General features: G+C 32.1%; 5 protein-coding genes across 12 annotated transcripts; 3 read left to right on the top strand and 2 right to left on the bottom strand.

Annotated features, from left to right (window-relative positions):
* Window positions 1-4,921: 4,921 nt before the first annotated feature.
* Window positions 4,922-9,096, top strand: LOC148612741 (uncharacterized). The gene is made up of 2 exons (XM_088594433.1): window positions 4,922-5,026; window positions 7,223-9,096. The coding sequence occupies exon 2, from the start codon at window positions 7,233-7,235 to the stop codon at window positions 8,145-8,147; it is 915 nt and encodes a 304-aa protein (XP_088450559.1). The 5' UTR covers window positions 4,922-5,026; window positions 7,223-7,232; the 3' UTR covers window positions 8,148-9,096.
* Window positions 9,097-35,966: 26,870 nt separating this feature from the next.
* On the top strand, window positions 35,967-40,605 carry LOC148612740 (uncharacterized). Of its 3 annotated transcripts, none has more exons than XM_088594425.1 (2): window positions 35,967-36,154; window positions 38,746-40,605. In XM_088594425.1, exon 2 carries the CDS (start codon window positions 38,760-38,762, stop codon window positions 40,428-40,430), a length of 1,671 nt encoding a protein of 556 aa, XP_088450551.1. In that variant the 5' UTR covers window positions 35,967-36,154; window positions 38,746-38,759; the 3' UTR covers window positions 40,431-40,605. The 3 variants fall into 3 exon arrangements, with proteins under 3 accessions (XP_088450551.1, XP_088450549.1, XP_088450550.1); XM_088594423.1 differs by lacking the exon at window positions 35,967-36,154 and adding an exon at window positions 37,341-37,377; XM_088594424.1 differs by lacking the exon at window positions 35,967-36,154 and adding an exon at window positions 37,429-37,574.
* Window positions 40,606-42,100: 1,495 nt separating this feature from the next.
* LOC148612739 (uncharacterized) lies at window positions 42,101-56,925 on the bottom strand. Of its 2 annotated transcripts, none has more exons than XM_088594421.1 (14): window positions 56,770-56,925; window positions 54,703-54,954; window positions 52,955-53,056; window positions 52,502-52,639; window positions 51,470-51,565; window positions 50,327-50,470; window positions 49,551-49,646; window positions 48,863-49,011; window positions 47,382-47,480; window positions 46,450-46,580; window positions 45,662-45,792; window positions 45,152-45,199; window positions 44,494-44,690; window positions 42,101-44,125 (listed from the first exon to the last, which is right to left on the bottom strand). In XM_088594421.1, the coding sequence occupies exons 1-14, from the start codon at window positions 56,812-56,814 to the stop codon at window positions 43,888-43,890; spliced, it is 1,866 nt and encodes a 621-aa protein (XP_088450547.1). In that variant the 5' UTR covers window positions 56,815-56,925; the 3' UTR covers window positions 42,101-43,887. The 2 variants fall into 2 exon arrangements, with proteins under 2 accessions (XP_088450547.1, XP_088450548.1); XM_088594422.1 differs by lacking the exon at window positions 56,770-56,925 and adding an exon at window positions 55,126-56,163.
* A 4,216-nt stretch (window positions 56,926-61,141) lies between these two features.
* LOC148612738 (small RNA 2'-O-methyltransferase-like) lies at window positions 61,142-79,522 on the bottom strand. 3 transcript variants are annotated; one of them, XM_088594431.1, is made up of 8 exons: window positions 79,358-79,522; window positions 78,700-78,796; window positions 74,471-74,651; window positions 73,643-73,890; window positions 72,968-73,150; window positions 72,205-72,373; window positions 70,082-70,284; window positions 61,142-68,405 (listed from the first exon to the last, which is right to left on the bottom strand). In XM_088594431.1, exons 3-8 carry the CDS (start codon window positions 74,630-74,632, stop codon window positions 68,192-68,194), a joined length of 1,179 nt encoding a protein of 392 aa, XP_088450557.1. In that variant the 5' UTR covers window positions 74,633-74,651; window positions 78,700-78,796; window positions 79,358-79,522; the 3' UTR covers window positions 61,142-68,191. The 3 variants fall into 3 exon arrangements, with proteins under 3 accessions (XP_088450557.1, XP_088450556.1, XP_088450558.1); XM_088594430.1 differs by lacking the exon at window positions 78,700-78,796 and having other exon boundaries at window positions 74,471-74,648; window positions 79,358-79,521; XM_088594432.1 differs by lacking the exons at window positions 78,700-78,796; window positions 79,358-79,522 and adding an exon at window positions 75,864-75,883 and having other exon boundaries at window positions 74,471-74,648.
* On the top strand, window positions 79,408-96,539 carry LOC148612737 (phosphatidylinositol 4-phosphate 5-kinase-like protein 1). Of its 3 annotated transcripts, none has more exons than XM_088594427.1 (10): window positions 79,408-79,455; window positions 84,164-84,388; window positions 85,438-85,503; window positions 86,170-86,327; window positions 86,915-86,983; window positions 88,033-88,123; window positions 88,882-88,977; window positions 90,187-90,259; window positions 90,895-91,051; window positions 91,866-96,539. In XM_088594427.1, the coding sequence occupies exons 2-10, from the start codon at window positions 84,206-84,208 to the stop codon at window positions 92,284-92,286; spliced, it is 1,314 nt and encodes a 437-aa protein (XP_088450553.1). In that variant the 5' UTR covers window positions 79,408-79,455; window positions 84,164-84,205; the 3' UTR covers window positions 92,287-96,539. The 3 variants fall into 3 exon arrangements, with proteins under 3 accessions (XP_088450553.1, XP_088450555.1, XP_088450552.1); XM_088594429.1 differs by having other exon boundaries at window positions 79,436-79,563; window positions 88,924-88,977; XM_088594426.1 differs by having other exon boundaries at window positions 79,436-79,563.
* Window positions 96,540-112,990: the final 16,451 nt, after the last annotated feature.

The following is a 112,990-nucleotide window of genomic DNA, read 5'->3' as shown; positions in this document are numbered from 1 at the left end:
CGGCGTAGGCCTTTCCTCTAAAATTGGGAACACATTTTTTTGCATGAAATCATTATTTTTCCCAAATTTTACCACCCAAAATTTTCTTTTAAATCTATTTATACTCTCCTAATCTGAAATCCTGGATCTACCCCTGCATATGCTAATCAAATTAAAAATGCAACATTGTTTTAACCACTTGTTTTAAAATATGTAACATTTTGTACTGCATGTTACTAAAGGGTTTCGGTGAGAGTTAACGCAAACAATTTAGCGCATCTAATTTTGAGATGTTTATTGCTCTATGGAGTATATGGAACAGTAGTTACAGAGTATTGCCAAAAGAACAGTTTGCCCTAACAACTGATTTGAGTTAGTTTAATTTAAGAAAGGTTTAGATTTATAAGTGTGACATAAAGGCTGTGCTAAGTTTGTTTTCAAAGAAGCTCGAATGCATTGAGTTTAGTTTTGCAACATTTACATTTTAATAGACAATATTGCAAATTGGGTTATCCGGAATTATTCCGTTATTATAGGTTACAGACCACCAATTCAACCAATGAGCATTTGGAACGTACGCAAAAATAGTCCTACGCAGAAATTACCCCTGTTCCTCATAGTGCTGTGAAAAAAGTTCTCATCTTATTTAAAAAATTTAAACAGTTTCTGAAAGGAAAAACATTTCTGTACATTTTATAGGTGCATTTTGCTTCTTGTGATGTGAAGCCTAATCTCCATAATGATTTTTAAATATACCCCATCTTGTGAAAACACTGGGATTTCCCATGCTATTTATAGACCCTTCACTTCCGGTGACCAGTACTGCACTGCAAGTCTGCTAACCCCACATGCCATTCTGAGGATTGTGAGCTGACATATGTAGAATCATGCTGATATATAGTCCTCTGCAGGTTAAAGTTAAGATAAAGTCCAGAGAAGCCATTGAATATTGTGAAATTAGCATAGAAGCCTATGGGAAGTGGAATTAGTGGTTTTTAGCCTATACAGCCCTACTGGAAAAAAGCTGGTTAAAAAATAAACATACTCTTGTAACAAAACTTTTGTCTAAAACGTTGATGGTCCAAAAGGATCAATCAACAACGATTTCCCGCGTGAATTTCTCCCTTGCTGTTCATTTAGTGACCTGCCATTTTACGCCATTTTTTTTAAACCGGATGTGGGAAAAAGTATAAATTAATTAATCATTTCCAAATTTGGACAATCCGATAAGTAATTCATATTTCTAAACTACAATAAAATGCTTCACTGAGTACAGTGATACGACAACGGAGGTCGAATCCTCGACGGTTTGGGAAATTTTTGTAACACCATTCATGCTTAATACAGCTCTGAATTTAGATTGTGATTAAATGTTTAACACAGGATATTACGTTCTTGGTCAGAATGAATGTACAAAGGAAATGATTTATGAAAATTTAAAAAAGGCTATTTTTGCCCCTGTTGTGCTCCTACTTTTTATATGCTTAAGACCCTTACCCTTTAATTCTTACCAAAAAAATTGTGTATAGAACCTCGTACATTGTAGAATACTTTGATAATGGTCCATGCACTTTTACATAAAGATATTGCCCAGAAACCGGCAAATGCTTGATTTTAGACCCTTTTGTCCCCCAATTCCTTCATGTTTAAGGTCATGACTCCTAAAATCAATCTTAATCCGACCTTTGTGATGAAGTTAAATTTAAAAGGTACTTAAGTAAAAATAAAATGATTGCTTCTATTTAAACCCTTACTAAACGATTGAAGCTGAATTAAAAATCAAAACATACTTGCTTTTGAGAATCTTGTGAAACTTAAAATCAAGACCAAAATCGCACGAAGGACATAGACGAAACAGAAGACAACAACGACACGGACGACGACAGCGCAATTTTTTTCGGTCGCATTAAATATTTCATAGAGAATTATTACAATAACTCGGACACGTACGCAAGGAAAGACATTTTGATTTTGGAACCGTAAAAAATGTGACCCTTGTCCATGATAATACCTACAGAATATTGTGAAAACAATGTTTTTTTTAATCAAAGAAGATCGATAGCTCTAATATAATTCTTTTTTCGTCATTAATTTTGAAGTTCGCCGACAGGACATTCACCTGGGTTAAAAATACTTTCACCTTGGATAAAAATAGCAACAACAGATACACAGGTAAGCACATGTCTTGTGTTCATTTCATTTCATCTATTTCTTGATTAGTTTTCAAATAATGACAATCACTGACCATATTTGTGCCATATTTGATCTATACGTAAATTACACAAGGATCCTTGCGTTATATTCGAACTTTTTTCTTTTAAGGCTTGAGTCCGTCAAAGAAACGGGTCTTCCTTGCCGCTGATTAACCATTTTCGCTTTGCATTCAGATTTAAAAAAAAAATCGACCCTTACAGCACATGCTCGGATTAAGGTCACCAGAAGTTACATGCACACGAATTTTATCTAAGTCAACTTTTTGTTTTGCAGCACAATGTATGTATCGACATCTATTTCATGCATTTAATGCATTTTATTTGTGGATTGTTAAGTATTGGGTTAATTATGGGTCAGTAAATAGTAAATGGTAATTAGCTAGATCAGGATTAAGATTAATGTTAACAGTTGTATGCACAGACTTTCTCACGACCATCTGTTGATTGATCCCAGCATTACAGGATAAAGATCTATAGTTTTATTTTGATAACATTTTATGACACTATCCCCCGTTGAACATTACACTGATTTAATTAATTGCTTTTGACAAGTAAATATTTTGGTTCGATTGAACTTAAGTAAGTTAGCCATTGGTCAGAGTTGAATTTTTAATGTTTCATTTATAACTTGTGGGAGGAGTTTTTGGGGTGTTATATTCTCTGCACGTTATGTATCTTTAGTTAGCTTACCATCATGCTCCGCTCTTGTAACATCGACCGTTACTTATGTTATTTGTAAAATAATGAACCATCTATATAACATTATAATAAACGATATATTTAGATCAGTGGATTAAGTACTTGAAATTGTGGAATGCACAGCTCTTATTAATTATTTGGTTGACTTTTCCGGACTTATACTTCAATAGTTGAACAAAGTGTCCCCAGTTGTTTACATGGTGGAGAATTCCTAGTTTATTTGGATAATTTAAAATCATGAATCCGTGGGATCCGTTTGAATTACCAGAAAAATTTCTGACGTCAACACCACAGAGACCACAAGGACAAAATAACGCTTCAAACCCTTTTAATTCAGACTTAACACAAAACTATAGGAACTGTAATAATTCCATGTCTTTTGGACTAAGTGCGGTTCCAAAGATTTCGTTGTCAAAATTCAGTGGATATTCCTATGAAGATGGAAATAAATTTTAAAATGAATTCGAATAATTTTATACATTTCATTCTATTCAAGATGATGCACGTAAGGTTGCTGTTTTTCATTTACATTTGTCAGGACCAGCACGTTTTTGGTTTAATTCTCTTGAAACAGACTATAAAAGGACATGGTCATCTGTTAATCAATTTTTTGTGTTCCAATATGCAAACCTAGATGTTTTTGACCCGTGAATGATTATAGAGGCAGAATGTTTCGAATCTTTAACTCTTCTACCTAATCGGCAGATCGAAGATTTCCACAGTAAAATTCTGGAAAAGGGCTCGAAACTCAGTAAAACACCAAGAGAATGATTTCCCGATTTGTTAATGGATTACCAGAAAAGTTAGCGTTTTTCGTGCATGCTAGATCTATCACAACTTTGAAAGAATGTTGACATCAGCAAAGCTTGGAGAGGCATATGGGTATAGACAGCAGAATGCATCAGTAGCAGCAGCTTCTAACAAAACAGAAATTATGGCTGATAAAGTAAAAGAACTCTCAGATCGCAATTTGAGATTGGAAGTTCCAAGGAAAGATTGTGTTCGTCGTCCTAACATCACCGAATCGAGAGCAATAACATGCTATAAATGTATCGGACTAAATTATATAGAAAGAATTTGTAATTGGTTTGTTTTGTTTGTTTGTTGGGGTTTAACGTCCGAGCAACAATATTTCAGCTATATTCAGACGATGAACATGAAATTGATGATAAAATGAACATGAAATGTTGATCAAATGAAAAAGGGATGGGACACAAGGACAATAGGGTCGACAAATTTTGATTGCCACTGGAAATAGGGAGAGGTGGGTAGGGTCGGGCAATTTAGCCTCCTGTGGTGGAGCCCTATGGTTCCTACTCCGGGAGAATACCACAGTAGGGTTCTTTAACGTGCGGGGAACGTGGCATCTTTCCCAACACAGTGCACCACTATGGTTTGCGGTCAGGTTTTTCGTATTATAGCCTGGCAACCCCAGCATGTGACACGCCAGGGGTACCCCATTCCACCACCTGGGGCACACATCCCAGTTGCTCTGTGGGCAGAGCGCCCTAGCCCCCGGCTAGGGTTCTGAGCACTATTAAGTCGCCTTTTACGACAAGCTTAGCGCTGCTGCAGGCCTATTCTTTTAACTCCCGGACCTGCACGGGGCATTTGTAATTGGAACGGTCGTGGTTCCAATTCTCCGGAAACACAGTGTCAATTGTGTGAACAATTTGGACACAACTTTCCTAACTGTAACCGTTTGGATTATCGAAACAGAGAAATTACAGACAGAACTAGGGAAACGCGCAGTCGGGCCCAAGAAGTCACCAGCGTCCGTAACTTGTGGTCCAGACAATCCTAGTGCGGACGATGATATGCAGTGCCAAGCTCCGCTTTTATATTTACCAGTAGATTTGTATAATGTTAAGATTTCTGCATTACTAGATTCTGGTAGTATTTTATACAGGGAAAGTACAATTTAGTTGAAATAATTCAAAGTTAAGGCATATTTCTACAGAAACAAAAAAATTACGAAAATAACAGCTGAACACCTTTAATTATTGATAATAAGACAGTTGTGGCGTTCCATATTTTTAACATGTAATATGTTTAGTTTTGTCCGCTGATTTTACTTCCGCTTCTCAGCTGGAGTGTCTGACATTGTTGCCCACTTAATTTTGAAGCCATTATTGGTGAGTTTCTTAGTCTTCTTGCTAATCTGTAAAAAAAAATGCCATCACTTGGTCCGGGGCACTTAATTGCTGTCCGTCATCGTTGTCTGTTGACACTCATCTTTGAAACTACTGGACAGTGAAAATCACAATAGAACTCAGGGGTAAATTATTTGTTTCAAAGGTATATACAAAAACCACGAGAGTGAGAGAGAGGAAATAAAGATGACTGTCCTGGCTAGTCTGAATTTCTCTGACCCTGCAACCCTCCTCTATGGCAAGCCAAAGTTGGCAAAAATTTATGTTTTCTAATAAATATAAATATAAATATTAAATATTAATATGATTTTTTAATATTAGAAATCGATTTTCTAATATTAGAAAATGGATTTGTTGTATTCAATTACGATTTTTTTAATATTAGAAAATCATTTTGTAACATTAAAAAATGTGACTGATTTTGCAATATTGCAAAGTGGTTTTTTTAATTATTATAAAAATATTTTGTAATATTACAAATTCTTTTTTTTTTAAATTACAAATTCAATTTGTAATATTACTAAATGTATGATATTTTGTAATATTACTAAATCAGGAATTTGTAATGTGAGAAAATGAATTTTTGATATTAGAAAATGAATTTTGAGTATTACTAAATGAATTTCCAATATTAAATAATGATTTTTTAAATTGATTTTCTAACATAAAAAAATATGTTTTCTAATATTACAAAATAAGTGTTTTTTAATATAAAAATGATTTTCTAATATTACAAATAAATTTTCTAATATTACAAATATTTTTTTTTATATTACAAATTCATTTTCTAACATTACAAATTGGATTTCTAATATCACAAAACCCTTTTTTAATATTAAAAATTCAATTGAATTTCTAATATCACAAAACCCTTTTTTAATATTAAAAATTCAATTGAATTTCTAATATTAAAAAATGATTTTTTAATATTAGAAATTCATTTTCTTATATTAGAATATGGATTTGTTGTATTCAATTACGATTTTTTCAATATTAGAAAATCAATTTGTAATACAAAAAAATGACTGATTTTGCAATGTTGCCAAGTGATTTTTTTAATAATACAAAGTCATTTTCTGATATTACAAATTCAATTCGTAATATTATATATGTGTGATATTTTGTAATACTACTGTATCAGGAATTTGTAATATTAGAAAATGAATATTCAATATTACAAAGTATTGATTTTACGTCCACTTTGGCTTGCCATACTGCACTTTTTTTTATTTGAATATTGACATCAATATCCAAATAAAAAAGAGGAGGATTGCAGGGTCAGGCGAAATTCGGACTTTTTCCTGGCTTGAAAAACTCGACAAAAGTCACATTTGGATCGAGATTGTGAGAACTACTAATTACAGTTATTTTTCTGGAAAGACGAAATACAAGTACATGTATATTTGTGTGTGTTTTTTTTTTTGTAGTAGTAAGCCAGTATCTTGAAAATTATATTTAGATAAATAAAAAAAAAATTATCAATTGATGAAATGGTCCTTATGAAGAGGCTTGCAAAAATCATCATGGGTTGAAGATGACCTCTTGAACGTGCCCATTATCTAATACATACACGTTTCTGCATCTACGCTGTGTTTAAAAATCATCATGGAATCCGAATTGCTATGGTTCTAATAGTATTGTTTTATATTTTATGATGCCTCGATTTTTTTTCTGTCTCTGCTGTATTGGACATTTCTTTGGAAACTGAACATTATATTTTAGTGAAATCAAAGAACACAACTTTCAAAACACTATTCTATGTCAGTTCACAAGGGTGTAGTGAAGACAAATGAAAGACATAATTATGTTAAGAACATTTAATACTTGAAACTCAATTGAGAAATTAAAGCAACTAAGACAACATACAGAAAACTAAATGTAGTTAAGTAAACAGAATTCCCCTTAGCCGCGAACATTTCGACTGGCAGACCCTTTAATTGCAAAAGAACAGAAACATCAAGACTGGTTAATCAATTTAGATTTCTTGAATCTTTGAATCTTCCATATAACGAGTTCTTACATGTACCAACGTCGACTTAGAAATCGTTACAGTGTAGATTGTACATGAACAAATGACCGTTAATTATGAACATTGTAAAGGAGCGATATTGGTCATACTTTTTGATTAAGTTCATGCTCTAATTTGCATTTGTTTTGAATCTCTTTTTTTTTTTTCAGGAAAGCGCTTATGGCAGCCTCAAATGATTTCAGCATCTGTGAAGTGCAGTCGATCATAACGCCAGCAGTTAAATGGTGTTCAGAATGTGACGAAGCATTTTGTTCCGGGTGTCTCAAGTTCCATGCCAGTGCTAAGTCTACACGGAGCCATAACGTAATTGATGTTGACGACTTCAGAAATTTACCACAAAGGGTACTTGAAATAAAGCACCATTGTCAAGAACACGATGCCACCTTCCAAAATTTTTGCATCGACCATGACAGCCCTTGTTGCCGTAAATGTATTAATACTACACACAAAAACTGCAAAGAATTACCAGCTCTTGATGACGTAATTGGATGTGCAAGGTCGTCAACTGCATTACAGAGCTTGGAAGAACAGCTAAGCCTTAGAAATAAAATATTGAATAATCTGTTAATAGAAAAAAGTAAGAATACTGACGAAGTAAGAAAAGAGGCAGACGCTATTTGTAATGACGTCAGGCGGCGCAAGTGTGCTATTATTGCAAAACTAGACGCCATTGAAATGGAGACCATTCGAAGACTAGATAGCGTTAAGATCGACTTAATTGACGGCATTGAAGGTAAAAAGAGAGACATTGAAGAAAAGAAGAGAATCAACTCTGATCTAATTATGAGTGTTGGGAAACTCAAGAAACATGGATCAAATCTTCAGATTTTCTTGGGAATCAGAGAGTTTGAGAAATTGGCAACAAAGGAGGACCTTTTTACTGACAACGAAAAGCAAAACAAATTCTTATTCAAAATTGCACATATCGTATATCAAGAAAAAACCAAAGCGGTTGATATTAATGAATTTGGGGATTTCTCCGTACACTTTACCGAAAGCACAGTAGACATTATGGGATATGGGTTTAGAGGTGCGCAGAATGGTGAAATTCACACTTCCTTTGACCAGTTATAGGTAAAACCGGTTAAGAGAGTGTCAAAATATAACAGTTTGTCTACAAACTGTTTTGGCTGCACGGTACTAACTAATGAAAAAGTTCTCGTAGCTGATCGTGTTAAAAAAAAGTTGGTTTTCCTGAACAAAGAAGGTCGAATTGAGGACGAGATGGTATTACAATCAATGCCATATGATGTAACGAATCTAGTAAAACATAACCTTGTAGCAGTCACTGCAAATGATGACAATGAACTTCTTATAATTGATTCAAAGTGAAAGTGCATAACTAAAAAAATTAAACCTAATTCCAGTTGTTACGGATTAGCAAGTTTTAATGGAAAAATAATCGTCTGTACTGGAAGTGGGTTAGTTTTGCTAGATTCTGAACTTTCAAAACCCGTGCAAAACTTGAACATTGGAATGAAATCAAATGATGAGTATGTAGATTTCAATTCGAAATATTTGTTTTATGGCACGGAGGATACTGTGACTTGCTCTGACATTGAAGGGAATATAAAATGGAGATTTAAAGATAGAACGATTTTAAAGGGTGCACGAGGGGTCAAGGTTCATAAGTCAGGTATAGTGTTTATTGCGTGTCCCGACTCGAATACGGTGGTAGCAATTTCTTCATGTGGCACTCAACACAAGTCTTTTTCGATTGACTTGGTAAAACAACCTAGAACTTTGTGTTTTGACAAGGATGATGAAAGCAAGCTTCTTGTTTGTGGATGGAAAGGCGACTTTGCGATTTACAATTTGTCATTTTAGTGTAGTTTTTATTCCGAGTGTGTCTTCAAAGATATCATTATAGGTTACAGTTTTATTCATATTTATGTAGTTCTTGTAAAATATTTGGCTTCATATGAAAGTATGAACAAATCGACCAAGAGTGGCGCACAATTGAGTGGAGCAGTTTTAAATTAGGTGTGAAAAATAAAATTTTAATGCACTGGAAGTACAACAACCTTATTTATACATCGTCTGAAAGAAAATTATTTCTACGTAAAAATAAAACTAGCCGAAAAAGTCGATGGGGTTCAGTTTTATAAAAATTGGAATCAAATGGGGAAAACTAATTTCATGAAAAAAAATTGCAATATAATTTCCAAGACAATGCAAATGCATGACAATGTCTTTCTTTAATGATCGTTAACAAGTAATACTGTTGTTTGAATGCAAATTTTAATATTTTATATATGACGTAATTGAACGTAAAAGTCTTATGTTTTTCGACAAGATTCAAAATAACTCAATTTTAACTATAAACTTTCGTTTTTCTGCAATATTATGTCTTTTTACATGTTTTGTATAACTGAACTTGGACATACTCTACATAAAGGTACTATACTTACATGTAATTGACGTGAGAAAAAAAAAGAGTATATAAGTGCACATTATTTGAATAGGTATTGCCATATTCACATGTATAATTAAATAACACTATAACAGTGAAGTTGAAAATGATAGCACTTTCCGTATATCCATTACATTCCTCATTTTGTGCATTATAAACCTAGAACATCGTTGCTTCTAGGAGATAATTCGACGGTCTTAGTGGATATAAACCACTAAAATCCCCAAAACTCTTTCGTAGCACAATGTTAGCCAATCATTTGAACGGTATGAGTGACGCTGACAATCAGCTGACTGTTCTCATACTTGGTTTAATTTTCGTTTTCGTGCCAACATATATACTCAATACTGATAGATCCGGTTTGCGTTCATATTTGTTACACATGAAGGACTGGGGGTGTTTCTTAACGTCCTTGGCTATTATTTGGGGTCTCTCATGGACGGTGTAAAGCATCAGAGCGTTTACACAGTCCCGGGCATAGTCAAACCCGTGAATGTGGGTCATTGTGTATTCGGGGAAATTAGTTGTCATGTGACCACGTTCATTCGTTAAATTCATTAAAATGAATCATTATCACGTCATTTAATGTCGACAAGTGACCTAGTGATTCAATTTGTAAATGCACGCTATATAAAGGCTAAAAACCACTAATTCCACTTCCCATAGGCTTCTATGCTAATTTCACAATATTCAATGGCTTCTCTGGACTTTACCTTAACTTTAACCTGCAGAGGACTATATATCAGCATGATTCTACACATGTCAGCTCACAATCCTCAGAATGGCATGTGGGGTTAGCAGACTTGCAGTGCAGTACTGGTCACCGGAAGTGAAGTGTCTATAAATAGCATGGGAAATCCCAGTGTTTTCACAAGATAGGAGTATATTTAGAAATCATTATGGAGATTAGGCTTCACATCACAAGAAGCAAAATGCACCTATAAAATGTACAGAAATGTCTTTCCTTTCAGAAACTGTTTAAATTTTTTAAATGAGATGAGAACTTTTTTCACAGCACTATGAGGAACAGGGGTAATTTCTGCGTAGGACTATTTTTGCCAACGTTCCAAATGCTCATTGGTTGAATTGGTGGTCTGTAACCTATATACAGCGTTGCATAGCCTACAGCAGCATTTGCTGAACCTTTGACCCATCAAAATACTTTTGGGGATAAAATCAACACTTTCCAGTGCATTTAAGACAGATATTAATTGATGAGAAATTTCTAAGGCCGAAAAAAATGTTGTGTTTCCGAACACTATTCTAAAAGTGTGTTGGGTCGGTAGGTAGGGATTTTTTTCGTTTGATATTCTTGAAATGAAATAAGTCCTAAAGATAAAATGATAACCAAATATGCAAAAACTAAAAATGTAATTGACATAGTCCACAGCCTAATCCCTTTTGGGGTTCGGCGCATGAGTCTTTTGTTTTGTTTTGACGGAGGTGGTATTCCAAAAAGGGATTATCCACGACCAAGAGCACACTCATTGCATGTGTGTTTTCAATTTTCTTCTTTTTTTCTGAAAGACAATCGGCAGAAAATTTACGTTATTTTCTCTTCAAAAATTCAAATAAAAACTTATGAGTAGGGGTCTGAAGGAGGGTCAGTAGGGTGATCGGAAACATTTTTAGGCTTAAACGGATGGTCAGTTTATTACCCCAGTAGTGCTAGAGATTGTCTGGCAAGCTTTTTTCTGACTTAAAGATTCTAAAGAAAAGTTAATGACAGTGTTGTGAAGTGTTGAATGTACATACACATTATGTTGGTTCTGAAACCAAATGATACTGGCAGTGCCTCTTGATATATTTTATACAGGTGCAAAAACAAGTGAACAGTTTTTGTCCAAGGAAACATTTTTCTGGGAATAAAATGTATATGCCTTTTTAGAATTAGATAAAATTGTTTGATACAAGATTTAGTTGAAATATTGATTTTGAAGTGTTAATTGTGAGTCAGTACCGATGGATTTTGCCTTAAAGTCGAATGTTTTCGTTGAGTTCATGACTGTAAGTGTGAAATTTGTCCATTATGCAGTTTTATTCTCCTTTGCTAGAGAACTGTTTAACTATGAATTATAGATGTAATTCTTAGCAAACCATTCACTACCATTTTGGTGCTGACAGCGACGTCATTGTCGACGGCTCCCGTGACGTCGTCGTCCATATTCACTTTATTTTCATACGATGACTTTATGGTTATGGTTATGTTATGAAATTTTGATACGATTTTACTAATAACTAATTAATGATTGCTCCTATTCCATTTTTTATTTTATGGCCCCTACAGTTCAAAATTAGTGCCGTCTATGTAACTGACAGATACCACACTGTCGGTTTCTGTTAATCTAAAAAAAAAAATAAAAAAAATAAAAAAAACTGAGAGCCCAGAATTTTACCAAGCTAACCTACATAAAGTGAAATTCCAAATTCTTATTAACAGGACAAGCAAGTTCATCACATCCATGCAAGTACACCTTCAAACAAAAATTTGTATATGACATGTCTTATGGTTGTGGCAAGTCATTGTGGAATTTGCTCCCCATTTATTGATAGCAGTAGATATTTAGTACCTATAACAATTAAACAATGTACACCTACATCTACATTACTACATTATTTGAAAGAAATCTATATCACAAGAGTCAAGATTATGACTGAGATATGCTAGTTCTGTAGGAATGGATTACTGCATAATGAATCTGTTTATTTTTATATCTTTTAACCTGACGACCCACAATAAGATGGGATCACCTATCCGCCAACTAGGGATCCACCGGATTACCATGTGGCTGAGCATTGCGTGGCTGCACATATTCCAGATATTATATTTACAAATTAAAAATATCAAACTAAAACAAGCAAAATATTAAGCTTAAGATAGAAGTTACGTAAATGAACGCCCCTAACGGATTACAGGGAAAACGTTGCCGTTACCGTTACTATGGGAGTTATTTCCCTTTGAAAACTGACTTAAAAATGTTCGACGGCAATCAAAATTCCTGTGGATATTTCGTTCGTAAATTATGTTTTACTAAATTACATAACCTTCGCAAGAAAGGGGGACCAGATGATATTCACGAGAAAGAAAGAATTGGGAATGGAGACAGGATAGAAGTAAGTAGTAGAATTGGGACATCTGGCAGTTATGCTGAAAGGTTGTAAAATTGAATATAATTTTCCTCTAGCTGTATTTGCATAATTGCAAATTAGAGCGAAGATATGGTCTTGCGAGCATTTTTTATGTACAATGTGAAAATTGCCCTCGTATAAACCTCATTACGACCAGCAAAAGACACAGAGAAGAAAATGTCAGTTCTATAGGGAATGCAGATCTGGGTTGTAAACACAACATTGAGTCTGGGTATGAAATTAGACTGTAAACCAATGTTCTCTGTATACATTAAAAAGAAAATGAAATACATTTAGTATTGGTGTACGCCTTAACGACAAAAACTCATGTGTAAAGAAAGTGAAATTCCCGAAAACTCTCGTTTATTTAGTTTCTGATAGATTTCATATACGCACCTGCACTCTCGCTTAAAACATTAGAATACATATTCGAGTAGTTTTAGAAATAAATAAGTTCGCTTTGAACATATATGAGATACAAATTTAATTCCAGTCTACCCCTTCTTTTCCCTCTCCTACATATGTTTTTAGCTTAAGATATCTTTTGTTAGTAACTTTTAGTATGAGTTATATTGGAGCAGACTTCCCATTTTTGGAACCCTGAAAGAAAAAGATATTTATAGTTTTGTGCAAGCATTTTTCGACTAAAATAGGACGTTCAAAGAAATTGAGATATGTTTTACTGAAATCGTGAAAATATAATATATATAGTCACATACAACAGTAATAAAACTCAAAACTTAAAGTATTTACATATCATATATTGATCGTGGAATTAACCATACAAAAATTTAAGCTTGGCCTGAAAGGGGGCTACACATTCCCATAGACAGATTTGAAAACAATACTTTACTATACTTTATAAGACTATTGCCTTCCTAGCATTGATTAAGAAAAGCTGAGAAGCTAATTTTTTGTTGGTAATGCCTTATAAGCTTAAACCTGTATCGTGCAAAGTAAAAAAAAAGTTGTTTTTTTATAACTACTTATTGTGATGTTTTGTGCCGACTTCAGAGCTTAGTTCAAATATTTGTCCAATTGTTTACTACAAAGTACAACACAATTAATGAACTAATGAACTTGACCTGGAAAAACTATAAAACCTAAAACTGCCATATAAATATGTAAAATGAGTAATTAATTTATACAAAACATTAAATAACTCATTGTTTTGATTTTTCAGTAAACGATTAAAGGATAACTCTGTCAATATCAATATTGTCCTCAATTGTATTGAAATTTTACTGAATTTTAAAGAAAGACATGATCTTTCTTTTAATATTAAAAAATGGGATGATTGAAAAATAAACACCAGATCGATATTTTTTTTGAAGTTTGCGTCAAACAAGTAGGACGAATAATCAACTTTATTTAATCATCGATATCTTTTACGATTTGCCCACCTCCAATTTTAGAACACAAGAAATCGTAGATCTTCTTTACTTTGTTTTTATGTCAGGTACTATCTTATTACTTTACTTTATGAATATGTGAGTATTGCCATTGATATAAACGTATATTCTTGCGCGGATGGTACTTTTCCCTATTTTGATCTTAATGGATTCCAATGACGATAGTGTTTTACACGGGTATGAGGTATTTATGTTCGCAAAACTGGCATCGAGCTTGTTGCCAATATTAAGGAAAATAAAAGCAATACATTTCTACTTATGTGTGTATGGGACGATGACTGCATTTTATATGGCGTCTTCTGATTTTTTAAATAGTCAATTTTTGGGTCCTGAAAACTCTTACATGTTGTACATATCAAGTAAAGTTTAAAAAAAATGTTCTTAACCCAATAACATGGTTTATAAGGAAATCAGGAACTGATACAATTTTAATAAAGAGACAAATTTCACAGGCACGATACTTTTCAAAGATTAAAACTTTAAACAACTTATTTACCAATGTATATTTTTGAATATGTATTTTATGTGATGCGGGCACAATTGAAGATGAAACTCATTTTCTGACAGACTGTATTTTTTTTCATAGAATTTAGAAATGAACTTTTCTCAAGTATTGAAGGAAAGAAATCATTTACAAATCTACCAAAATGTGAACAATTAATTCAATTAATGAAATACTTTCCGAGACAAACTGCAAGATTTTTTTAAATCTTATCTAAAGCGTAGACAGTTTATTTATTCCAAATAATCTATGTTCGTTCTTTTTATTTTGCTTAATTACTTCTCAATAATAATTAACTAGTTTTCTAAGTTCGAAGTGACTTATAGGTCCAACGGGCCGGGTGATTATTTATTTATTGTAATTACTATTGATGTTTGTAGTCATTCACATGTCACTATAATAAACAACCTATCTATAAAGAATGTATATACATTGTTATACATTCAGTAAGTTCAACAATTATTAATGATAGTTCGAAATTGAAAAGTGCAAAATCGGTGCAACATTTCTTTACAGTACTGAAAAAAAAATATTTCATTTAATTCTCAATTTTTAGGCAGTCGATACATAGATGTCTATACTTAAGTCAAACTGCACGAGCATCCTTGAGGCATCCTCCCAAGTCAGGGTTTACCTTCTCTCCCTCAAACCCCTGACATCACGCATTCATATTTATGATGTTGGTAACTCACTAGATGGCGCTTGACGATAGCCTCTAAATATGAAAGTGATGTCAGAGGTTTGAAGGTGTGAAGATGGACTGAAATCCCTGACCTGGAAGTAGAACCAATAATTACAGAAATTCTGGGATCTGTTGAGTATATTAGTAATATACTAAGTCCAAAGTCGAAAAAAATATTCTTTAGAATAATCCATAAGTAAACAAGTTTTAAGCATATCCTGTTATTGTGTTGGCATCTGTCCCATGATATGCATTTCTAATCAGTCAAAATAATATTATTCCGTAAAGACATTGTAAAACACATGTTTTCCTTTTTCCAGGTAGGCTTAAAATGTATATAATTATAGCGTTTCTGTTAAAATTAAAAACGAAAGCATTTTGAAGGTGTCATTTTAATACCACAAATTCAACTGTTCGATCATTTGACTGGTACACTACTAAGGTTACAGTTTTATATATACATATGTTTTGATATTAGATATCAGATGCACAAAAATGATATTTGTCTAAACCAAGAAAACAGACAAACCTCCACAAATAAGACACATTTAAGTGATCATGATGCCCCAATAATATTTTTAAAATGTCCAAGATATGTACAAAAATCATTCAAAAGAGAAATTTGGCAATATGATAATTTTTCGTCACAACTTGATAATGTTGATTGGGACGAACTTTTGTCTAACACCGAGGATTTATTGGTTTATTGGTATTGCAAGGGAGAGTATCCCAACAAAATTAGTTCAGATACGCAATAATGATAAACAGTGGTTTGATAGTCAGCTTAGAAAGAAAATTCGAAAAAGGGACCGATTTCGTAAAAAGGCCCTAAAAACTAATAGAGAAACTGACATTAATAAATACAAAAAGCAAAGAAACAAAGTAAATAGTCTTAAAAAATACTTAAAAGAAAAATTCGAGAAAAGTTTGGATAACATTATACTCAATAACGCTGCTAACTCCAAAACTTATTGGAAAATAATGAAGATGCTTATGAAATCTCATAAGGGCTCTGGTGAAATACCCCCACTTAAAAATATTATTAATGACGAAAATATTGGTGATACCGCATACGGAGACGACGATAAATGTAATTTGCTTAATAAATACTTCAGTCTAATTTCCTCTCTGGAGGACGAGAATGTTACTCTTCCTGATTTTGAAGAACAGACAAATATTTTCTTAACAGAACTTGAAACAAATGAATCTGAAATCGTATACATGATAAAAATATTAGATCCCCATAAAGCATCTGGCCCTGACATGATAAGTCATAGAATGTTGAAAATATGCCCCGAAAAAGTAGCAATTCCTTTAAGAATTATATTTAAGAAATCCCTAGAACAATGTAAGTTTCCCACCAGCTGGAAAATTGCAAATGTAATTGCGATCTTTAAAAAAGGAGAGAATTCTCTTCCATCTAATTATAGGCCAATATCCCTGATAAGTTGTGTTGGAAAAGTGATGTAACGCATTGCTTATAAACATGTGTTTAACCATTTACAAAGAAATAAGCTCATTTATGAATATCAGTCTGGTTTTCTTCCACAATGTTCAACAGTTCATCAACTAATAGAAATTTATAATTGTATTTTAAATTCTTTAGAAAATAAGGAGGTAAGTTGTTTTGTGCTTTGCGATTTTTCAAAAGCTTTTGATAAAGTATGATAAAGAGGAGTAAATCAAATCCAACAAACAGAGTTCCTAAATATTTCGAGTTTGGAAATCGTAAATTAAACATTATTTTAACACAAAATAATACAATGTTCGGCCTCCTTTTTAAATTATGATCTCTCGAGAGTAAACATTATAACTGATCCGTCCTGCCGATGTGGTGCTAGAATTGAAGATTCAAATCATTTTTTCTTTGAATGTCCTCACTATTCTGATATTAGAAACAGACTCCTTATTAATCTAAATTGGTTACCGGAAAATTGTCGAGTAAATTTAAGTACCTTAACGTGTGGTCACCTGGCTCTTACCGATGAGCAAAATACAATAATTTTTAGTCATGTATATAATTATATAAAAGGATCCAGGAGCTTCAATATTGTATAATCAGTTTCATTGATACTGTAAGTATATTTAAAACAACCACATACATCATCACATCATCACAATATTTGCTAGTTATTTCATGTCAATATTATGTTTATATATTTATTGTATTGTTTTGCATGCTTTCAATATGTATTGTTACACACTGTATATGGGAGAAGACTTAATAAGTTTGTCTAACTTGTGTCTAATGCCTTTTGCATAATTACGCAAATAAAATATGTTTAAACTTTAAACTTATAAGACACATTTAATTTAACTGAAACGATGCATTTAATTAGCAACGAAAGTATATATGAGCAAACTGGACTCCACTAGAAATGAGAATATGTACCAGGTGCACTGTTAGAGCAGGCGTCCAACAATCCAAGTCGCTGATATTATGTCAAATACGGATTTGCACATAAGGGACAATTAATAAAATGGGATCTCATGGTGGATAAATTTGTATATAGTGTATTTCTATCAAGAGTACAGGTATTTGTAATAATGTAAAGCAAAGAAAGAAATCGTTTGGGCATTTTCATTCTCTTTCCTGTTTGTCGGGGGAAAATGCAGCATAAAATCCAAGATTGCGCCGAAGGTTTTAGTTCCGGATGTCTTCTCTTCTCGTTTTTTCTTGGAGTTAATTTTACACGAAATCACGCCTCTGGCTTCACCAACATTGATTCAAAAGCGACCCAAACATTAATTCAAATAACATGATATCTTACGCCAATTTTTTTTCAGTGACCAAAAACTGTCCATATCGCACATTGAATTTATGAAATTTCAATCTTCTTTAAGCGGCACATCAAATCATTAACTTTTCTCTATAACTTAAAGGTACAGTAAACTTTTAAAATGACCTTTCCACAAAAAACGGATAAGTTTATCGACGAAGTTGAGTTACATCAGTCGACACAACTTTGCAATTAAATATATTATAATGGTCACGGAAAAGAATCTCAGCGAGTACCACAAAAAAAATGAAGTGATTGACGGTACTGAAGATGAAAAAAAATCATTAATCAGAAGGGGAAGCTTAACAAATACAGATATAATCTTTTATTTTTTATCAGTTCAAACACTCACTCTTCACCTATTATCTCTGGGTATCCCTGACATTGATTTTGTCAATAATTTTCACCTTACTTGTCCACATGTACCTTCGTTATAGCTACTACCTCTGAAGTCGAATTATCTGCATAATCTGAATCAGAATTTCTTAAATTCATAATGTTTTAGTCTTGTATATAAACCTAGATCCTATTTTTCACTTTTCATGTTTATATTGCAGTTGATCTGTAATTAGAGAGATGATATCTGATATAGGACAGACATGATTTTATGAGGTCTACAAACAAAGCGGAAATTAGCAAAATCGGAAGTAAATATACATTAAAAAAAGAATCGTAATGGTAAAATCCTGATTTGAAATAGCGGTATTTCGCTAAAAAGCGGAAAAAAATCATGTCTGTATGGGATAACACCAAGTAAATTACATATACTAGATAATTGTATCGTTTACTCCTGCATTTTATGCACAAGTAATGCAAATCAGAAGCAAATTCAAGTCTGAAAACGCGACCATATTTAGTGAGGTTTCCAATACTTATATATTAGAATTTAACTAATGCATTCATGGGACGATTTCAAAATTTGCATGTAAATTTGCATTGTAAAGCACATTTTGCAGTCGTGTTACCAAATATCAAATTCAAATTGAATACAGGGACGATTTTTGATAAGGATAAGGCATTCAAACTAGAAATAGTATTTTAAGGCAGATCACACCTAAAACATTTATTAGATAGATACCCTTATTTTTCTTAAAGATTACCTTGAAAAAAGTTTTTAACATACTTTAAAATTCTAATATAAAAGTTACAAAATATAAAATTTCGAGATGAATGAGCCTAAATAAAGGCGTTTTTTTTAAACATTTTATATAGATCATGTAGGTAATTTTCTCAGATTTGCTCACTATTAAAAAAAGGTAGAGAAAATTGCTTAAAAATTTGTATTAAGAACAATTATATAACATTATTTCAGACATTTCAACATTTGACATTTATCTATAGGGAATAATAATAATAATATAATAATGATAATGATATTTTTTTTCTTGCACGTTCAAGAATGTATACCTTGTGTATAATTACTTAAAAACTATATAATTCTAATCATGAGATTCTTCAGGCTTATAGTCGTTTTTGATTGGTCGAGAACGTCTTTGCCAGAAAGTCCATACTAGCATGAACTTCGCCAGATCGTTCATACATGCATGAACGCCAGTCAACCTGAAACCAATATGGCGGACGTGTAGTTCGAAAGAGTGTGACAACGAACTAAACGGCATAATATAGCCGTAAGAATAGTTTATTACTTCATTGATTTTACCGGTCAAGTTTGTTTACAGAGAGTAATTTTCAGCTCAGGAAATGAAATTTATAAATGCTTAAAAATCTAACTACGAGTAAATTCTCCCCAAAATTAAATTGTCCCGGCCAGGACTTGGTTGCATCCTACTCTAATTTCATCATCATTTTGTGAGTATTCAACCTGATTGAAGACATGACTATTGTTGGCTTTGAATATATATATGACATAAAGTTATACATAATATGTATAAGTCGACCCAGCAATATTGAGAAAAGCATTAGTTAATTTTTGTTGTTTGTGTAACTACATTTGTAGAGAATTTATGTATGTAGATACTTTATTGGTCAAGCACAGCAATAAGAAAAGACATTAGTTAGACTAATCAGTATTTTACATCGTTAATTGTTTTGTGTATTTGTTAAGCTTAAAGAGACTGTGAAAAAGTCTCTTTCAAGGGCAGTTATCTGATCTATTTTTGTCCAAGGTATATTCACCTAAACATGCAATACATAAATTTAAAGATTAATTAACTTATCAAAACGACTACTTCACTAAATAATTTATTTTAAGCGAAATCTGAACTGAATTGTGATGTATAAGTATGATCAATTTTGATGATACAGTACCTGCATGGGATAAAAACGTCCCATTTTGTGGGTCATGGGGGCAATATGCGATGGGGAATGTGGACTTTGAATGGGACAATTGAGATTGGGGCAAGGGAATAATTTTGATTGTTCAGTCGAAAAAATGATTCTGCATTTACCACAAGCAACAGACCAACAGCCTTACTCAAAGACTAATAATTTTAGTCAAGAATGCCTAACACTCTGCCCTATCACATTTAGTTATCAGTCTTCGAGAAAGGTAAGAATTTGCTAAGACATTATGTGACTTTTTAAGTTATTATTACTCATTATAATTATTGATTGAAGTGATATGTGCTTTTGGGGTAAAACAACTATAAGGTAAGCACATGAACATATATAGAAATATCTATCAATACACAAAAAACAAATGCCAACGTGGAAAACAAATTATAACCACATACTTGCACATGATCAAAAAGGTGTTACATGTACATATGGGATACTTGTATACATAAAGAAAACATCTCGTGCATTGAGATGACATTTGGACATGAGGAAAATGTGAGTTGTACACGTTCATATACAAATAAAAGAGTATTACTAATAGAACAAAAATGACAAAATAAAAGGGGACAATAACCATTATAAATCAATTATAACAAACGACAGGAACACGGGGTTTGACCAATACATAGTTATTCTACATAATCTTAAGTATTTATACGGAGATGGGGACTAAGACGATGACTAAGATTATGATAATGTTTATGTAGAGATTCGAGGTCAAGAAGGTTAGATCTCTAAAAGTCTCTCTTATTATTATTTGTACCTTGCTATTGTATTGGTGATTGCTGAATATTAAAAATACATGTACCAAAAAAAAACGTTTTCGATCATAGGTTTTTAAGAATATCAGTGATCAGCAGTCTTAGTATAGTTGCTTGTTCCAGGTAGAACGAAAATTGACATTTTGCTCATAGAAAGCACATTATTTCCATTTTAAGATAAATCAGATGGTAAAAAATGCTACATTACTTGAAAATGGGATATATTTAACCTTTTTCCCTTGATTACTCTTTAACCAAAACTTTATGACTTTTTCATGGCCATACACTATACATCACCTATAATGCATGATGTCTCCACAGATGGTCTTCCTCATGTCATACAAAAACCTCTTTCACTTCATCACATTCGAACGAAACTTTATTCTACACCTCTCACTCTACTACAATCCCTTTACAAAACAAGTCTTGATACTCCTGTTTCTGAATCTACCTAATCATTATACAGACTTGTTGCCATCATTTATGATATTGGTATCCACAGACTCTTTAAACCAGTTTGTATAAAGGGTCATGATGAAGAAAAACCGATCATTTCTTCCACTACATTTTGTCAACCAAGGTATAGATGCTATTAATTTGGCTAACATCCCCCACCACAAAAACGTAACCAACAAAATTCTTCAATATTTCAAGGACAAATCAATACCGACTATTTCAAATTCCTATACTTCATCTACTGCATCCCAAATTTTCAGTTATAAAAGGCTACTGCAGAACCTCGAGATTGAGTACTTCAAGGCTAAACCAATTGACTGTTCTTGCAAAACTCTCCATTCAAATATGGTGCTTCCGGTCACGTCAGTTTGGGAGATTTAAGAATAATCGAAAACAAATCTCCCCGTAAGGTCGTTTCTAAAGGTCCAAAGTATCGTGAACTACGTTTCATAGATTGGAATAATAACTTTAAAGTTCTTATGCATGCCATTGAGAACTACGCAACAAAAAAGACATTGAATCTCTGTCAGAGTGGGTACAGGCTTTGAGACCTTTAATTTTGAAAGGTATGACAGTTTTAAGTAGGTCAATGAGTGTCAATGCTACATCAGTTTTCGAAGACCCCGATGTAGCTAAAACAAAGCCCCAAACAACATTGTTTTTGGCTGCAAAACGTTTTACATCAAATTTTATTATCAGAGGTAGACGTAGAAAATAATAGCAGTGGTAAGACTTATACTGCAACTACACTTTCCAAAGAAGAGATAGTGAAAAAACATAAATCTGTGCTATCCTCTTTTGGTCTCTTTATAGAAGACTGTGATTGTAATCTACCGTACTGAATTCTTAAGCTCCACAAGAATCCACACAAACAACGCTAGATAGCTGGATCTGCAAAATGTACCACAAAACCTCTTACAAAACCTTTTCAACAAACGGTCGGTTTTCCTATGGGAACAATTTGTGCTCCTCTACTTGCTGACATATTCCTTCACTCTTATGACGCTGCCTTTATAGCTGATTTGATCCGAAAGAAATAACTTGTTTAGCTAGATCCTTTAATCTCGATTTCCGCAAAATAGATGCATGATGTATTATCGTTAAACAATCCTAGATTCGGGGATTTGGTGCATCGTCTATACCCCGAAGAACTTGGGAAAAAGGATACTACAAACACTATGACGTCCACCTCATGTCTTGACGTACACTCAGAGATCGATGGTAAAGGAAACCTATTGTCCAAATTATACGACAAACGCGATGACTTTTCATTCCGTATTGTCAACTTTTATTTCATCTGTGGCAACATCCCATATGCACCTGCGTATAGAGTTTTCATATCACAACTCATACGTTATGCCAGAGCTTGCCGAAACTACGCAGGCTTTTTGTATCGCGCTAAACTTCTTCCAATTAGGCTTCTGGAAAAGAGTTATGTTGTTACAATATTGAAGTCATCACTACAGAAGTATTATGGTCGTCATCATGAACTCGTCGATCATAACGGTGTATCCATGTGCGCCATGAAACCTGATTCGTTCAACGTGTCTTAGTTTCCCATTCCTCTTTCGTCTATCACCGACTTGACTTTTTATGTGCAACTCGGCTGGTGTTTCTAGAAAAGCAAAGGAAATAATTATGAATAATGCGAGAGAAGCATTTACTTTTGTTGCTTTGTATGTCTTTGTCTCTAGATTACATTCTTTTGACTTCCGCTAGAATCTTGGTTCCCTTGATTACTCTTTTATACCGTCTAGCTTATAAAAAAAGTGTTCACAATGATCATTACGAAACATAAATCGATATTATTCAGATAAAAAATATTCTTTTCATTTCAAAAGCAATTAAAAGATAAAACAATTATTCGAATTCTTTATTACTAGAAAAAGGTGCATTTTACCAAAACATTTTAAAACGTTTAAATGGAACTCGCATAAAATATTATTTACTTACAGACAGTTTGCCTAATGATTAACTAAAATTATGGAACAAGGAAGTTTTATCTTGACATCACTTTAGAGCACTGGTTCCAGAGTTCAATCAGGATCTGAAAACTTGTAAGTTTCAGATTTTTCATGTTGCATTTGTACGCCTAGGTCGCAGTTATTTTCTGTTTACAATGAAGTTCACTCGTCATGTCCTGAAGATAATTGTTATGCCATTTTAACATAACGTCCTTCTGTAGAAATATAAAGTTTAAAACTGTTGACTTAGCTAGAGACATAAATGAGTTACCATATAATTTGTATATAACCTTGGTTCCCTTGATTACTCTTTGACAAAAAATGACATTATTTGGTTGTCATTTAAAGTATGGTTACGGCGTATACATATCCACTTCTCGTTAATGCCTTTTTTATTTTAATTTTTTGGGGGGATAGGTAGAACAAATATATCCAAATATTGATAAAGGTGGTGGTTCAAATGCAGTATTAAAATAGTTAATTTTATAGACCAAACATCAACAATCGTCTATCAACTATTAGTAATTGAAGGTTCTAGGCAAGAAAAATATGAAACATAAAGTAGAAGAATGTTCATTATTCCGATCAAAGGGCCCATGAAGGGCATAGTCACAAAACCAAACAAGGCTAATAAAGATACATATGGAAAAAACATAATTTTACAAAGAGTAATCAAGGGAACCAAGGTTATAGCGGTAATCAAAAGAATGTAATCCAGGGCCAAAGACCAGACATGGAAAACAGACATACACAACAAAGAGCATAGAGTAACTAAAATCATACATACAAAGTAACAAAAGCACATGAGCAACTCCGACTCCATTGAAAATTGGGAGCATGGACCAGGTGCACCGGGAGGGTAAGCGTTCTCTGCTTTTCTAACTAAAAGTAGCTTAAATGAAATACTATAATATATAAAAACTGTATGATTGTGGTTCTTACTTTAATTATTAGACCACATGTAGTAATTACTGTAACGGTATAATAATACAGAACAGTGTCTGGCGCACAATCCAGTTTGATCGAGAAAAAAAGAAAAGTAAAGAAGAAAAAAGAAAATAAAAAATCTTAGAGTTGAAATTGTATTATAGAGGCTTAAAAATAACCAAAGTATGAAAGTAAAAATGCTGTGAAAGGTGACTCAACTGCAATTAGTACCAAAGAACGATGTACTCATACATGTCATTGGTACTGTGGTGTAGACTTTAAATTTTCACATAACTTAATATAGATTCTGTTTGTACCTATTGTACAATAATTATCAATACGAAGAATGAGGTGATATATAAGTTAAATGTGCACAATATGCACATTTGATTCTTTCATAAGATAATGTAAAAAGAATCCTGACTCTTAAAGACAAATCACACTATTGTTTATGCGCATTGTATGGCACAAACTATTATATCGTCGTCAATTTGTGACGTCGTTTTTTGCGCGAAATTCGCGATTTATCTCCCATTGACCGTACAAGCAACATGACGTCGAGATTCCAGGGCCACTTTAGAAAATCTTCCGTAAATGCCAGGCGTCCGTCCGTATGTCAGTCTGTCATACAAAAACTCACGACTACAATTTCACAACGGATTCCGAGGAAACTTATACCAAATGTTACTAATAGTTACACGTTGAAAAAAATGATAATCAGCATTGTCCGATAGTTTTAGAGGAAGGTTAATCACGGAAACCAAGATTGTAGCGGTAATCAAGAGAATGTAATCCAGGGACAAAGACCAGATATGGAAAACAAACATACACAAGAAAGAACATAGAGTAACTAAAATAATACATACAAAGTAACAAAAGCAAAATGAGCAACTCGGACTCCACTAATGTTATGCCAATTTGATTATCAAACATTTTATAGCGAGGATCAGATGGGAGATATGGAACACTGTTCTTTTTTTGGAGAATATGAGCTAGTTTTTTCGTAATCCCGACATGATGTTTAAATGAGGAATATTAAAGATAATCCCGTATTATTGCAAATAAAATATAATTTGCTAGTACATTTATTGAGGTAAAAAGTTTCATGCCGAGTATCTAATCCAGGCGCGGATTCAGAGGGGCGGATACGGCGAATACTCCTCCCTTGAAATTTGAGGATATTTTTTTGTATGAACTCATGATTGATTGTCGTCCATTTGCAAAGAAATCTATGCAGTATCAGAATAGGAACACTGGAAAAATAATATAGCCTTACAATCAGGATGTATGTTTACCAACAAGGATGGCCTGACAATTATTTTCTTTGATTCTAGAATGAAATTGTCTGTCCTGCCCCCTTTTTTGTAGAATTTTTTTTCTTCTGCATAGAGCGCCGAAATATGTTTTAATGTAAACGAAAAATATTACAACAATAATAGATCATGCCTTTTTTCCTGAAAATTTCAATCCTGAATGTTTATTTCAAATTTGACACAAAGTACGCACTAAGAAGACACAAACTTGTACAAGAATATATGGGAGGTGCACTCGCATCCATGTAAAAATACTTCATCGGCGGCTGTTGTGCGATATTTACTTCCTATTGTTTAGTAAAAAATATTACTACTAAATGTTGAAACGCTCCACGTACATTTGTAAATGTCGAACTTTAGATCCCGAAGAGTCATTCGCTATTGAAGTATTATAAATAAACATTGTGGCACGTGTAACTTAAATATGAATACGCATCATGCCATGTTCACGCGAATAGACCCGGCCATGCAACCAGAATAGTTTTATGTATATTCACCTTTTGCCCAATATTCCGTTCTCTCCAGTCGTAATTCTTTTTTTTCGCCGCTTATTTTTTCACAGTCAAGTTTTGTACTGCCGTTTTAATATTCTATTTCTTCTAAAGACGTTCCGTCGCTGACTATGACGTTACGTCATCCATTATAACATTTGGAGTAGGAAACGTCCAATAACCAAGCAAAAGTCTGCAGAAATGGTACACAAATGTGATTCACTTTCTTATTTGATCGGTGACCCCCACTTTTTAAAGAGTTTATAACATCAGCTAATGGATACCTTTTCTTACCGCAAATTTGAAAAAATCTTAACGTGGGAAGTATTTCTTAGTTTTTTCTTTTGGCGGATAAAACTCATTGTATTTTTTATGATTTTTTAATGAAATACAGACAATTTTCAATCTACTGGTGTATGGCATATGTCATTCGTAAAAATATTGGCAAGATCAGAAACGACTGAATTGAATTCGGAATATGACAAAAACTCCCGATTTTACGAGTTTTTGAACTGCAATATCTTTGTTAAAAGTACGATGACCTATATTTTTTAGAAGCTTATTTTAATGCCTTTATACTTGAGACCATTCCATCAAAATTTCACGAAATTCCTAACGTCTGAATTGGTTAGTGTGATTTGTCGTTAAGTTCAGGTTCAATAACATTTCTGTATAATATAATAATTTGTATTTTTTCAGGAAAGGAATAAATTGCGACGACTAAAGATGTTTTATGCAACATTTGTGAAAGAGTAATCAAGGGAACCACGGTTATAGCGGTAACCAAAAGAATGTAATCCAGGGACAAAGACCAGACATGGAAAACAGACATACACAACAAAGTAACTAAAATTATACATACAAAGTAACAAAACTAAATGAGCAACTCGGACTCCACTAAAAACTCGGAGCAAGGACCAGGTGCATCGGTAGGGTAAGCTCATTCCACAAATGCAAAAGCAGTGAAATGGTGTGCAGAATGTGACGAAGCCTTTTGTTCCGGATGTCTCAAGTTCCATATCACGGCTTAGGCTACTCGAAATCATGATGTCATTGATGTTGAGGACCTAAAAAAATTACCACAAAGCGTTCTCGAAATAAAGCAGTATTGTCAAGAGCACGACGCCGCCTTCCAAAACTTTTGTGTTAATCACAACTGTCCTTGTTGTAGGAAATGCATTAATATTACCCACAGAAATTGCAAAGATTCACCCGCTCTTGATGATGTAATCCGCAATGCTAGAAAATCAACGGCTCACCAAAACTTAGAAGAACTTTTAAAATTTCGAAACAAAATCTTGAATGATCTCTTAGCTGAAAAGAGCAAAAATATTGACGAAGTTGAGGAATCAACCAATGTTGTTTTGAGTAAAATCAAACAGCAGAAGTCGGCAATTATATCAAAACTAGACGACATTGAAAATGAAACCATACAACGATTAGAAAGCGTTAAAAGTGAAACAATTAACGGTATCGAAGCTCAAAAGAGAAAAATTGAAGAAAAGAAGACTGAAATCAGAATCTAGAAAAGCTGACAAATCATGGATTTAAACTTCAGATTTTCTTGCGAATCCGAGAGTTTGAGAAATCAGCAATCAAGTATAAGCTATTCACCGAAATCGAGAAGCAACACAAATTCTTTTTCAGCACTGCAAAGATTACATACAAAGAAATCAGAGATGAAGTTAACTTGAAATATTTTGGAGATATCGGTACACAGTTTACTAAAAGTCCAGTAGATACGATCGAATATGGACACAAAGGTGCTCAGATGCCAGACATGTCGGAGACTATTGAACAATTACACATAAAACTGGTCACAACACATTACAACATTATTTCTAGAAGCTGTTTTGGTTGCACAATATTATCCAATCAAAGGTTTTTAATAGCAGATCATTCTAACAATAAGTTAATATATGATAATCAAAACAGTGTTGTAGAGGACGAGATGGCATTACAAACAACACCATACGATATAACGAGTCTTAAGGGACACAACTTTGTGGCGGTCACAAGAGGGGACGAAGAACTTCTAATTGATTTAGAACGAAAGTGCATAACTAAGAAAACTCAACTCAATTTCTATGGTTGCGGTTAACAAATTCTGACGGAAAAATAATTATCAGTACTACTGGAAAGGGTTTAGTTCTGCTAGATTCTGATCTTACAAAACCCGTGAAGAAGTTGAATATTGGGAGTAAATCATACGTTGAGTACGTAGACTTAAATGGGAAATACGTGTTTTACGGCACGGAAGATACTGTGACCTGCTCTGACATTAAAGGAAATATAAAATGGAGATTACAAGACAAAACGATTTTAAAGGGTGCGCGAGGAATCAAGGTTCATAAGTCAGGCATAGTGTTTATTGCGTGTTTTGACTCGAATACGGTGGTAGCGATCTTTTCTAATGGCACACGACACAAGTCATTTTCAATTGACTTGGTGAAAAAACCAAGAACATTGTGTTTTGACGAAAACATACTTCTTGTTTGTAGATGGAAAGGTGACTCAGCATTTTACAAGTTGTACTTTTAGTCCGGTTTTAATGGGATTGTATTCCCAAGTATATCATAATAGGTCGAAATTTTATTAACATATGTATATGTTTTCAGTCCTTTGGTTTCCTTGAAGTAGACCACAAAGGGTAACAATATCACGATTGAGCTTAATTAACATTACATTGCAATGCACTTGGTATTGCTTCTAAAACCAATTTTGTTTTATACGTTGGTATATAAAAAGAAGATGATATCATTCAATATCTACAGCTTCTAATCACAAACAAATTGAGTTATTACTCGCAATTCAAATTTAATTCACTCGAAACAGACAAAAGGAAGCTGTAAAGTAAACTCTATCATAAACTTTGATTTCAACATTGTAAACTATGCTTCCGTAAGTAATAGCATAGCTGCTCATTGCACGTGCATTTATGATTGATACACATTTCTCAAAATTAGTACTATCAAACTGATTTTCTAGACAAAGCGCAGCGAATTTGAAGATAATAGTCCCTTTTCAATAACTGTTACGACCTCAATCTGTCATAAAAGTTTAAGAAAAATATCAATTTTTATTTTGAGGTTCATATCCACAACTTAAATAACTATATTATGCAGAAGTTGAATACATTTGGGGAGAAACTTTTCCAATCTGACGTTTCAGTAAAGCGACTAATTGACATGAATTTTTTTTTCTTTTGAGTATTGAAATGAATTAACCGCACAAGTCGAAATCCAAATTTGACATGATTAACCCCGCCATATATTTTATGTACCTGTTCCAAGCCAAGAACCTGTAGTCTAGTGGTTGTCGTTATGTTGTTGTTATTCCTTTATTTGTTTCCAATAGATTAGGTCGATTTTCGTCTTTTATGATTTGGTTTGGGGCCTTTTACAACTTGCTTTACGGTATGGGTTTTGTTCTTCATTGAATACCGTGTGGTAACCTGAGGAAGTGTAATTTTTTGCTTGGCTTTTGGTGGATGACTGTCTCATTGGCAATTAAACCACATCTCCTATTTTTGTATTTTACTGTAAATAAACGTTTTTTTTTACAAAAATAGTGAGTATCTTCGACCTACACAGTACGATGTACCAGGTTTTTAGCAGTAGAATATGCAGATCGGCATTTGTAATATATAATTGGAGTTTTCTGTACATTGTATGTGCTAGTTTTAACTGAAAATTGCCATAAGGTACATGTGGGTGTGATTTTCTTTTATATGGTTTGTTTGTGCACTAGTCGAACGATCTGATCTAGTTTCCTGTCATGTAAATATCAACTAAAAATAACTTGACTAGATAACATAGTACAGAGGTTAAACACCCTGTTATTTGTTACTTTCATGAATTGGATTCTATAACTATAAATCTGTTTAAATGAAAACTTTTTAAAAGCACATTTGAAATTAAACAATAGTGCATATCACTTAAGATGAACGATGTGGCAGTGTAAGTTTAATGTGACGGGCTTTACTAACATGCTAAACACACGACTGATTAACTATACCACTTAACAAGTTGGCCAAATGATAAATATGAATGACCGTTCATGTTACTGGAGGGGAACCATACGCGCATATATTTTGAATATATACGAGTATGTTATCAAGTCATGTCAAATCAAGTAAATTATAATTAAAGTTGGTAAATTACAAACATGATAACATATGCACGACACAGTTTATGAAACCGATAGAAATATAGATCACACACACACACACACACACACACACACACACACACACACACACACACACACACACACACACACACACAGGTTTTAAAGTGTACAAGAAAGTACTATCAACGCAACAATGTTAAAACTTGAACTACTAGTCACTAGAAATACTGCCTAACCATGTGTTGAAAAGGCAAAGCAAACACCACTGTAACGTCAAATCATCAAAACTATTAAGCATTTTCAAATTCTGATTTTAAATCGTTGAAGAAGATTTCAGGGTGACATAGATTATATTTGTTATGGAAATGGATGCCTAAGACCGAACTTTAACTTTATGAACATTTATTTTTAAGTGCTTAATTGTGTATTTGCTTTTTTCGTCACCACGATCCTGACGCATATACTGATTGACATAGAAGATACAAAAAGTCATATATACAATAGTGCTTTACAATAAAATCAGCATCTAGCTACAAGAAAGAGGAATTTCTTTATGAAGTTGACAGTGAAATTTATAATTTTGTATTAATTCATCTATTTTACCATCAAACTGAACCTAAAGTTTAATATCCTATTTTAATAAATTTTCAGTGTCATTATCACTGGTAATAAGGCGATTGTCATGAATTTTGCAAAAATGAGGTAAACAATTCTTTACGTATGAAATAATTCGCATATGTAGACCCATATAACTATATCGTATTCCTCGGGATTATATATATCTAAAACCATGAAGAATCAGCAGGTCACTGCTGGTGCAGATTTCACCATTAAAGAGGCGATATACTTTAAAATTTGTTTTTAGATATTTTGCAAAATCGTAAATTTTAATCACTCTTCACTTTTTTTATACTGGACAAGAACAATTTCAAATATTGAAATATGATGTTACTGCTTGACATAACGTCCAACATTTAAAGATCCATACTATGAGTGAGATATACCTCAAAGCGTACGTTGTACAATAGATTTGTATGTTTTCAGAAAAATAAATGGCAGCTCCAAAACCTGTAATAACTGCTCTCCATTAGAAAAATATATCGAATGATCTTTGTATTGAAAAAAGTAAGAATACCGATGAAGTAAAGGAAGAGGCAAATGCCATTTCTAGTGATATCAGGTGGCGCAGGTCTGCAATTAATGCGAAGCTAGACGCCATTGAAAAGGAGACCATCCAAAGATTAGATAGCATTAAAGTAGAACTTATTGACGGAATCGAAGATCAAAAGAGAGATATTGAACAAAAGAAGAGAGTTAATTCTGACCTCATCGAAAGCGTTGAGAAGCTTAAGAAACACGTATCTAATCTTCAAGTTTTCTTGGAATCAGAGAGTTTGAGAAATCTGTAATGGAAATCGAGCTCTTTACCGAAAATGAGAAGAAAAACAAATTCTTATTCAAGAATGCACATATTGAATACGAAGAACAAAACCCAGTGACATAAATGGGTTTGGAGATAGTTATGTACAGTTCACTGAAAGTTCAGTAGACATGAGAGGATTTGGGTTAAGAGCTCAGAAGCTTGTTAAAGTTCTTGCTTCCTTTGATCAATTTTACAGGTAAAACCGATAAAGAAAGTGTCAAACTACAAAAAATTGTCTAGTTACTGTTATGGCTGCACGATCCTACCTAATGAAAAAATTACTGTATCTGATAATCAGAATAAGAAGTTAATTGTCGTAAACAAAGAAGGTAAAGTTGAAGACGAGATGGTATTACAAACATATTCAATTGATATAACGAATCTAGTAAAACATAACCTTGTGGCAGTGCACGTGGTGATGACGATGAGCTTCTTATAACTGATTTAGAACAAAAGTACATAAAAAAGAAAAATATAGTTATATAATTCCATGTGTTACGGTTTAGCAAATGTTGATGGAAAAATAATCGTCAGTACCTTAAGAGGGTTAGTTCTGTTAGATTCTGAACTTAAAAAAATCAATGCATAACTTAAACATAGGAACCAAATCACGCAATGAATGCTGTAATCTGCTCTGACATTAAAAGAAATATAAAATGGAGATTACAAGGCAAAACGATTTTAAAGGGTGCGCGAGGAATCAAGGTTCATAAATCAGGCATAGTGTTTATTGCGTGTACTGATCGAATACGGTGGTAGAGATAAGAGCACAGTCATTATCACATTTTAGTGCAGTGATTAATAATATTATAATTGTTGTAGAAATTCAAAATTATAGGCCAATATCATTGTTATCATCTGTTGACAAGTTATTTTACATAGTCGTTTTTAAGCATGTATTTGATTATTTACTTACAAACAACTTGTATAAGTTTAAATCTGGCTTTATACCATGGCACACAACACAAGTCATTTCCGACTGCCTTGGTGAATCAACTTTGTGTTTATACAAAGATGATGCAAACAAGCTTCTTGTTTGTGGATGGGAAGGCGACTTAGCGTTTTACAAATTATCCTTTTAGTCCGGTTCTAATTCGAGTGTGTTGTCAAGTATATCTTTATAAGTTAAAATTTTATTTACATGTGTATATATCTTCAGACCTTTGGTTTCCAAGAAGTAAGACACAACGAATAAAATTGTCATGATTGATCTTAATTAACATCACATTGTATTTGATTCTTTATTGATTCTAAAACCTAATTTTGTTTTTTATTGGTTAATAAAAAGAAGATGATATCATTCAATATATGCAGCTTCTTATCATAAACGAATTGAGTTAAATTTCGAAATCATTACTTCAATTAATTTAAAACTGTCAATAGAAAGCTTTAAAGTAAATTCTATGACACACGTGGCGACTTAGATTTTCCCATTATAAACTATCCTTCCGTATGTAATAACATAGCTGCTCCAAGTTTGTGTTGTTTTTTTTTGCCTCATAAACCTTCCTAAAATTTATAATTTTAAACCTATTTTCTAGACGGAACTCATCGCCTTACATAAAAAAAGTTTGATCACAAGATAAAAGGCCTTTTTTTCAATATTTGTAATGACCTCCATCTGGCATGAAAGTTTTTTAAAAATGCCATTTTTTATTTTGAGATGGATATGAATTACTTAGATTATTAACTTGTGCAGAGGTTCATGATATTTGCGGATAAATTTTACTTCTTTGACGTTTCAGGAAATCGACTGATTAAAATAAATTAGGCGCACAAGTCGGAATCCATATTAAGATTATTGTATAACCATCTCCTCAATACACCCCTTAAATACATTAATATCGCCTGACCGACCAAACGTTTTGACGCTGATAAAATTTAGATTGATTCTTTTTTTATACTTTATTATCCCTTTTCTTCTATATCCACTTATAAAACATGAATCTTTTTGAACCAGCCTCTTTTACGAGTGATTTGCGAGTGCTTTACATGACGGTCATCGAAGTTCAATTAGGTATCGAAAAGCAATTTAAAAATATCCGAAAAAGGAAAACCAAGAAACAGGTAGAAAAAAATTAAAAGAAAGAAAAGGAGAGGAATCTCATGTACATATAGTGAATGCACCATAAACTGCCATTCAACATGTTAAATTATGTATTAAGAAGTATGTAGCGTTTTATAGTAGAAAAATTCATGTTATAATGAGCAACTAAATAAATATCTATATCTAGAGACTTTTGTGTTATATTAATCAAGTATGTTAGAAACTGTTAGAACGATGCAAACATACACGCACTACCAATAAACATTATAACCAATTTAGATTTTATATCCAATTGAGAAAAGAAAAGAATACCATGCCGTCCGATTATTTCCCATTGTGGAAATTGCGTAGACTTTTTTACTAATTTTTGCTACCTATAGTTAAACACCAAGGAACTTATTTACGAGACACTCGGAGTTTTCTAAATGACAACAAATTTCCAGGTACTTATAACATGACAAGCATGTATACAAGCATGTTCAGTAATGAACTAATTAAGGCGGTTGAAAACGTTTACTTTCAAACGAAAAAAGAAGACTATGCTATACTTTTGAGCAATGTGAACTTACTTCTAATATTATAATTTGTTCTATTAGAATTAGTTCTTAATACGATGTGCAATGAGGACAGTCCCTAGCCCTGACCTATGCGACATACAAGTGTAAGAACTTATTAACTTTATGGTTGAAAAGTTCCCAAACAAGCACAACATAACTATTTCAGACCAGGTGCACCGGTATGGTAAGCGTAAACTCGTGGATCGTTACGATATATCCATCTGAGCCATGAAAACTGATTTGTTCAAAGTGTCCTAGTTTTCTTATCCTCTTTCGTCTACCCCGGACTTGACTTTTTATGAGCAACTCGGCGGGCGTTTTTTAGAAAAGAAGAGCACGCTTACCCTGTCGTTGCGCCTGGTCCATGTTCCATGTTTTTATTTGAGTCCGAGTAGCTCATCTACTTTTGTTACTTTGTATGTATTATTTTGGTTGCTTTATGTTCTTTGTTGTGTTTGTCTGTTTGTCTGGTAATTGTCCCTGGAAAACATTCTTTTGATTTCCGCTAGAATCTAGATTCCCTGGATTACTCTTTCATTTTCTTTTCACTGATAGGGATCACTTTAAGCTTACATTTTTCAAGTATACTGTATCTTGATGTTTAATTATCATGGTGATGTATCTGCTGTTAAGCATTTATCAAATTTAGATAATTTGTTCATGATGGTGAAGACTTATAATATTCCTTTTGTCATTATATATAATACTGTTATAAATATAATACTGTTATAATATGTATAATATGTATAACATGTTATAATTATGTTTTTTTAATATTAGATAATAAGAGTATGTCATATTTGAATATATGTGTAAGAGCTAGAGCAGATTTCAAAAAGCTTGATTACAAATACCTCTTTTGTCCTAAAATTTTTAAATTGTTTTTGTCATTTGTTGAAACTTTGATATCCTTTTTTTAGAAAAAAAGAAAGACCCAATGGCCGTTCTTCATATTATTTTTTTTTGCAATATTTGTGATGTTCAGTTGACCGAATCACCAGGAGTGAGCTGGCGTGCAGAATGTAATGAAGCATTTGGGATGTCTAAAACTACATGCGTCTTCTAAGTTGACTCGGAGTCATGGTATTATTACTGTTAATGACTATTTCAATACACCAATATGTTCTCAATACAACGAAACGATGTTTTGCGAATTAAATACGTAGATAGACATTATTGAACGAAACGCCATGCAAGCATTAGAAATATGGATCATATATTCTAGTATTCTTAGCGATAAAAGAACTTTGAAAGAAGAGTTATTCACCGAAAGAGAACATAACAAAAACTTATACAAAATCTTTCGTATCACTTGCAAATGATTTAATTTCAGATTGGATAAAAAATGTCCATTATCTCATAGACCAAATTAATAATATGACTGTGACGTCATCAAGCTTTGTAATGATATACTCCTTGAATTTTGATACTAAAATTAAATTATAAGAAATGGCTGTTATATTTTTTCGTTCTATTTAAAATACTGTCAATGGCCGTGGTGCACACTTGAAAATAACCTGCGTAGTTAGTTACTGTGTACCACGTGATTAAAGTAATTTCTTTAAAGACCGAAAAAAAAAAATTCTTTAAAAAGCTACTTACAAACTTGGTATCAACATGTTTGGATAGTTCATCGACAGTACAATAGCCAATTATAAACAGTAGGCTGCATAGTCTGTTGATGTTTATGACATCTTCAAAGACATAAACCTGTACCCGCTGAAGACCTGAAACATAGAACCGTCAAAGGAATAAGAAATAGTTCAGGATTGTTTTGGGTCCATAATATTATATGGTAAAATATTTCTAAGTAATAGTAACGGTTCCAGGCCTATTAATCCCACAAACGATGGTTCAGTTAAAAAGTCATTTTTTAGGGTAAGCCTTACGATCTTGCAGTATTGATCGACACAAACCTTGTGTCCGTTTCGTTTGAAAATTGTAAATTTTGACTTTAGAGAATTGAATCTATGAAAAACTCGGGAAACATAAAAATAATCGCTAGAAAATGACTTAAAACCTTATACGCTTTGAGCTTTTTGACCAACTACCGTCCTATTTCACATTTATTATTTTTTTTACAGGTTTTGTTTGTTTTTAACGTGTAATTTTGACACTGGTGTTGTTCTCATTGCAATAAATTTAGGCCAGAATGCCCTCATTTTCCTCATAATTTTATATTTTAGTATGTTTTGAACATTTGTACTGCAGTGTTGATATTGATAAGAAAAGAATGATTAAATTTGATAATTTGTAAACGTGTTTTACAGACATAAACAGTATGATTCAACAATTCAAATTAAAAAATCTCCATAAAACCAAGCTAGTGCAACCTTGACTACAAAAAAAAAAAAAAAAAAAAACCAAACAAAAAACAAACACACATCAACAAGTGCTTAAAATTATGTATTAAAGATGCGTATTAAGTATAAGTGTTTGTAAGAATCAGGCGAAATGGGAAAAATCAGAAACATGCATGTCAAAACCCCACCAATCTGACAATGAAATGTCACCCAAGGATACTTTCTGTATTTGAAAAGATCATTATTTGGTCTCTGTATCACTGGCTTTGCTAAAAAAATTTCAATAGAATGTTAGAATAATGAGGTTTTTGGAAGAGTTTCATTGCGTTGTAATGAAATTGTAACTACATGGTCCAGCATAATAATGAAAATCTTGTCGATCTGTTTTCCTTCATTCTGATGGTGAAAAAAGTCAAATGAAACTATCAATATAGTGGATTATTTCATACTGTTTCACCCACTGCTTGATTCTTACAGATACTGACACTTAATAAGTATCTGCCATGTTATTTATCTTTACTTCCGTTTAGAATTATGAATCTTCCTTCTAGATGTGGTTAGTATTTCTATTTGCCAATAGATTTTAAAATAAAAGATGATTCATTTTAACGACGTGCTTACATTCGTAAAGGAGTGTAACAATAACAATATAAATGATATAGTGCTAGATATGGTTTACTTCCGTTTAGAATTATGAATCTTCCTTCTAGATGTGGTTAGTATTTCTATTTGCCAATAGATTTTAAAATAAAAGATGATTCATTTTAACGACGTGCTTACATTCGTAAAGGAGTGTAACAATAACAATATAAATGATATAGTGCTAGATATGGTTGGATAAATGTTTGTCTAACCTAATCAGATGCAAGACTCACTAATGCGATTGTAAATTAAATTGTAATTGATGCAAAGGTATGTCAAATTGGAATAATAATAATAATAATAATAATAATAATAATAATAATAATAATAATATGTATATACCTTAATTCTTCTTTTATCATTATTTGATCATCATGCTACTCTCAGAAAGGAACCCATACCTCTTTTGGGTCCATGCATTCCATTATATTGATAATTCAATAACACACGTTGACTTTATTACTGTTATTGTCGGGGCTTCTTATGGTTTACTTAATGCTGAGTTTACACATGATGAAGACTATACCTGGTGCTTTGTTCGTTTCACCAAATGCGTTTCTTTTTCTACTACAATAGACCCCCATGCACGTGCCCAGCTATTTTGAACACTTCTATACCTTATATAAACTATCAGGAGATGCATCCATATTTCAGACATATACGTTTTACACTAGTTTTGCCACTTGAAAATACAATTTATTTTATTAATATATTGTGTAATGCTTTTTTGTATAATATCGCATGAGTATATTATTATATACATATTGCCAGCAGTAGATGGTGATATGCTGAAGTAACATACGATGTAGATATGTTACCCGAGACATAGTCGAGGGTGATATATATTTTTTGAGAGTGTTACTCCGTCTATCACCATCTGCTACCGGCAATATGTGCTATATTATACTGAATATCTTTTTCAATACACCAAACTTTTATTCATATGTCCACAACCTTTAAGAAAAAAATGTAATTTTTGCAATACCTTATTGTGAATGTATTTACAGGAATAAAAGTTTACAGGTACCCTTACATTTAAATAAATCAACAATAGCAAAATAACAAAAATGAACACTTCAACTATTCATTTTTTTCTAATTAAAGTAATCGTAAATGAAAATGAAAAAGATGCACTTATGGACAAGATAAGATATTTTAGGTGTCAAGAGGGACATAAATCGTGATAAGGGAGATATATTGGGGTCATATATCATAACTACTAATCATTTTTAGGGGTGGAGCTAGCAAGGAAAAGACTAAAGTAATACATAATGCATATCCAATAGAAATTTGTGATTTTTGTATGAAGTATAATATATTACGGTATTATGTATACTTATGAAATATAACTAAATTACCAATCCTTCTTTTGTCCTGAAGTGGAGTGTAGTGGTTAAACTATTTGTTGTCCCTTCTTATCACTTTGATGACATATTTTCAGAAAAAAAAGAGCCAATGGCCGTATCAAAAAGTATTTTTTGCAGTCTTTGTGATATTCAGTCAACGAAAACACCAGCTGTGAACTGGTGTGCAGTTTGTAATGAAGCATTTTGTACCATATGTTTAAAGGTTCACACCAGTTCTAAGTCGACTCGGAGCCATGACGTAATTTCTGTAATTGACTATTCCAATTTACCAAAAAGCGTACTCAATATACGAAAAAGATGTGAAGAGCACGATGCCGCTTTAGAACATTTTTGCGTAGTCCATGACTGTCCTTGCTGCCAAAAGTGTCTAAATACCACACACAAAACTTGCAAAAATATACCTGCAATTGATGACGTAATTAGCAATGCTAAGTCTTCAACGGCTCTTCAATCACTGGAAGAAGAGCTACTGAATGGAAATAAAATCTTGAATGATGTTGCACTAGAAAAAAATCGAAATGTTGAAGAGGTGCAAAACCAGGCGGATACAATTATAAATGACATTAAGCGTCGGAGGTCCGAATTGAATACTAAACTAGACATTATTGAGCGGAACGCTATACAAGCATTAGAAAGTGCAAAAACTGGAATAATTAATAACATTGAAAATCAAAAGCGAAACATCGAAGAAAAAAGTGGAAGACTTGGCAACCTTCTTGAAAATATTGATAAATTAAAAAAATATGGATCAAATCTGCAAGTATTCTTAGGGGTAAGAGAATTCGGTAAAGCAACAATGAAAGAAGAGCTGTTCATCGATAGAGAACATAACGAAAACTTATACAAAATCGCTCATATTGCCTACAAAGAAACAACTGACGGGCTTGGGATCAACAAGTTTGGGGATATCACTATCAAGTATACCGACAGTACAGTAAACGGATATCAACAAAACACTGCACAATTTCATGACAACTTTAAAGACATAGACCTGCAACCACTTAAGACCATCAAAATACAACCGTCAAAGACATTGAAAACGAAACCAGTTCAGAATTGTTTTGGGTGCACAATATTACCAAATGGTAAATTGATTTTAGCTGATAGTGACGGTTTTATGCTCATTATTCTCAACAATGGTGGTTCAGTTGAAAAGTCAATTAGTCTTGACGAAAAGCCATACGATGTTGAAGTATTGACTGATAAGAACCTTGTAGCCGTTTCATTGTGTAATGAACCAAACGTTATAATTGTTAACGTTAAGAAAGGTACCACTATAAAAACAATACATATGGATGACCCATGCTGTGGTATAGGGTGCGTCGATAAAAAATTATTCGTTAGTACGATCAAAGGAATAAAACGAGTCGACCTAGGAGGGAACAGAGGAATCCGTAACTTAAAAATAGGATCAAAGGTTTTAAATGAATATGTGGACATTCATAAAAATATATATTCTAGCGCGGATCATACCGTTACCTGTTTTGGTCTTGATGGGAATTTGTTATGGACATTAAAGGACGACAGAGTTTTACAGGGAGCACGAGGTATTAAGGTACACGAGACAGGTATTGTGTTTGTTGCCTGTCCACTATCGAGGAAGATTGTGGCCATTTCGTCGAGTGGTACAAGACAAAAATCTTTTTATATTGATCTTGTTGGAAAGCCGCGAACATTATGTTTCGATAAAGATGACGGAAATAAACTGCTTATCTGTGGATGGGACGGTGACTTAGCAATTTATAGAGTATCTTTTTAAACAAATATTAAATAAAAATATGTGACGACCACAGATGCAGTGTCTTAAAGCACCATAATGTTAATCTGTGAATGTAGTAATATAAACTAATATTAATCTTTGCGAATGCTGTCAAAATGAACATATTCGCATGTATTCATTCTGCTGTTTGGAATACAAGTAGTGTTTTTTTCAATTTCAAATTTCTTTTTAAGGTGACATCATAATACTAAGTTAAAATGAACGGTTTTGCACTTGTGTGAATAGTAATTGACACGTGTCGCGAAGCTATTGAAAGATGTTTACTGGATTGTACTCACTTTAAATTTGACGGGTGCACTGGCAGAGCAAGACATGTTTATCTTTCCAGAGCACCTAATGTCGCTCCTAAGTTTTGGTGAGAGTTCATATTGCAAGTGCTTTAGTTTTTTGTGTGACTTCTTCTTTCTTTTTTTTCGCTTTTTAGTTCGCTACATTGTGTATGTAGATTGTTTCATGTTGAGGCCATTATTTTGGATTTTGGATTTTGGTTTATTTGAATAATTTTACTGATGACGCTTCATTGTTTTTGCCGATATCTAGCATAGAAAATACCTGGTTTTGAGTATGCTTTAAGTAAAAGTTGATATTATATTGAAATAGGGTAGTTTAACTCAGTTAACATAGTTGTATGATTGATACTCTTGCTTTTGGAAAATGTAATATCTACAGAACTCCGAAGGATTAATACTAATATTGGTAAGAGTAATCAAGGGAACCAAGGTTATAGCGGTAATCAAAAGAATGTAATCCAGGAACAAGGACCAGATATGGAAAACGGACATACACAACAAAGAACATAAAGAAACTTAAATCATATATACAAAGTAACAAACGCAAATGAGCAACTCGGACTCCACTAAAAACTGGGAGCATGGACCAAGTGCACCGGTAGGATAAGCGTCCTCTGCTTTTCTAGAAACACCCGCCGAGTTGCTCATTAAAAGTCAAGTCCAGGGTAGACAAACGAGGAAAGGAAAACTATGGCCCGTTGAATAAATCAGTTTTCATGGTGCAGATGGACACACGATCCACGAGTACATGATGACGACCATAAAACTTCTGTAGTGATGACTTCAATCTTGTAGCAACATAACCCTGTTCCAGAAGGCTATTTGTTAGAGTTCTAGCACGATAGTTAAAACAAATTGTAACTTAAAACAAACAATGAAATTGGCGAAATAATCGAAATAAAAAAAAACGAGTTAACAATTTTTTTTTTCAAATTTCAACAACTGTCAGCCTTAATAAACTGAAAATATTGAATTCGAACTTGAAATATTTCGAAATTTTAAAAGTTGAAATATGACTCCATGCAAAATCACAATTCTAAATTAATCACACTAGTAAAAGTTGACAAAAACTTATCCATGAATAGAGACTTTAAAGAAGGTGTTAAATCTTGATAAAGGTTAATTTATGTCTTTATACATTTATTGAAAGTTTGATTGAATCTGATTCAGCTCAGTTTGAAAATATCGTTTTGCTTTATAAATAAGTACCACCTACACAGCCAATTGTACTGCCAACAGACAACAGATAAAGATGGCATAATTATGATTTGCATAAGGTACGAGTCATACATTGAAATAAACACGTGACCTTCGGGTAGATGGTATGATTGTTGTATAAAAGAGTGAACACCTCAGAAATCAACACCCGATATTGTTTATTTACAATATTCTAAATGTTTTGTTCGTTGATGCTAAGCACCAAGTGTAAGTGTAAGTTTTAAGAATCAGGCAAATAACAAAAATCTGAAACGTGCATGTCAAAAACCCAAATATCTGACAATATAATTTTACTCAAGGATGCTTTATCTATTTGAAAGAATCATTATTTGATCTCTGCATCACTGGAGTTGCTTAGATATTTAGCAACAGAATGTTAGAAAAATGAAGATTTTGACAGTGTTATCTGCCCTTAAATGTTCATGATCAGTGCATTTCATTAAAAGAACAGATCTATTTACCAAAATGATATAGAAAATCTTGCCCTTTTTTTCCATTATTTTCGATCTTGATTTCAATGGTGCAAATTGTCACATTAAACTTTCAAAATGTTTCACCCACTGCCTGATTCTTACAGAGAATGACACTTAAAAGACACAAAATTATACAAAGTCTAGGACTTCTAAGATAAACAATTTTACAGTAAAACAGGTCAAAACCGATATTAGAAACATGTCGATATTTTGATTCCATTGGTATAACATGGAATACATTTTAAAGTTATTTCAACCTAATAACATTCTGAACATTAATACTTTGACAAAGTTAAGTTTTTACAGGTTTAACTGTATTAATAAAAAATAAATCATATTTAACAAGTTCAAAAACAATTTGTATCCACAAAACAAATACAATAATAATTACTATATCCCGGTACTAAGAATCGATACATAATAATTATTAGTAATACGAAGTTTATTCTGATTTCGTTACAGCCGATTCACTGATAGTTTTGGGAAGGGTTTTTTTTCCTGAGTAATATAACTGCAAATAACTTCATATGTAGTCTTGTAATTTTCTTTAAATCATAACACACTTTTTTGTTGACTGTAAACAACACGACAACACGCTATGTCAACATAATTGTAAAAAAAATAGAAAACGTTTGGAAAAAAGTATCTGACCATTTTTGTATTTGATATGAAAATATCACATTTTTCATTCAAGATTAGTGGGCTAACTTAAATACAATGTATCATATTATATATGCAAGTAGTCATCTACGATGATTTTTTAATAGCTGATATGCTCAATAAATGTGTTAAACACAGTGTTAAAATGTAGAAGGATAATTAACTGGAAAGAGTGAAAAACCAAAATATGATCAAGAGTGCCGAAGAACGTCTAGATTGGGTTCTTGGCACGAGTAAATATATTTTGGGTATTCATGATAAACAAGTGATTATCCTATTTATTATATAGATTTCCTCCATAATTCATTATTATTTTCAACATAAATTAAAAATTTTGTGAAAGGCGGATTGATATTCGTGTTGTGACGTTTTGGCGGGAGAAAGTCTCAAATATTTATAATATATAGATTCTCTCTCTTATTTTTTGCTATTTTCAACGTACAATTCAAATTCTGTAAGCGGCGGATCGATATATATATATATATATATTTTTTGTGTTGTTTTGTGGCGTTTTGGCGGGAGAAAGTGTCAAAGTGAAATTTCCGAATTTATTTCACTGTGTGAATTATCGAGAATTTTTACACTGAGAATATTCGGTAAATCACTGCTGTCTATATACTAATGTAATTGTTTTGTAAACTTACACTTGTTTCACTGTTGAATTATATAGTATTCAAAACAGAAAAATTCGATGTGGTCGTTTTAGTTTAGCACTACTGAATAACCTTGATAAAGATGGAGTCATAGCAACTTTGATTTTCGATCTGTTATGAAAATTCCCTTTAATAAAGAACTTCAGGAAATTTGGTTATATTTGTAATTTGTTTCTATCACAGCTTCGACTGATATAGAACAGGTTCTCTGATTTGTCAGCCCAGATACAACATCCGGTAATCGTTGAGACATGTCGTTTGATGATTGATTCATGGATTGATTTGAGATAGTTTTTATATCAGTGGGTTCATGTCCTTCAATCCTCACAGTAGATAGTCGACTCCGTCTATAACAGATCCCCAAATTCACAACTAGAAATCTGCATGTAAAAGAGAACAAAACACAAGATTTTTACGACAAAATCATTTGTAATGATATTTTTGAAGCAGTTTCAAAATGTATTCAGAAATACTTTTTGTACTGGCGATTGGTGTATAATGCATTGGACAATCAATTTTAAGGCAATTTCTGCGTAAAATCCTGCATGGATAACAGATGGATCGTACAGTCTACCTTTTTATCATAAGTGAAAACAAACATTTCTGCATTGGTCATCCTCTTGTCTTTGATATTGTATATTCTATGAATATTTTCCAAAAAAAATGGTAACTCTAATTCATCATGCGTCTCAAAGTAACGTATTAAAATGCAAAGTGCAAAGTGCAATGTGTTTTATTCGTTATTTACCTCACACAACCGATTTCAACTAAGATGCAAACTCCAATCGTTAATACGTCAATGTATGTTTCCTTTGTGACTGAATGGATAAGTGTGTATGTTCCGAATGGGGTTCCGACCATAACAACTAGAGACAAAAATGTCTGCAGCCAATGTCTCGGTTTAATATATCTTGGAGTAAATGTCCAGCTTTCCTTTAACTTGTACTAAAACATGTCAAATGAAATGATAAGATGGCAACTACGATAAAGATTGTTCAGTAAGGCATTTCTTGCTCATGGTATTAACGTTTCTGAAAAGACTGATACATCATATAGATATTACAATTTTCTGAATAAAAAATACCAGTATTTGTTCTATAGAACAATCAAGTTTATCTATAGAGAAACCACCAATTAGAATGCTGGTATATAGTAATATGGATAGCTATATTTTCATCTTAGTTTTATATGATGTCAAAAGGCACTAAAATTAAAAACTTTGTTTATATAGCTAACATCTTGTCTGTTATAGCGTAACATGACATTCTCTTATCAGATAATTGTTTTTCATATTTTTGTGTTTTTAATATTTGAATAAAGTATGTTGTTTTCTCGTGACAAAGCGTGGCTATAGTTTTGAATTTGGAGTGAATATTGCTATTGTTATCCATTTTTGATTCGCCTACCTTATTTTTACACACTTTACATTTGAACCCATCTTCTTCTGTAGGACACTGAGAATAGAAGACACAAAATGACATAATAAATAATGCCAAACTCATACATCTAAAACTAGTAAAAACTTGACTATAGTACATAAATTGAGAACTCGCAGTAAGAACATAAAACATTTGGATATATATAGTTTCGTAAAGATTAGAAAAAAAGCGACGACGAATTCAAATAAAAAAAACACAAAACAATTCCAGATACTTCAATGACCCAAAAGGCTATTAGAATTTCCTACAGAGGATTTTGAATGAGCGTGTTGTGTTTTGTTTAAGCATCTTGCTTTTTTCAGTCAATTTATTTAAAAAAAGATATAAATGCTAGCACGAAGTGCCTTCAAATTGTCTATAACATGCGAATTGTGATTTGTGACCTGGATGACCCTGCCTTTGTCAAAATCTGCAAGGAAAACAACTTTTGTATGAAAATATCACAATAACGTTTGTTTTTAATATAGTTTCTTTTACCTCCATCAGCCATTTTCTAAGACATTCATGGTGGACTGCCGAAACATCTCCTTTACACTGGCATGGATGAATCAATGGGCCAGCGTCGGTTCTGTCAGGGTCGTAACAAATCCAACAATCCTGCTTTACACCTGTGTGTAGTGAAATAATGATAACGTTTTGTGATATCTGTAGTCAAATCAAGGAAAACTTAATGACTTAAGCTGACAAAGCGTGGACCCAACATCGAAAATTCAATTGTTTGGTTAAATGCACCATAGTAATGTTTTTTTAAGTAGTTCGTAAGCTCCTTTGTATTATGACAAAAAATTTCAGACTGTCATTGGTTCAAAATATTTATTTCAACCCGACTAATTCAGTGAGAATTTTCAACCTTGAGTTTTATAGTTGGATATGATGGAATGTGCAAGTTAATTAAGTCAATACACCTTGACAATTCACCTGGTCCATGCTCCCAGTTTTTAGTGGAGTCCGAGTTGCTCATTTGCTTTTGTTACTTTGTATGTATGAATTTAGTTTTTTTATATTCTTTGTTGTGAATGTCTGTTTTCCATGTCTGGTCTTTGCCCCTGGATTACATTCTTTTGATTGCCGCTATAACCTTGGTTCCCTTGATTACTCTTAAATTCTCCCTGAGAATCCAAAATTTCATATACTTTAAAAATTAAAATCATTTTGTGCATGACTATGTTGAAAAAAATAAGTTAATCTTATCTTCGTCTTTTCTTTGAACATTTAAAACTATCTAACAATAGCTCCGTAAACTTCATATCATTTCTATATCTTACCGTCTGTAGGATTATTTATTGTTCCATAATTTGGTAAACAGCTATCTATATGCTCTTCCTCTTGTCGTTTCCTATCAATCTTAAGGTTTGTAAACAGTTTCTTTGGATTTAGGACCCACAGGCTTTCCGGACTAAATAAACATAAAGAACAAAGTTCAATTCTAATGTACTGTGTAAAATGCACTCTGAATTCTTTTTACTAGACAGTCCATGTAAAACCCAGGAAAATCCTGTGATATGGGCGGCACAATGTCAACTTTATATCACTAGTTGTTTTTGTTCCAATGTATTTTTACACTCATTATGAAACCAGTTGTTTTTTGTTATATAAGGGAGGAACTTAAAACCCACCCAATAAATAACGACCAGTAAGTTAAGAAGCGATTCCTTTAATAGCAAGGTTTCTAGTACTGCATGTGGAACTCTTAATAAGGATGTACACTACAAACAGACATTCAGTTTTATTAATAAACACGAGTTTGTAATGTCTTATGGATGAAGTGTTTTTGAAAACAAAATTGGACATGTACGACCTACTGACTGGATCTCTTATGGTCTCCCTCTTAAATCATTTTCGTCAATTAGAACAATGAATTAGTATACCACGAGCTTTGAACGGAGTAAACAAAAGACCGAACTTTTTCTTGACAAAGAAAACAGGTAAATTATAGAAAATAATGTTTTAAAAAAAACAAATTCACCAGGAATGCGCCATAAACAAATCTGGACAGTTTATAAGGAGAGATTTAAATAATAATTTTAAGATAAATCAATTTAGATAATCATAACTATTTAACGATCATATGCATATTATCATACGAATATCATAAGATTACCATATGATTATGATGTGCATCGAGCATCTTAAGTACCTGACTAATATGATACATTATATGATAATCTTGCATATGAACTAAGAAAATAAAACATACCTTTTACAGTTCCACAAAACACATGGAAACCATAGAACAACCCCAAACTCGACAATCCGGAATCCAATGTCGTAAAAGTTCTGATCTATCACAGGTAAACTGTATGTAATGACAAAATATATTTAAATAGTTCTATTACATAATGTTAGTAGTCAACTTATGCGTAGTTTTCAAAAAAAGGTATTTTTAAATAACTCAACCTTCAGATATTGAAAAAGGTCTAGCTTTTTTGTTGCAAAATACTTCCTTTTAAGAAATATTCCTCATGGAATAGATCAAAAACTGTGAAAAATCATGTTTAATGGTGTCATTTGTTTTTCAATTATCAAGCATGATAATGATATCCATGCAAACTTAAACACGTTTTGTAATCTTTTATGTATTTAACATGTCTTTGCCAAAAGATATCGTAAATATTCATATGTTTTTACTTATCTAAACTCCAACCATTACTATCGACGACAACCTTAGACAATTGTATAAATGGTATAAACTTCCAATTTATACCAACTACCAACCCCCATTCTCCTTTGTCCCCATCCCAATTACGAATTTCCTATTCCCAATAGAAAAATTCCTGTCCCCCATTGAATTCCTATCGATTTTTTTCTATATAAAATATTTACATTTTCAAATTGAATTTTACATTTTCAAATTCTTCAACATTTTAATTGTTTTTTAATTGAATTTGATACATTTTACATATCAATAAATACTTCCCCATCCTCCTCATTCAAAATCCCCAACCACCCCATAGACCATAGAACGGGAAGTTTTACCCATACAAGTGTTGTTGCAACCTTTTGTACAAATTACAATAACAAATGGAAACAATTTCTTATAAGAATATACCGAAAAAGTAATAAGCACAACAATATATCAAGTAAAAGATAATGAAATTAGTGCACTTCAGGTAGGCTTCTCAAATGAAATCATTGATGGATAATTGAAAACAATTGTGTCAAAAGAAAAGACGGAATTGAAAAAGGCTCATCTCCTTAAATGGGAATAAGTCAATAAACATCTTAAGACAAATGTAAAAAAATCTACATTTAAATTACGGCTTAAAACATATCAATCAATTACAAACCAAAACTCTATATGAACCAGACATTTCATTCAAGTTCTGAAAGAGTAATTAAGTGGACCAAGGTTCGAGTGAAAATCAAAAGAATATATTTAAGGGACATAAACTAGACAGGAAAAATAGACACATAAACTAGACAGGAAAAATAGACACATACAACAGAAATAACCAAATTTACACACACAAAGAAACATACGTAAATGTACGTGCGACCCGGACTCTACCAAAACAGGGAGCATGGGCCAGGTGTACCGGTGAAGTAAGCGTCCTCATATACAATGTCTCTTTTTATATCTTTTAAAAATTAAAGAACCAATTTTATTGAGTATCGTAATAGACAACTATAATTTTTTTGTACAGATCCTACCAACCACTTAAAATTACTTTACTCTACCTATTTTTCCACTGATCTTTAAGCACATCAGAGAAAAGAAAAAGTGCTGTTGTCAGTTGTAGACAAGCTTGGGCAATTAACCCTAGTCTGGACATGTGTAACTGCCATCTGTCCACATTACTCTGTGTGTTGTTAAAAGCCCCATGCACCTGCATGCAAGAAAGTATAGTATTATGATAAAAGCAAGTGGTATAAATACAAAATAAATATGTTGCATCCAGTCTGAAATGGTATTTATATAATCGAGTTTTTTTATATTTTTTAGATTGTTGATCCTTATATATCCTTCCATTGCTTGTTTCGTGAGGATATATATAGAATCAATCAGCTTTATATATAAATCGCTACATACATTGGAAGCAAAATTTCAACTTTCAGAGTTGGTTGAATAAAAGGAGAGTACCGTTCATACATCCTTCCATATTTTTGTTGGCAACGGATAGAGGGGTTGACAGGTGGTACTTCCCTAAACCACCGCCTTTCACCCACCTGACCGACCCCTTTCATTTGATCCCTGGTTATTGTTCCCTACATAATCCCCGCTTCACGTATTTTTTCATTCCCCGTTCTTTGCCCCTTCAACCACCGTTCTCTGTCCCATCCACTACGTTCGCCACCCTTTCCACCACCGATTCCCGCCCCCAAACATCTGTATCCCCGTCCCCCTGCGTGCATTGTTGTAACTAACCTTGAAGTATACCTCAACACCATAACCAAGAAAAAAAGCAACTGCGATGATCAACAGTAAAGCTACGCATCCATTACATATTCTGTAGATATATTCCTATAAATATAATGTCATAGGTGCAATGCTTATTATACAAGTAATTAGGAACACCAACTGCGAATTGCAAATTGTGGGATATTGCAAATTGATTGATAATTATCGTTAATTGATGTAACCTTCGAACTTTACCAAAACTGTTCACTTGGTTTTGTAAAACAGAGATTGTCTTGGTATATTTCGTTGAAGAAACAATTGAAATCGACGGTTACGTCAAACGGGGTCATTGAAATAATTTCAAACCGTAAATATTTTAAAATACAATACAATTATCTCCCTTGTCATGCAACCTATTATTTTTCAGAGTTTCTTTGTTTGTGAATGTCTATCGATGGTCAGTTATGAAATTGACATCTTAGAATTCTTGCGTCTTCAAATCCAGATAAAAAATGTTGACGACGACATTTCTGAACACTAGTGACATATAGTTGAAAAAATGCTTTGTATTAAAAAAAACGAAGATAAATTATTAAAGACAGATAATTCATGTAATAATTTATGTGATGGAATTTATACTTACACTCTAAACTTATTCTATTCATTCAACTCATATTACTTTGTTAACGTACCCTTAAAAACAAAATTTTAAACAACATTTTAAGAATTCCGAAGTTATTTTTCCCACAAATACACTACAATGTTAGAATATCTAGAAAATAAAGAACAATGTGCATACTCACTGATACCACAGGATCACTTATATCAGTAGCAACAAGTTGAGTAACTAAAAGTCCGAATAATACGACGTTCAGTAAAGAAAATCCTATTATAGATTTGCTCAGGAACCTTGGCTTTTCACAATCAATATCACCTAGATGAAATGCCTACAAAAAGGACTATTTATTGAATTGATCATTAAGAAGTTTAAACGCAAGGTTAAGTGCGGGTAATATAGAAACATAGACACTTTTAAATAACTTACGTAAGTAGAGAATAAGTTATTTAACAAGTTATGCGAAACACAACGCATATTCTACAGTTCATATCAAAATCTAGTTTACCTAGGTATTCTTCTCATGCGAAGAGTAGTCAAGAGAACCATGATTCTAGCGGAAATCAAAAGACTGTAATCGAGGGACAAAGACAAGGCATGAAAAAAAGACAAACACAACTAAGAACAAAAAGTAACTAAAATAATCCATACAAAATTAAAAAAAGTAAATGAACATCTCGGCCTCTATTAAAAACTAAGCTCTGGCATAATGTATGAGTTGTGATATGAAAACTAGGATTGTTTAACGATAATACGTCATCTTTATAGCGGAAACTGAGATTAAATGGTCTAGCTAAAAGACGTTCTTTATTTCGGATCAGATCACCTATAAAGTCAGCCTCATAAGAGTGAATGAATAGGTCAGCAAGTAAAGGAGCACAATTTGTTATTTAGCAAATGTCTAGGTAAAACTCGAGTACTTATTAGAACTCAAATTAATGTATAACAAATACAGATGTCTTTCATGTCCTAGAATAATCCTGAATAATAATGAATATCTAGTCAGGTCTGGAATCATTCATGATATTCAAGTTACATATCTAGTAAAAGGAACGCAGCATGAAGCGCATTATTCCAATGTTAAACGCTTTATAGTCAGTGTAGTAGTATAGTAAAACCTCTCTATACCGAACCCTGAATAAAACTGCAAGCTGTCAAAACCAGATACTGTTTGAGATTCTTTCAAAACGGTTCAAATGTTTTGTTTTTGATTTTGTTTTTTTAAACTTGATAAACCGAATACCTATGTGAACCGGATAAATTCTACAGCACAGAAGAGTTCGGTATAGACAGGTTTCATTGAATAATACAAACAACTTCATCAACTTACTTCAGCCCAGAAACACACAACTAATGAAGATCCTGACAGAAGTATAGGATAGTAGGCACTCCATAGATGTATAGCTGCTGCGTCTGATAGATGCCACTAAAATATAAAAAAAAATGGAATGAGAAAAATAGTTAAAATTCTAGTATGGTGATATAGAAAACTGTCTTTTAATAACCTAATTTCTACTAAGTACCAGTCCATATAAAATTTAAACATTGCCTATAGTAAGGTGATTAATGGTATGGAAAACCCCACGGAACAGACGATGCCTTTTGGTCTGTCTATGCTATATGTTTATGTGACAATAGTCATTTTTGTAATTAAATCTGTACTTTTGAAAAAAAACACACTTCATCCTCCCACTATAATTAACCAACTCAAACCAAATCAAGAACGATAACTCTTGCAAAATGTTTATTTCATACACAATCTATATAATTTTTATCTCAAAACTGCAAGTACCAAATTACAAACTAAGACCAGTTTTGTAGTCTGAAATGAGTTATGGAAGTGAATTTGGTGTTTTTTTTTACATGCATTACTCACCTACTGTCTTATTTTATTAACAATGCTACTTCATTCAACAGTGATATACTTTGGTGAAATGAATAACTTGATGTTATAACTTATGTATTAATCGCATGGAACTTTAAGAGACTGTCCATGTAGAAACCAGGCATTTCCTATTATATGGATGGCACATGGTAAATTTTATCCCTCCGAAAATGAGTTTACAGTTCCCTAAAAAAGAAACCAAATTCTGCCCAAGAGATATCTCCCCTTTTCAATGGAAGTCAATGCTTTCTATATAATTTATTTCTCTTTAATCGTTGCAGTTTGATTTTTAGAAAGGATGCATTTGCGATATGAAATACATGAAATATTTTTTAAAACAAAGTTTGTCATGTGCCACCCACTGCCTGATTTTTGCGTGAACACCCTCTTCATTTTAACAAGATATTTTAGTTTAACTATATTACAAAGTTCTATGTCGTGACTGTGAAAACATTATACATATATCAGTAATCTTACTCTAGTAAAGAAGTATATTCCTCTTACTCCTGTGGCCAGTATAGTCAATATGTACAATAGTTTAGGACCTGTAATACTGAATGCTTCTCTCCATGATTTCTTCTTCTGATTTTGGTATTCATTGCTTATGCACAAGAACTGTGAATGTACATTTAGATGGTCAATATAAGATTTTTTTTAAATGACTTTAATTATAAGTATTAAACAAAAGTTTACAAAATGTTGGAAATTATAATATGCCGTTTTGGTGAAACATTTACCCGTTTTTAAAGGCTTTGGTATGTCCACTTTTTGAATTAATGAATCAGTGGTTAAATAATAGGTGGATTTTGCCGATTTATTTTGCTTGCCTGTCTTCTGTGTTCAAGTAAAATAAAAACACTTTTCATCTTCTCTTTTAAAGCATTATGTGTTGTTGAAACGTGACCAGATAAGTTAAATAATTGTACTCACCAGCTGTATTATTGCCACCACACAAAGAGAAACAAATATAGTACCAAATGCCATGAAATATCCAATATTGGCATCCTGACAAGTACCACCAGTAAATTGAATCTAAATAATACAAATTCAAAGAAATTATACATTGTATTGGTAACCGATTGATGTGTTCATATGCTCCTTAACAGCAAATTTTATATTAAAATGTGTGTAAAGTATTTACATAAACTTGAAAAATATATAGAATGCATCTTACGAAGGAGGTCGTACCTTCAATATATTTTGCAGATTTGTGAAAACTTCGTGTTTTCTCTCCATTAATATAATTAGTAGTATGGTATTTTAAGGGGGAGACCTAGGGTAAGTGACATAACTCTTGAAATGAGTGATGAGTTTGTATCATATTCAATTTTACCAAAGCCTTTGAAAAGTTACTTTGATGTTTAAATGCGATTGATGTAAAATGGTGAATACAAACGTTCCAATGATTTGTAAGAGTTGTGTCCCTTACCCTAGGTCTACCTCCTTAAGTTTACAGTTCCTTAAGAGGCGATTGTGAATTTCTTACTATAACGATCAATTTGAGAAAGAGGCGTTTCATCATAATAAATATGTTTATTTTTATAAATATATCCCAGTAGAAAAGATCATTTAGCAAAGAGATTCCACATTATTATTTCGTTTCATATTTTTGGTGGTTTTGTAACATACTTCATATTTCATACACAGCATATTGATAATATTGATTTAAATATCAGTATCTAAAAGTAAGATATCTAGTCATAGTTTACTTATTATGTAATAATTAACCTGTCTCATCACATGATGTCTACAAACTATAAAGCCCTGGGTAGGCCATGACCTTTCCCACGATGTAGATATGTATATAAGGTCGTAGTGTAAGACAGGAAGCAATTTGCTTTATAAGAAATTAAATCCAAAAGCAAAAGAGCAGGGTATGACTCGTGCTTTTACTAAAATGGACTAAACCAGGTTTCTTTTTTGCCTCAAACACATGTATATTTAATATTCAATGAATGCAAATCAAATCATAATTGATATGCAAAATCGCGCTCGCCGGAATGAACATTTTGATTATATAACCCAATGAATGAATCCCGCACGGGGTTTGTCCATTGTCATTAGAGAGGGGGCAATTCATTTACTGCATTATTCGAGCTAGAGTCTTACCGAATTTCACTCACTGAGATTGTGACGGGGAACACTGGCGGAGCAGGGCATCCCTACCCTTCTGGAGCATCTAATGCCACTACCGGCTTTTTTTGTAGAAGTTTATATTGCTAGAGCTTTAGTTTTTGTGTGATGTCTTGTTTTGCCTACTTCAGTGTTTACCTGTTGTTGTATTTTAGTTTGTTCGATACTTCGTGCATGTAAATCGTTTCTGTTTCCTGTTTTCACGTTTATGTCAAGTTCTCTGAATTACCTTCCTTTTGACACTTTGGTATTTTTGTTGATATTTATGTAAACCGATGAGATAAAATGTAGTGTTTTATCAAATCACATTGATGATGAGACCGAACATTCATGTATTAATGTAGTCATTTAGTCAAGTAGTCATTACATACGCGTAAAGACAGTATGAAACCATGTGTGATCTCCAGCGACATAATAATATCGAAATAATGAATGTGGCATAAGATAAATCATATTAATCATAAGTTAAAAAGAAATGAACAGACAAATGCCAAACCAACCCAACTTATAAACTATGCTTTAAAAAGTTTTTTTCAAAAACATACCAGACAAATACATTGTCCATCCTGACAAAATCCATTGCCAGAACAGTTTGTGTGATGACACAAATCGTCAGTCTCTCGCAATCCAAAGGCATATTTAGCATAGGCAGTGACGGCCATCTTGAATGTCAATTGAGATGTTGCATTCATAGTCAGATAATTGTCTAAAAGTCTTAGTCGAATTCCAAAACAAAATGTAGTGTTTTGTGCGTTGATATATGTTTTCAAGGATTCATACTTGTACCAAGGCGACAGCTGAAATAGAATATAATATAGAACATGAAAATGACATAATTCGAGATGGGTTTATGGCTATACATGAAAATAAGTTAAATTCAACATGCGATTTTAGATTTAGACAGTATATTAATTTTTAACAGCTCTAATCGATCATACATTGTAATCTTATGAAACATGCGTTCTTACCTAAATTTCGATGTTCTCCATTGCTCCGTGTTTATAAGGTCAGCGTATCAACTCGCGCGTTACACATAGCAGGACATGTAGCAGGAAACATCAAATAATTTTGAAATGAAGAATTAGGTCATCCCAAAATAACTATTTTACCTAACCTATACACCAGCACTAACATAAGCATCCATCGATTTTCTTAATATGTCTGATTTCTTGTCCTAGACCTATTATTGCGTTTGTGCTTACGTCAGAATTGACAAATTCTAAGCAATTGGAAAATCATCGATGAATATAACATATTTCTTATGGAAGCACTTTTTCATTGCATCACATTAGCTATGAAAATGTGTATGAAATATTTAAAAAAAAAATTACTTATAAAAAGGAGAGAGATTTGAATCTTAAGAGGAAATGTCATTATTGAAGTCAGTGGAAAGAATTTTATGATGTAATACATGTCAACTGTGTGACGCTATTCACATTTCATTCAAATGTGCTAATAATGTATCTGAAATCCTTTTACCGCAGATGAATCAGTTTTATGCTAGAGAAAGAAAACGTTTTGTAATCAAGTTTTGAAACAATCTTCATCAGTACAACACTTGAATATTTAAACAAAGGGGGTTTACTTTTTTCAGTAATACTACTTATATAGATAAACTAAAAGTTTACAGTTCATGCATTTCTTTGTTGCAATATAGAAGTTTCAATGAGACAGTTATAAGCTAAAATGGTCTGGTATATAGATACACAAATATAGGTCATTCAAAAGTGTTGTTTAAGTACTAATAGATTTTGAACACTCGTTTAATAAGTACTAATAGAGTTTGAACACTCGTTTAATCACATATAACATTTTGGTCTCTATATGATACATCTCTTGAATGGTATAAACTCTCTATTTACGCCAAAGAATATCCCCGGTATTCATTGTGGCCTAGTTGCATTTTTAAATAATATTCTAACATTACCAACTTGAAATATTTTTTTTAAGTTCTTAAACATTTAAACTTTTGTCATGAATTTAATGAAGTTTAATTTATATACCAATAGGAACTATATTTTAAGCTGAATTTCCCATTATACTCAACCCCATTCGAAAACTCCATTCCCCAACCCCTCATACACAACAAATTAGGAAGTTTGCACCATTAAAGTGTTTTTATAGTTGTTCATTATTCCTTCTTATCAAGGAGACCGCAATGATGGTTAAATTTGCCTTCATGTCTCTGGTATACACGTTTTTCCGTGAATTTTTTTATCTCTGTATTTTAACTGTATGTTTAATTTCGACTCTGAGATTACACGTATATTACTAATTAGTTTTTTTTATTTCGATTCACCATGCAATAAATATAATTTCCGCCAATAACATTATGATTAAATAAACAAAACCAATAATGATTGTCTAACCACAAAAATTGATCAAGAAGACTAAAATACTACATATTTTAGTCAAACATTGCATGGAGAAGTAGACTTTGAACTCGAACACTCATTTTTTTTTACAATAATAACGATCAAGAGGAGGCAGTTTGAAGATATTCACTTTCGCCCCTCCAAAGTTAAGTATATTCCTATTTCTTCTTATAAAATAATTATACCCCAATACCCCTCACCCATACAAAATATTTTGAAATATTCTTTTAACTCTACCTTCTTTTCTAAAGAATGACTAAAGATCCATTTCAACCTGAACATTAACTTAACAACTCAACTATGTAGAATTGTCAACATAGTTTATCACACAATGTTGATCATTGGGTTTGGACGTCTAGGATCGGCGTTATCTAGATACACTATAATCTACAGTACATGTGTATAAATACTTACAATGTTTTTTTTCTATCACACTGGATGTGGTTAAAAGATAACAAAATATACAGCATACATGCAGACAGTACACTTATTTGTGCCAAGGCAAAAGAGAGTAGACAATTTTGATGTATGGACTCAGAGTTTTAGTGAAGACGACGTTCTTCCAGTCCTTTTAAACTTACGAACTATTCCAAACAACCATTCCCATATTCCCCTTTCCTCCTTATAAAATGAATCCTTCCTCAAATAACCCTAATTGCAATTGATATGAGTATAATTACAAAATTGACTTTTACATACTTTGCATTATTTTATTTATTGTATGGAATTAACATTCTACACCATATATCATTAATGAATTATTTAGTAAAAACTACCTTTCTTCTCTATATGACCCCTTGGCATTCAACATTTTTATGATATTTTACAAAATCAATTGATTGTCTAAATAGAAGTCCACAATCACTCTTACGGGGTGATGGATCGTTAAAAACGATACGGAACATAAAAAAATACACAAACGTCTACATGTTCAACATCACCGTTTACTAATCTATTTCTTTGACTCAAAGTATAACGCTTAGAAACCATTTTGAAGTCTGATATACTAAAAGCATCTTTTAAAAATATACACACATATTATTTTTTTAATTGAGCATAGGTAAAAAAAACCAACAAATTATCATTTAACCTTTTGGAACCGATCATGATGTTTAAAGTTCAAATATCTTACAATCGTGTTTCAGTTTTTAAACAGCTGCCAAAACTAGCAGTATACCCTAACGGTTGATATAGGGTGATGTTTTATAAGTATCACTTTCCATGCTTTACAAAAGAGTTCTTATGGGAATCTGAACGATTATAGTAAATATTACGTAGCCGTCTTTGTAAAAATCATGCAAAATCTGAAAAATGTGATACACCCTAAAAAGGCTACATATTTTTATTTTTGTAATTAAGTTGTTTTATGGGGCTGTACTATGAAATGTGTATTTATTTATTCAAATCTGCCTGCTCTTAGGAGATAATCAACATTGAAAATCCACTAGATTCTATTGTATTTGAGCGCCATTTACAGATTTATCTCCCTTAATTTTGAAATCTACAGTACATTCTATATTCTATTTTTATCTCCTAAGAGCACGGGTTATATGAAAAACCACGTTAATTTCTGTTTACTATGACATTTCAAACAAAATATCAAAAATAAAAATATGTAGGCTTTTTACCCATGAATCACATTTTGCATGATCTTTAGCCGGAGTGCTACTAAAAAATTCACGAACAAATCTGACACGGTTTTTTACATGAAGTAAAAAAGAAAAATCACTACTTGAGAGGCATGATCGAAAATTTTCAGAAAAAGCCAAATAGATTCTGAATATGATGAGAGAATATGTCGGGTGGAGGGGAGTCAATGACATAATAAAGTAATAAATTATCATGAATGGAAGCCTCAGATGAAGTTTTATCCTATACACAACCACATCCCAAATCAATTTTAATCCCCAAAACAGATCTTTAGAAAATACCGAGTGTTAATCGATATATATTAAACTCTTAATTCCAGTAAAAAGATTTTCTAATACGAATATATATACCAAAAATACAGATATCAATGTTATTTTACTGAATAACCCTAATGGTTACAGTAGATATCGGTTTTACTATACTTATTATCATCAGACGATCATATCACACGAGTTTGATATGAAAACCGACACACTGACCGTCACAACGTGTTCAGTTCATTCCTAAATATACTTTTACAATTTGCTTAAAAATGTAAATATCTGAATAATATAGTGTTGGTGTAAAAAAATATCAGTTGAATATCATTCTTAATTAGAGCTTAATTTGATATATCAGATGTGTCAAGGTCAATGAATAGACACACGTTCAATGGAGAAGTTTAATAAATAGAATATTGACCCAACGCAGTTTGTTTTACGTCAATGTAAACGACATATGTGTTCAATCAATCATATCAGAAAAGGGCTACCACAATCGAAACAATTATTGTGTGAGTACTACATGGAACACCGGAAGAATTAAAGAATGCAAATGTTACCGAGAAAAGTGCGGAAGACCGAGTCTGCATTAATTTTTCAAGTCAACGGGCAATAACTCAGCGAACAAACAAACAAACAAAAATCAAATCAAAACAAAACATAAAAAAAAACAACAAACAAACAAACAAACAAAAATAAAAAAAGCAACAATGGACTATGGACTAAAACATTATTCAAACTGGATCTGTAATTTGTCGTGGTTCAGCAATGCACACATTTTTAATATATACTTGCAAGCTTGACAAAACTAGAGGCTCTAAATAACCTGATTCGCTCACCTGGCATGATAAAACATATTATATATTTTATAAAAGGCAACCATGTTTTTTTTTTTTTATAAAAATTCCTAACGCTCAGACCTAAGGCACAATTAAATTACGTTTCATTGAAACCTGTCCATTTTTTTTAATGGGGGAGAAAATGTTTAAAAGTTGTTGTATCAAAAATAGCAGAATTTTGATAAACTTAACGGTTTTTGAGATATATGAAAAAAAACTTGTGTCTGGTCTTAATAAAGGTGGCCAGATTTTTCAAAAAAAAAAAAAAAAAAAAATTCCCACATTAGTTCTATGCAGAATACCCTAATTAAGGAACAATCATACCAAGTTTGGTTCTAATTTATCCAGTAGTATCAGATGAGAAGAGTTTTGCAAAGTTAACGACATCGACAGACGACGAAGACGGACGCCAAGTGACGGCAATATCTCACATGGCCCTTTGGACCAGGTGAGCTAAAAAAGTGTGGAAAATTATGGTGTTTTTCTAGCTATTTGACTTTGTTAAATGCTTTACAAAACATTATTTAAAGACAAACCGATCATTAAAAACATTAGGATGAGATATTCTTACTTGATGTTTTTTTTTGTTTGGTTAAAAGTCCTTCTTCATCAACAAAGTAAGAAATACTGATGTACTGGTACGCAAATAGGACTCAAGTCAAGTCCAAGACAAAGAAACCAGCAATCACACTCAGAAACAAACAGCAAATACTAGGTAAGAACTCACGTGTTCTTAGGAAATCATGGAAACCAAAATAAGAACGTTAATCTAAAAGAACACAATCCAGGGCAAAGGACAAGACAAGGAAAACAGAAACACAAAACAATGAACACGAAATATAACGAGAATGAACTTGGTCAATATTTCAAAGAGATGGAATTTATCAGCCCAAGATTACCCATGTGTCTTCAATGAATGACGAGGAAACCCTCACACCACAGGGCAGACTGCAGCTGGCCCAAAAAACAGCATTATACACAGGTACAGCGAAAAAGTATGGAAATATTATGCCCTTACCGTATTTTTATTGAAGTCAGTGGAAAGAATTTTATGATGTAATACATGTCAACTGTGTGACGCTATTCACATTTCATTCAAATGTGCTAATAATGTATCTGAAATCCTTTTACCGCAGATGAATCAGTTTTATGCTAGAGAAAGAAAACGTTTTGTAATCAAGTTTTGAAACAATCTTCATCAGTACAACACTTGAATATTTAAACAAAGGGGGTTTACTTTTTTCAGTAATACTACTTATATAGATAAACTAAAAGTTTACAGTTCATGCATTTCTTTGTTGCAATATAGAAGTTTCAATGAGACAGTTATAAGCTAAAATGGTCTGGTATATAGATACACAAATATAGGTCATTCAAAAGTGTTGTTTAAGTACTAATAGATTTTGAACACTCGTTTAATAAGTACTAATAGAGTTTGAACACTCGTTTAATCACATATAACATTTTGGTCTCTATATGATACATCTCTTGAATGGTATAAACTCTCTATTTACGCCAAAGAATATCCCCGGTATTCATTGTGGCCTAGTTGCATTTTTAAATAATATTCTAACATTACCAACTTGAAATATTTTTTTAAGTTCTTAAACATTTAAACTTTTGTCATGAATTTAATGAAATTTGATTTATATACCAATAGGAACTATATTTTAAGCTGAATTTCCCATTATACTCAACCCCATTCGAAAACTCCATTCCCCAACCCCTCATACACAACAAATTAGGAAGTTTGCACCATTAAAGTGTTTTTATAGTTGTTCATTATTCCTTCTTATCAAGGAGACCGCAATGATGGTTAAATTTGCCTTCATGTCTCTGGTATACACGTTTTTCCGTGAATTTTTTTATCTCTGTATTTTAACTGTATGTTTAATTTCGACTCTGAGATTACACGTATATTACTAATTAGTTTTTTTTATTTCGATTCACCATGCAATAAATATAATTTCCGCCAATAACATTATGATTAAATAAACAAAACCAATAATGATTGTCTAACCACAAAAATTGATCAAGAAGACTAAAATACTACATATTTTAGTCAAACATTGCATGGAGAAGTAGACTTTGAACTCGAACACTCATTTTTTTTTACAATAATAACGATCAAGAGGAGGCAGTTTGAAGATATTCACTTTCGCCCCTCCAAAGTTAAGTATATTCCTATTTCTTCTTATAAAATAATTATACCCCAATACCCCTCACCCATACAAAATATTTTGAAATATTCTTTTAACTCTACCTTCTTTTCTAAAGAATGACTAAAGATCCATTTCAACCTGAACATTAACTTAACAACTCAACTATGTAGAATTGTCACATAGTTTATCACACAATGTTGATCATTGGGTTTGGACGTCTAGGATCGGCGTTATCTAGATACACTATAATCTACAGTACATGTGTATAAATACTTACAATGTTTTTTTTTTATCACACTGGATGTGGTTAAAAGATAACAAAATATACAGCATACATGCAGACAGTACACTTATTTGTACCAAGGCAAAAGAGAGTAGACAATTTTGATGTATGGACTCAGAGTTTTAGTGAAGACGACGTTCTTCCAGTCCTTTTAAACTTACGAACTATTCCAAACAACCATTCCCATATTCCCCTTTCCTCCTTATAAAATGAATCCTTCCTCAAATAACCCTAATTGCAATTGATATGAGTATAATTACAAAATTGACTTTTACATACTTTGCATTATTTCATTTATTGTATGGAATTAACATTCTACACCATATATCATTAATGAATTATTTAGTAAAAACTACCTTTCTTCTCTATATGACCCCTTGGCATTCAACATTTTTATGATATTTTACAAAATCAATTGATTGTCTAAATAGAAGTCCACAATCACTCTTACGGGGTGATGGATCGTTAAAAACGATACGGAACATAAAAAAATACACAAACGTCTACATGTTCAACATCACCGTTTACTAATCTATTTCTTTGACTCAAAGTATAACGCTTAGAAACCATTTTGAAGTCTGATATACTAAAAGCATCTTTTAAAAATATACACACATATTATTTTTTTAATTGAGCATAGGTAAAAAAAACCAACAAATTATCATTTAACCTTTTGGAACCGATCATGATGTTCAAAGTTCAAATATCTTACAATCGTGTTTCAGTTTTTAAACAGCTGCCAAAACTAGCAGTATACCCTAACGGTTGATATAGGGTGATGTTTTATAAGTATCACTTTCCATGCTTTACAAAAGAGTTCTTATGGGAATCTGAACGATTATAGTAAATATTACGTAGCCGTCTTTGTAAAAATCATGCAAAATCTGAAAAATGTGATACACCCTAAAAAGGCTACATATTTTTATTTTTGTAATTAAGTTGTTTTATGGGGCTGTACTATGAAATGTGTAATTATTTATTCAAATCTGCCTGCTCTTAGGAGATAATCAACATTGAAAATCCACTAGATTCTATTGTATTTGAGCGCCATTTACAGATTTATCTCCCTTAATTTTGAAATCTACAGTACATTCTATATTCTATTTTTATCTCCTAAGAGCACGGGTTATATGAAAAACCACGTTAATTTCTGTTTACTATGACATTTCAAACAAAATATCAAAAATAAAAATATGTAGGCTTTTTACCCATGAATCACATTTTGCATGATCTTTAGCCGGAGTGCTACTAAAAAATTCACGAACAAATCTGACACGGTTTTTTACATGAAGTAAAAAAGAAAAATCACTACTTGAGAGGCATGATCGAAAATTTTCAGAAAAAGCCAAATAGATTCTGAATATGATGAGAGAATATGTCGGGTGGAGGGGAGTCAATGACATAATAAAGTAATAAATTATCATGAATGGAAGCCTCAGATGAAGTTTTATCCTATACACAACCACATCCCAAATCAATTTTAATCCCCAAAACAGATCTTTAGAAAATACCGAGTGTTAATCGATATATATTAAACTCTTAATTCCAGTAAAAAGATTTTCTAATACGAATATATATACCAAAAATACAGATATCAATGTTATTTTACTGAATAACCCTAATGGTTACAGTAGATATCGGTTTTACTATACTTATTATCATCAGACGATCATATCACACGAGTTTGATATGAAAACCGACACACTGACCGTCACAACGTGTTCAGTTCATTCCTAAATATACTTTTACAATTTGCTTAAAAATGTAAATATCTGAATAATATAGTGTTGGTGTAAAAAAATATCAGTTGAATATCATTCTTAATTAGAGCTTAATTTGATATATCAGATGTGTCAAGGTCAATGAATAGACACACGTTCAATGGAGAAGTTTAATAAATAGAATATTGACCCAACGCAGTTTGTTTTACGTCAATGTAAACGACATATGTGTTCAATCAATCATATCAAAAAAGGGCTACCACAATCGAAACAATTATTGTGTGAGTACTGCATGGAACACCGGAAGAATTAAAGAATGCTAATGTTACCGAGAAAAGTGCGGAAGACCGAGTCTGCATTAATTTTTCAAGTCAACGGGCAATAACTCAGCGAACAAACGAACAAACAAAAATCAAATCAAAACAAAACATAAAAAAAAACAACAAACAAACAAACAAACAAAAATAAAAAAAGCAACAATGGACTATGGACTAAAACATTATTCAAACTGGATCTGTAATTTGTCGTGGTTCAGCAATGCACACATTTTTAATATATACTTGCAAGCTTGACAAAACTAGAGGCTCTAAATAACCTGATTCGCTCACCTGGCATGATAAAACATATTATATATTTTATAAAAGGCAACCATGTTTTTTTTTTATAAAAATTCCTAACGCTCAGACCTAAGGCACAATTAAATTACGTTTCATTGAAACCTGTCCATTTTTTTAATGGGGGAGAAAATGTTTAAAAGTTGTTGTATCAAAAATAGCAGAATTTTGATAAACTTAACGGTTTTTGAGATATATGAAAAAAAACTTGTGTCTGGTCTTAGTAAAGGTGGCCAGATTTTTCAAAAAAAAAAAAAAAAAATCCCACATTAGTTCTATGCAGAATACCCTAATTAAGGAACAATCATACCAAGTTTGGTTCTAATTTATCCAGTAGTATCAGATGAGAAGAGTTTTGCAAAGTTAACGACATCGACAGACGACGAAGACGGACGCCAAGTGACGGCAATATCTCACATGGCCCTTTGGACCAGGTGAGCTAAAAAAGTGTGGAAAATTATGGTGTTTTTCTAGCTATTTGACTTTGTTAAATGCTTTACAAAACATTATTTAAAGACAAACCGATCATTAAAAACATTAGGATGAGATATTCTTACTTGATGTTTTTTTTTTGTTTGGTTAAAAGTCCTTCTTCATCAACAAAGTAAGAAATACTGATGTACTGGTACGCAAATAGGACTCAAGTCAAGTCCAAGACAAAGAAACCAGCAATCACACTCAGAAACAAACAGCAAATACTAGGTAAGAACTCACGTGTTCTTAGGAAATCATGGAAACCAAAATAAGAACGTTAATCTAAAAGAACACAATCCAGGGCAAAGGACAAGACAAGGAAAACAGAAACACAAAACAATGAACATGAAATATAACGAGAATAAACTTGGTCAATATTTCAAAGAGATAACAAATGTTCAGCCCAAGATTACCCATGTGTCTTCAATGAATGACGAGGAAACCCTCACACCACAGGGCAGACTGCAGCTGGCCCAAAAAACAGCATTATACACAGGTACAGCGAAAAAGTATGGAAATATTATGCCCTTACAGTATGTAATCTCAATCCCCAATTCTTCCCATGCAGGGGTTGAGAAACACGGTACATCATAAGTCACACAATAAGGACACAACCCACGTCATACCAAAAACTGACAACAAGAACATGCATCTATAAACATAAGTAAATGAGCAACCTGCACTCCACTAAAAACTGGGAGTATGGACCAGGTGCACAGGTAGGGTAAGCATCCTCTGCCTTTTCTAGAAAGATGAGAGATTGTTAAATAGTTGAATGATGCTTTTCTATTACAATGTTAAATTACTATTTTAACCCTACCCTTATTCAAAAGCAAAAAAAGAATTGACTTTCTTATAACTTCCAGAAGGATGTTCAAAATTACATTCTGAAAACTGGGAGTGAATATTGTTATTAACTGGACTTGTCTCAAAGAACTATTGAATAATAGAAGAGTTAAGTAGTGATCAGTTGAATCTTCAGAAAGTATTACAGAACTTTCTCATTGGCTATTTCAAAACTCATGTGCAGTTATTTAGTTTTTAAGCAAATGTACAAACATTAACACATGACAAATGATTATCATAACAAACACAAAGGACTCCAATGAAAGATCATTTGATAGAATAATTAACATTTGCTCATGTCTTAGTACCAAGTCAATATAAAAGATATTTTAAACTTATTCACAGATATATACAATGTCTACGACCTACATTCATCTTACACAGAAAAAAATGCTACATATTTTTTTTTTTACTGATGACTCTTGGGTATTTTGTTGCCAAACTTTCACATGCTTTGAGAGCACCTAGAAAACCAATGTTTCTCATGTGTTTTTCATATGTTTTGAGCCATGATGAAAAAAAAAAACATATGTTGAAGACTAAAAATTACCCATGAAAAGCAAATATATAGAAATCATAACGCAATTAATTGTATTCCATAGAACTTAAGTGTCAGTGTTTGTAAGAATCCAGAAGTGGCTGAAACATGGTATAGTAAAACCCACAATTTTGATTATGTAATTTGACTATCTGCACCATCAGAATCAAGGAAAAAGACAGGATTTTCCATACTATGACGGACCATTGAGTTATAATCTTATTGAAATGCACTGAAAATGAACATTTCAAGGGCAGATAGCCATGTCAAAAACCTCATTTTTCTAATATTCTATTGAAAAATGTCTGAGCAAAGCCAGTGATGCAGAGATTAAATAATGGTCTTTTCAAATAGAGAAAGTATCATTGAGTGATATCACATTGTCAGATTGGTGGGTTATTGACATGTATGTATCTGATATTTCCCATTTTGCCTGATTATTACTTACACTTACACTTAATGAATGAAAACAGAATGGTTTTATATAATTTTGGAAAAAAACATTTGTTTCTATGTGTGTTTATTGGCACTATTCCATGTCGGTCCTAGGCATTTGATTTTCATATGTTTTAAATACTAGTCTTTATAAAAAGGAGGCAGGAGGTGGTTCATGCATGTAAAAAAAACCACCAAATTCACTTTTATTTCTTATTCAGAATCAGTTATAGACCACAAAACTAGACTTAGTTTCCATTTGGGTGTTGGGCTTTTGAGATAAAGTCTATGTATATTGCACCTGAAATTAGCATTTTGCAAGAGTTATCGTTCTTGACTTGGTTTGATTTGGTTGATTTTAGTAGAAGATTAAAGTGTAGTTTTCTCAAAAGTTCAGATCTAAATACAGGAAAGACTACTGTCACATAAAATATAATATTTGTAGACCATAAAAGCAACATCTATTCAATGGGTTTTCTACACCATGAATCACCTCTACCATAGGCAATGCCTGAATTTTACATGAACTAGTACTTAAAACAAATGAATGGTAGTTATTCTTGCAATTCATCATGGCTACATCTTCTAAAATAGTACTGCAGTATTACAATACATTCATATAATCCACTGTTAAATTGTTTTTGCAAATGTTTTCTCATCTCATCGTCTCTTCCTTTATTACAATCATCAAATTCAATCTTAACTCAAAAAGGAAAAAAAAATGCCAAACATGAGGATTATATGTAGAACTTCAATCTGTATTGCACATTTATTAGATTTTGACATGACCAATCTAATCAATTATGCATATAAGCAGAATATATTTTTGTTTCATTTCATGTCATAGAAAAATCAGACTCTCAGTGTCAAAGGTAATAAATTTCTAATGATTAGATCGTTACTGTTGAGAGCACTGTCCTCTTTCCTTACATAACCATTTACCAGAAATCATGTACATGTATGTTATGATTATTTATCGTTAATCTTTACTCTTTTCCTTTGATCTTTTTGACAGATATTTTTTCTATATCTCGTACATAACAAGATATTCGAAAAAACCCATCAAGTTATTGAGAGTGATTGTGACGTCATTAGATCCTCCTTTAGAGTTTGAATGAAAATGATGTCACACACAACAACTAGTAGTCATACTACTAGATTTTTTACTAAAAGTAAATTAAATTTATCCAAACTGCCATTATTGGATTACCGATAAAAAGAATAATTACTTTCGATTTTGATACTGAAAATATCATGTGGAATATCTCTACTCGCGCTCACAAGCTTGTTGAGATGTTCCACATGGTATATTCAGTATCATTATTAAATGTAACTGTTATCCTATCAAAAGTAAAACATAAAAAAGAAATGTAAACAGAGAAAATAGAAAGTAACTAAAATCATACATACAGAGTAACAAAAGTAAATGAGCAACTAAGACTCCACTAAAAACTGGGAGCATGGACCAGGTGCACTGGTAGGTTAAGCATCGTCTGCTTTTCTAGAAACACCCACTGAGTTGCTCATAAAAAGTCAAGTCCAGGATAGACGAAAGAGGAAAGGAAAACTACGAAATGTTGAACAGATCAGTTTTCATGGAGCAGATGGATGTACCGTAATGACCCACAAGTTCATGATGACAACCATAAAACTTCTGTAGTGATGATTTCAATCTTGTAGCCCAGAAGTCTATTTGTTAGAATTCTAGCGTGATACAAAAAGTCTGTGCAGTTTCGGCAGAGTAAAAGAGTTTATTTTAGAAAGATTCACTATCTAATTAAGACAGGTTACAGAACATTAAGTAATTATGTTTCCTGATATACTCCTTAATGACACTTTAATCCCAGCATTCCACAACATCACTGTAGCGAGTTGTCTCCCTTGTTTGCAGTTCCTGTTTGCCATCATCATCATCATCATTAACATTTTCAGAAATATCTTCATCTCCATACCACATACTTCTATAGTCCCCCTGCTCAAGGTCTATACAAACACAATCTACATTGTCCTCGTTACTTGTTATTGTGTAGTTGTTTTTCAGTAAAAATTCCCTGAAGATAATTTTTTGTACTTAACAGTTTGTTCAGACTATAAAAAAATAACTAATTACTTAGTACTTTATATGTTTAAATAGAAAAGAATTCATAACATAACTCAGTACCGAAAAAATGTGAGTTTTATGGGACAATAAACAGCTGTACTTATGCACAATATCAGTGAAAACTGCTTAAACTGAACCCACAATAAACCCAAAATCTGTCTAAACCTGACATTATTTAAGGAGGTAGACCTAGGGTAAGGGACACAACTCTTAAAAATCATTGGAACATTTGTATTCAGCATTTTACATCAATATTATGTAAGCATCTAATTAACTTGAATTCATTTTATTCTGCTTCAACCAGAAGCTTGAGAGGCTTTGGTGAAATTGAATATGATACAAACATATCACTGATTTCATTAGTTATGTCCCTTACCCTAGGTCTACCTCCTTAAAGTCCTGTTGTATCAATTCAAATGTATTTTTAACCTAGGAAAATAGAACACTTATCTTATCTGAATAAATTTTTAAAGTACAAAAGAGGTTTGACTTTGACATGTCCCTTTATATATATATAATCAGCACCCCTATCTTACAACATTTTTTTGCTAAGAAATTGTGGATTATATCTACATCTTATATTAAGTTATACCTACATCTATAGCGGGGTACAATTAGTTATAATGATGAGAGAAACAATGAATTTTCATATGTACAGGTATATGAAGCCAAATAATGTGATAGGAAAATAATAGTTATCTCCCCTTAAAAGCATTTCATTTAATTTTGTTTCAGTCTCTAGATTATCTCAAACCTTTGGTTAGTTTAAAGCATTCTAAACAATATGATAAATATAAATTATGTGACCTTTCGACTTGTGCATATTGTTTGAATGATTACTAAAGATTTACATTGCATTACACATGTGAGATACAATATTTCATATTTAAAACAAGTACTATCTTTAAAAAAAAAGATAGCCGACACAGTAAAATTTTACTTGTAAGTTTCTACATTTCTTTCAAGAAAATAACACATGGCATGCAATTCAAGTTTTTCGATACTGTTTTTTTTTTAATGCCTCTAAGTTATCAGTATTTGGCCAATTGGGAAACAGAATTGTGATCAGGTGACTTGCATTTCCATAGAAAAGCATCCTTAAGATCAAAGGGTAAAAAAGTGAAACTATACCGACTGTGTCTGAACAATCGATTCAGACATGATTTAGCTTATTTTTAAAAAGGTAGGAAATTGGAGAAAAAAATAGGAATTAGAGGAGTAAGGTCTAGAATAACATTGTTTTCTGTCTGTTCAGATAAAAATCTGTAACTTTAGATACTGAAATGTCTGATAAAAAACTAGGAATTCCTACTGAAATAGGAAGAAAATCATGCTTTAATCATACCCTGCAACTATAACATGAAGTTGCATGCATTGTCGTGCTATGTATACCCCACCCATTCCATATGGTGAAAAAAGGGAAAGTCCCATAAAACAGGAAGTTGATATCAGACAGCAACAAAGTTGCTAACAACACATACCAAGTCTGTATTAAGCCAGGTACTAGATTTTAAATAATTTTTTTCCAGAGTCAGGATAATTGTGATGAAAATTGGATGGATGGAATGATGAAATAGATGATTCCAATATAACAACCACTGGTTGACTTGAGGGTAAAAATATTACCTGAGATGTTCCATATCACACAAATTTTTCAATGATTTGAATGAATGTATTCTATCAAGAGGTATACAGGCACAAGTCTCTTCCTCATCACAGTAATCAGAACCACGTGACATGAATGAAAGGATGTAGGTCACTTCTGATAGCAAAATATCTTCTGGTTCCCTGTTAGACAATTCATTTCCCGGATAAGAACTCTCTGCAATCTATAAAAAGATACGTATTAAAGGCATCAGACCTTAAAAGCAACATTGAAGACTAATGAAATAAACTGCCGAGAATGAACTCCCTGGTACATGTATCACAAAAATATCTACATTCTTTCTGATTTTAGTAGAGGGTTGTTCGATTGTTTTTGTTTCTTTGTACATGCTATTTTTTTTCAAGTTGAGACCTTGTGCCTCAGTCTTTCAACAGAGATATAACTCATCTGTTACAAATATTTGATAGTCACTAAGGGCACATGAATCAGATATGAAAGTATAATGCAGTAATGCTGATAAAACTACAAACTTAATATTATTGAAATACCACAAGTTGGTCAAGTTAAACCAACCTTATAAGAAAACTAAGCATTAAAATCTCAAAGTGAATGCCCATGCTTAAACAGAAGAAGCAATATCTTAGTCTTGCCTCCAATGATTTTTCTCACAGACCAGACAAAAAACACAATTTGTAAATGAGTCTAGAATCATGAAAACAAAACAACCTACTGGCATACAGTTATGTCTTGTGTCTTTCTTATTTACCAATTCTATGGCATATTTCTGAAGAATATGCAATATTACGTTTTATGGAACACTATAGACCAAATCCCATGTTTTATTACATTTCTCCGTAGAAATATTAAGAATGTTTTACTGAGTGACTTTCTCTTCTTCACGATTTAAAAAAAAAATATTTTGGTATACATTTAAGTAACACTCCAAGTAAGAATCATGCAAAATGTGATTCATGGTTGGAAAGCCTACATATTTTTATTTTTGATATTTTATTTAAAATGTTTTAGTTAACAGATATAATCATGTGGCTTTTCATACAACCCATGCTCTTAGGAGATAGAATATTATATAGAATATACTGTAGAATTTAAAATTAAGGGAGATAACTCTGTAAGTAACATTAAAATACAGTAGAAACTAGTAGATTTCCAACGTGGATTATCTCCCCATAGCAGACAGATTGGAATGAATGATAATACATTTCATCATATAGACCCACAAAACAACTTAACAGTAATAACAAAAATAAAAATGTGTAGCATTTTTTGAGATGTATCACATATTACAGAATTTGCATGATTGAAATCATCACTACAGAAGTTTTATGGTCTTCATCATGAACTCCTGGATCATTACAGTGTATCCATCTGGACCATGCAAACTGATTTGTTCAACGTGTCATAGTTTTCCTTTCCTCTTTCGTCTACCCTGGACTTGACTTTTTATGAGCAACTCGGTGAGTGTTTCTAGAAAAGCAGAGGACACTTACCGTGCCAATGCACCTGGTCCATGCTCCCAGTTTTTAGTGGAGTCCGAGTTGCTCATTTGCTTTTGTTGCTTTGTATGTATGATTTTAGTTACTTTATGTTCTTTATGTAAACGAGCAACTCGGACTCCACTAAAAACTGGGAGCATGGACCAGGTGCAACAGTAGGGTAAGCGTCTTCACAAAAGTGATGCATCATCAACTAAGTTTATTATTGGGTCATGAAAATAATGCCTACCCTTGTTACAACTACAAAAAAGTTTAGCTTGCATTAATTTTCAAAAGGTAAATGAAATGTTTTACCATATGTTTTAGCTTGTCCCAAATCAATTGTTTCTGGCCTCTGAATATATTGTTTCATTTTCAAGTTCAGTTTACTTTTGATATTGTTTGAATATATAGGGGTAACTGCTTGGCTTTACCTGTGTATAATGTTGTTTTGGGGCCAGCTGCAGCCTGCCATGCGGTGTGAGTCTTTCTTTGACATATTCATCATTTCCAATCCCAATACAACAACAGTGATTGAAAATCTATATACATTCATTCAAATTGAGAAAGCTGCTTTCGAATGTTTTGAATCATACTAAATGTATGTGCAAAGCCTAAAATAATTTTATTCTATGATGAATATTAATTACCAAGCTATACTGCATGTGCTGAATATCAGATGTGATTATATGTTTATCTCCCTGTCTAGTCAGAACAGCTGCCTGTGAACAACAACCAAGATGCTCAGAATCTACAGGTCCTTCTCCAATTCCATAGAACTTTCTATTGTAGTTATATTTGTCACAGATACTATTACACCTGGAAAAAAAGGAGGAATATTATGATAATTATCCATTACATAACTTTAACATAAGAAATCCTTTCAGAGTTTTTACTTTTTTTTAGTACATTTTCTTTCTCTTCTTTTCATACAATTTCGAAAATATTTTGACAACCATCATATGTTTTGGGTTGAAATTCCTCAGTGTCCCTTCTCCTATTTGTAATGATTCTTGCTGCACATGTAGAGATGGGTATATGAGCTTTACATAATTTAAAATATACAGAATAAAAGCAGCTTTTGAGCCAAAAAAAAATATCTCAGTGAGCCCAGTAGAGCTAAATGTGATAATCTATTAAGACATTCAAAACTGATATAATCTATTTATAGAATATGTCACAGTCAACATTGACATAACAGTCTTGCTGAAAAAAAGAAGAAACTCCAGATACATTTCTTTATATAATTTTAAAAGTATAATCCTTCCAGAAAGATGAACACACTACCAAACTGTTATAATAAATCCTCAAATACTTTTGAAGTATTGTAGAATTTACTGGTATACTTGATGGATGAACAGACCAGAGAACAAGCATATTATAGTAAAAATGAAGTTATATTAATAAGCTTACCAAGTTTGGAACTCTTGTCTTGTCCACTCAAACTTATGGTCATAGTGTCTGAATTTTCTAGAACCAGGAAACAGCTGATTAAATTCATAATTAGGTGTTGTCATGACAACAGATTTAGGATTTATGCATTCAAAGACCATCTTAACAACCTTTTGTAAATCCTCCTCATAGAGATGTTCTATGCTGAAATAAACATAGCAGCTTTTGAGCACAAATATTAAACTAATATATTGAAAATAAAATTATTAAAAATAAAAGGACCTGGAGAATCAGACAGAAAATTCAATAAATCAATAACAGGTTTGCCTCCCAACTTTTTATTAAATTTGTTTTTATGTATAGAAGGAGGCGTCTCTTAATTGAAACCTGTTGTTTACAAACAATAAAACTGCTGAACCTAGATTCTTAATTTGACATTGATTGCTAAAAGAAAAGAGTTATCTCGGCTAAAAGCTCTACAGAGCTTATGTTTTATGTTTTACTGAAACCCAACTTTAAATAAAATTTCTTAGTCTTAGTCTTAGTCCCTTACCCTAGGTCTACCTCCTTTACCTAAAAAAATATTTTGAACAGATTTCCTTAAATAGTGTTTGGTTTTGAAAACAAAATTATCATGATGTCCATTCTAAATGTTGAACTTGTGGCTACATTCCAAGTCTATACATGAATACCTACAACTCAACCATAGTGACAACTTCTGTGTCTGTCAGTCTGTCATCAATCCTAGTGGCATCTCCAGCAAATATCTGAACCTTTAGAGGATTGTTTCTTTTCTGTAAGTAGTCATAACAACAAGGCCTGATCCTGTGTTTATTGACCTCCAACAATGAGGAGTCCAAATCAACTAGGTCAATCCTTAACAAAGTCACGACTTCCTTTAAATGGCGGAAAATACCACATTCAGCACTCCCAAAGTCAACGACCTGAAAGAATTAATCTTTTTTTTTCACTAAAGAAGAACATGTTCGAGGTGGTTGAACAGCAACATACTTTAAAATAATATGATAAACATATAAAAATCAGAGACAATTTTTGTAAAATCAAATAACTTTGTTATACATAGAACATCAAATAATCATGCTCAATCAAATCAAAATACTAGCAATTAAGTAGCAGTCTTTGTAAGAATCAGGCAGTGGGTGATACATGGTATGAAAAAAAAAACATCATGTTGATAGTGTAATTTGACTATTAGCACCATCAAAATCAAGGAAAAAGACAACATTTTCCATATCATTTTGGCTAATTGAGTTATAATTTCATTGAAATGCACTGAAAATGAACATTTTAAGGGCAGACAACTCTGTCAAAAACTTCATTTTCCTAAAATTCTACTGAAAAATTTCTGAGAAAAGCCAGTGATGCAGATATTAAATAATGGTCTTTTTAAATAGAGAAAGTATCCTTGAGTGAAATTACATTGTCAGATTGGTGTGTTTTGACATGCATGTTTCAGATTTTTCCCAATTCGCCTGATTCTTACACTTAAGGAAATATACTTACACTCTCTGCTTTCAACTCGTCTAGAATTCCCTTTACATATGTGTACCTCTGTATATACAATGGCGGATAGAAAGAAGGACCCCCTAAAGCATTTTCGTCCTCTCCTTTGTTATCATTATCTCCACCATCATCCTCTATCTCCTTCTTTTCGCTTTTATTCATATTGTGTTACTCTGGACTGTAAAAGGAATAATATGAATGTGAAAAAGAGTTTGAACACTGTTGATCTTTAATTCTAATAATTATATAACAAATACAGGGGTTCAAAATGGAAGTCCGAGGTCTGGAACTTTCAATTTCAATTTACCCACGTCTTTGATCTCCAGCCCTTTTCATACACACTTAATTGGAGTTTTTGATTTTCCTCAAGTGAACCACTGGTTACTAACTTGGAAAAAGTCCAGGACTTTCTGATCATGAAAGTAAATTTGAACCCCTTTAAACAACATGCACAATCTCAATATGAACAGAAACTTACACAGCCACAAGCGACTGCATCAAATTATTGATTAAATCCTGTCAAATTCAATGAACTCTTCTATCTATCAGAAAGGATATTTTCAAAGCAATAATCTTTTAATTATTTCACCAAATCAATACTGAATATCAAAAACAAACATTGTATTTCTTTTTATGTCTGAAATAAGCAAATGACTGTCTGACATTTTCTGAGCTTTTCCATCCATGTCGTTGTCTGTCATTAACATTTCTTTAAAAATCTTCTCCTTTGAAACCATTCAGTGGATTATTACCAAACTTGGTTACCAGCATTGTATTTACTTTAAAAATCATTTGGATTCTGTAGATCAAACATAAAACATGGCCGCCATAGCTTATTTAGACTCCAGGGGTCAAGTCATCAATTTCTACATATGTCTCAAAAACTATAAGAGATATTGGAAAATAAATGCAACCATTTCTTCTGCTTGAGGAGATTTATGAAAGTCTGTATTGCGTCAAGGTTGTTGGGCGACTCCTTGATAGAGTTATTGCCCTTGTAAGGTGAAGCATGATGTTTGTAGTTCTCAGCCTAAGCCTTGAAAACAATAATAGATAGAAAAAAAACTTTCAACTGATGAAACGATCTTTCTGATAATTAAGGCACTCAAAAGTCTCCATTTGGTTGAACCTAAGAAGCTGTAGGACAACTCCTTATTCGAGTTATTGCCCTTGAAAGAATAGAAAAAAATTCAGAAAAATAAGATACATCATAGGTGCAAATTTAAAAAAAAATATTTATTTTTTCCTGGTATCCCCTGAAAATGCACTTTTGATGATTTTCCATTTTTTTTTTTTTGTTATCAAGAAAACCAAAGTTGCTGAATTTGTATTCATTTCATCATTATTTTGATTATAAATACATAATGATATAAAGAGTTGAATAAGGCAATACCCGGTACATTCAATACCAAACAGATGATTGATTCAGTCTCTAGTGAAACTCTTGTTATGTTTCTGGAGCATCATCCTGGGGTTTAATTTATGAATCATTGGATTACGTAATTGCATGTGATTTTCATTTTTGCTTGGTGATAAGAAGTGGGAAAGATAAAATATATTTTAATCAAACATCAGGTATCAAAATTGAACAAATCAAAATAAACTTTTCATCCAGGATTTGCACTGTAATAATTAATTTCACTAACACACTTTGACTTATCACAGATTTATAAGTGTAAAGGTGAAAATAAATCAATAGATTATCTTCAACACTCTTAGGCTGTTCAAAGCTATTTTTTTGGTTCTCAGGCCATTTTTCATGAAAACTGATGAGGAAGGGAGGGAGGTATCTTTACCCCTACACCCAAATTTTGATGGGGGTGCCTTTTACTCTTTTTATTATCATTGCTAAAAAAATTGATGAGGAAAGTGCTTTTTTGTTTTTATTTGTCTGAAGTGTAATTCACAAATGAAGAATGCAGTTAGGAAGTAATTGTTTGAAGTTTTAACGCAGACCAACAGTATGTTATAAGTAATCGTACATATTCCTGTTGATTGAGACATCAGCGATATAACAACTCGATATTGCATATAATCAACAAGTCAATTTTTTTTTAAGTACAAGTAGCTCTATCACTCATATTGTATTGAAAACCATATTAAAAATGGTAAATGGACATCCTTGAAAGAGATGATGGGACAGCCTCAGAACCATGAAAATAATTTACTTATCCTTACTGATAGCACAATCTGTTTAATTATCGATATATATATATATAACATAAAACCAAGCTTTAACTCGACTAATTCAGAATCACCACAGAGAAAACTGGTCAGTTGTACATAATTAAAAAAAAAAAATACAATCATGTTTTTAAGCAATATTTGTGTTCAGGCAGCTTGTTTTGTTAGTTTGCTTACTATAATGGAAAAGGCACCATATGCAAGATTTTAAAAATATTAAGATATAATTATGCTACTAAACTTACAAAAATGCAGTGGTCAGGAAAGACTTTTTTTTCAAATGGGCCATTTTCAGCATTTATCACTAGTATTCAAGATGTTAATGGGCCATTTATAAACATTCTAAGTAAAATCATGCAACTTTAATGGGTCATTTTCAGCTTCAATGGGCATATGGCCCATACGTCCTGCCTCTCATTATCACTGAAAATGTCTTTTCATATAAATTTTAGATATGTGTAAAGTTTTCTTTGACTGTTTACACATTTAAAAAACAGTAAACTGCATAAATAATAAAATAAATCAGACATTTTCTTTGGTCCTTAATGAAATAGGCCTCCAGCTTTCAAGAAAAATCTTTGACCATTTTCAGAATGACAAATGGGCATATTACTTGTATTAAATGATTATACTAAATTAATTTATTCTGTTGTTTGTAAGTGACTTTATGTTGTTATTGTTCAATTTATTTTGTTACTTTTTTTGCTGTACTGTATCTTTATTCCATAGCTACATACACAGGGCTTTCATAATTTTTTTTGCAATTCAGGTACTTTTTTTATAGGGGGTACTTTTCATCATTTTCTTTTAAAGAACTTTATGAAATTTCAAAATTCTGGATTTCATTATCTTAGAAGGGTAAAAGTACCTGGTACAGCCTCTTAATGAAAGGCCTACATACACATTACAAGAACATGTGTACCTACTTTTAATTTACTAGTACATGTATACTTATGCAGTTATAGGGATGTTCATGTACATGTAGCATTTGTGAGATCCAATATATGTAGATGATCAGAAATATGAATGGATCAAAATTGTTCTGTTTGAAACTTGGAAGTGACATATTAGAGAAATGACACATGCAGTTTAGAAGTGCTTGTTTGAACTTTTAGTGCAGATGCACAGCGTGTGTTACAGCCAATACAGGAAGTCTCCCATATCCTGAATGGTAGAGACATCAGCAGTGGGCATTATCAACAAAGTCAATTAGTTGCAAATGTTAGCTACAATGTATTAATTTTCCATAAAACTGAACCACAGGCACTTGTCAAAAAAAAAATGTAAGGTATATTTAATCCTAAAACTTTATGTTTATCTTTCATGTTTTCATCAGATATTTTTATTTTTTGTTATAGTTAAAATGTGAGGTTTTATCATTGGACATAAATGTAAAGGTCTAAATATCATTATTAACTTTAACTTCATAAAAATATGAAGTTTTAAGAAAACTAAATAAACAAAAGTAGTTAATAGACACACTAATATGCTCAACTGACCTCCACTAAACTCATTAGAAAGAAAGTATTCCAAAATTAAAGTGGTAAGTATTTCTTTTGGAAGCTGACATCTTGCTCTGCCATGGTTGATTAAATTTGCAGAATCATCTGATTGAATAATTTTTTAATAACTAAAAGGTGGGAAATATTCAATCATTTTGAAAGCAGGGTTTAATAGACCCTGTCACACACAAAGCATACAGTATTCTAGCATTTAAAAAAAAATAGATTTTCACAGGAAAACTCTAAATGAGGATCAACTTTCCCACATTTGAAGTCTGCCTTCCACTCTGAACACATCCTTTCAAAAATTCAAGTTTTTTACCTGCCAAAAGGAAAGTAGAACATTGTAAACAACATTCCCACACCACAATTGCACTTGCCCCAGGTGACCGGAAAGTGGAATGCTAGAATGTTGAGCATATATCCTTCATTTTGTTTGTTAAAATATTTTACACCCTCAGTCCATTGTAATTTCAATAATGTGACATTGATCCATGTTATTTTTTACATTTATTAATCACTTTGAGTTTCTTCAATTTCCTGATGTCTGTTTAATGGTTAACACGAAGTGACCATTTTCATTACAAATTTCTTCCTTTTTCATGGAATTAAGTTTTCAAGTTCATTGGCTTTTGGTGATCTGGAAAAAGATGGTTAGTTTTACTGCTTTATTATTTACTTAGCCAGTTCATGTATTATTGAATATGTCCCGATTTGTGATTATGTGTAAGGTAATTTTGTTGTCAACTGTTTTCTTTACATGGATTAAACATAACTTGCACTAACAATTAGTGAGCGGGACAATCCTCATTCACCTTTACTACCAATGAATGTCTTTCTACATCAAAGATGCATATTTTTACCAGCGAGTGGGACAATCCCATTCACTGATACTGCTATGAATAAATGCCTTGAATTTTGACTACAAACAAAACATAAAAAAACATCTGATGAAAAATGAAAGATAAAAATAAAACACATGGTTTTATGTTACAGAACTAAATGTAAATGGAAGATTTTTTTTCTAAGATCAATGCCTGTGCCTGTAACTAGTGTAAGTGATTAAAGTTAAATACTTAAAACAAAAAAAATCCGCCTTAACCAGAAATTATGGGGTCTCCTCTACATATTCCCCAGGAATAGTAAGCAACATAAATGTTTACTGCAAAATTGATTTCTGTATGTACATTTTTATACAAACCTTTAAATCCAGTTGGTATGTTCACAAAATGCTATTTTACTTTCACTTTCAGTTATAAATATATTCGAAACAGTCGTGACGTTTCCCGTCTGCCGATCGTGAGTAGTACTATTCCGAAAGTAACTTCCTGTTTACATGTTTCCAAGCTGCAGAGCCAAGAATCCCAAGTTATTGTTATACACTAATTAGGAACAGTATATATGAAGGTTGATTTGACGTTTTATTACATAGTTTTATTTTTGTTTCTTTTTTAGTTTAAGGCATTTGTATCCTGAGAAACAGAAGAGGGTACAAATATTTATTTGAAACAAGTTGGGGTAACACGAATCACCGGAATGCCCCGTAATCACCGAAATGCCCCTACAAATCACCGGAATGCCCATTGAAATCACCGAAATGCCCCTTCAAATGACTTTACATGATGAATTTCATAAAGATTAATGCTTAAAATTTTCATATATGCATAATTCCTACCATAATTAAATATTTTAAAGTGTTGTTTCTCGAAGCGTCAATTAGTTCAAAGAGCGATAACTCGCATTGGAGATAAAGACTATGTTGCGCAATCTCTAGTAATTACCAGTAATCAGGTGGAAACTCAATATGATTTATACTTCATAGACTTTAATTGATAACTAAATGCTGAAATTAGTTCATAATATTTTTTTATTGGTACACAGTCAATAATATGTCAGCAAAGCAGATAGCAAATTCTTACAAAACACAGAATATATGAAGCTACTATTAAAAAAATGTAAGGATTAACACATCATAAAAATATAAATGATAATAAGCATGTAAAATCATTCAGCAACTATTTAAGAAGCGTCTCAGGCATATGACATATAGCTACTATTTTAAATCACATAACATGATTAAAATTCATCTGATTGATAATAAAGACGATAATATAATATATAATATAATACAAACAAACAAAAAGAAAAAACAATCACGATGACAAGATGTGTGGCAGAAAAAAACCTATTCCCAATAAACTGAAAAAAATAATTTAGATGTCCATGCGAAGAGGTTTAATAATAACAGTGGAGTCCTACCCATTTCTGGGCATCTCAACAACAAGATACGGCGTACGCACTGTTAATATCAAACAGCTGAACATTCACTTAGCTGAACATTTACTTTGTTTTCGTTTTTTTGAATGTCTTTGTCCTCTCGTTAATTTTTCGTTTGTGCTGACCAATCTTTTTGCCTAGTGACCTGCTAGTTTTGTACGAAGATGATTGAAGAAATTGCTATATGATTCAAAGTCGCTATTGTCATGTATAAATAATGGGCCTAAAATAAAACGATTGAAATGTATTAAACAGATAATCTCAAAAATCACTTTGAACGAATTTGTAATTGAAAGAAACAAAAAGATTAATATCATCGAAGCGATGTGTTCATATACGTGTATTTAACGCGGTACTACAAGTTCTCACATAAGAATGGAAAAAGAAAAATTGAAATCATTTCTAAAAGGAAGGCCTGGTACAATCCATTATACTTATTCTAAGTTCAACATATGAATATTAAATATTTAAAAAGTAAAGAACGTTTTCAGGTTTCTATTTCCATTATAATGTCAGGAAATGTAGAATTGCTAAATTGTAACATTAATTAAATACCAATGTATATACATGTTATGCCATTGTGTATACATGATTATATTAACCGTATGGCTCAATTATATGAAGCCATCTTTTGCTAGATATATTTGTTGCATAATGTTGCGTAATGTTCTCCTTACGGTAGGTATTAACACCCCACTGCAAACAGAATGTTGACATCTATTATCTTTCAGGAATCACTAATTCGGTGTTTGTATTGAAAATTTTTATTAAAAAAAACCTAATCTCTCAAAATTTAAAATCAGGAATAATAAACATTTAAATACACGTCTATGAACACATCGCTTTTTTTTTTCTTAAAGTTAAAAATAATTTTTATCACATTATATGCATCGTACAGTTATTCTAATTTGTGATTTTCTGAACTCTACTCATAGAAAATGATTGTTGATAATTAGTCGGCTTTGCATCTTGCTCAATCTAAGCCGGGTAATTACCGTTAAACTAATAATTTGACATTTAGCTGAACATAACTCATCAATTATTCATCTAAAATCAGACACTCTGAGTGAATATTACTCATAGCAATTAGTTATGAATCTGTATATAAATTCCAAAAAAAGATTTCATTGCCATTCCTCCTTCTGGGACATTTGGAATAAAATGGCCAAAGTAGCGCTAGTGGGTTCAAGTTACGTGTCTAGACTTGAAAAATTTTGTGAGGGTGACTTAAAAATTCCAGAAGTAAAATTCTTTGGGGTATCTGGAATGCGTGCTGATAATATTCCACAAAACAAAATAAACGAAATCTTGATTTTCAAACCTGACATAGTGATTATTTTAGTTGGTGGCAATGACATTTGTGATAATTCCTCACCAAATGACATAGTAAAGAACATCAAAAACCTTGTAGACGAGCTGAAAGAAAACGCTGTTCAATTTATTTACGTTTCTGAAATACTACCTAGAGGAAAATTCAAGTATTCGGTGGAGTTAACGATTGAACGATTCAATTCACAATGTACAGTGTAATTCTCCGTGGGGAAAAATTCAGTATGGTACTAATTATGATAGACTTGATAAATAAATATATGAACCCGGATTTAAAAAAAATATATAAATGAAATTTTACCTTTGCAAGGATTTCTGCAGGTCAAACTCGCCATTCACAAAGCAGCATTTGCGGCAGAGGAAGGTCAGCATGGGTTGCGACCATGACTTGAGCTGCACATCGGACATGGGTACACATTGAACATGCAACCATCGGGTGCACAAATTACATTGTATGGTGCCTTCACCACATTCATTTTTGCATTCAGTGCAGGGGTATAACCCAGCCATACTGAATATCAGAATGTGGTATGATTGTAGAACATAAATATATTTAACCTTATATACATTTTTATTTTTTAATGATGAGAAGCGGAAGATCAAATACAAGTTTAAGATCATAAAAAAACTAGTGTCAAAAATTATTGTCTCTTCATTAGAAATTAACTAATTAAGATTGCATTTTGGTGATAATTATTAAATTCTCAGATCTGATTTATAATTAGCTTGTATAATTATGTAAATGACCCTTGAACGACGAGCGGTAGAACTTATGATCGGCAAGATTAAAAAAAGGGCAATTTTTCAATTGTCCTTTTTTACAAAAAATAAATAAATTATTATTTGTTATACAATTGATTTGCAAATAATTTATTAAACAGATAAAAACTTGCATCGTTTTCTGTATGTAATCGGTTATTATGCAGAGTACATTCATGTTTCAATAAGCGAGAGTTATCTTTCTTTGATGCTAATATTTATTTCTTTCAATAAAAAATCTTCGTGTAAAAATATCAAAATTTTATTATGTAGATATACCTCATAACATCTCATAGAATCAATATTTATAAAATTTTAATAGTTTTACAACAAAATAAGGGGCATTTCGGTGGCATTCCGGTGATTTGTAGGGGCATTTCGGTGATTACGGGGCATTCCGGTGATTCGTAGTACCGAACAAGTTGTATTTAAATCGCTGGCATTATTGTCAATACTGAAAGTCATGACGCAAAATGTGGATCATTATGGTGTATATTTCTACAGCATGGGAACTAATCTGTTCACTGTGTCATAGTTTTCTTCCTCTTTTATGTCTGTGTGACATTTAATGAGTGATTCGGCAGTTGTTTCTAGAAAAGCAGAGGTGAAACGAGCTACTGGTGTTCAGGTCCATACTCCCAGGTTTTAGTGGAGTCTAAGTTACTAATTTACTTTTATTTCTTTGTACATTTTTTTTTGTTTATTTCATGTCCTTTGTTGTCTGTGTCTATTTTCTATTTTCTATTTTCTTTGTCTATTCTTTATCTTTGGAATAACAAGTTGGGAAATACCGGTCTTGGAGACTATCATTCAGTAGAGGGATAAATGTATACCTCCATGACAGGATATATTCCTGTATATTTTTATTATGAGTTTTATAGAAAAATCACCCCAAGACGTACCTTGATTGGAAGGTCACTGGATAATTGGCATATACATGTATTGCCTCTACTGGTCTCTATTGTTGATGGTCTGGTAAACCAATCAGATAACAATAGACTTGTTGCTTTTACAGTTAAGCTAATCAACAAAACCTATTAAAATTTAATTAGTTGATTAATATTAATTACATAAAACACTGTACATGCAGTATAAGTACTTTAACATCTGTCTATAGCTAAATGTCCATCAGTGTGGTTGTACATGTAGGTCTCTTTCTTGATTTATCTTTGATGCAGAATTTCTACTGACGAAAGTTTTATTTTGTTCACCACTTCCAGATGCATCACTCACTATGCAATAGTCAGTGCATAGTAATCAAAATTTTCTGTTTTGTGTTAAAAACTTATCACAGCATGTAAATAGTTAAGCATCATATTTTTATGATAAGTTTTACATATAAGACGTTATTATTGAAAAGCCCTAGAAGGGGGGTAATTTGCCAAATACATGCATTCAGAGTGCTGGAGTCATGGGTTCCAGCCCCACATAAATGATAACCAGCAAATATACATGTATGTACACCATTAAAAAAATATGACATGCTATTTTTACCATTTTGAGGCTGAAGATGCATTTGCTTTTAGCTCACTCTTTTTATTTATGTCAAGAGGAATTTTTTTTCTCTATAATGAAAACAAAGCAGAGTATTGCTCACTGCCAATGCACTTGATTCTTAAAGACAAAACTTTTTCCATTTCAGATGACTTAAATTTTTACCCAGGTGTAGTTGATACCAAATGTAATGTCAAAAGTTGGTGTGGAAGGAAAGCCAAGACGTAGCAATGTTTGGGTACGGTTGCGGAAACGTCTTAATCGGAAAGGAGTGGTGGAAGTTGATGTTGATCACCTTCGGTACAAAATGCTTAACATACTTAGACAGGGTATTCAAGATTTACTCTTGAATCATCAAGAACTTGGACCTAAGGTTTATAAATATTTTTCTATTTATTTCTTAAGCAAATTCATACTAAGAAAATTCCTTTCTGTGCTTACAAATTAAAATAGAAATAACAAATGCCACAACATTTTCTTCAGCAAAAGTTGCTTGACTATGTAGTATTGTTAAGGTGTCAATAAGTTTACAATGTATTGCATTGGATGTAATTTCCTCATGTTTTTTTGTTGGTCAGTCAAACCTTATTTTAAAATTAGAAAAAATGTAAAATTTTTAGATGAAATTTAAAATTTTGAAAACTTGTAAAATTTTTACTTAAAATGAAGGTGGTCTAATAAAAAAGTGCTCCCTAGCTACATTTCCTCAATCCTCAGAAATTCACCCCCCTTATACAAGAGCGTTTTCCTGTTATTAGTTCAACAGTAAGCTAATTTTCTATTGCATGATTGATGATGAAGACAAAAAATCAGTGGTTTAAAGGAATATTACTTCATATAACTATATTGCAAACACAACTTTTGAAGATATACTGAACTAGCTGAAAATTAATAAAGTATGAAAAAGATTGACAACTATAAGGGAGATAACTGACATTTTGAGTATTTTTATAATTGTTTACACATGTGGTTCTACAAAATTTATATCTGTTAAATTGAAAGTATTTGTCAAATCAATTATGCAGTAGAAATTTATATTATTAAGTAAGGATTGGCTGTCCATAAAATGGTGATTGATCCTAATGGAACCATTTTCTACTTGTCAATCATCATTTGATAACCCTGATTAGCTGATTGATCAGGGGTGATAATTCACTGATCACTGATAATTACCTGAGAATTTCCTTGGCTTGAGATAATTGACAAGTGTGTAATTTTAATGTGACATTCAAATAATTGTAGTTAGGCACTAAGGGTTTTTTTTTCATTCAATAGGGTCAGAGGACCGTGGGCATGAAACAGGGGGAGTGGGTTGCCCCTCCATTTTGCTCTAGAGAGGGCACTGAGAAATTTAAAAGATATTAAATTTGAAAGTACACTGTTGTTACATACACTTGATTTGAATGCCTTTGTGTCTTTTAGAGAGAACTTACTCCAGAGGATTATAAGCATGTTCACGTTAAAGAATTCATCTCTAAATCTGGAAAGGTAAGTATTTGTTAACAGTTTAATGTGAATTTAAATACGTATTTGCGCATATAGTTTCTGATATGCCATGGACAGTTTATAGTGTAAACTTGGTTGTTTGATTTAAAACTGAATAATTTAATTTCAGAAGTAACAGGCTTTCTGATTGGTGAAAAATTTTTGTCCATCATCTCATAGACCAAATTTTGTAATGTGACTGTGACGTCATCAACCTTGCTTAATTGTTTACTCGTAATTTAGTGTGCACCACATGATTGAGGTTATTTTTTCATAGACTGAAAAAATATAACAGTCATTCCTTAAATATTTTAAATTGGCCTGAATGAAAATTACATAAATAAAAAGGAAACTTTTTCAAACTTTTAAACCTATTGATATTTCTATATATCTTTATTTGCCTGTTTTCACAAGATTTCTTTGTAAAATGTTTGTGCTGTTGGAAGGAAGATTCTATTCAATTTTATTTGTTTTTCAAATTGTATTTCAATTTGTTGATTAAGATTTATAAACCTTTAAGCACAAAAAGGGGGACAGGTGTGTTGTACTTTAAGACAGCTTTTGTTTCTTAATACTATACATATATATACTCGTACATGTAATATTGTTTTGAGTTACTACCTAAAACAAAAGTACAGAATTATCAAATTTTTGTCTTTGGTTCTACAGAAATTCACCTTTATGAGTCATAGCAGTGCTGTATTTGCCTCTTTACGACAAGCAGTTAGTGTAAGTGAAGACCATTACCTCAGTGCAATAGCTCCTGAAGACTTGCCCTACATGGAATTCATGAGTAATTCACGCAGTGGGCAAGATTTTTACCTCAGGTTAGAAAATTTACAACAAGAATAAGTTTTAGAAGAAAAAAAATTATAGGTGGTAGTTATGAACTTTGCCTAGAAGCCACAGATGTGTGGGGGTTTCCCTTCTTGGACACTAATTACTCTTGTTTATATCATATTTACTGTAAATGTATTAATTTTTGCTGTGTTTTAGTTCTCAGGATGGTCAATAAATCCCAAAAATAATACCTGTCTATTTGATTTTTGCACTAGAAAACTTTATGTTTTAAAACAAAAACAATAGATACCATATAACTGTTTTTTTTTTCGCTTGTGGAAAATTCCATTTCTTCCTCAAATACTCGCTGAGGTTTTTTTTTTGCTTAATGTAATTTTCTCCAGCAGAAAAGAGTTAAATGAATAGGACAAAGATGAATAACTCTGTCTTATCCTCAAATATTTCAAATGATTTAATTTTCATGTTCCAACTTTGTCAGCGAAATATGGCGAAAATTAAATCACCGCAAATATAACCACTTATATGGTATCGGGGAATACATTTGTTTGAAAGAATCCATGAAAATTAACAACCCAAACACTTAATATCCTTCCACTATTGTCTTTTTTTTAAGCAATGATCAGGAATATATACTAAAGACAGACAAGCAGCATAATATTGATATTTTCAAGTCTTTCCTACTGTAAGTAGATATGGCTCAGTTTTATCTGCTAAATTTGTTTATTTTGTAAATGCTTTACTTGGTGTAAGACTAAATATATTTTTTTGAGTAATCATATTGTATATGACAATTAATCCCAATTATTCGAAAAAAGATTTTTTCATAAATTTATGAAATACTGTCAAAATGATAGCCGTTTACTACCTATTGAGGCCACATATAATATCAGCTGAATTTTTAGATCAGATGAAACTCCATGGAAATGCCAGAAACTAACAGGACTCACAATGTACACATACATCAATGCCTACATTTAATGCATGTACAGAGCTGCAAATTCATATTTGCAATATTAACAAAAATCTGTTAGTGGATTGTGAAATTACATGTACATGGATTATGGTATTAAACAATAGCAACTAATAATGCTAAACTTTCTCAAGGCTGTTCCATTAAAACATGCAGATATAGTGGATAGACACATTGATTTTTTTTAAAAACACTTGGGTGGTTGCCAAAACATTTGACACACAAATAGATTGAAGTATAAAGATTTAACTTGATATTGCTTATGTTGGTAAGTCCCCTGGCAAAAAGTGCATCCCTCAGTACATATATTGTTATGGAACAGCCATCAAATACTTATGTAAACAATTGCAATATTTTGAAATTTTTAAACTAAGAGATGTCACATGCATTTGATAAACCATGCCCACATAACTGACTAATTACTCACTTCGTCTACATGATTTGCAAAATATTTGCTGAATTGACACAATAAATTCATAAGGTTAGCATGGCACATATACACACTGAAGTAGGAATGTTGAATGTTTTAGTATTGGTATAATATTACTGTAAAAGTATTTTAATTTGTGGATTACAGAAGAAGCACAAGTTCATGGATTCTTGAATTTGTGGTTTTGAGGTTTTCAGTATACACATCAATGGAAATCTCCTTTTCAATGGGAACTGAATTTCGTGGTGTGGCCTATCCACAAAAACCAATAAAATTGGTACCCCCATGAACAATAGTACTTTCACAGTATTATATTTATTTTGTAATACAGGCAATATTTAGACCATTTCCACATACATCCTCATTCACTCATAGTAAAGTTCTTAGGAGTCTATACCATTGAAGGCCCTGGTTGTCCTAAGGTATGTTAATATAATTTTAGGCTTTGTCTACGAGGGATGGAGTTATGTGTGTAGAACCTCTTGTTAAAACAAGTAGTGAAAATCTTTTATCTTCATATGAAGATATTAACATACAGCATATTTTAAAACATTTTTGTCAATACAAATTTCATATACAGATTGTAATTAGGAAAATTATACAAGTTTAACTTAATTAATTGTACTTTTAATAATGATGATTTAATTTTCATAATTTATCAACTTTGGGGATGATGCCTTGTTACTGAAAATAATGTCATGACAATACTGAAAATAATGTCATGACAATGGGGATAAGAAAGACTTCCACTTTAAAATGTCAAATGGTTACTTCTGAATTATGTCATTTTCAACATAACGAATTTGAGCCATTCATGCTTCAGACCCACTACATATATAGGACATTACTTTTGCTATTTACCCTGTGAAAATGACTACTATAAATAAATCAACATGGGGAAACTTTCAATCCTTTATTTTACTTTTAAGCATGAAGTTTTTAAGTATTTTATATAATCTTAGTTTATGCAAAGCACACATTAAGCACTAACCAACAATCCTTTTCTTTTAGCTTATAGGGTAAAAAATATGAAAACAAAATACAAATATAAGTCAATCTCATGACTTTTGATTTAGATTTGAAATGATTAAAAGAAAACAAAAAAAAAAAAAAAAAAGAACGAAGCAAATCTTTTATGTTTTTTTTTCAATTTTGCATAAAATGATTTTAAATTTTACAGACCAATTTTCTAGCTATGCAAAACATATTCTACCCTCCACAGAGAATAGAAAGTAAATTTGATCTGAAAGGCTGTTTGAAGAATAGATATCAAAAGGTATGGAATTACTGATTGTACAGAAAAAACCAGTAATTTTTTGAAATCATGCTCTCCTAAAAGTATTTAGATCTCATATTTTTTTTACCTTTAGAGTTGCCTCCCTTAAGCACTAAACATTTTATCATATTTTGTTTTATTCAAAAGTTATTCAAAGACTTTTAATTGGTTCTCACTGCTTCTGTGTCAAGCACAAGGCATATAGAAGATAACTAGTTGGGTCAGTGTCAGAATTGTGTGCTTTTTTGAGGTGACTTGATTACCCATGGGTTGTTACCTGTACCTCTGTGAGCTAGAACAAAATGATCTGACTCAGCATGGCAGACTATTACAAAACAGCTAGCTAGGGTCTTTTTTTAGGCAAACATTCTACTCTGGAAATGCATGAAATATCTGCTCTAGAACATACAGCCACAGTTTAGTCTAAAGTTATTCTAAAACCTATCTTATGTATTGTCCAAAATGATTAGTTTAAGTCTGAATATTGCACACAAAAAATGTATTATTTAGATAGATATTCTTCTACAACTGATTGTGTGGGGAAAAGAATTGAAAACCAGATTTTTTTTATCAAGCATCAAAAACCCAGACCCTCCACTTATAGTAATATAAAGGCAGAATGCCTTATGCCAACAAGATTTTCTGGCTGAAAGAAGTATTGATGAGATGTTTTATTGTTGATAAATTATCCAGATCAAGGGGATGGTTCCAAAGGTCAGGAACCCCTCATTTTTTGGATTTTTTTTTTTTGATTTTATGCAAATATGGGCAAAGAATTAGCAAATGCTATTATACAAGCCCCTTTTCAAAATCTCTGGATCCATCTCATCTTACATTCAAAAAAGGACTTATTTTCACTTCATTTATTCAAGATAAAGAAATCATGAAAAAAACACATTGGATAATCCATGAATTGCATTTAGTGTCAACTGAATTACCAAATAAGTTGTTATCACCTTTAATTTCCCTGATGAAAAAATAGAGCTTATGAATATTTAGTCTGTCTGTCTGTCTTAATGTCCAATGTAACTCATATCTTTACTTAATTTATCTCCCATTGAAAATGTTTTCCTTCTTCAATATTAAGCCTAGTTCATCTGTACCATAAAATGAACTTTTTAAATATTTGTGAGTTAGTACTTCTATTAAAATTGACAAGTGTAGCATAAGTGAAACATTCTTTAACACATGATCTGTTTCAAATTTTAGCCAAATCCTCCTGGTAGCAATTATATGACAATTTATAAGGATGTTAACTTTCTGGAGGAAAATATTGATTTAGGTGAGTTGATTCACTTATTATACACCCTGCTTTGAAAGAGGGAGGTATAAAGTGAATTTGGTGTCCATCTGTCTGTTCAATTAGACGTACATTTGTAAGTCAATACTTCTTTCTCTACATTCTCTACAATTTCTCTGCAATTATTCATCACAGTCACTTTATAGTTTTCAAAGCAGTTTTACATAGGTTTGCTTTATCAAGAAATTTATGTCAGAATAAAGCAACATCTACTTCTTGTTCGACAACTTTTCATATGTTGATCATATATGTTTTTCGGAAGGGGAGTAGGGGTATACTGTAGGGAGCATTGCTGAGTTCTTGTTGCTTTTTCTTTTGTTAACTGATGTCATTGTTGGATAAAAAGAACAAGGATTTTTGTATTTTAGAATATATTCAAAATATTTAACTTTGATAGGCAACTTTCAAATGTCTTCGGTCTATTTTTTTTTATATTTGTATGAACTCCTATATATTCCATGTTTCCTTATGTAAATTTTTTATGTATAAAATAAAAAAAAAATCCAGATAAAAACAGTATGTTTTCATGATAGTTTTTACAATTATATTATTTTTATAATTTATCAAACATAATATAATTTGCTAAATTTTTAGTCTATTTTTTGTTTTTAATTTAGGGATTCAGAAAAGTTGGTTCCTGCGGCAGCTACAGATAGATGTAGAATTTCTACGCCAAATTGGTGTTCAAGATTACAGCCTTTTAATTGGGAGACACAGAATCACAAGTTTAGAGATTAAAGAATCAGTTGGAGATGTGTTTATCCGAATCAAAAAGTAAATTTAACACACTTCATATATGTTTGTTGACATAATTTAAAATAATGTTAATCCAGAGAATAATTGTGATAAAAGTAAATGCATTTCAACAATGAATTGTGCATTTTTTTGGCAGAAGTTGAATCCCTTTAAACTGACAACAAAACACTTAGTGAATGAGCGATGTTGTAGTCCAAAATTTCTTCATTTTTTAAAATTCAAAAATAAAGTAAAGCCTGTTAATACAAACCTATAATAGACCTGAATCCTCTCTAAAACCAAAAATTATCTGGAGTCTTTTCATACTAGTGTCAATGCATATGTATGTAAACCTTATATAAATCTGTTGAAATTGAACTTATCCCTTATTTCCTTTTTTATATCCACATAAACTAAGTTTGCTGATTTGTAGGAATTATCTTGTCCAACTGTTCACATATTCTGTAAAAACAATGCATGGATTTTGATAAACGTAGGTGTGCACAAAAAAATATAAATATTGTTTGGTGCCAAGTTAGTTAATATATTCTGCCTAAAGGGTTTTAGATCTTAAATGCTTATAAGGACAACTCTGCTTTAGTGGATCTTCAAAAACTTTTATATGAAGTTAAGGCATCATATGTAGATATGTATGAATGTAGGCCAATAGAAAGGGAGATTAATCAAAGTAAGTGTTAAAGATGTGTGTTCATTTCAATTGTGTGGGGTTCTAATTATAAGTTTGCATACTATTTCTAGCTATTTTTAGCACCAACAGATTAGTTTAGCCATGGAAAATAATAAACACATTGATTTGTCATGCAACAAAACTAATGTTTTCTGTTTCTTTTAGATCATATGGTACTCCTAATACTCAAGCATTAAACCCTGAACCTCACAACCCACTACACAACGAAAACCTGCTCAAACAACCTGCTTCCAGCACAGAAAATATAGCAATGAACAAAATAGGCCAAAGTAATAGTAGAACTAAATACACTGTTCCAGAATTTCTCACGGATTCAGGAAGTGCTGAGTTTAAGCAGTCAAATCGTCGACTTTTATTGACATGCCGTAATACTTTACATGTTATTAACGGTGCAGAATATCGATACTATTTCGGTATTGTTGACTTTTTCACAATGTATGAATGTAGACAAAGAATGGGTAGACTGCTTAAAACTGTGAAATACTTCTCTACCAATCATTCTACAGTACCACCTGATGAATACGCTGAGAGATTTTTAAAGTTTATCAGTGAGAGAACTATGTAGTCAAACATATAAGATATCCGCAGCTTTTAAAAAAGTTTGATCAAGGGAACAAAAAGAATCAGTTTTTCATGGGACAAAGACTGGATCAAGAAAACAGTCTAAGCAACATTAATAACAGAAATAAGGGAATGAAAATAAGAAATATTAGAGATTAAATGAGCAACCTTGACTCCACTAAATAACAACTTAGTATGGACCAGGTGCACCGGTAGGATTTGCATATTTTGCTTTTCTAGCAACACCTGTTAATGATGAATTGGTCATGTGATGGCAAATCCAGGATATAACAAAAGAGGAAGTTTTGACATTAATTATGAACAAATCTGTTATTTTACCTTATTTTGGATGATCTGTAATCTCATAGCTGCTTGTGTTATTCTTACTGGTATTAGTTTTTTATAAGAGGGATGATATCAAATCAATTAATGAATTTCCCACTTCACAAATATCAATACTTCATTCATTTATTAAGTATCATTTTAATTGAAAACTAGCTTTTTCTTATAAACTTGGTTTTATCTTTATTTTTTATGATTTAATCATCTTAATAAGAAATATCATTGAGTGGATATAAACTGTCTTATGAACACACTGAAACCCTTTTACTAGTCAAACATTTTATGAATGTAATAATTTATTTTTACTATACTAGTGCATAATTTTTGGAACAATTTAGTGCTGTTCTTCATTGACATCACTTAAATTTACATATGGCTGAATTCTTTATTTGTAAATTTATAGTGGCTGGATTGGTTGTTACTTTTGTCTTCATAGTTTTTAAATTTTAAATTCATTTAAAAGTCTTCTCCATTGAAAAGACTTGATCTCAGTGAAGGTAAACCTCATTCAGAAGATTTTGTCACTGAAGATAAACTTTTCCCTGGAGAAGATTTTATCTCAGTGAAGGTGAACCTCATTCAGAAGATAAACTTCTCCCTCGAGAAACAATGACTTGAAATAATTGTCTTTGTTATTATTGTAGACTCCTCCCTGGAGAAGATTTAATCACTGTGAATGTAAACTTCTCCCTAGAGGGGATTTTTGTTTGCTATGATGGTAAACCTCTTTCTTGAGAAAACATTTTTGTAATGGTGGTAAACTTCTCTCTGGAGAAGATTCATTCCTTCTCATATGAGGAGATTGGATCTGGAAATAATTTAATCCTAGGTATACTAATCAATAGGGAAACATCTTTTGTAGTTTAGTGTTACGTAAATTTTTAAAATTTCGATTGAAACAAATCTGTCAGGTTGAGTTCATAAGTTCATTTTACATTTTATTCAGTATTTGTAGTATATAGGATTAAGAAGTTTTATTACCTATTGCAGTACATTTAAAGATATCTGTGTTGTATAAAACATTGTAGAGATCACTGGAAGAGTCATGAAATTATCTCTATTTTAATGCTATTGTTGAAATATAGCTGTGAAATCAGATACAAAATATCCACATTTGTGTGATTTTGAAGGTATCATCCTTAAACTGTGTACCCTGAAATTAACACAATTATCCATTCAATGTTTACTGTGAATTTTGTATTGTAATTGTGCTTTTTCGTGTTATATAGAAAATGTGCTCAATTTACAGCATCTGTGACTCAAGTATTCTGTGATAAATTATAGTCTAAGAATGTTTCTATGATGTATGAATATCTTGATGTAGATTCTCTGATTTTTCAGTATAGAAAAGATTTAATGTATTTCTAAAACATCTTGAATTGTTTTATCATATTATAAAAGAGGATATAAATTAAACTAAAACAATAAGGCCTAAAAATCAATTTCTTAATTTTCAGGCCATTTCTCATCTCTTTTCAGTGCACTTCATTGCCTAAATTGGTTGCCACATTAACAAAAAGGGGGACTATAAAAACAATAAAAGAAATGCTTCCCTCCCTCATTAGTTTTAATCTAGACTCTTAGCTTTTGAATCATGGATGTCAAAATCCACAAATTTATATGGTAATATTTCCCCCACCTTAATTATTTTTCATCCTTATTCAAAACTGCTACAACCCCATCGAAATCAGCTCCAATTCTTTTAGAATGTCAGACACCTATGTTTCATGACATAGATTGTACACGTAGTATGTTACCCTTGTAGTTCATTTTTGTAAAATTATTTCCAATTTTTCAAATGAATGCAATAATAGTTTAGTTCTGTGAGTAGCAAGTTCCATGAAAAATAGTAAAGATGTCAAAAATTAGATTTCACCCACTACGTAATTCTCACAACCTGTACTCCCTTTTTTGACTAAAATTTGGTTTGGTCTGATAGGCACGTGGTTTGTTTATCAAGCTGAAAGAACATTGAAAATTATATATAGAGACTTACAGAAATTGTTTAGTTTAGACAGGTCATCGGATTATTCAGTGTTCGTTTTAGAGAGATTTTGTTGTATTTTAATGCTATAAAATGTCGTGTTCTTGTTTTAGGTTTAAAGGTTCGTTGCGCGATTCATGTGACGTTCATTGCGTGATTCATGTGACGTATGTTGTCTTTTAAAATATGTTTTGTTTTTTTTCCCACTTATCTTATTCAAATGTGTAGCTCTCATAAGGCAGGTCAATTAAATATTTTCAAAGGTTGAGGGTTTTTTTTTTAATAAATATAAATAAACGTAAATAATTGTAGCCTATAATACAATGTAAATAGGCTAATTAACTAGACACACGAAGTTATAGATATTGTAAATAAGTTTGACTAACTTCATCTAAATGAAGTACAACGATTTGACATATTGAATCTTGGTTACATATCATGAAGTTCGAATATATCACTATCTTTACTGTAAAATGCGAAATTTTCTCGCTGTATTTTTTTGTGCCTTTTTTAATCTTTTTAGACAATTTTTTAACTCGCAATTTTCCCTCTTATCTTAATTCGATGTACTAAGAAGACAATATTCACAACAGTTTAATTATCATTTTTGCTTTACAGGTTTCACTTCGAAAAAAGAGAAAATTAAACTGTCGCTAAAATTCTACAGTTTACAGTATTCACTTGCATCAGCAATTGCAAAATATGTCTGACCAACGTTGTCTTAAATAGCTGTCTAACTGAATATCACTTAAAATTTGATAAATGACATATGTCACTACCTTTGAATTCTGACCACTGGTAGGGCCAATATCAAAACCATTTTTCAAGTAATCAATTTTGTAATCATAATTTTAATTGGGATCTATAGGAAAAAAACATATAATGTAACTAAATAAAAGAAATCTGATGGTTGAAATGAACACAAATTAATAACGTTAAAAATACATTTTCGACATTTTTGCTTTAGATTGGAAACTTTAAATCAAGAATTTTCATTGTGGCCTCTTTACAAATATTACATAGTATTTTTTTTCGCGAACTGTGATTTAAAAAAAAACACATATTCAGATGATGTGAGATGATTGTTATTGTACTTTTGAGTGATAATGTAAATTATTTGTTAAAACCATAAACATGTGAACATTATACCGTATTTGGTGTATTAAGACACAAACCAAGTGTAGATGCTGTAGCTCATTTGATCTGATTGCACTGTGCAGAAAAGGCTTATAGTTTGACCCTGATGCAGGCTTATTATGTTCATTTTATCTTTGTGGTTAAAATTTCATTATGATTATGACATTTTTTAATCTCAATACAAGTTTTTCTCATTTTTTTACTCAATGGATAGCTCACATTTTCTTTGAATTCATGTTATAACACTTTTTGTCCCGGGATTGCCTAGTCGGCCAAATATATAGTCGATTCGAGATGTATATAAAGAGCTTTGTTATAGTTCTAATTTGTGAATAATTTTCTGTGCACAGAATTATGGGAGATTTGACCAATCAAGACACTGTATACCAGATTTTAAACCGTTTACAATTTAATTCTATTTCTGCTGTATATAGTATTATTTGAATCTGATAAATGAGTATATAACAGTGGCTAAAAAAAATAAGTACAATATTACATATTAGCCTGTCATCTACTGATTGCAGATGATACTGACACTTCAGTTATTTAGTGTCATTTGTTTCTGTAATATTATTCAATTTTGTTTTATACGACTAACTGTGATATATCTGAAATTGAAGTTTAAATATGAATTTTATAATTTATTTTTGATAGATCTATAAATACCTCCAATTCTAAGTGATTGACGCAACTGTGATATTGTTGTCCGGTTTTATGCTTAAAACCTTTTTTTTTGAAACATGTGTAATGGACTTTTGTTTTATTCAACAATAAATTACCTTGTTGATTTTTAATTTGTTGCTTGTCTTTCTTGTTGTGATGTTACTTTTGCGTTGTTGTATGATGATTATCTACTAATAATTTATCTCTAACTAAGTGGGATTTCATAGGAAAACGGAAGACTCTTTCTCTACCGGTACATCTTTTTTATATTGCAAGTTTTCTTTGGTAGACAAAATTTCTCATAGAAATGTTCTCTATATCTTGAAGTTTAATGTGTGTGTGTGGTTGGGTGTTTTATAGCTTTTGTTAGAATTTTTCATTGCTGTTACTCGACTTTCTTCTGTTAAATGCATATTGAGATCTGATATTGACAAGTCCTTTAAAAAATGGCGTTATTCTGATCATGAATGACGTCATGGTGTTGTCATAAATATACAGTCACCAAGTACAAACAGTTGCATAAAAAGGCAGCGTTGCAATTACTGATGGATTTGATGCTGACTCTTTATTTCACTGAGATCAATATATCAATATCAGTATGAATTATAATATGAACAATTCTATGAACTATATTTAATGCACTGAAGTCAGTTAATGAAAGTAATGTTAAATTATAGATCTGATAAACTCTAGACAGTTACAGTCAAAAGGAATGGCCGAAAAGGTTTGCGTTATATTAAGTTAAAAACCAGAAAGTTGGAAACCCTGCAACGATTCTTACATTTACAAGTATTTGAGATGAAAATGGTGGATTAATCCAAGTGATGTAACGCACTAAACCTCCCGCTTCTGGTACGGCAATTTTAATTGAACAATCATTCTATGTGTTAAGGGAAATGGTTTATATTCGTTGTTTATCAGCATTTATATAGCTTGAGTTATTTTATTGGTTATCGTTCACATCAAATCAGTATGACAGAGCAATCAAGGGAACCAAAGTTATAGCGGTAATCAAAAGAATGTAATCCGGGGACAAAGACCAGTCATTGAAAACAGACAGACACAACAATGAACATAAAGTAACTAAAATCATACGTACAAAGTAACAAAAGCATATTATCAACTTGGACTCCACTAAACACTGGAGCCTGGACCAGGTACACCGGTAGGGTAAGCGTCCTCTGCTTTTCTAGAAACACCCGCCGAGTTTATTATTTTGTCAATGAAAATCGCCAATAAATTAAGTACAATCACCCCTTATGAGATGGGAAAGTACAGTGTTGCAACGTTAAAATTAACGATAAAATATTGTCTTGACGGATTCCTTTATGTCAAAAGATCATTAAATTGTTTTAGTATGCAGCATGTGAACAAAATGCAAAATCAGTAAAAAGAATTTGGATTAGAAAAAAATTAAAATAATTTGTACCATTGTATTGTAAGAGTAATACATTAACTTGAAATACTGAGAATACCCCAGCCCCATACCCGCCTTAAATGTGAAGTGAAATATTTAACGCCTATGTTCAATTATCTCCCTTTGAAATCCTTTACATGTGTACATTCCTTTCATCCTTCATCTACAAATCAATCTTCCTATACCATTTCATGAAGTTAAAATTGTGCTACTGACGAGGTTTGTACATGTAAAACCCTAAAGTTGGATTATCCACTTTTAGTGTCATCGCACAGTAACTTTACATGCATTCCTTCATGCACATCTACATAGGATGACTAACCTTCCTGTTAACAAAATCAATTGAACAGTAAAGGAGAGTTGCACTGACAAATAATGTGGCCACACGGACGGACAACCGGAGAGAGCGTCAAACATACAGACGCAGTGGTTCCTATATACCCAAGATTTGTTTGCGGTGTATGATAAATGATGACTTTCCGAATGGGCAACGGTTGCATGGCTTATTGAGATAATGCCATATTATGGAGGGGATTCATGGTAAAATAAAGTATGTGCATAATGCAATTTTGATCATACAACATTCATATTACAGAGTTAATATAAGAGAAAAAAAAAAGAAAATGATATCGTAAAATGAAGGATGAAATTACGAAACAAAACGGATATAATACTAATATATTTGTAGATAGCATAAGAAAAAATAAAATTCTCATTTAAAAGTGTTGATCTTTAACTTAAATTGCCTTTTTTTCCATGGAACTGACCAGAATTTAGTTTTTTAATTTAGAAAAAAAAAGAGGAAAAGACTTGGTTTTTCCTCTCAAGATGACAAATGTTAATAAATCATAGATTTTTTTTATCCTAAATCATATGTGATTGATTATTATTTGATGACACAACGTAATGTTTAAAAAATTACTGAAACTAATTTTTTAGGAAACATCAGTTTTATAAAAAGAAAAAAAATAGGAAAACAATTTCTACGGTGTTTCACTACATATCTTTCTACAAAACTTTGAAACTTAACCCCAATGGGCATTCTTTTTCAGTAAAAGAAAAAAATAATATATGTTGTGTTCACATTACAACCTTCCATTGATACACCATAACAATCCACGAGTTCATGATGACGACCATTAAACTTCTGTAGTGATGACTTCAATCTTGTAGCAACATAACCCTTTTCCAGAAGCCTATTTGTTAGAGTTCTAGCGCGATTCAAAAAGTCTGCGTAGTTTCGGCAAGCTCTGGCATAACGTATGAGTTGTGATATGAACACTCCATACACAGGTGCTGAAGGGATGTTTCCACAGATAAAAGGAAAGTTAACAATTCTGAATGAAAAGTCATCACGTTTGTTGTAAAGTTTAGTCAATAGTTTTCCTTTACCATCGATTTCTAAGTGTAGGTCAAGATATGAGGCTGGCTTCACAGTGTCTGTAGTATCCTTTATCTCAAGTTCTTTGGTGTAGGTGCAATGTATCAAATCCCCGAAATTAGGATTGTTTAAAGATAATACGTCATCTTTATAACGGAAACTGAGATTAAAAGATCTAGCCAAACGATAGAAGTTTGTAATAAATAGCCTCGGCGAGAAAGAGTTCATATGAGACAAGTTTTGCTTTAATAACATTCGCTTTTCACGAATATTTCAAATATATGTGTAATTGTTCCTTTGTAGACTGGATAACTCTGAAGGGTTAATATTGTTATATAGATTTAAAAAACCTTTCATTTCATCAGAGTAATGTACTTATGCAAGACACGTTTTTACTCTGGAAATGACCGTAAATGAACAGCTTTAGAAAAACCGTGAAACCTGCAGTAGGATTTAAACACGATAAATCTTGACCGCAGGAAATCTCACAGTTTTTGGGCACAAGTTTTTACACTCCTTGTTTATTTAATGTAATAAGATAGAAAGTATTCAACTTTTATATGCTGTTAAAAATCCATCGTTTTTCCTGACCCATTTTCCCTGTACATGACCTTTATCATTTGTTCACGATTATTTTTACAATATTCTATCTGCCTCATCGTTCAATATCATTTACAGAAAGGACAGCTCAAGCTGTTTCCATACGTAAGATTCACTGCCGGAGAGAACAAAAGAGAACAAAACGTCACCGGAATACGAAATAATTATAAGAATACACAGTGATTATTTTTAAAACTAAAACGATGTTTCGAACGTATAAAAACTTGAACAGCAGAAGGGGATTGAAAGTTTCTTTAACGTCACATTGCCATCAATGTCGTCCCCTTCACTTTCGTCCCAAATGCAAGGCAAACTACATTCATGTGCGTTAATTTTAGTAAAATGAATATAGGGGCATATTCGTTTATACACATTTTCGACTTTATTATGTAATAAAAATTTTAACTTACCACTGAAAACACTCAATGTCATATTTTTGTGTTACAGTGATGATTTCAACTGGACAAAACATATACCAGCTGTTAAAATATTTTTTTTGCTAAAAGGTCGTCACAAAAAATCGTTTTATGCAACTTTCAATGATTTCGGTTCGGACATATGAAAAAGAGTAATGAAGGGAACCAAGGTTCCAAACTTTTTTATTTCAAACATATTTTGCCAAAAGTTATCAAGATACAATACGTTTCCATGATTGGAATATTTAACTTGTCGATCTATATGGTCAACATCTCCAGCAAAGAAAAATCAATTGTGTTTGCCTACTTGACTCAATTTGGTATTAAGATTTCAGTGTTATGTATAGATGAACAGCAAGAAACTTTGTTTTAGCGAGGTATGCACACATTTATTTATATATTATGCAATACCCATGTTGATTTAACCAAGTTTATTTTCGGTGTCGAATTCGATGTAAACCGAACATATCCCTTTGCAATTGAAATCTGTGTAAAATAACAATATGTATTGCAGTAATAATTCAGAATTAAAAGATTCAACGTTCTCTGCTTACAACCATTTACCTTTTACATTATATTGGTCAAACGGAAAGAGCTAAGCTCGCTTAAAGGCAATGCCAACTTCATATTTTAATATTTTGTTTACTGTAAGAATTTGTTTATGTTTTTGTTTTCAATAAAACGCTTACATTTTGTTCAGCAGCCCAAAATATGTTCAAATTACAATTGCTTACTGTTTTCCAAGCTTTTCCTAGAAATTGAAGGTCCAGAAAAATTACAAAAAACATTTTCTAAAACTTTAATATATAAATATAGGCTTTGCTTTGATCAACATTGCTGGTATTTTGAATGATTATTCAGTTAAGGAAACTATCCCTGCTTATTTTAATAATATTGAACGAACTCCCTTCTATTTTCTAAATTTACAAAAACAAAACCATTAAGTAGGTCTATGATTATAGTGCATTGTGCAAAGATGTAAATATTTAGGAAAATACACCAATATCCTCAAAATGTATTTATGGTCCCTTTTCCAATGGTATTACAGGTAATCTGAATGTCAATTCATTCAACCTTCATTAGATGTTCAAACGCTGCAAGTAAGATTTCGTTCCATTTAAACCCAGCTTTAAACGTATGTCTATTTGCAAAGAGTAGTCTAAGGGGTTGCTGGTCTATGCTTTCCTGTGGAGATTTACGAATAATAGGAATTCTTAATGAACAATTGAGGTCGGGGTTGTTTTTTTTTTACTTTTGGGCTATAATTTTATAATAAAAAAACAATGAACCATACAGACATTCAAAAGCTTGAAAACTGAACCTTTTTATGATATCTAACATTTTCTGTTACTGTATTGTCATTGAAAACGGTTTTTTTAGTTACTTTTTGTTCTTTGTTGTGTATGCCTGTTTTCCATATCTGGTCTTTGTCCCTGGATTACATTCGTTTGATTACTGATATAACCTTGGTTCTCTTGATTGCTCTTTTACCTATTTTGTCATTTTCACATGATGACTTTTACTATTTCTTTAATTCTTTAATACCTCTTTGGTCACCATTTTCCATAAATGCTCTCATCTTTGCCAAATACCAGGATTTTAATTGAACGACTGATTTCACATTTATACTTTCTTATAACAACAGTTAAAACATTATCATTTTAACTCATGTGATATATATTTTGATTAGCTCTTGAACAGTTAACAATATATGGCATATATTATTTATTCTCTATTTGGATAAAAAAAAAACAATGACCTGTAAGCATTTCAGGCATGTTTTTGCTTGATTAGTATTGCAGTAACATGAAAGCAAGTGCAAAAGAATTGTCGGGACTGGTTTAAAATTCAGATGAATTGTATATACGCATAAAATGCGAAAAAATAAAATTCATATGTCACTTCTTGTAAAAAATATAAATTTTGCTGTTTAGAGGCATGCTCAACTATTACCATTATGGTTTTACTTATATGGCTTTTTTGTGTTTATGTCAAGATTAAGTTTTTTTTCATTTCAAGGACATACTGATGATGCTACTTTAAATGAAACAACCCGTATTAACTATCCATCTAAGGCAAAAACGTTTCTCAGCGGGGAGTACGATTTTTCTACTTCATCGAGAATGCGCTCCATTTCGAGAGGAAGACGTTGCCTTGAAGGTAACAAAATTTATAATTAATGTTATACATTTAATTTTTAGCTCACTTGGCTGTAGGTGAGAGCTACCTGTATGACGATTTTTGTAAAAATCTATCAACTGGTGTTTAAATTATTGGCCTTTTCAACGTTTTTTGCTATTTTTGATGATATCATTTCAAAAGTCTTCTTGTTTGAAACTACTATTTAAAATCAAATGGAACATAGTAAGTTTGTTTTTAAGGTTATTCTGTACAAACTGATTGTTTAAAACTTTTAAAACGTCGAAAAATAGGGCTGCTGTTACTAAAAATAGACCTTAGGGGTAAAAATACAGTTCTTGTTTTTTAAAATAACTAAAACACTGTTGAATCCAGCAAAATTCTGATAAGGTTAATATTATCACAATCAGAAAACGGACCTATGCCGAAAGTTTTAAAAATGATTCGTCCGATGTAGGATTTCTCTTTCCTGGAACAGATTTATGTCATTTTTCTCGTGTACAACTTTGAAAATATTCTTCTCTGGAACCATGCAACAAAATTTGATAAAAGTTGGCATAGTTGTTATGCAGTGTATCCTGCACAAACTGATTGTTTTAAATTTTTCGTCGGTTGAAATTAATTAAAATGGAACATATGGATCAAACTGCTCTTTTTTGCTATTTTTTCTTCAAATGTAAATATAAAATGAAGCTGAAAGTTTTAGATGATTGGACTATTAACGCTATGTGCGCGTTTCAACCTTCCTGTATGACAATCAGAGAACCAAACTTTTTTTTGTAGTTCCAACTAGATGCTATAAGATTTTTTATGCCCCCCTTTTTACTCCATCAAATGCCCAACCTATTGTCCTACCCGGAAGTTTTTTTTTATTTTCTGTTGTAAACGATCTAAAATTAAGGTGTGGGAGGTTTTTGGTTCCATCGACACTCAACAAAGGCTACCAAACTCTTTGTAAGTTGTACGAAAAAGGGGACACAGTATGCTTTCCGCGTCTGCTGGCGACATTGAAGTAGCTGGTGTTGTGAACAAGACATATACACCATGCAGCACGTCGAGCATACAAGTACAGAACTATTAATCTGTAAATACCAGCTAGTAATGTTTGAGCTTTGAAAGATGAAATATATTGTTGAAGTCTTTAGAAATAGCTGATCTTAACCGGCGTTGATAACAAACGCACATCCAAGATATACAAGACTTTTGATGACACAATAATTCGATTTCTAAATTTATTAGAATTTAACGAAACGTTTAGTTTAAAAGGCCTTAATTTGAAAATAGCAGTGTTGTTAGCTATTATTTCGGATGGAAGGTCATACGATATCCTGAAGATGAGGATGTAAAACTTAATGCAAAAAAAAAAAAAAAAATTAGCAAAACTAAAAAAAAACTGTTTCTTCGCCTTTAAAGAAATCATGTTCATGTTGTTCGCTGAATACTACAAGCCTTAAATTGTTATGTTTATCTTGCACACTACATAAACAATTGGCTGGTCTTTGATCAAATGGTATAGGCCAGCTTTTTGAAGCTTTTAAAATCCAGATGGTACAAAACCCGTAAAATTTTTAACTTCTATCTTCACAGAAGTGGACATCCTGTCCTACAACGACACTTTTTACTCCTGTAGTTGTATTAATTCAATGTGGATCCTGAAAAATTCGAAAGATCTTCTGGAAACCCCAAATCAAGATTATATTATAAAATACAATATCATTAAAACCTATGATTTTTCAACTCTTTATATTTATATTCCCTATACTCATTTAAAATCCCGTTTCAAAAACATTATACATCGTTGTTATTAAAAAAAAAGCCAACAAATGTGCTCCTCTACTTGCTGACCTTTTTCGTCACTCTCATGAGGCTTTACAGCTGATCAGATCCAAAAGAAGGAACATCGTTTAGCTAGATTCTTTAATCTCAGTTTCCGCTATGTAGATGATTTATTATCGTTAAGCAATCCTAGTGTCGGGGATGATACATTGCATCTACACCAAAGAACTTTTTTTTTCAGATCAAATTATTCATTTTTTCACCTTTTTCTAAATTTTTCACACGTTTGTTTTTCGCAGCTATCATTTTTTTCAATATTATACATATACTTCATTTTTTCTAACATTCCTTGCACATTTAATAGTTTATTTTAACACTTCATACTGTAAATATAATGTTTCGTCCAAAGAATAATATTATTTTGTGGATCACCTTTACAACAATGTTTAATATTACCAAACAAAAATATGTTGTTGGTGAATGCTATGCTTATACTATTATGAAGGAGCCATTGATCAATTTCTTCAATAAAATCCTGTACGTGTTCACATTCCCATAACAAATGTTCAATAGTTTCTATTCCTAAATTACAGAAAGAACAAAATGGAGAGGAGGCATTGTCAACTATATTGATAAATTTGTTGGTTGTCAAAATCCTCTGATTAGTTCTGTACTGGAGCCAATGCAGTTTTGTGTTTTGTGTAACGACAAATGGAAGTTTATTCAAAACTTTCCAATTCTCAGTATCTACATTTAAAATTGTGCTCCACTTGGTGTTCCCTGTAGATGTACAATCATTTCTATTTAAAATACAATACATATCTCTTGAGCCCTTCTGACTCTTTAATATAGTTTTCACATATGATGGAATGAAAGGAGATGCTAGTTTGTAGCTTTCCTTTGTAAACTGCTTACTTATCTTTGATGTCAGAGACATAATACTATTGTATTTCATTATATTCAAATTTACATCAAAAATATTTTGTAATTCGTCGTGTTTCAAAAAAGAACCATCTTCTCCAACCAAATCATTAACATAACGAATACCTCCATTAAGCCAATTCTTATAAAGAAATGGTCGTTGTCCAACTTTAAACAAATTATTCATCAAAAGAGGACTGGCTAAAATATTCCCATTTTTTATCTTTCTCTCTCTCCATTACCATTTCCCATGACAACAGAACATCTCGCCAAAAATCATTTTTAATATTTTCTCTTAAATGAGATATATATGCTGATCCACAGGTGAACAATTTTTCTTTGTCTACCTGTGATAAGAAAATATTTTGCCAATTTCCTTCATTTCTAAAAAGTCTCCTTATCCATGTACATTTCATGGCTTGAATAAAAGCATTTACATTTATCATCTTAAGGCCTCCTTCTTCATAGCATTTTAGTAATACATCTTTCTTAACTTTATGAACAGGTGAATTCCACACAAATGTATAAAAAATGTCGTTTATATTTTTCACCATATCATCCCTTGGGTTTGGAAGTGACATTAAAAAATGATTCACAATTGGTAACAAAAGTGTTTTAACAACTGTTATTCTAACAATTACTGTGATATTTCGTTTTGACCACTGGTTTATTATACTTTTGATCTTTCTGATACTTTCATCATAATTTTGTTTTATCATCTTATCCAGGACGACCTCAAAATTAACACCTTATAATTTGAAAGATGTAACTCCCCAAGAAAGTTTTTTCTCTCTACACAAAACCTCCTTAGAATACTTTTTGCTCCCAATCCAAACAACTTGAGTTTTTGAAAAGTTGATGTTAAGTCCCGAACTCTGGCCAAACCAATCAAGTTCATGTAATACCTGGTTCAAGGAATCTTCCGAACCATCTAAAAGTAAAGATGTATCGTCTGCAAATTGGGACAATTTATGTTCAACCTGGATGACTTTGATTCCCTGTATGTCATTGTTCTTTCTAATTTTCATACCCAAAATTTCAGCACATAAGATAAATAAGTATGGTGACAAGGGGCCCCGTTCAATTAAGAAAAATTCTGAAAGATTCCCACCCTGAATAACAGCTTATGCTATTGTATAAAACTTCTGTCCATTTTATAATAGAATCCCCAAAGTTAAAGAACTTTAAAACATTTTTCAAAAATCTCCATGAAATGGAATCAAAAGCCTTTTCAAAATCGATTAATAATAAAAGGCCAGGTATATCATTTTCTTCACTATATTGCATAATGTCATAAATAAGTCTAATATTCTCCCCAATATATCTTCCACTGATAAATCCAGTCTGATCAGTGTGTATAAGATTACTCAAAACAGTCTTAAATCTCATAGCGAAAGCACCAGAACAAATCTTATATACTGTGTTCAATAAAGATATGGGTCTCCAATTCTTTAAAAAATGTCTTGGTTTATTTCCCTTAGGTAGACAGGTAATAATGCCCTGTTTTTGTGTGACAGATAATTCTCCCTTTTGGTACCCTGCATTTAATGACCTAACAACAAAATATTTTAAGTCCTTCCAAAAAAACTTAAAGAAGTCAGTAGAAAACCCATCAGAACCTAGCGTTTTATTATTGTACCCAAAAGAACTTGATATAAAAAGTATTAAACACTTTGAAGTCAGCCTCATATCTTGACCTAGCCGTAGTAAAACTATTGACCGAACTTTACTACAAACATGGTGAATTTTCATTCAAAATTGTCAATCTTTCCTTTCATCTGTGGCAGAGTCTCTTCAGCACCTGTGTATTGAGTTTTCATATCACAACTCATAAGTTATGCCAGAACTTGCCGTAGTTAAGCAGACTTTTCGTATTACGTTAGACTCTTTACAATTTGGCTTCTGGAACAGTGTTATTGTGCTACTAGATTGATGTCATCATTACAGAAATTTTATGGGCATCATCAAGAACTCATGAATCATTACGGTGTATCCATCAGCACCATGAAAACTGATTTGTTTAACGTATCATACTTTTCCTTCCCTCATTCGTCTACCCTGGACTTGACTTTTTATGAGCAACTCGGCGGATGTCTCTAGAAAAGCAGAGGACGCTAACCCTACCGGTTCACCTGGTAAATGGTCCCAGTTTTTAGTGGAGTCCGATTTGCTCATTTACTTTTTATTTATTATTTTGGTTATTTTATGTTTTTTGATGTGTGTGTCTGTTTTCCATGTCTGGTCTTTGTCCCTGTTTAACATTCTTTTGATTTCCACTGGAATCTTTGTTCCCATGATTACTCTTTAAACTGTACACTCTTACGAACTGATCAAATCAAATAATGATAGCTGCTGGTATAAACGTAGAAACCGTTAACCGATCTTAACTAGAAGTGACAGTACTTAAAAAGTGAACAAGTTGAGATTTTCTCTCCCGCTAAAATATAAAAACTGTCAACTTTAAATTAAGGTGAGCTCGAGAACGATTTCATTGTAGGTACCTTAAATACAGAAACTGTACCCAAAGAATACCAATCGACCATATAACGGAGCCTGAAAAAAGGAATGAAAGAGTTTGCATGATGCTTTTATTAATGGTATAAGTATAGCAATGATTTAACCAACATTTTACAGCTTTCTGTGTGTTTTCAAATAGTACATACATTTCATATCAACTAAAAGTAATCGTCACTTTACCATGCAGTGTAGGATAGGTAAGAAATCGACACTTTATTGCAGATTTTTTGTTGCCGTTGACTAATAGTTCTGAAAATGAACCTGCTTTAAAGTAAGATATAAAATTCCTTCCTCTCTTTCCATTTAAGTGACTTTTCACTATTTATTAAACAACATTATAAAGCTTGATTAAAATACAGTTGAAGTAAATCAAAAACAAATCCTGACTCTTACTAATCTTGAGAGAGTCAAAGGCTATCGAACAATCATCCTGTTGATCTAAAGAATAAAAAGCAAATGACAACAGAAATTCAAGATGAAGGTCAACCCTTTGACTGTTTGAGAAATTGAACAACTCGTAGCGGGTGGGATAGGAAGCTCGTATGCCGATGTTGGAATAAAAGAATTACACTCGGTAAAAAGCATCACAGATAGAACATAAAATACCGATAATACCTTCTCCGAATTAGTAAAATAGAGAGGCCAATGAAAGTTAAAAACAACTGTTAAGTGGAATAATAGTACTATACTCTGAAAGAGACCACATCATGAAGGAGTAGGTGTTCAGCTGTGGAATAGGGCAAAAAAGGTGTCTAATGAAACGGAAACCCATAAATGAAAGACTGTGTTATACTTAATGTACAGCAAATAAGCATTTTGTAGTTTATTTACCAACAGTCGAAAGCAAAAAAGAGTCAAAGGAGTTTAGTTTTTAGCTATTGCAGGATTGCAGGAATTTTTTAACAGCACACCAAAACATGGCATATTGTTATTAATAGGTGATACTGATGCAAAGGTTGGATGCAACAATAAAAGCAAAAAATGCAATCGACAATAGAAAACAAGGGACATGAAAACAAGACGACAAAGGAGAGAAATTAGTTGAACTGTATGAAATAGAAAACATTGTAACTACCGTTCATCCAATATTTCGACATAAGCCTATACAAAAGATATTTTGGATGTCACATGATTGGAAGACCAAAAACCAAGTCAACTAACTGGTCATATTACAAATGCGTAAACATCATATTCAGAAACAAGAGCAATTAGAGGCGCGGGTAAGTACAAGCAGAGACTATGAACTCAAACGTTAGTTCAGAATAGTGTTGAATAAAAAAAGAAGCAACAGGCTGAAAAAAATGTAGTGAAGTACGACACCACCATATTTTACAAGCCAGAAAAATTTTTTTTTGAAGAACTCAAAATAGGTTGCAATTTCTATGATTATGCAGAAGATATCTTGAACTATGGTGGAAGGCACCATGACAAGAAACTTTAAAGACCATTGTTTGAGTGACGAAAGGGACAGAAAAAAACATGGAAAGTTGAGAACCATGGAAGCTTGAGAAAACATGAAATAAACGACATCAGATCAGAAAGTTTGAACGAAAACATAAAAAAAAACAAATGTTGTAGAAAATACAGAGGTAAAAAGAAGCATGATGAATGACATGAGATATTGGACAAAAAGTCCGATAATTACAACAGAAATAACAGATAACAGTGACCACATGAACAGCATATGAGATAACAAGGGTAATGAGTGATTAGAGAAAAGCAGCATCATGAACGTAGTTTTATGGCATCCCAGATCAGTTTATAAAGATGGTAAAACTACTTTAAGAAACTTTTGAAAGCAGAATGCTAGTAGATTGTGTAAAATCAGAATTGTTCCGGGTTACCATAGGAGTGTAACAATTCAATACTATGTCAGGGTCCAATTTTCTAGCTTATTATGTACACACTTGAAAAGTGGGGGCAAAGTGGGGTTATATAGTGATGAGGATGTCCTTCTGTCATTCCGTTCGTAACAAATATTTCCATCACAGATTTCTTGGCGTCTACTGGGGGAAATTATCAGATATTTTGTATATGGCTTGTTCATGATGCCGTGTTCTGTGTGTGCCCTTTCAAGCTTTCAAGGTCATTTTCTTCCCGTTTTCCGAGCGACTTTGAATATTTATGTGCGAGGTTTAGACAGTTTTCCGCTGCAGATTTCTCAATACCCATTTGGAGGAATTATAAGATTTTTGGTATATGACTAACGCATGATAACTAGTACCGTGTGTCCCCTCTCCAGCTTTCTAGGTCATTTACTTCCTGTATGTCGACCGACTCGGAATTTTTACATGTTAGGTATTGGAAAATTTTCCATCGCAGATTTCTCAGCACCCATTATAAGGTATGATTTGATAATTGGTGATATAGTGATTAGCTTTTAAGATATTTCTACATATACAGATTACTGCTTTATATAACATGTTAATTAATTTATTTAAAATTTCTATTATCAGCAAGAAACTATGAAGTTTCTGACATTCACTCAACCTTAAGCACTTTAAAGGTTGCATGTACATAGCGCTTTTGAATACAACAGGAGTGGAATTTGATCATAAGTCAAAGAGACAATGACCCAACCAGGGTAGAAAAATATATCAGAATTTCATTGACACATTAATCGCCCAATTTTTTTTCTTCGGTTCTCTACCTAGCCTTCAATTCAGATTTCTGCGAATATGGTCACTTTTGATGGAGTTGGGCTATGTGTTTAATGAGCATTGCTGGCAGATTTTCTAGTTTATCTGCTAATGAAAAGAAAAACAAAAATTACTTTAAGGTTCCCAACTGGAGTAAGATGGATCTTCACAACAAAAGTAGAAACAATCGAGCAATTTCCCATAACGAGTTTCGAAATAACGCTGAATATGTGCCAAATAGACGCGCCCGAAGTACGTAATTTCGTTCGTGAATGATCAATTATTTCGTACACGAAATGATACATCATTCAGTCCTAACTTAACCTTAATGCAAAACACCCAAGATGGAGATCAGTTTAAATAAAATAATTAGAAATAGAAAGACCCGACATGATAAAGAAGGGCAAATGTGAGACGGACGATCAAAGTAGAGATGTACTTTTCATGCAAAGAAGCTACAATATTATGACATCAAATACTTTCACGCTTGACAACACAGATGAAAAAAGTAAGTACATGTATATGTATTTAGATGCAGGTTTGACCTGTCAGAGCACGATGTGTAATATATCGGCACTTTAAGAATACGTTTGTCTTCTTAAAGTTTACATTTTCTAGAATTTATTTTTTTCTTATTACTTCGTGAAACTTTAAGGTGTGAGTTATAATTTTCTTTTCAAATATACAAACCTTAAACGGTATTTACTAGGTATTATTGGTTGCCGGCCGGTATTTTACTACATATACTCATGCGAAACTTATGTTATCAATTGGGTCAGCAGGGTAGGTTAGTTTTAAGGTCCTGTCAGACTGCAATCAAAATCTTAGTGCTTCAAAGGTCACTGGGTGAATTTCTATTGATTACCAGTATGAGGAAACGCAAACAATTTTTTGGTAAAAAAAATATAATATAGAATTCCCTATGTGATTACGATATGCATATTGAGTTGGTTGTTCGTCTTTAATTTTTTAAAAATTTATCCAATAACAAGTCCTATGTGCATATGATTTATTCTTATAGATGCAATTTTACAACGTGATTGTGACGTGAATGTCTTATTTTGTCGGTTTATTTGAAATAACCTCGATGGATCATCGCTTAAATGATGACAACGTAAGTCTCATAAGAAGATTCATTATAAACGTAGGCAAATGAAAAGCTGGAAAACACGATAAAAAAATTAAAAGATTCGTTAGCAAACTATAACAGGTACGATTCCATGGATGAAACTTATTGAAATTCCCTTTGATTTAAATATACTGAAAAACAAAAGAAGTTCTGAACATTGAATAAACTAAAAGTTTTAGTACATTTTCCTTTTACGAAATGCATTGATGTTCGTGTTCATAAAGGAACACTTTGTATGGGTCCTGATTAAACGAATTTTTATGTTTGTACAAATGTTTCCAATGATTTGTTTTTACCAACAGCTTTCCAAATGGATGTTCGAACTGACAACTTCACTATTGGGAAAACAATAATAGGTAAGCTGGTCAGTAACACATTTTATTTTAGTATTAAACATTTATACAATGTACCAGTTATATGTACACGATTTTTATTATAGAATTATTACTTGATAATTGATAAAATTATTGATACACAGTGTATAAGAATGAAGGATGACCGAAACAAAAACAGTTTGCAAAGAATAAAAGTACGACTCATACAGAAATCATTACGTAATGATATCTCCATTGACGAAGAAATGCAATATTCTTTGATGTAAGAAATCTTCAGAACAAAACGTACTGAAGCGGAGACAGCACATTGTAAATTACAGGTTTTAAGAACATTACTTTCTTGTTTAGGAAGAAATGGGTGTATCGGGCTCATATTCATTATAATCCTTCTTACTATGACACTTGTTAGTCCCGTAGTGGTAGCAATTCAGTATGGATCTTAAAAATATGAAAAATATTCCGGAAACTGCCAATGCTAAATCATTATCGGAATATAATAGCATCAAGACATATGATTTTTCATTTCCGTATATTATTATTCCTCATACTCAGCTGAAATTCCCACTCAAAAGCATTTCACATCATTGTAACTTTAGAAAAGGGTGGAAAACCTAGAAACAAATACTTAGTATTTGGTATGAATTCTGTATACTTTGTCAAATGCGATTCGAAATCATGTTTTAAAAATACTGAGGAAGATGTCAAAATGCTGAAATATTTGATCGACAACATATTTGTTAAGCATGTGATTTTCAACAGACTGTTGATCTTCTAATTAGCATATTTTGCTACCCCTGACATATTTCTTCACTATTATGATGCTGGCATTAAAACTGATCTTATCAAATAAAGGAACGTCATTAAGATATATCCATAATGTCAATCTTCGTTTTATAATGGACTCCATAATTTCAGTCAGCCTCATATCTCGACCTACTCTTACAGAGAGATGGATTGGAAAGATCATTACCAAACTATACGACAAACGCGATGAGTTTTAATTCTGTATTATCAACTTCCCTTTCATCAGTTGCATCTTCGTTTCAGCACTTGCGTATTGCATTTTTATATCACAACTCATATGTTACGCCCGAAATTGACATTTTATACTGTGCTAGACTTCTTGTAGTTAGGCGTCTGAGACAGGGGTAAGTTAATACAAGATTGAAGTCTTCACTTCAAAACTTTTATGGTCGTCAACTTGAATTTTTGGATCGTTATGGTAAATCCATCATCACCATGAGAATCGATATTTTCACCGTGTTTCCTTTTCTCTTTCCGCTTTACTAGACATGACATTATATGAAATACT

Source organism: Perna viridis, chromosome 7 (assembly GCF_037379345.1).
Source record: "Perna viridis isolate PV_CMFRI_1.1 ecotype Kerala chromosome 7, ASM3737934v1, whole genome shotgun sequence".
Lineage (NCBI taxonomy): Eukaryota > Metazoa > Mollusca > Bivalvia > Mytilida > Mytilidae > Perna > Perna viridis.
Note: the sequence above shows the minus strand (reverse complement) of the source record. Positions and strands in the feature narration are given on the sequence as shown.

What these genes read in the sequence shown, in the direction of transcription:
- LOC148612741 (XM_088594433.1), top strand. Translation starts at nt 7,233, where the DNA reads ATGGCAGCCTCAAATGATTTCAGCATCTGTGAAGTGCAGTCGATCATA.
- LOC148612740 (XM_088594423.1), top strand. Translation starts at nt 37,356, where the DNA reads ATGAATCTTCCTTCTAGATGTG. An exon ending in GAATCTTCCTTCTAGATGTG is followed by an intron (nt 37,378 to 38,745) that starts GTTAGTATTTCT and finishes ACATATTTTCAG; the next exon opens with AAAAAAAAGAGCCAATGGCC.
- LOC148612739 (XM_088594421.1), bottom strand. Translation starts at nt 56,814, where the DNA reads ATGTTCAGGTTGAAATGGATCTTTAGTCATTCTTTAGAAAAGAAG. An exon ending in TGGTGGCAATAATACAGCTG is followed by an intron (nt 52,640 to 52,954) that starts GTGAGTACAATT and finishes GTACATTCACAG; the next exon opens with TTCTTGTGCATAAGCAATGA. An exon ending in AATAAATAATCCTACAGACG is followed by an intron (nt 45,793 to 46,449) that starts GTAAGATATAGA and finishes CACTACACACAG; the next exon opens with GTGTAAAGCAGGATTGTTGG.
- LOC148612738 (XM_088594431.1), bottom strand. Translation starts at nt 74,632, where the DNA reads ATGAATAAAAGCGAAAAGAAGGAGATAGAGGATGATGGTGGAGATAAT. An exon ending in AGACAAGAGTTCCAAACTTG is followed by an intron (nt 72,374 to 72,967) that starts GTAAGCTTATTA and finishes CTTTTTTTCCAG; the next exon opens with GTGTAATAGTATCTGTGACA. An exon ending in AGCACATGCAGTATAGCTTG is followed by an intron (nt 70,285 to 72,204) that starts GTAATTAATATT and finishes ATCTTTTTATAG; the next exon opens with ATTGCAGAGAGTTCTTATCC.
- LOC148612737 (XM_088594427.1), top strand. Translation starts at nt 84,206, where the DNA reads ATGTCAAAAGTTGGTGTGGAAGGAAAGCCAAGACGTAGCAATGTTTGG. An exon ending in ATTTTCAAGTCTTTCCTACT is followed by an intron (nt 86,984 to 88,032) that starts GTAAGTAGATAT and finishes TTTGTAATACAG; the next exon opens with GCAATATTTAGACCATTTCC. An exon ending in AAGGCCCTGGTTGTCCTAAG is followed by an intron (nt 88,124 to 88,881) that starts GTATGTTAATAT and finishes TAAATTTTACAG; the next exon opens with ACCAATTTTCTAGCTATGCA.